At 36.4% G+C, this 143371-nt stretch overlaps 7 protein-coding genes across 9 annotated transcripts in view; all 7 read left to right on the top strand.

Moving 5' to 3' along the window:
- LOC135688874 (uncharacterized) overlaps positions 1 to 2139 on the top strand; it is a 6529-nt gene extending 4390 nt beyond the window's left edge. Inside the window, exons 8-9 of the mRNA XM_065205922.2 lie at positions 382 to 763; positions 1667 to 2139. Of these exons, the coding sequence (XP_065061994.2) occupies positions 382 to 763; positions 1667 to 1881 (597 nt within the window). The 3' untranslated portion in view covers positions 1882 to 2139. The remainder of the gene's footprint in view (positions 1 to 381; positions 764 to 1666) is intronic.
- Positions 2140 to 4574: 2435 nt separating this feature from the next.
- On the top strand, positions 4575 to 20706 carry LOC135688872 (uncharacterized). 3 transcript variants are annotated; one of them, XM_089110079.1, is made up of 20 exons: positions 4690 to 4705; positions 4968 to 5128; positions 6273 to 6381; positions 7111 to 7249; positions 7534 to 7635; positions 8391 to 8539; positions 9403 to 9463; positions 10140 to 10215; positions 10777 to 11105; positions 11671 to 12684; positions 12836 to 12952; positions 13886 to 14005; positions 14490 to 14628; positions 15175 to 15360; positions 15929 to 16002; positions 16769 to 16867; positions 17630 to 17724; positions 18204 to 18291; positions 18528 to 18578; positions 19496 to 20706. In XM_089110079.1, the coding sequence occupies exons 3-20, from the start codon at positions 6284 to 6286 to the stop codon at positions 19685 to 19687; spliced, it is 3129 nt and encodes a 1042-aa protein (XP_088966205.1). In that variant the 5' UTR covers positions 4690 to 4705; positions 4968 to 5128; positions 6273 to 6283; the 3' UTR covers positions 19688 to 20706. The 3 variants fall into 3 exon arrangements, with proteins under 3 accessions (XP_065061991.2, XP_088966205.1, XP_065061993.2); XM_065205919.2 differs by lacking the exon at positions 4968 to 5128 and having other exon boundaries at positions 4575 to 4705; XM_065205921.2 differs by lacking the exon at positions 4690 to 4705 and having other exon boundaries at positions 4723 to 5128.
- A 6604-nt stretch (positions 20707 to 27310) lies between these two features.
- LOC135689125 (transmembrane 9 superfamily member 4) lies at positions 27311 to 46706 on the top strand. Its single transcript, XM_065206247.2, has 23 exons — positions 27311 to 27444; positions 28679 to 28795; positions 29585 to 29687; positions 30136 to 30179; positions 30624 to 30736; positions 31842 to 31896; positions 33632 to 33679; positions 33873 to 33925; positions 34327 to 34368; positions 34784 to 34872; positions 35161 to 35201; positions 35745 to 35856; positions 36383 to 36453; positions 37489 to 37621; positions 38071 to 38152; positions 39156 to 39231; positions 41089 to 41172; positions 41624 to 41719; positions 42387 to 42466; positions 43194 to 43257; positions 43795 to 43914; positions 44581 to 44670; positions 45475 to 46706. Exons 1-23 carry the CDS (start codon positions 27424 to 27426, stop codon positions 45622 to 45624), a joined length of 1884 nt encoding a protein of 627 aa, XP_065062319.1. The 5' UTR covers positions 27311 to 27423; the 3' UTR covers positions 45625 to 46706.
- A 3287-nt stretch (positions 46707 to 49993) lies between these two features.
- LOC135689127 (uncharacterized) lies at positions 49994 to 55954 on the top strand. Its single transcript, XM_065206249.2, has 7 exons — positions 49994 to 50473; positions 51089 to 51349; positions 52037 to 52173; positions 52411 to 52546; positions 53857 to 53901; positions 54766 to 54865; positions 55647 to 55954. Exons 1-7 carry the CDS (start codon positions 50099 to 50101, stop codon positions 55805 to 55807), a joined length of 1215 nt encoding a protein of 404 aa, XP_065062321.1. The 5' UTR covers positions 49994 to 50098; the 3' UTR covers positions 55808 to 55954.
- A 600-nt stretch (positions 55955 to 56554) lies between these two features.
- LOC135689122 (general transcription factor 3C polypeptide 1) lies at positions 56555 to 76717 on the top strand. The gene is made up of 14 exons (XM_065206244.2): positions 56555 to 56660; positions 60270 to 60547; positions 61630 to 62784; positions 63166 to 63369; positions 63855 to 64112; positions 64766 to 65149; positions 65910 to 66262; positions 66794 to 67012; positions 67394 to 67598; positions 67888 to 68255; positions 68887 to 69079; positions 69580 to 70283; positions 71108 to 71546; positions 72405 to 76717. Exons 2-14 carry the CDS (start codon positions 60274 to 60276, stop codon positions 74486 to 74488), a joined length of 6840 nt encoding a protein of 2279 aa, XP_065062316.2. The 5' UTR covers positions 56555 to 56660; positions 60270 to 60273; the 3' UTR covers positions 74489 to 76717.
- A 122-nt stretch (positions 76718 to 76839) lies between these two features.
- Positions 76840 to 125525, top strand: LOC135689123 (otoferlin). Its single transcript, XM_065206245.2, has 53 exons — positions 76840 to 77021; positions 80740 to 80798; positions 80969 to 81057; positions 82043 to 82142; positions 82603 to 82790; positions 83926 to 83986; positions 84570 to 84701; positions 85322 to 85384; positions 87929 to 87982; positions 88795 to 88825; positions 89345 to 89403; positions 90322 to 90372; positions 90859 to 90899; positions 91474 to 91562; positions 92538 to 92584; positions 93272 to 93322; positions 93772 to 93840; positions 94273 to 94316; positions 94812 to 94891; positions 95476 to 95573; positions 95989 to 96105; positions 97076 to 97184; positions 98311 to 98603; positions 99104 to 99204; positions 99715 to 99811; positions 100588 to 100728; positions 101161 to 101313; positions 101720 to 101851; positions 102279 to 102330; positions 102980 to 103057; positions 103472 to 103665; positions 104289 to 104450; positions 104865 to 104987; positions 105503 to 105694; positions 106334 to 106511; positions 107198 to 107277; positions 107699 to 107890; positions 111632 to 111766; positions 112785 to 112910; positions 113118 to 113153; positions 113537 to 113628; positions 114613 to 114783; positions 116083 to 116240; positions 117406 to 117548; positions 118221 to 118309; positions 119132 to 119230; positions 120133 to 120183; positions 120479 to 120569; positions 120850 to 120949; positions 121280 to 121461; positions 122083 to 122183; positions 123015 to 123159; positions 124113 to 125525. Exons 1-53 carry the CDS (start codon positions 76943 to 76945, stop codon positions 124143 to 124145), a joined length of 5631 nt encoding a protein of 1876 aa, XP_065062317.2. The 5' UTR covers positions 76840 to 76942; the 3' UTR covers positions 124146 to 125525.
- Positions 125526 to 126445: 920 nt separating this feature from the next.
- LOC135689126 (uridine-cytidine kinase-like 1) lies at positions 126446 to 142822 on the top strand. The gene is made up of 20 exons (XM_089110164.1): positions 126446 to 126611; positions 128120 to 128244; positions 129843 to 129896; positions 130456 to 130562; positions 131305 to 131430; positions 131802 to 131846; positions 132267 to 132338; positions 132829 to 132960; positions 133878 to 133935; positions 134501 to 134562; positions 135363 to 135379; positions 136128 to 136226; positions 137735 to 137828; positions 138412 to 138474; positions 139038 to 139160; positions 139692 to 139773; positions 140442 to 140467; positions 140858 to 140915; positions 141295 to 141393; positions 141757 to 142822. Exons 1-20 carry the CDS (start codon positions 126544 to 126546, stop codon positions 141795 to 141797), a joined length of 1551 nt encoding a protein of 516 aa, XP_088966290.1. The 5' UTR covers positions 126446 to 126543; the 3' UTR covers positions 141798 to 142822.
- Positions 142823 to 143371: the final 549 nt, after the last annotated feature.

Raw genomic sequence — 143371 nt, 5'->3', positions numbered from 1 at the left:
CGATACTTTTGGGTGAATCATGATAATTGCGGAGGGACGTCCCCATAAATAAAAGGTTTGAATGACTCCCCTGGGCTCCGAGGTAAGGCTTTTTGGATCTATGCAGAGCCTAAATTACCCCATAAATTACAAAAAGTCAAAATTTGTTAAAATTACGCCGGCATAAACAAAGGTGATGTCCTTACGCCAAATCTTTACTCCAAAAGAGCTTCAAAATTTGCTTCAGAAATATTTTGTTTCGCGACTGTATGGTCAAAAAGTGATGATTTTACTAGTTTTGTGTTTGACCCAACTTCACTATAACTATACTAACGTCGAAATAATGTAAATGACTTTTGGAGCATGTCAACAGATTATAAGTATTTTTACATTTCTTTTCAGAACACTACTATGTTGGCAAGTATAACACTAAACGTTGTCACTGCGCTGGCGCAATCGAAGCCTTCTCTCAAGTCAAACGACATTACACCACCAAGAGTAGTTGGCGGTGGAGGCGGCGGGTTTGGTGGTGGTGCAGGCGGTGGTGCCGGTGGTGGCGGTGGATTTGGATTCGGTGCTGGTGGATCCGGTCCTGTTCCCGAGGCAAAGCCAGCACAATCTCCAACTCCTGCACCAGTCCCACCACCACCACCCCCAGCCTGCCCAGCCCCACCTTGCCCTCCCCCACCACCTCCACCACCACCACCGCCATGTTCTCCGCCAGCTTGCCCAGCTCCTCCACCAGCACCAGCCACAGCTCCCGGACCAGATGGCAAGAAAGGAAGTGAGTATCCCTATTTAAACTTTAAACCCTGCTTTAATAAAGCCCTTTCCTCTGTAACAGCCTTCTCCTTCTCTGCTAGGAAAAGTACATCATAAATGCTGAAGGAATAATATTCCTTTATGTATCTAGATCTGGCTTCGTCAAATAAGAGAAAGCAAAGCTATCCTAAATGTTATTTCAATGACGTAATTTATCCACTGGTTTTTCTTGCGTTTTAAATACTTCCTAAGCTCTCCTTCTATTTCAATGACAAAGTTGATAATGGAGAAGAATATGTCATATATTCTTCTCTTGGTCTCGAAAAATGAATAACTGAACTTTTTTCTTATATGTGAAAATCTACTTCTTATACACATATTTTACCAGAAGGGCGCATGAATTCGAAGCTTTTATTTTTAACAATTTAGCTTTATCTTTCGTTTCTTCACCCCGGGATCTGTTGTTTTATGTAAGGTCCTGTGGGCAGTGTACCCTTGCACTTGGTTTTTCCCTATAAGCAGAGTTAACTAAGCCCTGCTTGGTTTCTCAGGGCCCTTAGTGATCTTTCCGCAGAGATTCGATGATCACGCTTATAGGCGTACATAAAGCAAGTAGTAAGGAGTGCTGACCCAGTGGGTTTCCAAGAATTCCCCGAAAATGATGGTTAATTTAATAACTCCAGCAGCTCTTGTCAAGTCTGGGTTTTCTATTCATGCCCTAGCAAAAAAGCCTTATGGAAAACTATCTTTTAATTGCCACTTTTTTACCCTCCTTTGCTTGTTTACCTAGCAAATGGAAATATGAAGCCTTGAAGAAGTTATTAACGTGTTTGCAATATATGTTTGAAGAATCTCTTTTTGATCGTGCTTTATACTTTTCACCTCAACGTTTCTTCTTTCATGTCCTTTTTATTGTGCATTGCAGATGCAAACGTGCAATCTGATGTTAAAATCAGCCTAGATGGTAAAGATGCTAAGACTGACTGCCCCCCTGGCCGACGTGACTGTGTGCCATCAGCTGCCACTCGATCTGCCCCAGTTCCAGATGCGAGCAAGGGGGCTTCTGTTGTTGTTAACGGAATTCCAGTGAAGCTACCCGATGGCCTTGGAAGAAAAAGGCGAAGTCATGATCATTATTAACTAAAATCAATTGACACAGTAACGCTAATAAAATCTGACAGAGACAGTCTGTGCAATGAGAATTTACAGGGGTTTGGGGTATGGGTAAATTGTGGCTCTGGGGGTTTGATGGACAATTTTTCTTCCTCGCTTTATTGTGTGACATATTGTAATTGTCCCAAAAAATGGCAGTCTGTAAAGTAACAAAAGTGCCATGATAAATTTAAATAATCGTGTATTTTATCGTACTTTTACTCGATTATTGATTTTCCAGAAAAATTGTATTTTTTATTCAGATCTATCTCTGAGATTGTTTGATTATTTCTACGAATGTTAAATGTGGAAAATATTGGTTCATGAATAGAGATAAAAACTGGAGCTGTTGCTCTAGAACACTAATGGCTAAAACGCTCAGCTTCCAGTCTGGCATGTGAAGCCCGAGACATATCAAAAGTAAATTTAAATAACTTGTTACAATCAGGAGTAGGTCAACTTCATTTAAAAAGCAAAACGTAGAGAAGAAACGAATTTTCCAACAAAAATGGAATTTTAACAAATTTAGCCACAAACTTAGAAAAATTTGGGAAGAGAGAAATTCCCCCATCAGAGCTGCATCTGAAGATGTGTGTCAAACCACATATCAATAATGTTGAACGTTGTATTGCATGAGAAGGAAACTAGAAGCTACACTCTTTTTTATAAGAAAAAGATAATATTTGCCGAAGCTTGATCTTTCCATCTTTTTATAATTGAGGCTCAGTTATTCTCAATGCTCTTCTTATTTTAGAATTGATTTTTCTGCATCAATATCTTATAATTTTTTTCTAAATCCACTAAATAACTATTTTGTGTGCCTTCTAATAACGCGTTTGATTTGCTAATAAAACCTGTTCTGTTTTGTTTATGCGAGAGAAAATTTTCAAAAGTTAATTATTGTTTCTCTCCTCCTATGCTTCATCTATGACTTAGCATATTCTTACGATATTCTTATTTATTAAAAACGGGCATCGGCTTTCTTATAATGTCTGTCCTTTTGAATAGAGTGCATTTACATCAAGGTTTTAAGCTGATACAATTTCTTACCAATAGTCACAAGGACGCCTGTGCATTTTCTTATTGTTTTCCCCTTTTTCGGGGGCCTTTTCTCCTCCGTACGCTTGCTAATCCCAGAAAGGAAAAAAATTAGTTTTTATTATGTACGAAGAATGAGTACATGAAGGGGGGATTTTGCTCAGCTCGATGGGCATCCATATATATATATATATATATATATATATATATATATATATATATATATATATATATATATATATATATATATATATATATGTAGAATTGTTGCCAATTGTGTAACAATGGATCGGCATTTTGATGAGTTCAACAATGGAAACATAGAAGCCGAATTCAAAGGCGGGAGACAATCGAAACAATGCAGGCATAGAATGCAAAAATCAAAGTATTTTCCCAATTTTCCCAAACGAACAATCGAGAATCGTGAGTTTCCCGATTAAGTGGGCAATTGAGGGTCGCTAATCGACACTTAGGTCTATAATCGTGCTATTAAATTGGGTTCGGCTGCTAGCGTGAGATCCCCTTTGTGGTCATCCTCTTAGATTCGACCAATCACATTTAGTTTTGCTCGTGACGTTGTGCAGTTAAAATTGGTTCTGCACGTGCATGTTGAGCGGTAGCCAGAATAGATCAGAAACTTCTCGTAATCGAGAATGGTGCTTTCATCTTGTCAAGCGTCAACGTAATTAGACGTATAATTTGCAATGTGCTATGTAGGATACAAAAGAAAGTGCGGGAATATGCGATTTCACGAGTTTCTGCAAGAATTAACTTTCATGCATGAATCGTGGAAAATATATTGTAAGTGTTTCAAATCTGTTTAGTTTTTCGCAAGTTTTGCAAAGTCGGTGAAAGTTATTCGAAGATTTCCAGGCTTTGCGAAATTGTCACAAAATGCTTGCAGGGACTTTTCAATTTTCTCTAGGGTTGGTGGAGGGTTGATCCAAAATTCATTCGAAATTTTTCAGACCCCATATTTTTTTAAAAGAAAGGGTCAATATGTTGGATAAGATAGTTTGGTGCAGGAATAACGTAAAAAAATAGAAACTTGGATCGTTTGAGGTCAGACCAACAGTTACGGGAATAATCAATTAATAATCTTGGGATCTGTGACTACATTTCTTCATCAAATAGTTGAATTGCCGAGTTGAAGAAATCTTTGCACTCGCAACTAGGAAGTTTACGAAATTAAAAGTTTGGCTGCTCACAATTACGTACGATATCAAGCAAAAAATGTCCTTCGTCAAATAAAATAACAGATTCGTGTTATGTTATCAAGCAAAAAATGTCCTTCGTCAAATAAAAAAACAGATTCTCGATTCCCAGTTAGGTTCCACTCACAGAGCCCCAATAAATGAGTTCTGTAATCTTGGCGAGTCATAGCTCGTGCCACCGTATTTAGGTATTTTAAGTCTGTGAATCGCAATCTCATAGAGCATAAAGGTTCTTAGTTGTCTGGGAAACAGACTGGAAGCTCATCTAGAAAAGTTCAGACTTTTAATACATTTGGAATCTTCGTTGACGTCATCGTCGTCATCATAATCATCATCATCAATCATAATCATCATCATCATCATCAATCATCATCATCATCAGTTTTGTCCACATCGCCAATTCATAATATCGAAGTACCATTCCTCCACATTCTTCGTACATTGCAAAAGCCGTGCTATTTTTCCAGTCGCTGCGATTTAAAGGACAACATTTTCGGGTTGCTGTTGTTGCGATTGGCCTAAATATTTTGAAGAGGACAGAAGGTCAAATAATTATCACAGTATGTTTTTTGTAATTTATACGTGAACAAGATTTAATTTGCGACAAATCCTTTTTTGTCACAAATTTGTGGATAATAATCTTTCTTGTGCTCACTTTAGATTTTGATTTGCCTTATTCACAGTTGTCACTGTTAGCCAAAAATATTACCTCTAGATAATGTTTACGGCCTAACCTACAATTAATTTTCATCTACTCTACTTTTATAAACAGTGTCATATGTCCATGTATGATCTATTCTCAGTATTACAATTCCTATGCAGGATGAAAAAAATTCAAATTCTTAAAGAGTCAATTACATTAGAGTTACAATGTCATGCGCATCGAATGTTTAAAATTAAATTTGCTGAATATATGGTTGGGGAGACGTTTAGAAGTAACTCTTTGGATATCAGACTTCTAGCCATATGCCATCAGTGACATGGTTAGTGTCTATAAAGATTACAGATACTTGTTATAAATGTACATATCTGCGAATTGAGTTTAACATGGTAAAGTATAGTAAAGTATTAAACTAAACAAAATTTATGAAAAGTGTAAGTAGAAGAAATAAAATAATATGTGGCTTTAGCATAACATGAATCAAATTTAGAGCAATTCCTTATTAGAATGCTATCAAGAGCATCTTGAAAAATGAACTACAGTTGAACGAACATAACAAAACAACTTATAGAATCAGGATATAATACTAGGCCACATTACGCATTCAGCATAAGAGTAGGGAAATGTGTTCACAGCATGACTAAGCAAGGCTTACCTTAAAGTGTCAATCAATGATACTATGAGTCAAAACATGGTAATAGTAAATGTCTTGTCATTTCCCTTTCATATTATATTTGTGCATGGGTATGGTAGGCATTTTCAGTTAACATCAAAACATCCTAGCATTTGCTAGATACACCCTCAGGGCCCCATGGAGAGTCATCGTCGTCGTTCATTCAGCCGTTGCGGTTGCTTGTGACTGCCATGACCATTTCTCTCTAATCCACTCTGTTCTGGGCCATGGTTAGCGCTTCGTAGAGTTGCATGCCAGTGAGCGATTTGATGTTATCAGTCCACCGCATCGGGGGTCTGCCCCTCCCTCTACTGCCCTCAACCATACCCAACATAGAGAGTAGTCTACTCTAAATACAATCTTTTAGAAATGTAAGGTTTTTTAAGCCTTTTATAGGCAAGAAACTTGAGGATGAATTATAATTTTCAGAATCTCACAGATTCCCCACCATTTTCAGAATCTCACAGATATTCCAGGTATCCCTTGGAAGTGCCTTCCTTACAGCTGTAATGGCAAGTTATGGACTGTTGCAGTACCCAAATTTTCATTGCTGCTTTTTGCATACCAAAGTTTCTAGAAAGGCAATGTGTCAAAAAGCCTTTTATAATACTTGAAAATAGCATACTAAAACTAAAGTAGTCTTTGTGACATTCCTCAAAGTATGCACCTCAGGTAGTGTTAAAAAGTAAACGGAAAATTTATATCCAGATGCAGGTCAGAAATAACATTAGAGATAGAAATTTGTTTTTGAAGTCCAGTGTATATAATAGTTTTGTGATATCCTTGTTGACAGATATAATAAATATGGGAATTGGAAATTCCAAAGAGGAAGAGGCAAGATTGGCAGCCGTCATTCAAAAACTTAGCAAGATTGAAATAACTCAGATTGAAACTGTTTTCAGGTAGGCGTTCAAATATGATGCATTTTGTTGCTTTGATGACAGACAGCCTTTAAAGCAAGAAGTAAGACAGTGAAAACAACATTTGAGCTCGACATAACAACATGCAATTAACATATTTGATTGGATTTTAGGCTTTAAAAAAATCTGTAAGAAAAATTTATTGAAAAAGTTTCAATTTACCTAACATGATCTAACTACAAATAGAAATGGATATGCATCTGTGAGTATGTTTTTTAATATCAAATTTTTGATTCTTTTATAACAATCCCAAAAAAGAGTGAAGCATCTTGAGACCAGCACTCTTTGTATCAAAGTTATGTTGGTCACAAATCTTTTTATTATATATAAGTTAAATTCCCTAATTGGATTCAAATTATCACCATGGAGAGTGCTAATCAAAGAAACTCTACAATCCTGAGCACCATTGCTGAGACAAATGGCAAAAATTTTGCAAGAACATATGAATTTGCAGCCCAACACATCATGCTATTCTGTGGTCTACCCAATCTCCTATTGAGACATATGTTTATTTATAACAGAGTTATCAACATTGAATACTGAAGGGGTTGTAAAAGTCTATCTGTCCTGGCTTGTAGTCCCAAATTTAGCAGCTAATGTTTCTGCATGGTTTTTTCAAACTGTTGCATGTTCTTTGAGGCAACTGAAAGAATTATAGCTGGTAGATATTCACCATTTAATCAGTAGTCAGTCTGTTTAATTTTTGTTTAGGGAGCTCTCTTACCAAAGTGTGGATGGAAAGAGGCTCATAAAACGCCCAACTTGGCTTGATAGAGAGAATTTTGCAGAGAAGTTTGGCCTGCCAGATTTTCTTGGTGAACAATTGTTTGCTGCCTTTGATAGAGACCAGGTTTGCAAAGTTTCTATGAGGCTTTGAAGTTTACATCAGCAGCACCATGCCTAGTGCCTAATAAATTGTCCAAAGAAATTTATAACCTTCAACAATCTTCTCCTTAAAATGTCTTGGAATACTATGGTAGAGTACAAAATAAGCATCTTTAAGATTAAAGAATTATTCAGTTCTGAAACGATTTATTCTAAATGCTATAGGCTCTGTTTTAGATCTTGATTTTGGTGCTGTTGACTTTTAATGGAAGTTAGAATTTCTTTTCATTTTTTAACATTTGTTGGTAGAATGAAGTGGTAGACTTAAATGAGTTTCTGGCTGGCATGGCTCTCTGTCTTCATGGGAATGTAAAAGACAAGTGCAGATTGTTGTTCAAAATCTTTGACTTGGTGAGTTGACAACTCTTACACCTATGAATTAGATATGCTGGTAAAAACTGTATATATTTTATCATATGATGCCTTAAGGCTTTTGAGCAGTCATCAGGCTTGGCAAAAGCTGTTTTCTTACACAAGAAGAAATGGGTTGTATCTTGTTTTTCCATACAGTACAATGTTAAGCCAGTTTTGAAGATATTGTCAGAAAGCATGGCGGTCGTGCAAGAGCCTTTAAGTGCATAATTGCTAGCGCAGAGCTTCTGCCTACTAATGCACCAAATTTGCCAAAGTATGCTGGTGGTTTTGCGTCTCTCATCTTTAGCCCCATCTTCCTGAAATTAGCTCCCACTGGGCATTTGACTGCACTGCAAAAGGTTTGCTGCTGTTCACATCATACAGTCAAATATTGCTTGATGGCAAATCTGTACATGACTAAGTGTGTATAACATGTACCTCTGTGTTGGACTGGTTGACTGTGAGACACTGAGTAGCAATGAAGAACCATCACATGATTTCTTATATGAATTGAATGCATTTTGAAAACCCCCAGGAGAAATGATTGTCCCGTTTGGATTTTCAAACAGACCACCCTACTTTGAACTGTGGTGGTGCTGACACCCCAAGTCAATATTTGTTGTCACATACTTCATATTGGCTCAGTTGCCCCCTTTCTTTGTGCATGTTTTAAAGTGTTATTCAAGTTTGAACACTACATGGTTGAAATTATAGGAAACCAAAGATAAAAGTTGTTTGCAATTTATTTTAAGGATGGAAGTGCTGGGATCAGTGAAGACGAGCTGAAAACCGTGCTTATCAGTTCATTGCAGTCTGCACATGGTGTTTTGACAGGAATAATCAAGGAAGATGGAAAAGGAACTGTTGAGCGGGAAATGAAGATAAATGAAGTAGTTGCCAAGTGAGTCAAAAATGGAATAAAATGCAGCCTGCCAGAGTGCAGAGTATTTTCTGTGTGCAGGGAATAATTTTATGCCACTTACGCTTGCACAGGAACAAATCATGTTGCTGCAGAACTTTGATTTTAAATAGCATTTGTGTTGAAGCTGTGCATAGGATGCCCCCGCTGCAACTTTGCGGATTAATCTAAATTTGCAAAAATTGTGTTGATAGGATCTGAGGATAAACCGTGCATACCCAAACTTTGCAGTTTCTGCCTTAATGCTTGAAAACCAAAATTTTCTGTAAGAAACAGTCATGTAGGCTGATTTCCATCGGCCTCACACTGTCTGCATACCCTTTTTTGTATCCATTGCCGGGAGTTTGTTGGTCTCTCCTCCTAACTAAAGCAAGCGTAAACCATCTCTGTCTATTGCTAAATGCCTCATTTTGTCCTCTGTGGTGTATCACAGATGTTCTTGACAATGTATGTTTCCATCAATTGTTATCTAATGCTGTTTTTCATGTTGACATTGTTATGAATTTATTCAATATTTATGTTAATTTAACTTTCCTTACTCTGGTGAGTGTTAGAATTAAAAATTTTTTTAAAATGTTTACCTTATGATGTTTTCTTATATAATATTTAAAGTATTAACCATATCTTTTTTATCAAAGTAGTACAATATGTTAAACATGTTTGTCAATCAACTCTCTGAATCTAAGTGTTTCAGAAGCTATATGTTGTTTCAATGGTGAAATGCGTAGCCTTGTGAATAATCTTCAAAACAGAATAATTTACTTGACTGATTTTAATTTTAACTTTTGCCAAGTTTGACTTAAGTTTTTATCAGCCAATCTCTTTAAATAACCCCTATTTTCTAGGATTGTTAAAGATGCATTTGAGAAATGTGACACATCAAGGAACGGAAAACTTGAAATAGAGGTATTTCTCAATTAATTAGCTTATGATATACAGATCTTACGGATATTTGATAAATGGCTCTGCAATTATGAAAACAGCAAGGCGAGATGCCAAAAGCTTTATTTTGTCGAGTCGCCATGGTGAGTAGAATATCCAGCAGACTCGATCGTTCTTCCTTCAAGTTCTAAAAAAACTGATTAAATGTTTTTAAGTTGCAACAAGCAATTTTTAAGTTTTTGGTCTGAGATTTCCTTAGAATTTCTTACATCTTTGTGACCAATAAAGCTGACCTATGAAGTTCGGAATAGCAACTTAGAACCGTCCTGCTCTAGACACCAGAAACCGTTTTGACGAATATATAGTTTTGATACACATAATGAAACTTATTTATTTGGAATTTTTTAATATGTTATCCCAAATGTCTTTTCCCCAATTTTTTAATATGTTATCCCAAATGTGGCCCACACCTTGCCAGCCCGGACAGGTTTATACTTAGGCCAGGGTCAAATAGTGTAAGACTAGTGTAGCTTTGAGCTGCTTACAATGTTGAAATAAATGGTTTCCTTTGCAATGTATAAGGGTACAGCAACTTTGCCCTTGTTGTGAATATTAGCTTGACGTTTTAAGGGATAAGACTTTCAAATGTTTTTATACACCAGTTTTCTGTTTACTGACGTCACCATCTCTATCTTTATAGGAATTTGAGCACTGGGTACACAAGAACCCAAAGCTGATAAACAGCATCTTTTTCATATCCTGCCCAAAGCCTGCAGGTATGTCTTTTGGCGTTTTGTCTATTGTATTTTCTGGTGCTGTTTGGCAGTTTTTTTCTGCATAAAATACTCTTAAGTTTCGTAAATCTTTTTGAAATCCAATGAGCCTAAATTTAGAAGATTCTTACTTGCCAATCTTGCCATGTAGTTCTCTATATCCAAGTTTCAAACGGTCGCAAAAATCCTTTGAAGCCCTTGCTTTTGGGTGGTCTAAGAAGGTATTCTTTTTCAACCTAAGCTTTCAAAACCTGATCTATCTACAAGAAAATAAAATTGGCGTAACACTAAGCAGTCTTTACCAATGCACGAATAAAGATGTTTTAAAGTTTCGGACATTACTTCGGAATAAGTGTCTTTTGGGCTTTTAAATGTCACATTCGGTCCAGAAATATAGGAAATCTGATTGTTAATTGCCTTCCTACCTAACTTTGTTGTAGCATTTAAGTTTATCATTCTTTCCATCTACATGCTTTTGCCATTGCCATGAAACAGCCATTTTCTGCGCTCTGCAATTTTTCTTATGCACCGTACATAACAGTGACGTGATATTTATCTTTCCAGAAGCTGCTTCACATTATGACGTCATCACTACCCCTGAAGGAGAAGTGCAGCCAGGGATAAAAGACGGGAAAACTGATCATGAAACGAGAAGTTTGAGTGAATTGTTCGGTAACCAACCTGCTTTCTCGAAGGATGCTGAGGGGCAAAGCTTTTTCGACAGCATTAGTGCTCCTACTGCCCCGCAGGTGCTTGCAGGAAGTGGGGTGCCCAAGGACCCCGCAGCTACAGCTGTTGGCATCACATCCGTTGGCAGTGAGGCTGCTGGATTCGAGGCTGTTTCAAATGAGCCTGAGCTGTCACAGGAAATTATCCTTAAACATCAGCATAAAGTAAGAATATGATGAATATATATTTTTCATTCAAAAACGAAAACATTTAGCTGCTCACAACCTTTGGCAAGCTTGCGTGTAGCTACCCTGGATACCAGGGCCGCAAAAATTTAACGGCAGCAAAAGCTTTGTAACGTGCAGTAACGTGTAACTTAAATTTTAGACATTGAAATTCATCCCCGCGGGCCTGTTTTTTATTGGGGGTGTGGTAGTAATTCTCATCGTAAGTCCTCGAATAAGCCCCCAGGGGCTTTTTTCGCATTTCATATTTTGAGTTTGTGGAGTTGAAAGAGTCCTATCAAACTAGAGTAAATATTGGAGAAGGCAGTCTCTGATCTTTTTCTTAAAATTGGGTTTTTCTAAATTTCTTTCTTATCAAATTAATGTTTAATGAATGGTTATCGAGTTTTCTGGAGATTTATAATTCATGAATCGTTACTTTTTTGTAAAGATTTACTCGCAAAATATTTGTTCGCAAATAATTTTTTTCGCACGTGTCCTGTTGCATAAATTATAATGTTGTCCCTTACTGACGTTTATAATGATTTTAAAAAATTTTCACTAGGCCTATCAAGAGAGGACTTTACCAAACCAATTGTTACTGTCCGAGGAAAGGATCGTTTCAAGAAGCAGCGAAATGTCGTTGGTAAGCTTGGGTCAGTCAACTGGGGATCTGAGCTCTCTCGATGCAGAAGCTGAAGCAGCAGATCAATCAAGCAATGTATTGGGAGAGGGAGCCGTGTCTGAAGATCGAACAGAAGAAACCGGGCCGCTGGAAGTCCGGGAAAGCGATGCCAAAGAAGGAGGGCCTCAACCTGAAGAAGGAGGAAACATTGGAGCATTGATCAACGAAGAAAAGGCACAGCCGGAACGATCTGCGTCAGGACTCAGATTAGAACTGGATATCGAAAATAGGCTACCGGAGGCTCCTGAAGCAAGAAGTCCGTGGCATCCATTGAAAGACCCTTTGAAACCGGCGCCGGTTCACGATGAAAATGAAGATGATCTATTTCATGATGCTTCAGATTTGATGCATTCTGGACCGGAGCTTGAAACTGGATTGATTAAATCGTCCGGTCATATTGAATCCGAGGCAACTGAAGTATCTTTGGAAACGCCTCTGAATGCCGTTACAAATATCAACCAGGTTGAAAGTGCTGCATTTCCTACTGTTCAAGCCACTCAGAGCAAAGAATACGGAGATTCTCCAAAAGATTCAAATCAAAAATCTGCTTTACAAAATGAGAGCAGTTTTGAAGAAATTCCTGAATCAAGCATGGACGATACTGCCACGCAGAGGCCTTCGTCGCTTGTATTGCAAGATGAAAACATGACAAATGTTGATTTGACGCCCAGTGAACATGCGATTGGGAAACCAACCCTTCGCCAGTTAGCAGAGATGAAAGAATTTGACAAGTCTCCATCATTAGAGGATACAAAAAGTACTCTACCGGAGGAGAGGCTTGCTGCTTGGTTACCATCAACTGAAACGAGGCGTATAATGGATGCTGTCACTCGTGGAAATTCTGTTGACAGGGCGCGATTAACTTGCCCTTCTGTAGTACTAGAAGCCTCTTTGGTACGCAAACACTCCCTAATTTACACAAGCAATCGTTTTGCACGCCTTTTTGTATTTAAATTGTGTGACAGTAATCATGCACCCAGTCCATATCCCCTTATTTTCTTCCAGTTATATATTTCCCCATTCTTTATCAATAATATCTTTGTAGGGTGATCCAGTCAGCGACCTCGTTGCCAAATTCCTTGGTGAACAAGAGGCTGCTAAACGCCGTATGCCTACAGCTGATGGTGTCACGATGAATGATGCTGGCCTTAAAAGCCTTTTGGTCAGTTGAACATTTTTTTTTCTCTTTTAAGGAAACAAATGATCTAGGACAATCAGAGGACGGCCATGATGCACCGTCTGAGGCACCCCTGAGGCACTCCTAAGGGACCCTTGAGGCACCCCTGAGGCACCCTTGAGGCACCCCTGAGGCACCCCTAACGCAGAGTGTGGTAATTACTTCCATTTTAAGGTGGATACCCTTTTAAAAGCTTTCTATTTTTCTCCAAGAAGTGAAAACATCAGTTGATAAGAAGGACGTAAACTTCAATGCTAATCATTACAAATGCCCGAGCTCAATCACTTCTTACATCAACCAGCTACCATTTCTGTCATCTATCATTTCCGAATGTGATATTATTCCTCACCTTTGTTAATCCAATGCCAAACTAAGTAAGCCAGCAACTTATAGTAACGTATTAATCACTTCAGGGGAACAGTCCTATTTTGCTTGTTCCGGCAAGTCCCGCTTTGAATCTAACTTTTACGGTAAACTTGGGTTCGCTTAAGCTTATTTTCACAAATTTCGATTTATTAATTTAATTGTTAATCTTTGATGCATATATGCTACAACCTCAAACGGTTTTCAAGGTTTCGTGACTTTCCCTGTAGTTTCAAAACGTTTTCATTTTGGCCTGGCAGTATCTACATTCAAAAATTTCACAGAAATCTTTCCACAGTGTAGGCCTGTTTTTGATACTTCACCTTAGGATAACCGATTCTAAATGTGTCTAACCTTTTGCAATTGCTGTTCCACAATAAATTTTCTCGCTGATATTTCTTCTCATTCTTGGACAATTTCCAAGCAATTGTATTTTCCTTGGTCTTGATCTAAACAGAAAATAGTGAAACCGGAAACAACGAAGCCGGAAATAGTGAAACCGGAAACAACGAAACCGGAAATAGTGAACCCAAAATAACTTAATTTTCTTTTTAGGCGGCGCAATGCTGGCGTGGTGCAGTCGATTGGACCGCAAAATATCTCACTGCACACGGCCAAGGCGTCGGCAGTGGATCACCGACCGGTACAATCAACCATACCCCGAAATTATTGCAGGTAAAACACGCCGATCAATGCATAAATGTCACACATTTCCGTTAGCCTATTTTCAGTTTGTCGCATTTTCCGAATCTCTTATTGAATTCAAATATGTATTGCCTTTCTACAAATATACAATTTTCCTTCGATCCGTGCCTTTCTCTTTACCCCCTTGTCAATAATCGTATATCTGTTTTGAAATACATAGTCCCAACTATAATGGGGAAGGGATGAGGGATTGTAAAATATACAGTCAATATCCTATTTTTCTATCTTTTATCGTAAAGCAAGATGTTTTTGAATCATCGGAAATCCGAATGATCCTAAATGATTTGGCCTAAACTTGGATAATAGTAAAGGCAAAATTTTCATGTCAAGCAAACATTAAATATTCATGTATTTGATATACTGTTCGTTGACTGTCCATGTTACTTGGGACATGTTGCGGCGTTTATTTGCTGTTCAAACAATCTACGTCCATTTCCTCAATCTATCGTTCCAGGTATGGTTCGTGCGCATCGCCCTTCTGTTTAAACTCAAATCATTCAGCAGTGCCGAAGCCGAGCTGAATGCATTTGGAGATTTCGACAACCCTGATCTTTACTACCAATACTACCCGTCTATCTATATGGGTTTAAAAGGTGAATCACATGGTTTCCAGGTTTATATTTCCTTGTGGGTTTTTGCTATTGTATTTTTACAGGTTTGGTTATGTTAAATGATAAATTTTAGCTTCAGTATGCTGCCGTCTAGTGAGACCATTTATTTGAGATTGAGGAAGATAAAACCATTGCAATTGTTTACATTGAACTTCTGTTTCAATTTGATTTAAAGATTTCTTACTAAGTGACCTGACATTTGAAATATTTGCATTCACAAAACGAAATGAAAACTCTCTCTTCACTAAAAAGTGAACCTAGACGTGTATTTCTAGCCTGCAACTATTTTCAATAAACTACCCTTTGCCAGCTCAATTTTTACACAATAAGGCAGAGAAAGTAACTTCCTACCATACCATACTAAAGATTTTTCCATTTGAAATTTGAAAAAGCTGTTTTAGATTGCTCTTCGATCTTGTCCTATCTTCTTCAATCAAAACACTCTGTGCTTCCCATCCTGAAATCTTTTTTGAGAGCCTTCAATGAACTGGCATTTTTTGTTGCGATGTATTGCCTGCCTCATTTCAGGAAGTATGGTGCCATTTTCTTTGCGAATTATCCGTGCGGAATTGCCACAACACAATGGCAGACCCCAGGAATCCTTGGATCGAATTTATCGATTACTGGCTTCTGTAAGAAAAATTTTGAAAAATTTGAAAAACGGTCTTTCTGAAGAGGATGAAAAGATTGATCTGGCAGAGGATATATTACGAGGTATGTACTCTTGATTCATTTTAATTTTTTTTATACTATTTGAAATAGCAAAAACTTTCACAAGTACCCTTGCTTTTTAGTTTCCAAATTTTACTCTTTTTGTACCGCTTCTTGTGCCCAAAAATTTTAGAAATCATTCATAGGCCAAATTTTCTTGAAACTCTGTAATAGTTTTCCTTCATACTATTTTTATGATTTCTCCCTTTCTCTTGGAATCGAAAGCTAATTTCTCTGAGATTTCTCTGGGAATTTCTCTGGGATCACCAAATCGCGTTCTTTTGCACTACCTTTTGGGAATTATTCCCGTTCTTTTCATAATTCCTTTTCACCGTCTCAAACCCTTCAAAGCTACCAAAACCATCTCAATTTCGATTTTTCCTTCACTCTACCGTAAATTTATTACCCCACATTTCGTCAAAATAGCTGAACCTTTACCAGTGTATCTGGTTTAAAAGACGCCTTGTTTTCCAAAATAAGATTTAAAGTCCTGTTCGATTCCCTATCCCCACCCCTTAGGTACTGTCTTTGTTTTGAAACTCCATCTCAATTAAGTGTCTTTGGCTTTTAGATACTATCGAGCTTTGGCGGAGAAGAGAGATAAGGGTTTTGTATTCCTTAGGAAATTGTCTAATTGGAATAAAGGTTGGTTATTTTACGTGCTTGGTTTAAGAATGTACGGATTACTGAAACATCATTTATGTTTTCATCAGAATGTATCTGTTTGCAATAAGTGAAGCGAGAGCCTTGAACAGGATTCTTTCATTGTCACAGATCTGAAAACAAAATCGTTCTGTTTTCGTAGGTTGTGACTTGTTAATTCATTTAAGATTATGTTAAATTAATTTGTAATTAAATGCAGTTAAAGTAACAACTAGTTCAACGTTTCAATCGATAGCATAAAAAATGAAATGAAAACATACCAGAAAGGACGCTGTAAGTTTGGCATTTCCGGAAGGAGATAAAATGTTGTCTCTACATTGAAAATTGCATTGAGGTTTATCAATAGCGGTTGGTATGTTCTCACTGAAAGATGCATCATTTTGTGTTCATTTGCATTCCTTAGTGTTGAGAGAGTTCATATTTTAACATCTACTTTTTTCCATTGGTATAATCATTTTGCTATTTTTATTCCTCCAACTCATTGACTTCCCTCTTTCATGATTTTTTCATAATTTTATCATTTTTTTGCTGCTCTCATTGTTTATGCTATGTTGGTTTCAAAATATCCCAAATTCACAATGATACAATTTCTGCTAAATAAGGCACTCTAGCCTCCATTCCATTGACTTTTCTCTTTTATTTTATCTGTCACCATCCTTTTATCATTTTGGCATCTTTCTTGTTGCTTTATTTATTTCAATTCCATGTTGTCTATCACCCTTAGAACATTTCTTTTTTGCCCTTCAAGGAATTTACTCTTTGCATGAAAATATTCACGGAGATAATCAAGAAACAACCTGAAACGAAGCCGCCAATTATATCGGGAGTCGGTCGTCTCCACCTACAAGTATGTAATGATTGCTTAGAGAACTTTTATCAAAAGCAAGTCGTACCTTTTCGCAATTTTCAGTAACAATGGAAGCTTGTATTTACGTTTTATCTTGTGACCATATCCTTAAAATTTTTGTCGTGTATCTTGTCATCATTTAATAGCAATCGAGGGATACTAAAAAGGGTCATAGGCCATCTTTCAATCAAGAATTGACCAATCTGTGAGTGTCATTCTCATTCCACCCACACGCTTATTGATTGGCTGATATTGATTGACAGGTAGTTTAAGCCACTTTCTCGATTGCATTTAAGAACCAGCCCTTTAAAATTGCGTACATTATTTTGGAATGTAGTTATTTGGACCTTCTGGAAGACCATGCGATATCACAAATACCAAAAAAGTGCCAATAACAATTCCACATTTCTAGTTTTCAAAGTTTCATGAGTGGCAATATTGATAGGAATTGAAATGGTTAAGATGATTTCGAACTTGAGACTTTATACCTCGTTGCCCTTCGTTTGCTCCAATACACCGTGCAAACAGCAATTGAATGATGTTGAACATAAACTATTTCAAGGCAGGATTTTCACAAATCATAAGGCAGGTTAACGGTAATGCTATGATACAGACAGAGAAAAGTTCAAAGCTATGCGGGCCTAGATTTTCACCGTATACATCACTAATATATGTTAAGTCACCAACGTATCTCTGCTATTTTAAATTTCTCCTGTTTTTCTCGCCTGTCTAGGCTTATTTTGGTTTATTCTTTTTTTCTAGCTCGGGGACATATCACTTGCAAAGAAGTATTTCAAAAAAGTTGAACAGATTTCTCTTGGTGACCCAAAAACATTGAGTATCACTGTCATGAACAGGTACGAGAACTCGTATTTCAAGATTCCTTTCCATTATAAAATCTATAGTCAATTTGACTCAAATTTGAGTTATGTAGTATATATTGCTTTTTTCTAGAGGCGGATGAATTATTGGATTAGCTTATGTGCTGATTAGAAATTTGTTGATTAGCTTATGGTGTACGCTATTGGACAGTGTCCGCTATTGGACAGTGTCCGCTATTGGACAGTTTCCGCTATTGGACAGTGTCCGCTATTGGAAAGTGTACGCTATTGGACAGTGTCCGCTATTGGACGGTGTCCGCTATTGGACGTGGTCCGTTATTGGACATTGTCCTTATTGGACGGTTTCAAAATTGAACGATATCCTTTTTTAGAAGTCTCCGTTATCGGATAGTGTCTGTGAATAGAGATTCCACTGTAAATTCGATTTGAACTTTTCTAACATATCTCCTTTCCGTGTATGCAAACTTTTTCTCATGCACTTGATTGCTTTCCAGGGGGTTTGTTGCTCTTGCCGAAGGACGATACAGTGAAGCATTTGAAAATTTTCAATCAGTAACGAAACTGGATCCTGAGAATTTATCCGTACGTCAAACAGTTTTGAATTTTCTTTGTCCATCTTCGAGATGTACTCTCGATGGATTGATTTGTGTTATTAATGCTTGTACTAATAATATTGTTATCAATATGTCATATTTTATTATTAAGAGAGTTGTCTGCTTTTTTCTCAAACCTTTCTATACTTTTTTAACTCTTTTATATATGTATTCCTCTATGAAGATAATATCTATTTTGTGACCTTTCTTGTGATTGATTTATAGGCCTATAATAACGCTGCAGTGGCGCTACTGTTCCAAGGGAAAGTCAAGGAGGTAACTCATTTAAAACAGCCACCGCAGAGCAGGGGAGCTGGGGGACTTTAGCACTTTTTGCAAAGAATGCCAAATATTAAGTAATAAACTATCAGTAAAGCCACTAGTTATACGGTTTTAGACCCCCCACTTTTTATAGACCCCCCACTTTTTATAGACCCCCCACTTTTTATAGACCCCCCACTTTTTATAGACCCCCCACTTTTTATAGACCCCCCACTTTTTATAGACCCCCCACTTTTTATAGACCCCCCACTTTTTATAGACCCCCACTTTTTATAGACCCCCACTTTTTATAGACCCCCCAATTCTTCAAACGCTCTGCAGTGCCTGTAACATCCTGCTTTATTTATGATTATGTTTGTTTTTGTCTGTATTGCATTTGATGAATTTTTACATTTTTAACCAGCCCAATCCTAGAGGTCTCTGGCTGGCATTTTAAGTAAGATAGGTTAACCTATTTTTAAATTTTCACGCTAAATGAAGGATGTTCATACAAAAACACATATACATCCTGTCTCATTCATTTTATAATGATGATGACGAGAGTGCAGTGAAATCAAGAGCCGTATGTGTCTCTAAAGGGTAGCTCTTCTCTCAATCACTACAAAATCGATACATGAATTTCATTGAAAATCTGTTTGGTAAAATCTCGCCAAACATATGCAATGTACTGGCCAAGTCAATGAGAATAAAGAAAATTGTTTCAGTTTATTGCTAAGCCAAAAGTTTTTCACTTTGCTTCAACTTTTATAAGCTATAAAATATGAAAGTTCTATGTTAGTTTTGTTTATCTAATATTTGTTGGCAGCTTGTGAAAGTTCATTGTAATTCATGTCGTGTGATTTCGCTCTCTTTATAAGTAAATATTGGTCTCAAAAGTGTTCTTATCTGTTTCTCTCTTATCACTAATATAGGCCAGCAACCTACTGGAAACGTTAATCTGGAAGTCACCGAAGGGAAACCTTCACGAAGATGTAGTTTTCAATTTGTGTACAATTTATGAACTTGAAACATCGAGAGCACTTCAAAAGAAACAGAAACTATTAGACCTTGTGTGTCGACACTGTGGCGATGGCTTTAATGTTCAGAGCTTGAAACTAAGTTAGCCTCGATCAGGAATTGGTATCAGAAGCAGATCCAGCACAAAATGGGATTGGATTTCCATGTTGTCGACATGTTTATCAATGGAAGCTATTGGCAGCACTTGCTGAACGTTACAAATGCATGGGTGTTTGCTAGACGGTGTATCACAAAACTTTTCATGCATCCTCGCATTAAATCCTTACTCTACGAGTGCGAGTATTATATAAGGCTCTTGTAAACAACCATAGTGTGAATTCGAGCCCAGGCTCCACTTACAACTATGTGTTGTACTTACCAAGCTCTTAGTATACCACCTTAAAAACCACGATACTTGGTATGTTACCTGTAACTATGGATGGTTGTTTACCTTAAGTATGTTATGGCGGTATTTACCTCCTAACCTTAAGTATGTGATGGCGGTATTTACCACCTAAAAAACCCTTGACCATATTTCTAGTAAGTTTTGGCTAAGAAATATTTTTTCCTTTTAAACCTTTTTGGGATCTGTCTTTGTATTGCCTAGCAAAGCAATTCTTATAGCCCTATTGCTAAGAAAAGGGCCACATAATCTTTTATACCACTCCCAACGCCACTGTTTGTTGCATCATTTCCGTTAGATGTTTTCGTATAAAATACACTCATTTTGAAGGAAACTAAACTCAGGATTAGCACTAAGTTCTTAATCATTTTTTAATTTAAATGCTAAAAGTTTTTCAAATATTTTACATACCAAATCTAGTGAGCGTTTTAGAAGCACAAAAGCGTAACATAGGACAACCTGAAATGAACTAGAATTTCTTGATTTTTTGGTCATCCCATAGATCGGTTTCTTTTAAAAGATGAGCACATGATTAAACGCCAGCTGTTACGGTTTTGTTAATAATAAATAAACTGAGAATTCTAAGAATTACAAATTATTGATTTTGTTATTTATGATATTTCTTGTATCTAATTCTCAATGTAAATGTAGAAGTCTTAATTGTATCTGTTAAAGCAATTGAATTGATAAAATATATTATGATTTTTTCTGGAAAAGTCGAAATGATTATATTTTTGTAGTGATGTCACTCTTTTGGAACTAGTTTACATGCAAGTTGTAAGCAAAAGGGCCTATCGGAATAAAAAATGACCAAGCCGTTTGTCTAAAACAAAATTCCAACTCGCTATTGACAGAAGGAGTTCGTTTATATGACGCAACTGATTATATATATTTCATAAAGAAAGTTTCTTATGAAGTCTCGGGGCCTTGCTAGTAAAAGTTTGGTAATGACTTTTTAGCAAAGAAGAAGAAAATAATTTTCAGGCAGGCTGATGTCAGTACCATTGAAAGAACAGAGTTTCCACCTCAAATTCCCTTTTTGCAGAAAATTCTTCGTGGAAAAGTTGTACCAAAACAAAGCAAGGGAAGTTTTCTTTCGATGAATTTTTCGTAGAGTTGATACAAAGTCTCACAGTATTTTTGTCTTGATTTGTATCGGAACTGTTTTCCCTTTTACCCCACATTTCAAGAGAACACTTTGTTCCCTGTTATGTATTTGTTTCGGTGCTTAAAACCTGACCATTATCGCATAAATTATGCATTAAGATTGACTGGAAAGTGATATATTTCGAGGTTTGGCTTAAGCGGCCATTTATTTTTCCGATGTCTAAAAATCAATTTCGAGGGTAAATTTTCGAGTCAAGCAGATTTAGGGGAGTACACCCTAGCAGATTGGGGGGCATATGTAGTTGCACAGGCTCGTACCGCCCATGGGTGGGCTAGATGTCCTCGAAATCCCTAAATATGGGTCTCTAAAATGCATTGATTCCCATGGAAATAGATTAGCTCTACTGCCGAAAAACCGCTATTTTGTGTTTACAGAAGATCCTTCTTGACCAAAGCGATGTTTGCCATGAAATGCAATGTCAGTTGTAGCTCGTCGTTTTTCAGTCTCTTCCATGCTAATTACAGTTGATTTCCACAAAACTTAAAACTTGGTTTTTTTTGTCTCCCACTTCCTAAAAGTTGGTTATTTTGCTGTATTTTGGGCCGCATGCCCCCAACATTCTTTGGTTCAAGTTACCCCTGGGACCCTAGCACCCCGTTGTTTTCGTTACTCTGTCTGCCCCTCCACAAGCTGCAGCTCTTGCTCTCCCCGTGTTCCACCATCCCAGCCGATAACTAAAGCTACGCGGCTGCAATGGAGATCAACAATAGTTGATCATAAAAATTATGAAGACTCCATTCCGTTGGAAGATTCACAGCTCACTCTGAAAGAGAAGATTCACAGCTCACTCTGAAAGAGAAGATTCACAGCTCACTCTGAAAGAGAAGATTCACAGCTCACTCTGAAAGAGAAGATTCACAGCTCACTCTGAAAGAGAAGATTTACAGCTCACTCTGAAAGAGAAGATTCACAGCTCACTCTGAAAGAGAAGATTTACAGCTCACTCTGAAAGAGAAGATTCACAGCTCACTCTGAAGAGAAGATTCACAGCTCACTCTGAAGAGAAGATTCACAGCTCACTCTGAAAGAGAAGATTCACAGCTTACTCTGAAAGAGAAGATTCACAGCTCACTCTGAAAGAGAAGATTCACAGCTCACTCTGAAAGAGAAGATTCACAGCTCACTCTGAAAGAGAAGATTCACAGCTCACTCTGAAAGAGAAGATTCACAGCTCACTCTGAAAGAGAAGTTCCACAGCTCACTCTGAAAGAGAAGATTCACAGCTCACTCTGAAAGAGAAGATTCACAGCTCACTCTGAAAGAGAAGATTCACAGCTCACTCTGAAAGAGAAGATTTACAGCTCACTCTGAAAGAGAAGATTCACAGCTCACTCTGAAAGAGAAGATTTACAGCTCACTCTGAAAGAGAAGATTTACAGCTCACTCTGAAAGAGAAGATTCACAGCTCACTCTGAAAGAGAAGATTCACAGCTCACTCTGAAAGAGAAGATTCACAGCTCACTCTGAAAGAGAAGATTCACAGCTCACTCTGAAAGAGAAGATTCACAGCTCACTCTAAAAGTGAAGATTCACAGCTCACTCTGAAAGAGAAGATCCACAGCTCACTCCGAAAGAGAAGATTCACAGCTCACTCCGAAAGTGAAGATCCACAGCTCACTCTGAAAGAGAAGATCCACAGCTCACTCCGAAAGAGAAGATTCACAGCTCACTCCGAAAGAGAAGATCCACAGCTCACTCTGAAAGAGAAGATTCACAGCTCACTCTGAAAGAGAAGATTTACAGCTCACTCTGAAAGAGAAGATGCACAGCTCACTCTGAAAGAGAAGATGCACAGCTCACTCTGAAAGAGAAGATTCACAGCTCACTCTGAAAGAGAAGATTCACAGCTCACTCTGAAAGAGAAGATTTACAGCTCACTCTGAAAGAGAAGATGCACAGCTCACTCTGAAAGAGAAGATGCACAGCTCACTCTGAAAGAGAAGATTCACAGCTCACTCTGAAAGAGAAGATTCGCAGCTCACTCTGAAAGAGAAGATTCACAGCTCACTCTAAAAGTGAAGATTCACAGCTCACTCTGAAAGAGAAGATTCACAGCTCACTCTGAAAGAGAAGATTCACAGCTCACTCTGAAAGAGAAGATTCACAGCTCACTCTAAAAGTGAAGATTCACAGCTCACTCTGAAAGAGAAGATTCACAGCTCACTCTGAAAGAGAAGATTCACAGCTCACTCTAAAAGTGAAGATTCACAGCTCACTCTGAAAGAGAAGATCCACAGCTCACTCCGAAAGAGAAGATTCACAGCTCACTCCGAAAGAGAAGATCCACAGCTCACTCTGAAAGAGAAGATTCACAGCTCACTCTGAAAGAGAAGATTTACAGCTCACTCTGAAAGAGAAGATGCACAGCTCACTCTGAAAGAGAAGATGCACAGCTCACTCTGAAAGAGAAGATTCACAGCTCACTCTGAAAGAGAAGATTCACAGCTCACTCTGAAAGAGAAGATTCACAGCTCACTCTAAAAGTGAAGATTCACAGCTCACTCTGAAAGAGAAGATTCACAGCTCACTCTGAAAGAGAAGATTCACAGCTCACTCTAAAAGTGAAGATTCACAGCTCACTCTGAAAGAGAAGATCCACAGCTCACTCCGAAAGAGAAGATTCACAGCTCACTCCGAAAGAGAAGATCCACAGCTCACTCTGAAAGAGAAGATTCACAGCTCACTCTGAAAGAGAAGATTCACAGCTCACTCTGAAAGAGAAGATTCACAGCTCACTCTGAAAGAGAAGATTCACAGCTCACTCTGAAAGAGAAGATTCACAGCTCACTCTGAAAGAGAAGATCCACAGCTCACTCTGAAAGAGAAGATTCACAGCTCACTCTGAAAGAGAAGATTCACAGCTTACTCTGAAAGAGAAGATTCACAGCTCTTGTTGGGGAGATGAGATGCAGCACGTTCTTGAATGTGAAATGAGTACCCCCGTTTTGGGGCCATTGCACGTATTATATATTTAGTATCAGAGAGGCATAGAGTCAAACAGAACTTTGCGATCGAATTTCAAAACTAATTGAGCAGTCAGAGCTTAACATTCACATTGACATGGGAGTTTGATCATAGCAGAAATATCTTTCATACTGAAAAACCTGCCTGGATTCTCTGTTGTTTTATGTTTTTCGTTTTTATTAAGGCTTCCTTTACTTCCAAAGGTAAGCAAAAACATCGAGAGTTTTATGACGCGGCCTATGTGTTCACCTAGAGTAGACATTCGATGGAAACAATGCAACCTAATTTGAACTGACCTTCGACACTAGAGCCAGACCAAGGCAACTTAATCGACTAAAACAATAGAAAACGTACCTTCAATTCAATTATTCAAGGCGGAAAGGAAAGCTTCGAGTTTTGATCTTCCCGTTTAACTATATCTACAAATAAGCTCCGAGGAAACCCCTAAATGAAAAATAAACGAAAATACGTCCTTTAAATATTTGCGTAAAACTCCTCAGAAATTGATGAAACTTGTTTAAATTGCTAAAATTACTGTTCTCAACATGTTTGCGAGATCTCGTTGTGTTCCCTGGCTTTGGGTGTTGAGGATGGCCGAGGATTTTGTAGGGATAATTCATAAGAATACGCATGCGTCCCTGCCCCTTGACGTTGATTGGCTCGAACAAATCATTAAGGGTAGAGTTTCACTATACCGGATTGCTATCGGAGCGGAGCAGAGCGGAGTAACTTTTACTCCAGAGTGATATTTAGGGTAGCAGTTATACTACGACGCTCCGCTCGCTCATTAGCCTGCATTCCTTTGCATTTCTGGTACACAAAATCCACCAGATTAAATTTTTTGATAGTATTTATAATCTATGTGCTGTTGCGAATTCGTTTTCAATAGCTATGCATAAAATGAAGAAAACAACCATGAAAACTGAGAGGGTTCGTAGGACGGATAGCGAGATTGTGTTCCATCTGATGTGTTAAAGTATGTTTTTCGTCCAAGGGCCACTTCATTGAAATTCGGGAAGAGATGAAATCCAAATACGAAAATGCTTTCACGATTTCGATTTGGCATTATCCAACAGCAACAAAATCTCAGAAAGCGCCATTGTTCACTATCGATCGAATTGCTTCAAGCAGAAAACAATAATCCTTTGTTTCAAAGTGGAGCATATCGGATTCGTGCGATTACACTACATAGCTCCGCTACGGAATGACTCCGGAGTGATTTCGTATCACCTCCAGAGCGGAGTGATTTCACTCCGCTAATCAGAGGGTTTTGTATCGGATTGGTGTGGCGTAGTGTAACTCAAACCCCTATCCGATATGAAAGTTACTCCGCTCTGATAGCAATCCGGTATAGTGTAACTGGCACCTAAAAGCCTTTTGTCTCAAACAGGGGCGAAACTACTGGGGGGGTATGGGGGTGCTGCACCCCCCCATTCTTCAAAAAAGCAGATTTTGTCGGGCAAATTTATGGCTGCTAGTGTATCTGTCGGGCAAATCTGGCAATTTTCTTTAGGACGCACTTTTATTGCTATTTTTTGCCCTAGGTTGGTTTTTTAATTCATGGTCTTTTTCCCCATCTTTTTTTCAATCTCCTCCCAGTTGGGAAAACAAAACAGAAACGAGGCAAGGAACAGCAACATATATACATTTCTGTCTTTCGTCCGTCCACTGATCAGCGCTTTCGTCTAGAGCTCAACGCGCACATGTTTATCTTCGCCTCGAGATGAAGTCTGAAGTATTGATCGACAGCAAAAGTATAGACAGAAAGTAAAGTGTGTTTGATGCGAGAAGGAAATGAACACTGTGTATACCCCTCCCCCCTACTTTTTGCAAAACAAGTGAGCTTTTTTCAAAATCTTTTGTTGTGATTTCTAAATTTTCTCTTGAGAAGCCCCCCCCCCCCTCAACGTTCCATCCTGCCTCGGAGCCCATAGAACACTGACAGTTTTAGAAGCATTATGAATCAAAGCATGAAGGATATACCATCTCGGAATACGTTGTTGAGAAAATCAATCAATATTTTCTTTTCCAAATGTATGAAACTTTCATTCATGAAATCAAACATGTTTTAAAAATTTAGGTCAGGACATTTGAAGAAGACATCATTTGGGTTTTTAAACATTTCATAACATCAACAGGAACAAAATAAAACTATTTACATAAACATGATCAAACGTGAACACCTTTTCATTACAACGTGGCGTGAACAACTGACTAATGCAACTTCGAGGTCTAGGAACGAGTGAAGGATTAACCGCGTGCTGCTCCTTCACAACAATACATCCATAAGGAGTTATGCCCCAAAATTCTCTTAAGGTTTTACACTTACGGTTCGAAAGTATTGCACCCTTCGCTAGAAAATGGTCATACAGACGCCAAAGTGTTTTAACTAAAAAAATTTGAATAGCCATAACAAGTAACAGAAAGTTTTAATCAGTTCAAGCGGGAAGTAATATAAAATTTATCAAGAAATTGTAGTTAAGATATGAATTGCAAAAAATCTTTCGAGTTTATTCTATTTCTGAACAATATCCATGATTACGAAAACATGAAAATTGAGCTTTGATGATAGGTATACCTGTAAAATACCTCCAATAAAAAACTTTTCTTTGCTTGAGGGATTTTGTTATGGTGAATTTAGATATACGTACTTTGTGCTTGGGTGTCTAAAAATATTGAAATTGCTTCCGGAGCAACCAAAAATTGAAAATGAAACTCAGAGAATGCAACTGAAGCTCTTTTTTGTTGGAACATTGTAATCTGCGTAGCTGTTTCTAAATTCCGAAATTTCCAAGCTGTGTTTTGGTGTTCCACTTTGATAAAATTGAGACCCTACTTAAATCTCTTTTTTGAATTGCTCTCTTAATAGCTAGGTGATTTAGAAAGTGAAGACTTTTTTTATAGAAAAGACAGGCCTTACAATTGCTTGCTTTTCGGAAACAAATGTTTATAGCCAACACCAGAAAAACTAGAGGCATATTTTTTGACTTAAAACAAACAGCCTGAGTCTAAAGACCCTCTCTCGGGCTTCCCGATGATTTCAGCCCTTGAGGCGATGTGCTCTAAAAATGAAGTTCATGTAGGACACGCCCTTTCATCAAGCATGCCACGCCCTTTCGTCGGGCAACTAAGCTTCATACCCCCCTAATGAAAATAGTGAAGTTTCGTCCCTGGTCTCAAACAATAGGAGTGAGACCTTATCTTCCCAACAAGCTCACTCTCTCTGAAAGTGGGCACCATTTCTACGGCACACTTTGTCATTGGCCTCGTTTCCAAATTCCCTGACTTCACTTGGAACAGTTGTCAAGATGGCGTTTTCCACAGCGAAGGTAATTTCTGTCTATCTTTTTTCATTTCTTGGTTTTGATAAACTTATTTGATGTCGGGAACTAACTGATATGCGTTTTTTAAGCATGTATCTTTATTTGTCTTTCCTAGCTATGTAATCTCTGGAAAAATCAGCCGAAGCTAAACGTAACTTTTTAGTTTTGTTTGTTTTTGAAAAGATAATATTTAACAAAAAGCAAGAACGGATGGCTCTTCATCAATAGATATGTCCCAGCAATGAATTAAGCAGAACGAGAAATAATGAAGCCTCGCGTTTGTTGTTGTTAAGCCTTTTTCGCAAGCAATTAAACCTGGAAGTAGATTATTTGTCGACGCTGGTTCGGCAGCTAAAATGAGCAACGTTGGTAACGTTTTCCCCAGTATAAGGCGCCCAAGTATACAGTCAAGTCCCAGTATAGGGATTGTCAATCAAAATTAAATTCCAAAGTGCCGCCAAAGCCGTTTCAGTGCGTTGTTATCGCGATGATAAATAGATATTTTGTTATTGCTAGCGGTGAGCAACGCGAATGTCCTTCATGTGCGGCTTTACAACATGGTCCCTTGCTGAAAATGTATAGCTGAATGTCTACTGGCCAAAAAGCCGTTGGTCTTGAAATAACTTCTATCTATCATCGTGACAACAATGCACCAAAACTGCTTTAGTGGCTTTGACGGTAGAATGGGCAAGGAACTGTCCTTGAGGAACTGGCTGCACTATAGACTCATAGAGTGTTGTATAATCTGGAAAATTTGCCACATGCATTTTCAAGATAAATTTTATCATAATTTGACTCGATATTTTATTCTAGAATATTGAAGTTAGAGATGAAATTCAGAATTACATGAAATAATTCTGTAGATTTAAACGATAGTAAACTTTGATATGAAGAACATTAAAAAAGAGATTGGAATTATAAGAGGAGTTGAAAAATTTTCTAGAAACTAATAAAACCAGCCCAAAAATAAATCTAATATGCTGGGAGTTGTAAACAGGGAAAGAGTAAAGAAGATATCAAGTAACCTATTCCACCTAACTCAACAGTAGGGAATCTATCAAAAGTAGCATGTGCTAGAATCGATGAAAATCTTTTGGTATAGAGTTTATAGAAGTTTTGTTTTGAAATTTAATGATCCAAAATGACTTTTTCTAATTTAAAAGTAATTATTTCAGCAGCTCATCATAAAACATTGCAATTGTTTGTTTTACACATTTAGATATAAATTCTTTTTTTCTAGAAAAAGTCTAAACTATATTTATGCATTTTCTTGTGCATTTTGGAAACAACAAACTCGTTTTACCTTCCTGGTGTTACACCGAAAGAATTTACGCCAGGACAACCAGTTGATATCAAGGTATCAAAATCATTTTTTTGTAAATTTTGGTCACAAAAATGCACTCATGATTCCCAAAATTTTTGAGTCTTGATTTGCTTTGAATCTTTTCTACAATTCTATTTTTTTTTTACATTACTATCATTGTATCTGATGTATTTTGAATTGGTACTTGTATGTTTTGTGAATTTTAAAATGAAAAACTGAAACTTTTAAAATTTTCAGGAGTAGTTCTGGAAATGAAAGTACGATCTTTAATGAAATGCTAAGAAAAGTAGGAATTTAACAAAGAACTCAGCATTTTACCTCCTATTTGCTTGCATAGGATTACAAAAACTGCTTGAAGTATATTGCTCAACACGCAGCTCAAGAGAATATTTAAGAATATTTAAGAATATTTAAGATAAATTGAAAATTGCAATAATACATTTTATGAACATAAGCAAGACCTTGTTTAATATAGGTCTGTTGGTTGTACACTTTCAGGGATGAATTTTCCTATTTGGGGATAATTTTTCAATAGATTCAAGCAGTTTCTATATTTGTGCTTAGTTTTCACAACCACTAAACTAACAGTATTTTTCAAATTAGAGCCAGGGTATGTAGCTGTGCCATAGCAGATTTTGATTAATGAGGGGGGGGGGGGGCTTGTGGTTCCTATTAAAATTTTAATTGGATTGGATAGGTGCAACTGGGCCAGAAGCCAAATTGCAATTGCTGTGATATAATTAACTTGTGTAAATGAATGTAAAACGTTTTCACACCTAAAGAGTCATCACACGAATTTTAGCAGTGATATTTATATTGCAGGCAGTTGGATTGACTAGTATAAAGACACAGCTGCCCTTTGAGTATTATGCATTACCGTTTTGTAAGCCATCAGGAGGTGTCAAATATCGTGTTGAAAACCTTGGTAAGTTTGCAACTTTTTATTTCTGTTCAATGTTCTTTCTGCAAAACCCAACAAGCTTTGTACAATGCTCTTTCTAAATGCACTAATGTTGAAAGAGGATTGCTTAAAAACTTTTTGTTAAATGAAAACTAATGAATGATGATCACTTCATGAAAAGGCATGATGGGCAAAGAGAATCCATATATATTAGACTAGAGTCAAGGGGATATAGGAGTAGAGGTAATTGGCCCCTAAATGTTACAAAAATATTTACCCCCTTATATTTTCTAGAATTGGAGTCAGTCATTGTTTTATTGATTAACAAAGAGAGCTTGTAAGTTTGTAGTGACTGGTGATGTCACTGAATAAAGTCTCCAAACTGAGCTGCAAGGAGAATACACTGTTCACAACTTTATAAAATAGTTGAAGAGTCACATTTTTATTTAAACCTATTTGTTCTTGATATTAGGTGAAGTTTTGCGAGGAGACAGAATAGTGAATACTGCTTATAAGGTAAGAATTTTATTTTATCTTTGAAAGTCCAGAGTAAATAAAAAGCGTCCTTTCAAATTCTATTTTCATATTTGTGTTCTAGATTGTGTGGGTTTGATACACTATTAAGGTTTTTGATATATTGGAAACATTTTTTATTCGTTTTTAAGTGATAAAAATGGATCTACCATTAGATTGGTTGGAATGTCTCAGCATTTTCGACCAGAATTATGCATACAATTTTTTTTTCAACCAAGCATCACTCTTTTTGAAAGGTTCCCATGTTTAGAGGTATTTATTAAATACTCTCTCTTCTCTTAATGCTGATTTCTAACATGGTATAATGCTTCTGATTTGGTATAGGAGATATGACCCCCAAAGCATTGTTAAATGCATTGACCCTATTTTGACATGATATGAGCCATAAAACACAAGTAACCTTTATCTTCTTACTTTATTTTGTAGATAGAGATGGATAAAAACAAAACATGTCACTCTGTCTGTTCTAAAATGAAGTTATCCAAAGAGCAGTCAGAAAAGTTAAGCAAATTCATTAAAGATGATTATACCATCCATATGTGAGTATAACCCTCTCATAATAATGTCTGTATTTAATTATACATTTTTCTAGCAAAAATATTTTCAATCAAACTTGAATTTTGGATTTGATGCTCACTGTTTGCAATTGTTCATAGTTTGTGAAACTTTTACTAATCAATGGGAGTTTTAGCACACCTATGAGAGTTTAAGCTTCAAAGTTTCATTCTAACTGTTAGCATGTTGCCAATCTTTTTGCGCTCACAATAATCTCAAGAATCATCCCTAAACAGTGAGTCCTCTAAAAAGATCCCCAGGAGCCTATTTTGCAAAAAAAATTGGGGTGGCAGCTTAGTCAAAGACTTGTGTTATGTTATTTCTGAATAAATGGTATTGTTATTTTTAACTACTAATTATATACTGCTTTTAAAATTTTGTTCTCATGTTTTTCCAAGTTTTTTCCTTTGATATTTGCTCTTTGATTTTAACCCCTCAACCTCCATTTTCCATTATTTTCTCTTTATAATACTTTGCCTCACAGTTTCCTGATGTTGACCTCATGCACTGCCTTTTTTGTACTCAAACCCATTCAGTAGATCTCAGAGACTTTTCGAAGGATTATCTAAGAAACACTTATGTTTCTTACTGAACAAAATAGCCCTATTGAGCCCAGGGGGTGGGGGGGGGGGCTTAATAGAGCTTTTATGGTATTTACCATTACTTACTATTGAAAAGTACAATTGATATACAATGTATGTGATTTAATGAATACAATACTACACTACAAGTGTTAAACCACCGGAAGCAGGTGTGTTAAATTTTTAAAGCAAAAATGCAATCACCATGTATAACACGAAACTATCATAAAATAAAGAAGTTTCAACTGGTTTTAAAGAAGGAGCTATTTGAAGACATAAGGCTTTAGGTCTGATTCTTTTTAGAATATCAAGCGTTAGAATTTTGATAATTATTTTGACGTTTTATACTCAGAGTGTCAGACGAAAAGCTTTAGTTGGTGTTATATAATTTGTTTTTTCAAAGTCAAATTTAAATTTTGTGCCACCAAGCTTTCTTTAAAAATTTTAATTTCTAATACCAATTTTTGTACAAGTATCAAGCAAACAATTAAAAACTTTTTCTTTAAAGGATTGCTGATAATCTACCAGTGGCAACGAAATTTAGAATGCTTGATACTGGCGATGCAAGTATATTTTTGTTTGAGTAAATAAGAAGTTTTCCATTTGATTGTCTCATGAAGTACAATTTTAAGAAATATTTTCGTTTGTTTTTTTGTTTGTTATATTACAAGGGTTTTGCAGACAGACTTGAAGAACCTTAGAGTAATCATTGCCACCTGTTTGAAGGCTCTTAGTTCGTTTGCAACTACACTTGCTAGTTGTGTATGATTTGAATAACCCTGGGCTATACTGGTTGCGTGGCAAAACGTTTTATTATTTGAATAACCTTAGGCCTTACTTCTTACTTCGCAGCACGCTTTGTAATTTGAATAATCCTGGGCTCTGCTGGTTGCGTGGCAACACGTTTTGTTATTTAAATAATCTTGGGCTCTACTGGTTGCTTGGCAACGTATTTTGATGGATGGTTACGAACCTCGGCAACTTTACAATGAGAACATTGAACAAGATAAAGTAACAATGGGTTTATCAGACAGATTTGCAACTTTGCACCTTTTTTTCCACTAAACTCTATCCAATTGCAATTCTTATTTTATCGAAAACAACACAAATAGTGCATTTTGTATGGATTTAGTTTTAAGCCGATAAGATCACAACTGGTATAAATTCTTTTGGCGAAGATCGAAGTTTCTTTATCTGCTTATTCGTGTGTTCTGTAAAAACTCAAACGTGCAATTATATGTTAGTTACCCACCTCTGGAATTGACTTTTTGTCTTTACAAAAAATATTTGAAACAGGAAATAAACAAATGTAATGAAAAAGAAATAAGTTTATTCCGATTGTTTGGCAATTTTTTAATTTGAAACAAAATCACCAGTCTATCTCAACCGTTAAATCAACTCCGTTATTGAATCAAGTTTTATAAATTTATAGTTTTGTTGGTTGCAATGGCAGTCATATTTCTCAAAAGCATGTGTTGTCGCAAGTGTAAATTATAGCAGTACTGTCAAACATTGCAATTTAATTGGTAACAGAGCAGCAGAAAGTATCGGAACCTGGGAACTAGATTCCCAGAAAAAATTTTCACTTGGCAGAAAATTTTTAGCAAAACTTGTTAAAAGGCAGCTATTTTTACATTAACAATCACATAAAATGAAAGCCAAAAAAGGTGGCTTATAAACAATGAACAGGTAACCAGATTAATCTTCCCTGAAGTTGGCATCTATTACCTTTGCCAAAGACAAAAAAGATGTAATAAACAACCAAATTGCGATATCTTATTTGAAATTTTCTCTAGACCCAACAAATAATGTAGAGAGCTATAGTACATAATATTTTCACCTCACAGAAAAATTTGTGTCCTGTTTCCCAGGTTCCCAGAAAAGAAAATATTTGTTGCAGCTCTGGTTGGTAAAACAGCCTTAAAATCAATAACAATGTTATTGCGTGTACACTGAAGCAGCTGTTTTGCTTTTGTTGCTGCAAGGAATGCATCAGTGCTGTATTCTTTTTCCTTCGTCTCTCTGTCTTGCTTCATGGCCTAAATCCCCGCTCTCTTCGGTTTTTTTCTTAGCTTGCTTCTCGTTGTCTTACAGTGTTCATTCTTGTTGTCCCGTTATTGATATCTTTAAAGCGGCATTAAGTTTGCTGCTCGAGGTTTTGGGGGAAGTATATATAATTACCATTTCATGTTTGTATCTGTAACTCCCTTCTTCTTTGTCTTCTGTTTCTACTAGAAATTTTTGGGTACTTTATCGTTCGGTTATCTTCTTTTAAAAAAATTTGCTCTTTCTCTTTAGGCCCAGTATGAACAAGGAATTAAACTTGGTTTCATCGCTAATGGAAAGGTTTGTGCGATCATTGTAATATATTTCAATTATTTACCTATAGAACTACCTATTTTATTTTCTCTTAACGAGCCACCTCATTTTTCAACAGTTTTATTCAGAAGTCAGTTAAATGCAGTTGTAAAGTGCTTATAGTTAATATCTTTTATACAGAAGCATCTTTAATATTTCTAATTACATTGCCTTTTCTTAGATCTACATCAATAACCACATGAGGTTTAACATGAAGTATAACGTTCATAGTAGGTATGTATGCGGTCACAGAGAATGTATTTTCATTCACATCCTTTTGTTAAATGTTTCTCACTTGAGATTTAATTTTCAGCAGGAGAGCATCTTCTAGAAAAAGTTTTATTCTCAGTGGAATAAGCTAATGATTCGAAGCCTGATTTTTTCACAATAGTAATATCTCTGGATCAAATTTGCATCTTCTCATTAATCAAGTAACCACTCAGATTATTTTCTTTTATCACGAAATAATGTTTTTATCATAAAAGTTAAACACTTTTAGTCCGCCAAGTTTCCTGGCTTACATAACCTTATAATGTGGATATAGGTAAACTCCCAGAAATTGTTTATTTCAAGTATTGCCTATTCTTTCTATTTAATGTATTACTAATGCTTCTTTTTTCAAATCTTTTTCTCAGTACGAAGTACATGCTTGTTGGATTCGAAGCTGAAGTAAGAAGGTATTAATCAACCTCATTGCTTTGTTTTCGAATCTTGCGATTTTTCTCGCATGCTATATTACAGAACATGACACAATTTTGTTTGCCGTACTTCTGCATGCTCAAAAGAAAAGAAACCTGATTGGTAGAAACATACCAAACAAGAAGTGACTTTTCTATATATGGTTAAAGCCATATATGGTTAAAGTCTTAGCCATCGTTTTTGCCAACATCAAATGCTTCCTATTTTGTTAAGAGCTCAGCTGAGAAGTGAATTTGGCCTGTTATGCCTAATTTTGAACCGAGAAAGTAAAATTTTCACAAAGAAGAAGAAGAAGTGGTATTTCAGTGAGATCTGTGAAACTGAATGTGTGATGTTTCTACTGTAAACATTCTACTGCCAGTTTTTTATTTGCCCATTTCTTTTTTGTAACAGTTTGAGCTCAGGTAGTGTGGAGATTGGAAAAGATGAACAATGTAAAATTGGCAAGGAAAAGTTGTCCCCGCAGGAGATCAAAGAAAATGGTAAGAACCCCACGATGAATTTATAGTTTTACTCTCAGATATATCAGAATCGATAAATATAACTGAACTATGAAGGCAAAAAGATTGGGAATATTCTTATGTAGAGAAAAGGGACTAAGTAGGACGAACTCAGTTGAACAAATTCAAAGATAAAAATGTCATATGCTATTGTTAGTCTCGAGTTTCTTTACATGACTTCATGATATCGCCATTCTGCAATTATTGTTTTGAAATTATTTCAAGAATTGTTTCAAGAAATTATCATAACCAATTTTGGTTTTATTGCAGAGGAAACTGAAATCCTTTTCACCTATGAAGTTGGATGGGTGGTAAGTTAAAGATGTAGATATTTTTGTGATGATAGATCGAAAAAGAATTAAAACTGTAATGGGAGCTATGAATTCAGTATAGGAAGCCAGGGGTGATTGATGACAATCAATGAACAAAATTTGATACAATGAAATAACGACTTTGTACAAGAAATGAATATTTGGTACGACATTTCGGGCATATCAGGTCAATGTGATATTTCTGCCTAATAAAGTATTTCTGCCAGAGCATAAGATAATCTTGCCAGAGGAGGTATCCAGCGTTGGCAACTTCTGTGTCCGAATACCTCTCATTTAGGTATTAAGACTGAAAGATAGCACTTGTGTTTTTGTGATTCAGATTTGCCCTTGCAGTACTGGGTATATCTTCTCCTCATTTGAAATGCTCGTAGCACCTTTTTCGAACTGCTTTTTACATTTTTTTACAAATAAAGTTTTCACCTTAACAACAATTTATAGTTTCGATACTACTGAAGACTTGAATATGGCTAGTTTTTCAAGAATTAGTATAAATCTTTGTTATTCGTTCTGTTTCTCTTTTAGAAAAGTGACTTGGCCTGGTCATCTCGATGGGATACATACCTTTCAATGAATGATGTCCAGATTCATTGGTTTGCAATAATCAACTCGCTTGTTATTGTGCTGTTCTTATCAGGTATGTACTCGGTGAAGTCAGATACTGATAGAATGTTAAGTTCCATGTTTGTTTGTGTGTTCAAAACAGTTTTAATGCTTGGATACTTTCAAAATGCACTCATAGGTCATTTTCCAATTTTCCAATAGTTGATTGGTTTGATGTTAGGTCTAATTTGGCAGATTACCGACTGCAATATTTTTGCTGCACAGTTAGGGAAGGAAAATTATTCTCCTTCGTTAGCCCCTGCATTTTGCATAAAAGGCAGAAGGGCCATGTATTTAGAAACGTGTTTACGGATATTAAGGATCGTCTACATAATAAATTATATGCCTAAGATATTATATAAAATCAAAGACTTTTTAACAGAAAGAGTTCATTCTCTCTTTGGAGCTCCTTTTTAAGTTACTGATCTGTTACCAGCATTCCACTGGTATCTAGAGTGATAACCTACCTCAAGCAACAGCCATTCATATATGTAATGTCAAACGTTTATATGTTGTTACTAGAATTGGAGGTGTATTCAAGTGACGTATGTTTGTTGTAGGAATCATTGCAATGATCATGATCAGAACTCTTCGACGTGATATTGCTAACTACAACAGAGATGATGATTTGGTAAGTAGCTGCTTGAATCAGAATGAATCATTTGGATCAAAAAGAATCACTCGAATCAGAATGAATCGAAATGAGCTTTTGAATCATTTTCTTAATTAATCGATTGAATCAGAATGAGCCACTAGAATCACAATGAGCCACTAGAATCACAATGAGCAAACTTGCATAGATCGGACTAAATTTTCTATGATATCATTTGAACAATTTTTTTGCGGTACAGATTTAGATTGTGCAAAACTCTATAATGACGACATGTTTCGGATAATTGGCAGAGCCCGGTCGTCCTTCCATCTAGCAGTTTTGGAGTCGATCTACATACAAACGAAAAAGCCGCCATTGTGTAGACAGAAGGAGTTCATTTTCTCTCTTGGACTCCATTGGTAATTTTTCTTTAGGCTCGCGGCACTGATTGGTCAACCATTACCGGTCTTGTGCTTGCGTTTTTCTGATTGGCCTATTTTGATCCACAACTGGGTATATATTTTTCATCGTGTTCTTTCGGAACCTTATTCTGACGTTTTATGCGCTGAGGAGTGTCAGACGAAAAAGCTTTTAGTATGTCGTAAAATGTTTGCTTTTTTCAAAGCCATATTCTGTCATTTGTAAAAAGTCTTTCAAAAAACATCTTTGTACATTAGATGGCATCAACCTGTTTGATTAAATTGAGCAGCTGATGCTATTTAAAACTAAGCGGTTGTGCCAAACCCAGTCTTAGATGTCCAAAGAGTACCAATCCGCATATTCAGCATATCTGAGGAAGGCCTCCTTTTTAACCTCTAATTAATTTATGAAATTGACTCCTTTGGATTCCCCTTCATGCAGTAAGATTGCAAGTGCACCACACAGTCCAGTAATATTTGTCCAATGTCCTCTATTGTGATGGAAATTAGTAGGGTATATCTATTATAGATGGGAGAGGCTATGAAATCAATCAATATTCTTTTTCACTTTCGTATTGTGCTTTACTTTTCTTTGAGTTGAGCCTAAAATCTTTTTAAACAAGATTGTTTATTTTAATTTTCTTTACTTTTCTAGGAGGATTCCGCCGAAGAGACAGGCTGGAAACTCGTCCATGGTGATGTGTTTAGGCCGCCAAGATGGCCAAAGCTTTTGGCTGCACTACTTGGCTCGGGTGTTCAGATATTCAGCATGGTGCTTATCACTCTTGGTAAGATGCAGCAAGACCTATCCATCTTTCAAATCGTCATTGTACCCTACACCAGTTTATGCAAGTTTGAGCGACACACCCTTTTGGATCAGGTTTAACTTAATTTTCAGAGGAAAGTTACGAATGATTTCTTCTCGATAGCTACGAGAATAATCTTATCATTGCTGTGAGAGGGGGGGGGGGATTTTCATATACCTTATTTTTCTAACAACTGCTACTTTTCCTACAGTGACGGAGCTGATTGTTGTCCCGAAGCCTTTTTCAGGTTGCGGATTTCTTCAGCATTTTTCGAAGTAACTGTCCTCGTAAACAAGGTCTTCGAGGGATTAGATTTTATCTTAGAATTTCTCAATAGATATTATGCTTTGAATTCTCGTCGTTGAGATAAACGTGTAAACAAAACTAAACCTCTTCATCCAAAGACTTGCATCTTTATTTTTCGTCTTCAGTGTTCGCCATGTTTGGAATGTTATCTCCGGCAAGCAGAGGAAGTCTAACAACTGCTATTCTCTTTGTTTATGTATTTATGGGGTATGGTCGATTTTGATGTCTTCATCTCGTTTATCAATTTTCAATTACCATTTTAAAACGCTATTCAGTATCCCTGAAAAGATCAGTATTCAGTATCAGTATCTCTGATAAACGCCGCCCTCTATTAAATGCCGCACCTTCAGCCAATCGTTTGGAAAAACGCCGCCCTCTATTGAACGCCATCCATTTGGAACCTTTAAACGCCGTGGCGTTCTTAACAGTGTATAAGTCTGATTTAAGTCTCTAATTAAACCAAATTAAACCTACGAAAAAATCATTAACTGCTCAGAGAAGATGACTTAAAATCGCAAAAAAATAATTATTTTTAAATGATAAGCTAATCAGTACTTATTCTTTTCTCTCCCTTTGATTTGAATGTATTATAAGATAAATTCCTTAACCATGACCTATTTAAATGTTATCCTTTATTGAATATTGACTTCTTAACAAGGACCACCCTCTCCTCTCCCCGCCAGTCGGCTGATGCCTTTTAAAGGCTTTTTAGATATAAGAAGTGATTTTCCCAAAAGTATTTAGCAAATATTTTTCTTTAAATTCTTTGAGTAGACGTTCATTGTAAGCCGAAATTCTTTGAAATGTTTTTGAGGGAAATGAGTTTTTCCCACTCATAAGCTGAAGTATCTTGACAATGATGACAATTTTTGAATTTCATTATTCATTGACAGTGTCAAGACAGTATTCAATCTTTCAGTTTTTTATGTTTCTATTGTTGTTAAGAACATGATTCCCGTAAGCGTTAACAATTTGTAATGATTTAAAGGCGAAGCTGCACTCCCTGATCCTTGCTAGCGATTATCACAATCCACTGCTTCAAAATCATAACATTGTTTTATATTGCCATATATTGTATGATGATTAGAAAAACTTTCAACCACATCAAATCTTCCATCAGCTAACTAAAACGGTTATTTATACGCGTTTTTATCAGGTATGTATGCCTTTCGCAAAATGAGTTACACTGCATCCAACTATTTCTGTTTAGGGTTTTTGCTGGCTTCCATGCTGGACGAATTTACAAGACGTTGCGGGGCAGTCATTGGAAAAGCTGTGCACTTCTGGTAAGCTTGCCAAACTGGCCTATGAAGCCTTCGTGCGTTTAAAACACCGAACAGATAACTGAAACCATAGAAATTTAGAAAGTTGCTTTCGCTTGGAATATAGCCACAAAATGCAACTTCTATCAATTACCTGAAAAGATCAGTACTTGAAAATTAAAACTTTTCTTTCATCATTTCTGCTGGCAAATAGAAGTTACAGAGATATAATATTATACATGTAATGAGAAGGTTTTTTAGCTAAATTTTTAGTAAAAGGGCTGCAATATATGCTGAACGTATTTGTTAGATCTTGTTATCATTACTGTTTATTACTTTTGCTTTAAAGGTGAACTGACACGCAAAATTAACTTGACCTCAAATGAAAGCATATCGAGCAAAAATACCTGGTACATTATTATTTTTTTAATATTCAACACAGTTTTCGAGTTATTGAGCGTCAAAGTTAGCTACCGAACATTTCCCGAGCACGGACGAGTTTGCCCGAGCCTTCCGCATAATCGTGACGTCACAAACACCATGTTCACATCACTTGAACAACACGGCAGTCTGGAGGGTGGTACTTTCATGACTTTGCGGATGAGCATCGATACATTAATTGAGTAGGTTTTGGCTCCATTCTGACAATGTGATTGGAAAACAGATTATGACTTCTTTACAAACCTTTCATAACAAGATTTGCAAGAATATCGTATTATTCAACGCGTTTGAGGCCCTTCCTCCGTCTTGCAGGACCCAGTGTGTGACGGGCCAACATATCGAATAATGGTAGCGATAAAATATTGGCAGGATTTTTTATTTTCTGGAAACCTAAGTAAAATACTTATATTTTGTTAAATACGGCTGCTGTTTGACTTATTTATCAGGGCTTCCCCCCTCCCCCCAAAAGTTAATCTCTGGTCTTTGATCCTGGTTTACTTCAATATACGCAGTAAAGATTTCGAATTAAAGTCGCTCATTTTCGGCATATTTGTTATTCAATCACATGAAAGATTTTCAGGGGTTATGCACCTGGTACGATCGCTTCGCTATTTGCAGGATAACAACTTAGTAAAATTTTCAACTCCGAGGCCGCTGCCCTCCTGTAACTCGAGTGAACCGATGAGTTTGCAAACCCAAAATAAAATAACGTTCATGATTTATATGGATGTATATCGAAGTAATAATATATTGAATTTATTCGAAAAAGAAGCTAGATTCATGATAAAATGAAAAGATTCTTACATTCGTCCGCATGATTGACTTCAGAATTGAGAATTTCTTCGAGCAGCTAAAAGTGCCTATTCCTTCCAAACATAAATTCCCTCCTAATATAACGCAGTACCAGCCAGCACATATCCTTCGTACATTTCATTAGCCTCGAATTTTCATGAGTCTTGGACCAAAGGCTACGTATATCTCCTCGAATAGTAACTGAACAAGGTGAACTGAACTGTCCAGTCCATGCGTGATTTCCATTCAAGGAATCAAAACATGGTGTTTGTGACGTCACACGCACTGGGTCACATGAAATGCCGACAATGGTCGAACACTCAACGATAATTTCATGACATTTAGGGCGGAATTGCGTCAAAACGGACAATAATAATTAACCGAAAACTTGAAATTAAGATTCCATGCATCGTTTTCTGCATTATATCAAAAAATAGTTTTGCGTGTCAGTTCACCTTTAACAGATAACCATCGGTTTGAAAAATTCATTTTTGCGATTTCATTTACCAGTCTTCAAGTGATCATTATTTTAACTCTGTGCTGTTAAGTTATTTCGACTTAGGGCCTTTGAGTGAATACACATACCGTCGTAAAACTTATGCATTTTTCGCTCATTCTTAGTAACCCTTTGTTTTGTTGTTTTTTCAGACCTCTTTGTTGTACCCTGGCATTGTTTCTGGTACAATTTTCTTTCTCAATTTCTTCATCTGGTCGAAACATTCATCAGGAGCTGTAAGTATATCAAGATGTGAATCATGAGTTTCTATATGAACGTCAGATCCTTTGCTGAGCTCGCCCCTAAATATATTCTCAAAATCTCATGCCCTCCATTGACCACTGCCCTCCAATAAACAGTATTTAAAAATTATTTTGTCCTAAAAATGTTCTTTTCAATCAAAATTCTTTTAGCTTTAACGACTTTTGAACTGACCTGTGCAATGTTCAAATATTATCCTAACACACACGTCTGTCTATAAGCTGGAAAGTTGTTCTCGTGGAAAGACGCTCTCTCTAATAACTCTATATAAATCTTAGATTAGCTTGGTTAGACACTGAGCAGTCCGCTGACGAAACCAAACTTTCGAGATGTTCTGAGAAATACAGAGTTTTATCTTAAGAAGACTGTTAAAAGACTTAATCATTACAAGGCTCTCTTTGTTATATGAGACAATCTCCTCCGCAGATTCCGTTTACGACGATGCTAGCCTTGCTTTGTATGTGGTTTGGCATCTCAGTTCCACTAGTCTTCCTTGGATCATATTTTGGTTACCGTAAACAAGTGAGTGATACCTTTACATCAACAAAAACTGGCTTATCTAGTATTTTTATCTCTCTAGACAGAAGTCACCATTCTGAATCAATTATTCCGTTTATCATAAGTACTTTTTCTGACATGTGAAGTATTGTTTGAGTCATAGCTTTCGCTATCCCAACACATGCTCTTTCTTTTCCATATCGTTTCAAAAGAATTATTCCATAGCGAAAACGTTTCCATAACCCACTAGATTTTCTCTTAACAAAGCGTTAGTCTCACCGAACTAGATATACCTATTGCGATAGTTAACGTAAAAACCTGAATATATAATTATATATTAAGGTATATTACATATTTTGTTACTATATGTTATAAAATTGGGAAAGTATTTGATAATACCAACTCCCAATCTTCCACAAACTAGATTTAACTGTTTTTCATGATGTTCTTAAACGCTTTCAAACGTCTTATGAAATGCAGTAAAGTTAATATATCTTGGTTGTATTGTAAAAATTAACAGTCCGATTTATTATGGATCTATTTGCTACACCTGAATACTAAAGACAACATGCTTACTATTTATTTGTAACAAAGTAAATTATTGGCATTTTTATTGTCATGATCCGTATGTAACTGTAAACGAATTAAATGACCTTTTTACATTTACGTCACAAGACTTATTAACTTTTAGCCATTTGAACACCCAGTGAGGACCAATCAGATCCCAAGACAGGTACCGGAACAAATCTGGTACATGCATCCGGTGCTTGGGTAAGATATTTTATACTGGGCAGTGCAATCTTTGCATGGGGCTAAAGTTCAAGGGGGGAAGCCACCACTTTATTTTATGTGTAAATTGGCAAGTGAGAACGTTGTAAGACCTTTTAAAAGTTTTTGAATTGGGACCATATCCTCTGTAAGAGCATGATAGGCTACCTCTAGATGAGCAGAACCATTTTAATTTATAGTCAGGAACGAAGAGAATTCAATGTAGCCAAATGGAATTTTGAGATGAATCATTCAAATTTGATTCATCAGTATTTATCAGATTTAATTATTGAAATTGTGAAATTTATGATTTGACCGACATTTCAACATCTATCATAAAGGGTCCAAAAAACTGTTGCATGAAATGTTTAAATTGATGGCAATATCTTTTTATCGCCAATACTTTTCATATTTATCAAAAGTATCAGCATTGTATGCTTTGGGTGGGAGACCAAGAATGGAGTTGCCCGGAGTAAATAACAACCTGATCGCTTTTTGAACAAAATTTTTTATTTCTAAGTTAATATTTGCCCCTCTCAGTAATTCAAGACGTGCTTTGTCTGTTTTAAGGTCTAACAGTTTAGATATGAAAATTTAATTATGAAGGGGTAAAAAAATAGACAGATGTAGCTATATGTTTATATTTTAATCTAAATTACTATCATCAGACTTTTCATTTCATTTGAAATTGCTTTTCTAAATAATAAAATATTCATATTATGTTTTTCAGGGTGCTTATGGCAGGCATACTCCCATTTGGAGCTGTATTTATTGAACTTTTCTTTATTCTGTCTGTAAGTTTATTTTCCAGTTCTTCTAGTTTTTTCTATTTGGTATAGTTTTGTGAATTTATGCAGGTAATCCTCAACTATATTTTCCATTTTAAATATGAACCTCTGGTATGTTTCATGACAGTATTAACTCGTTTGTCATCATTTGAAGCTGGAAATAAAGCTTTAAGGTGGGGTGCATTGAGCAAGTTCTCAAAATTTGGGGGAAATTGATAAAACTGAGAATAAGTGAACAAGAATCCAGAAGAATTGGTTTTCCAAAATGCAAGGATTTTTATAATGTTTCATTTTTTATGACGCAACATATTCATTACAATTTTAACCTAATTTATTACAATTAAGTGCATAGAGCAAATCCTCCAAATATGGGGGAAATTTTTCAAACTAAGAATAATGCAAGAAAGACATGTTTTTTAAAAAACACAGAGAGTTTAAGTATTTTTCAATATTTTGAAGAAAACAAAGTACAACTTTATTTTTTACTTTGCAGCTGATTTTCATTTCGCTTTTATCATTTCAAAATTGTCTCTTTTGTTTCAGGCAATATGGGAGAATCAGTTCTACTATTTATTTGGGTTCCTGTTCTTAGTTTTCATCATATTAGGGATTTGCTGTTCAGAAATTGCCATAGTTATGATTTACTTTCAACTCTGCGCCGAGGTGAGATAAGCTTTCAATTCAGTCGCATTTTCATAACTTAATCGAAACAGGGCCAATACAGAAACGAGGACTGATTTATTTTTGCTGACACAGTTTGAAATATCAGTAATGAAATATCATAACGAAATGAACTATGTTTTTTGGCATGAGCTTTCGAATATTAGTATAAAATTCATAGGTATCATCTATAAATTAGTTATCATCTAAAAATGTTCCCTAAATTCCTGGCTACTCATTTCCCTCTGTTCTGAGAAGAAAACATAGACTTTGAATGAAAATTTTCCTTTGCCGTCTATAGTCGCCTCCGCAGTTTAGATATGCCCTCGCAGTAGTACGTATGCCTTACGGATTCAACAAAAAATGTGGTGAAGCCTAAAGAATACACAAATAAGAAAGAAACACAAAGAGGATAATCATTATCAGTTTTGCATATTGACCCAGAAATGGTCTCTAAAGGAATTCATCAAACCTTCGCCTGGGGAAGTCGTAGAAATAATCGTATCCCTGACGAAACTCTAGAATCCGAATATTTTCGTTTACGAAGTTTTCATTTTTGATAGGAGAACAGGATTTAGGGGAATCCTTGTTCGCAGCTTCGAATCCTGCTCTGGTCTTCTCACTCGTCCAGAAAGTTTTCATTTGCATTTTTTGTTTGTGTTCTTTCAGGATTATCATTGGTGGTGGAGATCTTTCTTAATGGGTGGTTCAAGCGCTCTGTACCTAATCGCATACTGCATTTTCTACTTCTGGACAAAGGTATTGTACGAGGCACTGCCCCCTTTGTTTTTTGTTATGTCTTTCTTGCATCGTTGTCTGAATGAGTCAAGCTTTAAGCTGGCTAACAGTAGGTTATCGAAGAAATGTTTCCTCTAGTTAAAACAGAGTTTCTCTACATCCCACAGACATTACGTTCCACCGTAACACTGTTAGATAGTTGGTTAGATAGGATAAATAGACTTTGCAGCACCCTGATAGAGGGAAAATTCATAGATTAGTAACAATTGCCGCTTACAACCACCCCCCCCCCCCCTCCCCCTCCCTTCAAATATATACCAACACTAGTATCGTGACTGCATTAGTCTACAAATCGAATATTTAGATCGACAAGAGTGTAATAACGAGCTTTAACTAACAGTAATAGAGGATGCACAGGCTAACACTTGGAAATCAGCATATTTATGTATTTGTGTCAGAATAAATCAGCATTTCAAAAATAGTTTTTGACTGGGTTTAACATGGCGAAACATTGATAAGCATAATTTTATGTCAAAACTCGCATATCAATCGGTTTGTATAGTGACGCTGTGAAAGATGTAAGGATAAGAGGTGACAAATAGCTCCAATGTTTTTCAGATTTTTACAAGATTCTTTTCATATTAACTACGAAAAGAAAGGAGGCTAGAGATAACTTTGCCGAAGACACACGCGTTGTAGGCAGCATGGGAGGGAGGCTAAGTAGGTAGCTTGGAGGCTAGGTAGGCAACTTTAGGGGTCCAGCGAAAAGAAAAGCGAAAGGCACGTGCAATGACTATGATTGATATACCTTTTGTTTTCTTGCAGCTACATATCGTCGACTTCGTCTCCAGTTTGCTGTATTTCTCGTATTCACTGCTGATGGTTATTGCTTTCTGGCTGCTCACCGGATCCGTTGGTTTTTATACCTGCTACTATTTCGTTAGAAAAATTTACGGAGCCGTCAAAATAGACTGAGTTATAATAGACATCGAATTAGACCTGGAACATGCATCATCAGCCAGGCCTGAAAAATTAGTCAGCGGGTCGGCATGGCTGATAAAAATGACATTTTCACCACCGTAGGGTGATTTTGGCCTCGTAGTAAACAAGGTGCGAATTCCTTATTACATAGGGTCTCGTAAATAGAAAATTACACCCTGTGTCTCTGTACGCGTCATAATATGGTATTCTGGAGCGATGTTGATATTTATATATTTGATCAAATTTTGCTGATGTGAATCGGAACCATTTTTCTGTGATCATGGTGAAATGTGGTACGAAACATGGCTGTGACGTCACAGTGAGCATGTACAAGGGCGATTCTGTAGGGGATTTGCCTTTATGGTAGTATCTAGGGTGGGGTTAAGGTGGGGTTTGACATAGTGTAGAATGTAGTTCATTGTCCCATATTTCTCAACGAGCAAGTACCCACTTTTCTCTACGAAAAGTACCCATACTTGTCTTTTAGCGAAAAGTTTCCATAAAGAAACACGAATCAAGTAGGAGCATGAATCAAGAAATATGAAACAAGTAGGGATTTCATGGCATTACAAAGAGTGCATATGATATGTCGATGGGGGCGAAGTACCCCACCAAGACACAGAAACTGCTGCTTTTTACCTGTAACTGTCCCTTTCCTTAGCATTTTACGTTTAAAAGTACCCTGCCTCCTTCAAGACGATTTCAGCACCTACGCCTTCACAAGGGCGAATCTACTCCTTTCTTCCTTACAGACATACACAATTTGCATTTCAAGACGACAGTACCGCTTACGGACAGTTCCTTGCAGTATGCATATCTTTTCTAATTCTATAAAATCCTGTGGTTGAAGTTACACTTACAATATAATTCAAACAATTTTTATGGTTTAGTATGCCAGTAAATTAAGAGCTTACGATGAATAGATGGTTTTGCACACTGTTTAATTAAACTAACGGTATTTTGTCAGCTAGGTTCGTTTAGTGTTTATTTCCTGACAGTTTCGTCTCTCCCGAATTCATCTGCATTGTGTGTGATTTTATTCATATTTAGATCCTCTAAAATTTTAATCGTTTAAACAGTCCTTTTTTGACTATGCTCTTGCTTTACTGGTTAAGACTCAGTAGCGGAAATTATGTGGTATGGGGGGCTCGCCCCCCCCCCCAATCAGCGATGTCATAGGAAAATTCAGGCTTTTGTCGGATAATTGACAACCGTTTAACGTTTCAAAATTACTTCAAGAAATCGTTCTGAAAAGAAATTTTAAACTAATCTAAGGGGCGTAGTTGCCCAGGAGCCTCTTTAACCTCTCTCTGCCCATTTTACAAAATTTGAACATAGCATAGCTGATTAAGTATTAGCCAGTACTAAATAATCAAACAAACAATATATGACCAATATCAAAACTGCTAGTGAATTGTATATTTAATTTCGATTCCGTAAAGATTAGCCAAAATTTCCATCGGATTCTTCCAAATGAAAGTTATTTTCAAGTATTTCCCACTGAAGAAAACAAGATTAAATGCATAAAATGAACATCACAACTACAATCGTGTTGTTATCATGAACGACTTGTCAAAAGTGTAATCGGTCCGCTTCTTGTATCATCAATTGTCTTAGATGAGATATCGATCTTGATATCAAAAATTACAAATGGATTGTTCTCTTGCTACTTAATCACGGCGTGGTCAGCAACAATTTCTTAAGGGCCCCGCCAAAAAATCACCTATTTTCATCAAAATGTGCAGTTTCCTTAAAATTAGACATGACGCAAGATGTTTTCTTGTCGGAAAATCGTAGGCATGGGCCCCCTCTCTCCTCCTAAATGAAAGCATGAATTTCCGCCACTGTTAAGACTTCATCTACACAATTATTGCTAATTAATTGATATGGCTAAAAATTGCTGCAAAATATGTTTCCTTCAGGTCCATCCCCAACATAAAATAAATTAGAGGCAGAGTAAATCATTTCACAAACATATGTGATTAAGCATGTCAAGTCAAGACAATCAAGAGCCTTCAAGGTAGGGGTATCTGATTAAAAAAAAACGACGATCAATAATGAGGTACAGGGGCGGCGCTAAGAAATTCAGAATGAGGGGGCTCAAGTTGATAACACTATTAGACTAAAAAGACAACTTTTTAAAAACGCACTGAAATGCTTCACCACATTTTATGCCTATGAGTTTATGGGGCAATCGTTATGGTAGCAGTACATTGGAAGGGCGGCGAGAGGTTGTCGGGGGCCTTAGGTATATTCAAAGAGGAAGCTTCCTTGCGAACGAAGCGAGCAGAACATTTTTGCAACCACGCCCTCTAGACTAGCTTAAAATACATTTCAGAATATTCCATGCGGTCCTTTTTTGCAAAAATTTTGCAATTTTTAAGGCGCGGTTTTTTGCGTTTGATTAATTCCAGTCTTAAACTGGAATAGGGCACCATAGACCCCGGCTTTTTATCGAAATATTCTTTGCTTCTATTTCTAGTTTCTTCTATTCTTTTTAATCTCTTAAAAACACTTTTGCAAAAAGGTGGGGGCTGGAGGCCCCCAGTCCCCCACTTGGCACCGCCCATCACGTTGAAAAATTCGCGAAAAATTTCAGTTCTGACAATATTGAAAACTTTTCAATACCGTTAACAGGCGCGCAACTACGGGGGGGGTCCTGGGGGTCCAGACCCCTGCCCTTTTTCTCGAAAGGGGAAAAGTGCCCTTTTTCCTGGAAAATTGCTTGAATATTTTAACTATTACGCTAAAATGGTTGGTCATACAGTAAATGACACACTCCGGAGATGTAATGGACCTCGCAGGAATACAGATAAATTATTTAGTCAATTTTTCACGTACTTGTTGGGTCGAACGTCATCATGTTGCAGTAATAGAGTATATCTTCAAGCCCCAACTCTACAGCGTGTTTTATGATGCGTCACGCACTGGCTTTGAAGAAGAATGGTTCTGGGACTCAAAAACCAAAATAAAGGCACAAGATTTTGAACGGGATAGAGCCTCTACGACCTCTGGTAAGAGCTTGTAAGAGCTTTTTGGGTCGACCAAGACATTTTTCAAGCCTGTCACATAGTTTACAGGGTCATAGAAGACCTTTGCATGAAACGAGCGAATGCAGAGAAATATTCGCGGACTTGTATTAGAAAGCAGTAAAGATGGCACAAAAAGTTGATGTTCAGCTGTTCCGTTCCTTGTCAGTATTACAAATAAGCTGAAAGCAAGACTTGGAGACAGAAACCAGCTGAAGGCAAGGCTCGTGGAACTGTTCAACCTACTCCCACTGTAGTGCGAAGCAAAGAATTCAATAATAATATTTCAAAGAGCAAAATGTCTTCGGATATGGAAGATGATGGGCTGCTATTCAAAAGTGAGCTGGCGCTGGGAAAAGGAGATGACAGTAGGGTCGCCGAGAGGGGGACAAAGGGGCAAACTGCCCTAGGGCCTCGAGGTCTAGGGAGCCTCACAAAGCAATGAATTCCGTTTTTAAATGGAATTTATTAAAAGTAACAAAATTACAATTAAAAAGTAAAACATCTTAAACGAATAAGTGAATTTAAGCTATTTGCAAGGGTGTGGTGGCAAAATTTTTGCTCGCTTCGCTCGCAAGAGGCATTTTTTTTCCATTTCCCCCCTCCCTCGGGCCTCCTAAACTTCTCGGCGGCACTGTACGGCAGACAGAAAGAAGTCATATGCATAGTTAAAATTAAAAGGAAAAAATAAATCACACCTCACCACAAAATAAACCGTACACCACAACTTTTCTCTGTTGATCAGTTTCCCTTGTCTGGCGTACAATTTTTACAGATTTACTAACTGCTCATATTTTCGCCGTACCTAAACAAATGCCCCGGTGGACCTTTAATGAAATTTAATTAGTGCCCTTTTTGTGTCTTGGACCCCTGCCCTCTGAAATTTCTGGTTGCGCGCCTGGTTAACCCTTCAGGAATGCTGATTTTCAAGCGCCCTTTCGCTATAAAAACTTACAAAACCACATAACTGCAGTTTTAGGATGATCAAGAAAACTCAATCTTACTTGAATTCTCTCGGGATATTAACGACAAACTATTAACTTAACCTTGAGCAAAAAAGTAATTCGATAAAGTGGACCTTTAAGAAACCTATTTTTATTATTGATATAGACATTTATTATTTAAAATTTGATATCAGCTACACTGGGAAAATTGGCTATGTTTCCGAATGCACAACACCCCTCCTAATAATTGCAGAAATAAGGATACTTTGGTACAACTTTCCCCTGCCATCTGCCCTTTTCTCCAGCCTTTTCCCCAGCCAAAAGTCAGAGGTCTGAACTTGCTGTGATATGAGGCTAGATGGCATCGAGACTACTCATTTTCCGCATCATTGATTCCTTCCTGTTTCGAATTCTTCCTGGAGACAAGAGACAACCTGACTTTGCAATACAAAAAACTTGCTGAAAATCTTCTTGAAGTCTATAAATTTTAGCAGCATGGCATCAGAAAAAGAACCTGAAAAGGAGCAGCAAACTCCCGGTGACAGCAAGGCAAAGACGTTTCCAGATTTCCCGCCATTAGATCCAGACAAAGTTGCTGCCATGACACACGAGGAAAAACTGAAACTGATTGAGAAGGAAGCCCAGACATTATATGATTTTTGTTTGGAAAAAGGTTTCTCTAGAAGCGACCTTTCTTGGTGCTTGAAACCTCTATTTGGTAGTCCACCAGAGTACATCAAAAAAGTCGTGAAGGACAACAAAAAGTTTTGCGTAACTCTCGCTTTTACCTTTGCGTTGATAGCAGTCGTCGTTGGATGGCCTCCCGCCTACAACATGTGCTGTGTTCACGGGAAACTCGCACTTATGAAGGTATTTAGTCTGCAATATTTTAGTTTTTTTCTTCTTAAAGAGTTTTAACATAGTGTGTGTGTTTATATGATTGAAGTTCAATTTATTTCTGTAAGTGACAAAAGTTCAACGTGCTGATTTGCACGCACGGCTTTCTGCCATTTTGCTTCTCAAGTTCCTAGCCGTTGGGATGAATGGGTTGACGCCGTAAGGCTTATCAATTATCCAAATGTTTTTTTATACTTATATTGCGGCCTTTTTATTTACGAACACTGAGGCACAATTTGCCTAAAATAAAGGCAATTTGAGTAAATCTATATTCCCAGCCTTAGAGTCAGAAGAATAATTAAAAGAAAAGAGCAGAAATTTATTTCTAAATAATATTCTCTTATGTTAAGAAAACAGAGAAAATTTTTTCAGCAAATTAACTATGCCACAAAAAATGCTGCTCAACATTTTTTATTATGTCTTTTAATTTTATTAAGCAATGTCTTTAAAATAATTGTTTGTATTGTATGCCGTTGTATAAAATTAAACATTGAGGTAAGAAGATCACCAAAACCTCAAATTATACACAGTCTGCACATTGGAAATTCAATTCAATTGTGCAATCTGTGCCATTTTGTTTCTTTTCAGGTGCTCCCTTATTGGGACTGGACATATCTGTATGATCAGGACTGTTTGGTGAACAATCCTTATGTTGCCCCACAACCGAATCTCACAAAACAGGAGTGTCAGGCATGCTTTGATTTGACAAAAAATGGGTTGGAAGGAATATCGAATATATCTCATGATGCCATGTCCAATGAATTCCTTCTTGTTGACTTTCCTGCAATAGTTGAAGATGGAACGAAAGGATGGCCTAAACCTGACTTAAGTGTAGAAGCACTTGCCAAGGTATGCTTTGTTTGAAATATCATTTAAGATATGATTATATATATATCATAAGGCAAATGCTGACAGGAGGAAAATTCTTTCCACAAGGGTGCTGCCCAATTGTATCCAACCACTCTTGGTCGGAATCGAACTCAAATTTGCTGCTTCAAAAACCCCTGCTCATTCCACTGAGCTAAACGGTCCAATGAAATGAGCGATGAATCTCCAAAGCCAACACTGGAGATATCACCATAGCCAGGGCAGCTTTTAGTTTCTTCTGTTTCGGCTTCAAGCCTTCATTAGAGCCATTTAAACCATAGTTATATAATCATAAGGCAAATGCTATATGATAATATGATAATGATATATATATGTATATATATTTATGTATTTAGACATATATATATATATATATATATATATATATATATATATATATATATATATATATATATATATAAGGCATATACAAATTATATACTGTTTTACCCGTGCTATAAAGAACATTAAGTTGTCAGGGACAGTTGTCTGATGACTGGGAGATGTAGTTTAGAACTGTCCTGTTCTTTACACCAAAGCACAACTGCTAACTACTACTGCTAAAAGCTTACTGCTTATGTAATGTAAATAGCATTTGCTTATGTGAGAACCTTAGTGCTACCTGTGACAGATTTTATATGTATTTTCTATTTTTTTGATATCATGTAGGAATATACAAGTCACAAAGATTTAGATGAAGTTGGGGACTGTAGATTCAATTCCAGTGTACCAGATGTTGCAAATGTTTATGATTTTGTTAATGCTTATGATATGGGGCAGCTACCTAAACAGTATCATGCTTTTTGGTAAGTTTCCCTGTTTTCCATTTTTCTTGTCTCTCCCGCATTCAAACTTCATTTGATTTATATGTATATATTTGTTCAAAACAAGATGCCAAACAATGAAAGATCTTTCAACTGATTTATTTGAATGAAAGACTAAAACCTGGCCAATAATGATCTATAAAAAGTTAATCTTTGATTTTCATGTGTTTTTTTCATGTCATTCCATATGGTTTTTTATTATTAATTCTTCAAAACCAGGGAAAACTGTGACTTGAAGGCTGCAAAACATTTTAGACTAAACTATAGGAGACCATACTATCTTCCACCCATGGCTGAGGCAGCCAAGATGAATACAATTATGGTGGCAAAAGGGATCAGCGAAGACAGCATTCCTGTAAGTGTTTTTTGAGTAGAAGTTGAGAAGAAGATTTTGTCAATCTTAAGTAAGTGCTGACTTTGTTTCTGCAGCTTTACATTCAGATAAACCACAGATATTATATATAGATTTATACTTTCTGATCGTCGCATGAAGTTGAGGGAAGAAATGATATGCATTTTAAACTAAATTAGGCCCGTTTAAAATGTCAAATTTCTCATGTTTCGAACTTGAATCGAGAACTCAATATATATACATGAGAAGTGTGATTTGTGATCAATTAGGTATGGCAAGTTTAATTAAGTGCAGCAGAAAAATTTGGATCGGCATATCTTGGTGAGCCACACAAGCAAAATGGGGCTGTGTTTCAAACATCCAACTTTTCATGTTGAGAACTCCATGTCTAATTTATTTCCTATCCCAAAACTCCCTTCTTTGGTGGAGATTGCATGTCTATAATTGAATTTCAGTGCGAATAAACCTGAAACAACTGAGCCAACATGGAGTCTGCATATGCAAAGATTTTTTGTGTTTGCTCTCTTGCCTCCAAGTATTGTTTACCTGATGATATTCCACCAACCCTGCATTTCCTCTTTGCCTTCATTCCTTGTTCATCTGCTGTCAGTTTCCTCGAAGCTGTCAACAAGAAGACAGCAAAGACCACCATTTGTGCTCCTTCTTCTGCTTTTTACTAACATCTTCAATCTTGTTTCTGCCAATCCCCTCTTCCATCTTGATTTCCTCAGCAACGTATACAAAACGCATGTTTTTGGGCCATCTCGAATGTCTGTAATCAAACCTGAAATATTTCATGTAAAAACATTCAGAGACTTAAGCCCTGTGACTGGCACAATTAAGTTGTCTGTTTGAAATGAGAGTTGCACCAAACAAGTCCTGGTGCTACCCCAAATTGATTTTAGCTTGGCACATGAGAAGTTGGACATTTGTACAAGCCTTAGGCTCCCATTCAACTCATCTTCACTTACAACTAAAGTACAACTATGCTTCAATGCATAAGCACAATACATTCTTTGACAAAGTCAACTCACTCTGTTCAAATAATTCAAAGGTAGGTATCAAATGAAGGTTTGCAACACAGTGTGGCAAACAAAACAGCAAAAGGCTAGTTTCACTTAACCTACAACCAGCTACTCGTCCTGCCTTGGCTGTCTCACTCTCTCACATTTTCGCAAAGTACATTTTCCAAAAACCTTTCCTCCTATCTTGTTATTTTTGGTGACAACAATAATTAGATATCTATTAATGCTTTTGAAGGGTATTAAATTTCCCCACCACAGAAATTGTAATAATCTTTTCTGATTTTACAGTGGTCATATGAAGATGATGGTACATCTGGTCTCTGGCTTACAGTGGTAAGTTTCATTCCTTTAATCAGCAGAATACCTTGCTTGGCCCAACTTTCTAAAATTGTTTTCTTGGCCCAATTACGAATTTAGTGAAATTTTATAAAATTATTATCTTTGTCAGTAAGAAATTTTCTTGGTCAGTGTTTTTTCTATTCGTACAATACTTTCTTGAATAGGCTGAGTTAAAAGTGGAGTTATTTTACTGTTTCCTGTTGTGATGAAAATGGTTTTGATTAATGAACACCATAGGGTATCAAAACATGCTTGAATATCAATGAGCTGCCAATTATCTCCAGCATTAGTCTTTTGGCTCAGGCCAACTTTAAATGTTTTTAAAAATATCACATGTCATTAACAACAAATCACAGTCAATCATATACTTAATGAATTATTTTTAATTTTTTCAATAATCCTTATACTTTATTTTCTTAATGCTTTGGATCCCTTCATATTAAGTCTGTTACTTTGTTTTTGTTCTTATTTTGTTATCATTTCAACCAAAAATCAAAGTTTTCTAATAGCTGTACATGCAGTGACAAATTTTTTTCATCTGCCAGGATTATTAATTATTTTTAAGATTGCTATTATTTTAAGTTATATGATTGTCATTTCTCTGACAATATTTATCAATCAAGAATTCACCACAGATTATTCATTGAATATTTAAGAATTTCCGAATCTTATTAGGATGTCAAAAGTAGATAATTGGGGAGAGTATATATTCCATATTAGTTTTGTTATTATATTGAGTCAATGAAACACTATCTTGAACTAGGGAATCTTTGTTAAAGAGTCCAATTATCCATACTCTATCATGTGCATTTCTCTTAACAGCTACTTGCAAAAGTTTATATTTGAATGCTTTTTCAGGTCAAAGGGAAGCTTACTGTTTATTTGGAACCTATCGAAGGTTGCTCTGCATTCAAGGGGTGTAAAGGTGTAAGCGGGGATTTGAAAAAAGGAGAAGCAAGTAAGTTATGTACTTTGTTTATACTTCTACGCTTGGTGAGCAAAAGTATCACACCACCCACCACACATAGGCAGCACTATCGCAAAGTTTTTATAGCAAACCAAAATTCAAATAGCTATAGCAAGGTAATTAAAAGTTTTAAGATGACTGCTAGGGTGGAAATTAATGGAAACGTTTCGCTAAATTCAAGGCTAATAATGATCTCTAGGATCACAAACACCTTAATGTGATCTTGCCAAAGTTTACTGAAATTTATCATGTGGCATTTAAAAGTAACCAAATGTAAAAGTTTTACAATGGTTTCAAGGCGTCAAAACTGTCAAATTAAAAATTTACTTTTTTGATATTTTAGAAAGATATTATTCTCAAAATTAAAATAGAAAGTGTTGCCAATGGCTTGAAGTTTTGTTTGTTTGGGTTTTAATCGTGGAATAATGATCATTGGCTTCACAAAAGTGGTTTGAGTTTTGAATTGTATGTTGTTCACCATGCTGACGCTATTATTGATTTGTCCAAGTGGTGCAATACTTTTGCTCAGCTAGTGTATTTTGTGTAGCAGCCCTTAATGAAAAACCAATGCCAAAAGGGACAGGCTTTTTCTAGAAATGATGTAAATTTCTCTATTGCTTTGAATTTTTCAAAGTTTAATACAAGTTGTCATAATTTTTCTTAATTTTTCTTGTGTGTAAATACTTTGTTCTTCTTACAAATTCAAATATTTATGAAGTTATGAATAATTCAATGGCTCACCTGCATATCTCATCTTGCCACCTCTTTTTAGTTGTAGTGCCTCTCCGCCTATGGCAAGTTGATATCTCCCCCGCTGATGAGGGAGAGACAGTTGCTATTGGATCTACTATGCAATGGGATGAAAATGAGGGTCTACCTGAAGAGGAAGGTGATGATGATAAAAAAGGAGATGGTGGAAAAGAATCCAAATGAAGAGACAGATATTGACATGAAATTGTGTCAAATGTTTAGATCTTGTTTTTTATATGGCTCCAACTTGTAATTCTGACATTGTTTTGTGTATTACAATGCAGAATAACATACTAAATATTTTAGTTTTTGATGAGAAATGGAGAATGAGCAGTCTTCTCTCTTACTAGTTTTCTTTTTTCTTTATTTTTATTGCTACCAAGCTTTTAAAGATAGTTTTAAGGACACTGATAAGTTATGCTCATTAAGCAGTATCTCTGTCTCTCCTCTCAATTCGACCACACCTCCTGATTTCTTTGCCTGGAATGACATAGAGCTGAGAACTACATTCTCTGAAAAAGTAGTTGTGACTTTTCGAGAAATGTTTTTGTTTTCTCTTTCCTTTCAAAAATAACTTCCCCTCACCCTACTCAATTTTGAATACATGTTTTTAAAGCACAAATAATAGAAATACAAATTCAACACTGTTTCATGGGAAAAGAAGGCACCATTAGAAAGAAAATTGCAAAAATTTCATTTTACCTAGTCAACAATTTTATCTGGGATTATAGCCTCAGTGAAACTTTCACATCTTTTCATAGATTTTGCCATTCACTTAGCATCTTCAAGGGTGCCATGTTTTCATTGCCTTTTGGTAAAATATGTTTTCATGAATTTCATGATCTTTGGAAAAAGTGTGCCAGATGCTTTTCCCCCTCCTAAGCCCCCACCCTCCCCAGTACACGTTTTTAGTCGCTGCGCACCCTCCTTCGCAGCTCAGTAAGGGCATGGGTCGTGAAAGAAATGGCTGTATTTTCTAATCAACGCTGTTTACAGTCAACCCACCACATTTTTCAGTGGTATGAACAAGCCTTAGGTAGGTTTTTATATAAAAAGTTGTTTTTATGGTTTAGTTACTAATTTGTCTCCAACAAAGATGGTAAGATATCAAAGAGTTGGTATAATATACGTACACGTATCATTTTTGTGGTTTTCCGTTTAGGCCGTTCGTCGTGTGTGATAAATTTAATTTCGATGCTGCAAAAAAGCGGAAAGACCATCATAGAATCAAAGCTACTGTTTCTAATTGGGGTCGAAAATCAGCCCCCAGTCTCTGTTCTCCAAGCCAGACAACAGAGTAGTCTGTGTCGCGTGGACGAGTGGTTAAGGCGGCGCGCTGAAGATCGTAGAGGGTAGAACTCCAGTGGTTCGAGTCCTTCAACAGACAATGCCCCAATGAAACATTTAGGCTCTCTTGCTCCCAATTTCACTGTCTGACATTTCACCCTAGTAGCCGTGTATCTGGATGAATACATTTAAAGACCTGTCTTCAAACTGTTAAATAAAATTTAAAAAAAAGCAGTAGACATTCCCTTCTTTACCTATATCCTAAAATGCAAAGCCCTTGTTCGTGAGGACAATCTTTTACATTTATGATCAGGGTGCTCAAGGAATTTTCTGGGTTCTGAGTTTTTGTAAAATGTACTTTTTCGGCCATACCACTTGTAAGAGTACATTGTATTTTGTATTTTTTGGTCCAGTTATTAGAGAATATTGAAAAAAGAAAATTTGATTTAATTACATTCTTGAAAAACAGAGTTGTGATATTACCCAGCTTAATTTGATATGTATAGCTAATTTTGATCCTAAAAAATACTTTTTGCGTTGAATGTTTGAATCCAAACTGATCAGCCTTTATTCTGGGTAAACCAAAGTATCAATCCCCCGCCCCGCCCCCTCAATCCCCTGGCTCAAAACAGCAAAATGGTTTTGTTGGCACCCAATGTGGAATCCATGTAGCTTATGTGGGAGATATCTGGCACGGGCTAACAATTTCCCTTTGTATATTGTTTATTGGTATATATTCTGTGTGAGTTTTTCATGGATTCTGACCTCCATGGGCACTGGTGTGCTATGAGGAAACAATTTTGTCAACTGTACACAGTCATGGTAAAATGAAAGACAATGACAGGGGTGATGTGGCGAAAGAATTCTAGAGGGGACCAGAAAGAAAAATTTTCCGACAAAATTTCTTTAATTTAGTTGAAATAGAAGCATTTCATGTAAGTGTTAAGGGAGGTGGGGCAGAAAAACTCACAACTTTTGCCTTACCTGGAAAGAAATTTAAAATTCACTTTTATCTTGTCTCTGTTTCTTTATACTTACAGTGAACCCCTCTGACATCTGTAGATTAGGACAAGGGTAGAATAAAGTTACTACCTGAGGCAGCACCATGGTTGCCGCTAAAGGGTAAAATTTGTATGATCTAATGCTTCAAATTCGCCAGGAATCGCATCATTTGAAGCAAATTTTAATCATTAAATCTTATTCTTAAATACAATATCCACTGGGGAAAATCGATGGTTTTGATTGACTTCTACCTTGTTTTACCTTACGCAACATAACTGCATAAATTTTCAAACCTGAGACACAATTTTCAAAAATCTGGTGATAAGCACAAAATTGGTACTGTCCTGGTCTTCAATATCAAATAAAGATATAATTTATACCAATTTTGATCGATTTCCATAACCAAATTTGACCCTTGAAGTTTCGGATTTTAGCTGACAAAGTCTGAAAAGCAAATCACTCTATGGTAGGAATCAGTAAATCCTGAAAAATCATTTTGTTTTGTGGAAATCTAGTATTTTCTTTACAAAAGTGAAATGCTTCTCGAATTTACGGTGAGTACTTTAGTCCAAGTAATTTATGTTGCTAGGAGTTTGAAAAGTAACCCACAGCTCAAGCTTGAGAATTTTCTGACAAAAAAATGATTTTTCTGAAAATCCAACAAATTTTAAGAGCAGAGGGGGCCATGACCCCCACCTGCCAGCCTCGATGCCCCTGGACAATGATGAATTTCTATGTCTTTGTTTTGGCATTTTGTGAGGGGTTGCATTCATTCAAAGGGGCATTAAAATGAGTTTAAAGGGAGTTTTTCATGCATAATTTTCGAAAAAATATTCTATTACAGCTACATTTTAATTGGAGAAAAGGACCGTAACCAAAATTTCCTGTTTGCAACATATTCAAATAACTGAAAAATTTGTAAACGCCAAGTGTGTTCTTTATCTTTCTATATTTTTTAGAAATGCGCTTTTCCAACAAGGGGAATTTTGTGAGAGGGTATTTGAAAGAGGGGGCTGTATTTGGATTTTAAGATTATCAAAAGGGTTGCCCATTCAAGGGGGACATTAAAAATAAAGTGTTTCCTCAAAGTAATGCTTTATGTTTTTTTGGAACCTTATTCTGACGTTTTATGCTTTGAGGAGTGTCAGACGAAAAAGCTTTTAGTATGTCGTAAAATGTTTGCTTTTTTCAAAGCCATTTTCAAATTCTGTACCATAAAAAATTGTTTATATCCTTTTCGATATTCAACTATGAAAAATAAAACCATTATAAAGGGTTCTCACCTCTCAGGCACGCCACAGCTAGGGGGCTGTAGCCCCCTCACTTTTTTTGCTGAACTATGATATTCAGGTAGTGGCCTCAAAGATAATGGGGCAAAACTACAATGAAAGCTTTCCAATTTGCCAGAGTGGGTATTGTCATGAGCCATCTGAAGTCTACACCAAACACCCTCACTTTTCCCGCATTACCAACATCAGCTGAGGACTTCTGTGATGGATAGGTCAGTTTAAATGCACAAAGGCAAAAAGAGAAGACTCTTCATTACTGTATTGGTGGGGGGGGGGGGTCCACAGTGGTCATGGTCCACATCTAAGAAAGAAATTAAAATTGTAATGAACAAGGACCAAGCCCCGCAGTCCCTAAAACCACTGCTGCTTTGACTAAGTCAAAAAACACGCTTTGCACTACTGGAATAGACATCTTGCTAAAGTGATGATTTGCCTGAGACATGTCAAATTTCAGCCTTTGTTCTACATTTGTTAATACTGTCTTTTTTACATCTGATCAGTAACCACTGCAAATCATAGTGAAAATAAACCTGTTTGAAGGATCTTTATCAATGGTTTGAAAAGTATAGAACCCAGAGTCAATCTATGCTAAATAACATTATTAGCACATTGTCAAGCTTTTTATATCTTAGTATTATTAGAGATCAATTGCTCTAAATTATTATTCCATGCTTAAATATCTAGTTTCTGAATGTTTGGCCCTTTATGGTGACCCAAAATAAAGTAGCCCTTTATATGATGAGCTTCTTGAAGAAATTACTTGTCACAGTCTGCCTATTGTTAATTTTAATTGTTTTCCAGATTTACAAATTTGGACTGTGTTTCTAAAAGCTGAAACTGACCACTGTCTACCAGTAGCATAACTGGCCTAGGTTTGGGAAGGAGAAACTCTTGAGGGCCCCAAAATTAAAAGTTTTAATGCTACAGGTTCATTTTTATCCGTTGAAGTTTTCTTTTATGCAACAGCTGCCCCCCTCTTTGTTTACTAAGTGGTCACTCCGATAAGAGTTCTTTATCTCAATGACAACAAATTTATTTTACTGTTCATTTGAATTTTGTTCTATTAGGAAAATGGATATGATCAAACCAGTCATCACAGATATAGCTCTGTGTGGCCTTGAAGGCATCACACAGACAGAATTATGGACCATGTTGAAGAACCAAGAGCCACCTTTGGCAAGAGAAGATGATGATGACATGAAAGAATTTATTTGGCAAAGGATCACAAAATCGGAACATCTTCAGTTTTGGTATTTTGATAGCAAAAAGAAGGATTTGAAAAAAGGATCAAAGAATAAACAAAAGGCTAGCAATCAATCAAAGGAGAAGTTCGAGGATCCAACTGGTTTGTAAATCGATGTTTTCAGGGCTGTCGCTAGCGCGCGGGGGGGGGGGGGCGGGACCCCCTCGCTCTGCTTGCAGGGGGCCTCCCCTTTTAGTTTTTCCTCAAGGCCTCTCATTGCTCAAAACGTGACTTCTAGAGTAAAATAAAAAAGGTACCCTCAGGTGCTAAGGTGAAGAAAATTACACCGCACAATTCGAAGCGATGATTGACTGGCGAGAACATACTTTTTAATAAATGAAATAAACTGCGTCAAAATTCCATGCCCCCAAAATTTATATATTTAAGGCCACGCCCTAGATTTGTTTTTTGAAAATCCTTGTATCTCATTAATTTATCAATCAGCTAGAGTGGGACCTTTTTATCTCTTGTATTTTATTATATTGTCATATTGGTTTGGTTGAAAGTACCATGTCCTTTAGTTCTTTTCAAGATTATCATGCAAAATAATACCCTATTCGACAGTTTAGTAACTTACGACAGCATTGGCACAGGGACCCCTCCATTTTTGGTGCTGCATCCTTTCTGCGCGAATATGCAGCAGGGACAAAACATTTAACTCTACTAAAAAACCGATTTCCTAATTTTTCCTTCACCGTCACTTACCCGTTTTTTAATCCTTGATACGTATATACTAACACAAAAATAGACTGTGGGATGTCTATGCGAACAGTCGTACAACTATTATTAGTTTTTAGCCCCCCCCCCCCTGTTTGCATAACAGTTTTTTCTCAGCCTCACCCAAATGTTGAAGAAGAATGGGGGGAGGGGGGGGGGTCCCTGGCCAGTATCTCAAAAATCAATAGCAGGAAGCGAGAATGCTTCATTTTTGTCTATTAGGAGGCTGAGCCATTCGCTCAGGCCCCCATAATGGTTGACCATTCCATCAAATTTTCATCTCCGTAGCATGAACAAACGACAGTAGTCTATGAATTTAAAGTTCCTGTTGAGAAAGCCGTTACCCTCCCCCCTCCCCTCTCCCCCCATGACCCCAGAAAGTCCTTTCGAATAAAGGCATCTCCTGTCTAAGAAGTGAATGCAAAGATTTTACTTCGCAGACACTAAAAAACTTAAATTTTATCTAGATGATGATGGAGGTATCAACGAAATCTCAAAACTACCAGAATCCTGGATTGTTGATGTTGAAAACAAGATATATGGTTATTGCCCAAATTTCGATAAAAGAGAGAATATTACACTAAATGTAAGGCAAGAATCGCTTAGCCATCTTGATTTTCTTCAGAAATGGGATAATGCCGTTTTCATTGTTGCAACAAAGGAGCTCAGACGCCGTGTGCTATTTGGAGATGGCAATCCACCTGACCTCAAAGTAACGCCAACACGCTACACGTTTTTGGAGATTATAGGGAAAACGCGAGAACGCGGGTTTTTGCAGAAAGATTTCCGCGATTTCTCGATGGACCCGCGTACTTCGTTTCATCACGTGAAAGTTTTGATTAACATGGGTCTTGTCACAAAACAAGTGTATAATTTACGGCGCGGAGACAAGGCTGCTGGACCCATCACACAAATCCGGACCAATATTTTGTTCCTAAAGCAATTCCACAGAACCATTCACCAGGACAACGATGCCCATTGTGAAAAAATCTGTCAGATCCTAGAGTCAGAACCAGGGGGTATGATTGAGTTCAGTGAACTTAAAGACAAAATTGGCTGCTCAAAGAAAGTCTTTTGTTCAGTAAGACGCAATTTGTATAGTAGAGGATGCATTCAGTATTTGCAGAATGGAAAAGTTTTTAACTTTGAAAATGGGGAAGAAAATCTCATTCACAAGTTCCATAGCTCTGTACCGCTATACATCCAACTGCTGAAACAATTTAATAAGGTTGACGGAGGTGATGTGGACGAAGATGAGGATAGCATGTTTATGTCCAAATGCAAATTTACAGAGCCACAGCTTATTCAGGGGATCCCATTATTGCAGCAAGTTTATTGGATAATAGACAGTGCGAAAGAAAGGGGAATGACCATTGATGAATTTGGTGCAATCGCTTGTGTGCCATATTACATGGCAAGATCATTCACTAGACAACTTCAGCGAAGGAACTTGCTTAAGATTATCACAACGGATATTGCGAAACAGAAAGTTTATCGTTTCGTAACGACAACTCATGTGCACAGAAGCGAACAGTTTAAGAAAATCACAGCGGAAATTGAAAAGTCTGTGGATTACAGAGAACAGACACTTGTAGCCATTGATAGTCAAGGGAAGGGGCCTGGTAAGTAATTACGTCACTTATTGCTCGAGCTTCAATTTGGAATATCACTCTATATTGTTTTGCTCCCTTGAGACATGACCTATTTCAGATTGCCGATTCCCTTTCTTTGAACAAATAATCCACCTGAGAGTTGGCATGCTTGATTACCAAAATATTCGCATGCATGATTGTTAGGAAATTGTTAGGAAATTCGCATGCATTGTCACGGACTGCCGATTGTCGACTCCTTTACCAAGGGACTAAGGTGAACAGTCGTTAGAAAATTGATGGCCTTGTTATTTCTGTGTTGCCGCAAAACTTTATTCTCCGAATAACAAGAATTGTCTTCTTATTGCTTATTCAGTTAAGAAAATAATAGCTGTTTCGGGTTATTTTTTTTAGAACGTAGCTCAAAAATTAGCGAGCAAGGGACTTCGGCACTCACAACATCAACTGAAGCCAAAGTTGAGGCGAATGTAAGCCTCCCTGAATCTGTGCAGACGGTCGAAAGCGAAAAGGGGAAATCAAAGGCGTCTCTTTCTATAAGAGGAATGCGGAGGCAAAACAAAATATTCGAAAAGATTAGAGAACTCAAAGTCATCGAAGGTTTGTAAGCATTTTTTTGTGATTGGTGATAGCTGAATTAATGATTTTGCTATTGGTCAGGTTCCGTAATCCAGTCTTTGTGGACCTAACTACGTAGACTTATTCTCTAGCATCATTGCACATTCCATTGGGTATGGCACCTACTTAATAGTAACGTCACAACATGGGAATTTTCATTTTTTGCTCACTTTTGCATATATAGGATCTCAAACGTGGACAGTGGTACAGATGGCTGACCTGGCCCAAAATATGTCAAAACCTTGGGTCTAACGGATAAATAAAGTTTGCACTATATGCTTATCGCAGAACTCCTTTGTTCCAAGCTTTATGCTATAAAAGTTATGCCAGTGAGGCCAAAAAGAGCCTAGGATCCCTAAAATGCCTGGTTCTAGGATCCCTAAAATGTGGTTTTAGAAGGGATTTAGAATAGACAAAAGATTTTTCATTAGAGACTTTATCGAGTTAATTTGAATCTTTTCTTTAAGGATCCAACCAAATATACAAGGCTGTGCTGTTTTCTGAGCAAGAACTCGGCATAAAAGAAACAGTTTGCAGAAAGAGCATTCATCGGATACTCAATCGCCTTGCTGAAACGAACATGATAAAGAAGTATGAGGTCGAGATCGAAGAAGAAGGCCAACCACCAAAGACATTTGTTTACTACTGCGATGCTAGTATCACCAGGGAGGATCAGCTCTTCAAAACAGCTGTCAATGAAACGAAATTCAGAATAAAGGGAATCGGTAAATTTTCTGCTATTTTTCAAATGATGAACTACAAATTATCCTTGTTTTTCTGTATGGGGTAAGACAGGGCTCTTTTCCCGCTCCTTTTTGCTTCATTCCACTTTTTTGTGGGGTTCGTTACTCTGTTAACATGTTATTGTCCGATTGAAATTTCTTTTTGCACTAAAATATGGAGCAGTTTTGTCAGTATCGTAACAGCTATTTTATTCCAGCTTTTGCGAGAGCGTTTGGCGACATGTGTATCTTAAGATGCAGAATAAGTCTATTGTCAACACACGTCATTTTGGTATTGATGATGAAAAATGCAAAAGGCTGTTTTATTAAATGCTTTATTCGATATGTAGATAAAAAATTATCCCTGGTTCCCATTTTTTGCAAATGCAACGCATTCGTTGTTAATATTGTTATTGCGATGACCAGTTATGATACATCAGTAGTGTGGCCATGGCTGAAGGCCTCCCGCCACCCCTATTAATTCCCTGCAGCGCTCTTTCAGTTTATTTACAGAATCTTTAACAGAAAGTAAATTGAAATCTCTTTTTGTAGCTCTGTTCTGTTCCAATCGCCCTCCAAATATTTAATTATTCCAATGACCCTGTTTCTGACAGTGTTACCGTGCACTTGTGTAAGGTTGTTGATTTTTTCTTCAGTCGAAAACAAACTACAACGGAAGAGCAAAGCAAGAGCAGAATATGTTGCAGATCGCAACAGCAAGGCCCCAAACAACGTGTCCTTAATGGACTTTGTCACTACCGAAGGAGATGCTCAGGATGGAGACGAGACAGATACTGATGATGAGGCTTACGAGCCGTTGACTGGATCTGGCTATCAACGGCCTCAATATGGTTTTTTGCCTCGCTTTCCCCGCATCCGCATGCTGCATTTCTATATTTGGCAACTGGTATACGGCAACGAAAGAGATGTACCTGCGGATGACATCGCCGAGTTGGAGGAGCACGGGGATAGCTATTATATTGGTAGTTTCGACTGGGTCTCAAACTTGAAGAAATTGCCACCAAACAGACACGGCAAAGGTAAGAATTGCTCATTGCTCAATGAATTGAAGCATTTATACTGTTGAGTCAAGCTATAAACACTCCCATAACATCGTATTTTCATGCTTTCCCTGAGTGTCAGGGTCATTCTCTAGGAAGGGCAGAAAATTTGTTTTTTCTAAGTCAAGATAGGTCTCGCAGTGGAAGACCATTGGAAATATAAGAAGTGTCCTACGCAAACCTTGTTTCTTGTTCTTAAAGAAAGTTTTCAAATCTTGGGCTTTCTTTTCGAGGCCAGGACGAATGCTTACCTAGACGCTTGGTGCGTTCTTAAAGATATCACGGCAGTGTTTGGCATCCTTTTTTGATCCACTTGATTTCTTCATTTAAAAGACAACAGGCACATCACCAACAGAAAATGTTGAAAAATGAAACTCTGTGGCCTATATTAACAATATAAAGCTGTTCACATCGAAGTTAAGGTGCCACACCCTCTTCGGAAAAATAGTAGCACTGCTAAACGTTCCCAGCACTTAACCTCCTTGATATGCTGGAGTTGGTCATTTGATGTTCGTAAAAAGAACTGTGCCACAATGTACAAGAAATGATTTAGGATAGTCAAAAAGTAATTGTCTTGGCAGCATTTGCAAACATTCTTTATCATACCCACAGCAAAACTATTTTACTGCTTTTGGGTGTTGCAATTAAACTCCTTCGTAGATATTACCACCTTCCGCCCAGGCCTTACTTCTGCAAGCCCTCCTCTTTACTTATTAATGTCTACCTCTGTGTTTTGTAGGCTATTTCCAGACCGGGGACGTTTTGGCAATTATGCCTTTACTGGTGTTCACAAAATGTGTCGGCATTTGTGCCAAAAGCAAAACTCTGGAGAATATGCTGAAGCACCCGACCAAGAGGTATACACCCCTCAGGGACTTGCCTCCCCGCCTCAAAGGAAAATTGCTCCGATTGAAAAAGGGTGTTGGTAGCTACGTTGGGCACTTCATCGAGTCGCTTCTTCTTCTTACACATATGGGCCTGTTTTACACAACCCCGGAGAAACTGCCTGCTAACAGAACTCAAATCGTTCTTTTTGTAAGCAGAGAAGCGATGCTGCTGGACACTACACTATCAGAGAAAGGATATGCCAAGGTAAGCCTTGAATACAACGTCGATATTTTGTATGCTGTTATTGATAGAAATATTTTGCTACTGGCTTTCCTTTTCTTCAATAGCATTGTCATTGCAACACCGACAAAAATATTATCCCTTAATATGAGCAAAATGTCTGATTCTTTTTTTCGTTTCTAGAGACATTAGAAATTTTGTTCTTCATTTCTGGTGTCGTTACTAAAAGGACCAAAGAAGTTACCTTTTTTTATCTTTAGAAAGAAAGAAGAGACTAAAATGCCTTTTCTGAATTTTTTCTAAGAGAACTCTGAGAAAGGTTTCTTCGCTGTTAATGTTAGCCAATGGAGTGCAGATTTTCTGAAGATGTGGTTCTAGCTGATTCTGTTTCACAAGTCGGGTTTTTTTCTCAGAGCAGAAATCGCTGTTTGGAAAACTGTTTCTAGAAGCTGTGATTCAATGTTACTAATTTTTGACCACTTTGAAAAAGACATTTAGATTTGTATATTAAAGGGAACAAATAGCGGTTTATGGTTTGTTGCCCTTTCCTTCTAGACGCGACTTCCTGCAGACATGGAAGAGTTTCAAAAGCAGCTGTACAGATTTGACGGTTTAACCAGCCTTTGCAAGTATTGGAAGGACGTTCAGTACATTTGTTTGAACACAAGGCTTGGACTGATGAGAGCGCTGCGAAAGCCCGCTCAAGACCCCGAGGGCTATGTCGAGAAGAGGCCTAGGGTGTACAGGACTTCCATGACTTTGAGAGACTTTCAGGTACGTTAACGCCACTAGTCTAATACGTTATTATGACAAGATGTAATACGGTAAAATAAAATAGCAATCAATGCCATCAAAGAGAAAGAATTAAATACAATATAATACAGAAAGACATTACCTTATAGAACGATACGTCGATATACCAAAGCCTTAAACTGCCATACTTAGCAATACAACAACGTTACAGCACAGTGAAGTACATTAGTTTACAGTTTTATTTATAAAAACATAATGCATAGCTTTTTGTGAAGCCATCTGGTATGAAATTTTACGAAATTTGGTGTGGCCTAAACCATGCAAGCAGGCCTGAAACTGACTTAGAAGCAGTGCAATATGACTCAAAATTTTTCCCAACACTATTTTTCATTATTCTCATAGGAGCATTTCCCAACCGAAGACCCTGCAAACGCGGTCCCTAAGCTGTTCGGCGATGGCCTAGGTGCAGCTGGGTTTGATTCGACATTTTTTGGTCACTTGCCAAAGAACTGGGCCTACACGGAAACTAGGAAGAAGCAAATTGCCCTACTCAATGAGAAGATGCTCGTCGCAAAAAATGAGTCAAGAAATATTATACCCATTACTGGTATGCTTTATGTTTTGATAAAATTTTGCGGGTCGCCTTTTTCGCGGCTAAATCTTACTCTAGCCTTGCATGAGTTTTGAATAACCTTCATTTCGACAATTCAACCAATCAGTGGTCCGCATTTGTTCGTGTCCGCTTTTATAAGCCATAATCATATTTGAAGTTCAGAATTTTCCTCAATGAAGAAAATAGCTTGCTCTGTTCGAAGCAATATTCCTTTTTCAGTGAAAGTTGAATTAGAATCTCTCAATCTTTTGTTTGTGTTTTGTTATTCATGTAATTTTTGTAGAATTCCCGAGAAGGACAGTCAGCTCTGTTGCTGCAAAGGCGAACGATGGTGGACGAGGCAAAAAACGAAAGCGAGTGTTTGACAACAAAATTGTCAATGAGGGAGTGCCCCACAAGAAAGGGAAAACCGAGGAAACCCAAGAAGCGACAGATGCAAAGCTAAAGAAATTGACAGTCGCCCGATTAAAGCAGAAGGCAACGAAGATAGCTAAGGTGAAAGCAAAAGGGCATAAATGCGTGAAGGATGATGTTGATCTAGCTGCGTTGAAACGCAAAATGTCTGTGAGAGTTAGTTTCAGCCCGCGGGAAGACGCAGCAATCTTAATGGCCCGCGTTACTGCTGGCCTTTTAGAGCTTGATATAAAGAAGGTATGTAGATTGAAGAAATTTGTATCTATTGTACTTACCGTTGATTTCCGTTGAGATAAACCTCATTTATGCCGCGAAGATACTTGCTTTTCGCTGAGAGCATTCGCTTTTAGTCCAGTTTGTGGTAGATTTTCTCTAAATCAGTAAAATTGCCCCTTTTGACAGGCTAAAAGCAACGCGGCAAGAAACTACACTAAGATCTGAAATACAGCCTTTTTCCCCACATGTGCATCTTCCCCCACCTTTGAAGTGCTTCCCTACGTCTTTGCTGTCATTTATATGCCAAGTAATATATTTCTGGTCTAAATTATGGCTTATATATAACATATAATAATAATAGTCTAAATTATAACTTTGTCTTATACATAGTTGGCTAGAGATAGTAGTTTTGAAAATTGTGCACATCAACAATTAATGCGAAAAAGTTTTTTACATGAAGAAAAACTTGAAAATTGCCTTTCCAAAATTTAAAAGGATTCAGTTTTCATTTATTGACTTCATTTAACACGTTTAAGTTTTTTTGGCACATGGCCTAAGAGCTACCAGCTTTTATCGCCCCATTAAGGCCATTATTGTTTTACGTTGCCAATAAACTGATAACTGAAAATTATGTTAAAATTGTTTTTCAAAGCTGAATTACTGGGTAGTGGCAAGGAACATATTTCACAAAGAGATTCCAGAATCAAACGATAAAACAACGGAATCACTGGGACGTCGTGCTCGCTACATGCTTAAGAATTCGGCTACGGATCATAATCTGAAGAGCTGCATTTTGGAATGCACTTCTGATCCTGATTTTGAATTGAAAAAGCCAAGTCGGCAAGGTGAGTCAAAATGATTGTTTTCTGTTTCTTGAACTTCCTTACAAGAATCTGCAATGTTCAACTGTAACTTACGCACTACACAGACACGGCTTTTATCCAGTTTTGTTGATCAATTCACACTGAAAAATCTATCGAATGATAAATCTTTTCTATTCATCTTATTTTCAATAATGAACAATTGTAAGTAGGTTTTGTATAATGGTTCTTTTACGTACTAGTAGTGCTTTAATTTTATTCTGTAATTATCGGAGGCTTTGTCGTAATATGGCTTCTGCTAAAGGACAACTCTCCTTAACAGAATGAAATATTTGAAGTACAGATATCAAATTGTTCTTTTTGTTCATTTTTAATCAAACTAGTTTCGACTTTGCATTTTACCTACGTATTGTTTATTTCTCTTATACTGTTACTTACATACCTAGAAATTTTTGGAAGCACTTTCATATCCTGTTCATGTTTACTGTAAGCTTTCTCTTCATTTCCTTTGCGTTCGTTTTTAGGAGATGCTTGGAAAGCCGCTTTCAGAGATGTGTACGAAAAAGTGAAAAAGCGATTCCAGCAAAAACTAACACCTGTGGAGTTTCAACATGAGTTACCGGACACTTTGAAGGAGCTTGAAGAAGCCTTCGTCATCAGCAAAGCTTTTGACCAGACTTCCAACACTAATACCAAGACTAAAGTACCAACCAGCAAAGATATATGCCTCTGCGTCCTAGAGCAAATCGTGCACAATTCTCTTGCCAGTCAGAATTTGAAGGAAAACATTCCATCACTGGTGTTCCATGTTTTCGACCGCTACCCACCGAATTGGCTAGAAGAAACCTTGATTTCGATGAAAGCCAAGTCACTGATTTCGAGGCTGCGGCTCCGAGTGCCGCGAAGGCGAGCGCTGCCTATAGCAACAATGACATACAGCTTGTCTGTTAGTTATGAAAGGATATTCGAGATGCCTATTGCAAATAACGTGTTTCCTGCTGCAAGAAATTTCTTAAAGATGCTCAAAGATGGTGCAAAGCATGTTGGGAGGTCCATTCTCGGAAAACAACATGGGAATGCTAGTATAAATGACAAATTGAAGGATGGGGCGAAGAAAAAGGAAGATGGCAAGTTAAATACTCCTGATGTAAGTAGCAAAAATGCTGAGGGTCAAGAAATTGTGGAGGAGGATGGCAAAGAATCACAGGGAACAAATGACAAAATACAGGTAAGTGCGTACCATTTGGAAGTATTCAGTAGTATTTGGTAGTATTCAGTAGTATTTGGTAGTATTCAGTAGTGTTCGGTAGTATTCAGTAGTGTTTGGTAGTATTCAGTTGTATTTGGTAGTATTCAGTAGTGTTTGGTAGTATTCAGTTGTATTTGGTAGTATTCAGTAGTGTTTGGTCTTCTTCCTAATAAATAGTGTTTTCTAGGTTCATCAAAAAATTCTTATATTAAAAGACGAAAATAGATCCCTCTCAGTATCTCCCATAATTTTCTTGGCTGCTTTGTCAAAACATGTGAAATTCTTCAATTTGTTGTCTTCTTTTATCATGAAATATTTCAAAGCGAAAACAGACAAGCATTTATAACTGAGGTAGCTAACACGAAAGGAAATTCTTCGAATGCGTCATTCTTCTGCTCACATTTCTTTCTGTCCTCTTCTGGTTGTAAATATCTGTTTGTCTTTTGCCATTACCCGACGCATATACACAGAATGCTATGTTCTTACTTTTCCATGCTATCTTAAAATTTATTTAACTTTAAGTACACTGTTGAACTAACTAGCTCTCTGACCCTGGCAGAAACTTATAACAGTCCCATCAAGAGCGGTCATTGTGAATTTGGAATGTTATGTCAAATCAGAGCACGCCTTAGAAAAATCATTTTTGATCACGTGTAAGATTCACATAGGGGTTCTTAAGCATTTGACAAAACGACATTTCAATGTCCAACGAAATATTATTATTATTCTTGATATCTGGGGTGCTTCTGTTTTTGTTTTGTTTCTTTAACACAAAGGTTTTTTAGCGTTTTGTCGAATTACAGGGCACAGAAAGCACCAAAACTGGAAATGACGAAGCTGCCTCGTCCACATCTGCACAGATTTTTCCAGCCTCAAACCCAGGCTCATTAGTCTACTCAAGAGACGAGAGTCTCGGTGGACACGTGGCAGGTATTTTCAGTCTGGTTATTTGCAACAAAGGCGTTATGGAGCTGGAAATTCCGGATGACATAGTCGAATACAATCAATCAGCTAGTCAGGGTCTTGGCAAGACCGACGATGAGAATAAGATTACGTCAGTTACGCTGCTAAAAAGAAAGCTGTATTCAGAAAACATCGAGGAGGCACTGGAGATAGGAAAGAATCTTAATGATATGGAAGTGGATGAAGATTTTGACGATGTGGTTGGTGATGATGATAATGATGACCTAGATGAGGATGACGCTCATACAGAAGATGTTGCAGAAAAAACCCCAGGCGCAGGTAATGAAAGCCGTGGTCCTTAAGAATATATTGAAAAGGAATCCATTCCATATATTCAAAGGAATCTCGTTTCAATTGCCCAGAAGAGTTTCATATTTATGAGTCCCGATGGTTTGGGGGGAGAGGTGTGTAGATGGGAGAACAGGCCCGACGGAACCGGGGGGGACTGGAGCCCCCCCTCCCAATAATTGCCAAACTGTAGTATGTTTCCTTTATAACAGTGTACTGAATGAGAAGGAGAACAATGGAAAGCCCCCCCCAATATGAATTTCGTTCCGACGGCACTGGAGAATAAAATAGCCTGTCCCTTCCAAAATAAGAAGCAACACTCTTCCTCTGCGGGAACAACTTCTTCAGTCTTGCTATTGATTCTGCAACTGGGCAACATTTCATAAAAAGCCAGATTGTTAAAGAAGCTTAAAGGCGACATGTTTTGGGTAACTGTAAAAGCCCGGTCGTCTTTTCGTCTAGCAGTTTCAGATCAATCTACATAAAAATGAATAGTGGCTATTTTATATCGATGTAGACAGAAGGAGTTCGTGTGCATCTTAGGGCTCCATTTGTTATGTTTTCAATAGGCAAGCAGCATTGATTGGACAACAATTACAGTACGTTTCTGATTGGCCCATACCATATTCTGACTTTCGATAGGACAAGTTTGTTTTTAAATGTTTACTTTTTTCAAAGACAATTTCAAATTTTGTACCGCTTAGATATTTCACGTTTGTTTCTTGTATATATCGTTGTATTTCACATTTGATTAAGTTTTTCGTTGTGTCCTTGTATTTTTTAGCTTATATCTTTTTTACCGCTTGTAAGCCTACGTGAGATAAATAGCTATTTATACTCTTATTGCAGATACTTCTGATACAGAAAGTCAGCCTGCAATTGAGGATGACGTAATACGACCAAACAGCAAGTTAGGACAGCTTGAGAGTGGATTTGAGAAAGATGGCAGCACCCCTTTTGGTGGCAAAGATAATTCAGCTAGCACAAATGAAAGACTTGAACGCAGCTGTTTAAAAACAAACCGCAAAAATAAAACAGATGGCGATGAAAGTGCGATACCTAAAAAACGACGCAGAGTGACTTTTGAAGATGCCTCTTACAAATCTGTGACCAATGCTCTGGAACCGCGCGGAGAAAGTTCAACAACGCCGGACGTACGTGCGGTAGGAAACAAAAACAAGGCGTCCCCAAAAATTCAAAGAAGAGACTTGCCATGTGTGGTTAATTTTGAAATGAGCACTGCAAGTGGTACGATGTCATTTCTTTCCGACCGAAGTTATGTAAGCAAATTTGATGATGGCAAAAACTCAAAGCTATGCAAAATAACAGAACTTTCAAATCTTAACGACGAACAGGTAGATGCTACAGCCAAGAGCTCTTTGGCTATCGTGCCTTCGCGAAGCTTGGAGATCCGGAAAACGAAGATGCACACATCACGGACTACGCTTATGCTACACAGATCCCTGGAGCATGAATCTACTCAAAGTCGGATGGTTATATCACCGGACAGTTTCATAGTGAACCCGATGAAAGTCACTTGCCATTCACTCCTGCAGCCTCACTCGGATGACCTCTCTACCTTCGAAAGAGGTCATTTGATGTCTAGCCTCGTTTCTTCAGACAACGAAAGCCCTCAAGGACATGCTGCGATTCAAAGATTCATGGAAAGAAAATCAACAGTCTATTGCAAACGCGACAACGAGAAATGTTTTGATGAAGAGGGCATGGACGATTTTATTGCAATGATGAAGAAACATTTCAGTTGGAATAAAAACGAGGTTGCATTTGCAAAAGAGGTTGTACATAGCATTCTTGAAACGCAGGAAATTGGCTTCACTGAAAATGACATATTGAATATATACGTAAAATACCAAGGGTTGCGAGCCGTAGAAGAAATCTTGAACATGCTTTTGAATTTCCGGATTTTGATGAAGGTTGGTATGAATGTTTTAAGGTTTGTAACTGCCAATCATGCAGCTGAATGGTGCATAACAACGCCACATCGTGTATCAAAAGGATTCGATCATGCAACTGGCCTAAAAGGGAAGACAGTGCCAGCTGGAGCCAATGAAAGTATGGCTGTGGAGGGGCAAATTGAGGTTAAAACCGATTCTAGTCTTTCAAACAAAGATGAGTGTGTTAAAACTGACTTGTTAACTGAAGGTAAAAAGCCGGTTTCGGAGGAAGCCCAATCGAACACCAACAATGTGTGTATCACGCAAGAAACTTCGAAAATTAATAAGGATAACATATTAAAGGAACCAGAGAGAGAAATGGAAATCACGTCACATAAAATTCAAGATAAAACTGCAAATGAAAGCATATCTAAAGAAGATAATACTATTGGTGAAGAAGCCAATGAAAATGATAGGGCGAACGAGTCGGGCTCAAATTTGAAGAAACGAGCTATTAAGTTGTGTGATAAATCTAGTGTTGTGAAACGCTCAAGAGGTGTAAAAGAAGCAGATTTTGTTAAAGTAAGAGAGAAAGTTGAAGTTAGCCATACCGGTCGTCAAATAAACAATTCTGAATCAAAGAAAGAAGAAGCAAGTGATAATGGAAAAACTGAGAAAAGCAAACTCATATTTAACCAAGTCGTTTGCCGTCCTTGGTTCAAACTGAATAGCGAGTACAACACGTTGATATTGCGTAAATTTCAACGCTCCATTCTGTCACTCGTTATGATGTGTCCGGGAATTACTGAATCTTCAATCCACGGACAGTTTCGGACGGTAATGACTCGAGTTGCTGTCAAAGATATTCTATTCTTTCTAGAAATGAGTGGTTGTGTTACGAGGCACCCGTCGCCCACCAAAAAGAAAATCCATGCTTTTGACCCACCAGCCTCGTCAACTGATCTGAAATTCTCTGACGATGACCCATACTTCATACCAACAGCAAACTGCGTCTTGAATTTAGCCGACGTAAGCTAGTCAAATATCGAGGAATATTCATATATTTTGGTGCACGTAGAGCGTTCTTCATGAAAGGCTATTTAGTCACAAAGTCGCTTGCGCAAGCTGTGACGTCCTCATTTCCGTAGACCTTCGCAGCCTCGTTCCCATAATGGTGCAGATAACTTGCATCTGAGACCTTGTAGCGTAGTGAGGGGGAGACAAGAGGGGGGCAGACCCCCTACCCCCAATGGCAAAACATTTCTTTGCAAAGGGCGTTTCCTGGCGTTCCAAAGCCTATAGACCCAAATTTTTCCCTCGCTCAACTTGCCTCCTGTGCCCCCTTCAATCTTATAGCCCTGGCTACGCTACTGTTGAGACCCGTGAATATAATTTAAATCTATGCATTTCGATTATCGCAACCTTGCCGATGTTTTTTGAAGGGCTTTCAGAGGCTCTACATATTGGCTGCTAAGAGACCTTACGCCTTTCTAGATTCTACCGAAAAGTCTTTATCTCTTTCGGTAGTTAACCAATCCAAATTATTACAAGGATCCAGTATATTCTTAAGCTTCCAACGCACACGTTGTTTTGTGGCCTTACTCTTCATATAGTTTCTTCTTGGAATATCATGTTTCCCACTGGATATTGTAACTGTTTTTGATAACGTGTATCTTTAACTTGTGTCTACTATGAATATAACACTCGCAGTATCATAAGTTTTGCCACAAACCTTTTTTTTATATCAGTTTTCCATTTCTCAGAAGTCCTGCATTTTTGGCAAGTAACGAAGACAGCAGGGTGTGATTTTGGTGTGACCATTTATTCAAATGTTGCAGGAGCACAATTTTGTATCGATCATTTTGTAGTTTTGTCTCGATGTTTTTCTTATCAGCTTTAGCCTGTAAACTATTTAAGTTATTAATTGCAGTAACTACTTAGGATTCAAGCAGAAATTTGTAACTTATTTTTAAATCAGTATCATATCAGTAATATCAAAACATGGGGTTTTTTTCTTATAGCTTTATATCATTACGTCATATATGTTTTAAGAGTCCGACATTTATGATCTTAACAGTCAATTTTATTATTTTTTGCTCGAAAAGTGGATGTTTAACAAGTTTTTTACAAAGGCATTTGTTACGAATTTATCAAGATGACCCAATTTGAAAAATCTATAGATAGAAAAAGCACTGACCCGAGGGACGGCTAGGTACATGCACGAAATTCTACGACCGTACAAAATGGAAGTACAAGTCTAGGGCTGAGATAGCTAGGGGCTAAAGGGCCCCCGCAAATTTTAAAGATACACTAATTTTTGAAAGGTAATTTTGAGAACTTCTATGTTCTATATTAGAGAGAAAATCTTCCCTCCCCCCTAAACAAATTTTTCGAGACAAACTCGACCTTGCTACAAATGTTTAAATAAAGCTCACGTGATTCGTGAATGAAGTCTTGAATTATTTCTGGAATGAGCATGTGACTTTAAACTTATAATTGCATAAACTGATCTTTTCGTGCATTTTCATTTAAGCTACCTACCCATGCATTTAGAATGTATTTAACATGTTGTCGTTAACCTATGTGAATTTGTTTTCAATCGTTTTATCATTTCCATCAGAATCGAATCTCTTTAGATACGTTTGTTTGAAACACATTGTTTTTATATCCATCTTCTTCAATATTTGTTTCTTTTCTTCTTGCTTTCACGACTTTCTTCCGAGTTCGTGATTTGCCTGACCTCCAGAATATTTATCATAGTGATTGAGCAAGACCCACTTGTTGAAAAACTGGAAAAGCTTTCTAAATGATTTTAAGCTCTTTAATCTTATTTTTAGCAAGATAACCAGAGAATTATTTCCTTCTTTCAATTTCTATTCTCCTTCCAAAAATTTTCGTGTTTCATGTCGCGTCAGCTTTAGAATGGGGGACAGTATTATCTAGCAATTCACGATAAATGGTGACGTGATCGGATGAACAAACCGACAATGGCAACGAGAAATCAAGCTTTATTTTCTCCTAGATCGCTGAATCATTGTAAAAAGAATGAGCAAACTATGTCCACGGGTTCTTAGTTAAATATCCATGGAAACTATCTAGATTTGAGGCTATGTATCTTGTATGGAAGTTGAAGACAGTCACAAAAAGTAAGTTTGTGACAGCTTACGAAAAATATGGCTGTGAAAATTAGGCTTCAAAAAATTCACCTTTAAGCTTTGGGAATAAGCCTTTCAGCTTTCTTTAATGATTCAGTTTTCCGCGTTGTCCCTGCTTAACATATTTATGTAGTTAAACAAACAGACTTCAACAGAGGAGAACATGACGTCAGACAACCTTGGCCTTCACCCCCTGGACTGCGAATCGCCAAGATATAAACAATCGTTTTACACGAGGTACTAACCAGAATAGCGAAGGCATGAGTGGGATGGGAAGTTGTGACAAGGAGCAATGCCTAAATAATATTTGTTTTCGCATTATTCTCGACAAAGTAAAATGTCTCTTGAATTATTCGTTACAAGTGTTACAAAATTGAAAGGAAAGTACGACAGATTTCTGAGAGTGACGTTTCGAGGTATGTATGGTGAGATCTTTTTTCGTGATGAGCTAGGCCAGTATCATGAACAGTCGTCGGGAATTGTGTGTAGTGCATTGGAATTTTTCATGTCAGTCGTAAAGCTCAAGTTACGCTGATATTGAAAACTGCCTGTGACTCGCCGTTTTAGAGAGATTATACAGTGTGAAATTTTTTTTGTAACCAGGCGGGGCATCGTATGAACACACGTTGGGTCTATATCTCGACACACGTTGGGTCTTTAAGTTCTAGCACTATCTATCTACATTACCATGCTCTGAGTTCAATTATTTGCACTTTTAGAAAAATTGGAAAAAATTATTCTTCGGCAAAAATGTTGATGGTTAAACTGATAAACATTTTCTTAAATATTGAACTAATTTTGCTGAGCGGGGACTTATCCAATGTCAAGTTTGAAAGCGGTTTGAAATTTCACCCCTGGCATATTTTTATATTGTTACGATGTAAACAGTGTTTAAGATTCAGTTTATATCATTATTTTATGTATTTCAGATTGTCCCTATCGAATAAAACGTCGATCGTAATCTTTTATGTAAAATCGCAACTGCGCTTGTGCACTTTTGAGTTTGTGGCTTGTTGTAGAATAAGATTAAATGGTTTTTATTTGATCACGGTTAAAGTTTGTGGTATAATTTTTTTGTATCTTCATGCACAGAAGGTCAAAGCGCGTTCTGAAGTGATTGTCAAATAATTTCCGAATTTATAAAGCTTTTGCTTGGATTAATTTGCGGGCGTGGTATCTTCTCTTGTCTAGGAATTTTGATACAAAAAGTAACTTTTCATTTATTTCAATTAACGAATCTTCTCAAAGGAAGTTATTTTCAGTCTGGACCGCTTAGTCAGACTGCTGAGAATCAGCATCATCAACAAGTCCTGAGTGAAAATTGTTGTTTGTTTTAACTGGATGACATTGGAAAAATACTTCATTCCATAAAAAGAAACTTTCTTACCTACTAGGCTGTGTGCAGACTCAACTGTGGGAAAAGTTGAGTCTGGATGCATGTTTTTCCTTACACAACCAAGTTTTTTCTTCAATTATTTGTTTCATTACTTTCTAAATTGTAATGTGTTGTTTGTATATTTAATTGTTTGCTACATAGCTTCTGAAGGTAGTTTTATGGCACTTAAAAGCTATGCTTATTGAGCAGCGGTCCTTTCTTTTGATGTCCATACCTCCTGATTCCTGAAAGTTAGAACAAATATTTTTCAGACTATGTATGATTTCATTTTATAATGAAACTGTGAAATGGAAAATGACAGATTCTTCTTCTTCTCAGCCCTTATTCTTCTCTCAGCTACACCCTCCTTCAAGCTTCCATGGAATTTTTTTTCTAACACCAATGGTATTGACTAATTCCATTAAAGAGAAAATATGGCTTCTAATTTGTATCTCTTTTCTAGTTTCTGATATATGTTTGTATTTTTTTCAACTGAAGAAATGTCTGAAAACAGTGCATTTACTGTGTGTGAGATTTTGTAATGGAGAGGTTTATGTTTGGGCAATTGAAACAAGTAGGTTGTTCAAGTGATCTTAAGTTTTTCATTGATTTCAAACCCATTAAAAATAATTCACCATTGTTGAAGATGAAAAGAGGCAATGCAAATATACAGCAAACACAGCTGTATTGTTTTGAATAAATAGATTTATTGCATGTCACTGCAATGTTTACCCAGCCTGTTTTTGTGTCCCAATGTTTACTTTGTGCCACAAGGAGTTTTCCTAGTCTGCAACCACTTGACTTGCATTTTGCTACCAAAAGTGCTTGTAGACATTCATTTATGTTGAGGTTTTGTGGTTAAATACAAGTGTGTCAAGGGTACTCAGTATCTGATTCGAAATATCCTGCTACAATGATAGCTTGATTCCCAACCATCAATTCCTGAATCCTTCTGTTATCAATTCCCAAATCTGGCTCACAAATTTTGCCAATTCCCGATTCTCATCTTCAAAAAATGATAATTCCTGCTTCTTCAAAAAAACATATTAGGTGCCCTCTGTGCTGATCTACAGAGCTAGAACATACCTGTATCAAATTTAGGGTGGAACTAGACTTAATAGTCTAAAAACAGAAAATACCAACAGGCATGCCTATTTTGCCTTGCTGACATGACCCTTTTTTGTACATGCAACAACCCAATTCTAAGAAACACCCCCTCAGTTTGCAGCCCTCATTTATGAAATACCTCATGCCTTTGGTCTTTAGTCACTCTAATATTTTTGAAAGTCCTGATCTGCACAGAAAATTTCAGGATCAAGCTCAGAATCTGAAAGGAGTTATTGAATTATAACTTGGCAATGCCTTTTCTTGATCACATTTCTGCTGTAATCCATTTATTTTAAGCCCCAGTTTTCATTTGGCTTTTTCAAGAATCATGAATTATTATTTGCATCAGTTCTTAAGAAAAATAAAACTGCATCTGGACAAACACACCTTTTCCAATGTTTACATGCATACATTTTGTTTACCCCTTCACAGATAATGAGCTTTTATTTATCAAAAACATTTTGCTGGTTTTGTTTTGGTTATGGCCAAGATTATTTAGGCATAAATTCTGGAATTCTGCACTGCCATCATTTTAGGAAATTGTCCATCGCTGCTGAAACTCGCAATAATATACTGGAATTAATGAATGTAAAAATTTGTATAATATAATAATCTACAATATCCACCTATGTTGAGAAGAAATCACCATATTATAGATACCGCATTTAAACACATTTAAACATTTAAACACAGATACCGCATTTAAAACATAGATACTTTGTGTCATAGCTCCATAGTAGTCACAGCCTTTTGCTCCCCATGGTTTCCTTCTTGGTATTGTTGTCTAGTGGTTTTTGTCAATAGTGTAGTTTATAGTATAAATTTATAATTTTTTAGTGGAATTTATAAGAAATGATCATATTTTGATTATAAGCCCATAAAACAAATGCTTGCAAGCTGCCAGCCACTTTCGAAGGCAAGTTTCTAAAACGCAGATACCGTGTTAAGGAAATAATAACATCATTTTCATCTACATGAAAGCCCACTTGTTTCAGGTTTTCAACTTTTTTAAAATTCTTATCATTATTGTGGTTCAGGGAGACCTTTAATTCTTAGAAGTGCTATTTTGGAATTTAGGTTAAGTCCGGTTAAGACCAGCATTGTCTTGTTAAGTCTGTTAACTTTATGCTTACTTAGGCTTATTTTCATTGAGGATGGGGCTAATTGACAATACTTTGGTTGATATTCAGAATTATAAAAGTTTAGTTATTGCTTTGCAGATCTATGAAAAATATATTTGTGTATATTTTCCTAAAGTTCGAATTCCAAGGCATATATAACAGAGCATTATCCCCTTGTTTTCACACAAAACAAGTCACAAATACACTACTTCATCCACCCTTCCTTCTGTAAAGAAGCTATATCTTGAAGGTTTAAATTACTTGTTTCAACAATTGACAATTAACAATTGCTTAAAATTTCAGCAATTTGAGTATGTTTCTATGGCAGTGGAATGTTTATTGGAACAATGTAAATGCTTTCTTTTGAACACTCAAATGTCTCATTGTTTGATGTTATGTCTTCTGTATTGTCTGATTGAATATTCTACAAAGTCTTTTGTTTAAAAAGATATCAACTAAACTAAACTTTGTTCTTAAGAGGACATAGATTTTTATACACATGGAATACTGACAATATAATCCTTTCTTTAGGTGTCTCCCAAGACTCTGAAGTCAGAGAAAATTGTGGCAATGAAGCTCAGTTCAGAAGTGTACGGATCTCTTTTCTCCATATACTTTTTCTTTGCATTTTTCACGTTTCTCAAAATATCTATTTGTGTGCTTCAAAACTAAATGAATATTTTCTTATTTACTTTCTCATATTGAGACTTGCTTTGATATTTTTCGTTTAATGAAAGTGGTTATTATTCTATTTTTTTAGACCTTCAACTGGCCTTTGTCATCACCACTTGATGCGGACGAATCACTTGAAATCCGAGTTTTCAACCGAAATAAAGTTTTTCAAGATAGGTCTGTTTGTTTTCAACTTGAATTGAAAATGCAGAGGTGCTAAAAATTTTCTAGCGAAGGGGCTGACTCATCCAACTTGAAGGGTTAAAATGTCTTCATTTTTCCAGACTTATAAAAGTAATTTGGCAGGAAGGCTTGCATGCTAAAATAGGGTATCCTCTGCCAGTGCCACCCCTGGGTGTATGTTTGATTTGCAGGGGACTGCCAGTCATTTACCCTTAGAAACTTTCAAGGAAATTCTATTTTGTGATAAAACAGCTCGTGTTTTTCTGGATGTCTGACTCACGCCAGTTTTGATAAGTTTTTTTGGTCTAGAGCGAAAGAGGGGCTTACGATTCAAGTTTTCGAGTGCTGATATGATGTAGGCACAACAGAAAGGAGGATAACGTTTAAACGAACTCCTTAAAAAGCTCAAATTTTTAAGACCCATGAAACTTCTTTCTATTTCCTTTGCCAAAACGAAGAGGCAAAATGCAAAACTTTGGAATACCTTGATCAACTATTTAACTTTTAGTGGACTTGGCTTTTACGTTACAATTGCTTTAATAACCGGCTTCAAGCCCCCAAAATACGGTACGCTAAACCATTCTGAAATCTACCTGCTTTGGTCTATAGAACAGGATCGTTCTTTAACTGCAGCTCGCTGTTTCACGCTTGATGCAATCGGAAGGCTGCTGCAATCTAGATGCATTAGGTTTAGATCTGGTAGATTCAATTCCTTTTATGTTGCTTGGATGTTGTTGTTTTTTTACACAGTGCGTTTTTCTTGTGTCTAATGTTAAAGATGATAAAAGTCATTGCTTGCCAATCTCCTAGAGTTTGTGCCCTGTAGATTTTTTGCACAGTGCCAGAATCCAACCTACAACTTTGATTTTCGCCTCTTTAATGGCTCAACCGAAAATAATCAGATAAACATTCAGATCAAACGAGTACCAGTTCTTTATAAGCCAGTTTTTTATGAAATATATAACATTTTCTATTCCAGGCTAATTGGTGCGTACAGACAACGCCTCAAAGTTGTAGTTGCTCAAGGCCACTTTGAGAATGCCGAGCCCTTGCTGTCACCAAATCACAAACTCCTCCCTGTGAGTTTTCATCAGTGGTTTTCGCTACGTTATTATTATGATTATGTCTCATGGCTGTCGTGCTCAGTTCTGGTTTGGTAAAGTCTCGGGCATTTATCACAATGTAATGTTTCTGATCAAGGAGCCCGGAGCATATTACAGACTGAGGAGGCTGAACTGTTTTTTTTTGGGGGGGGGGGGGGCTAAAAACATGCTAAATTCCAAGAGCAAGGCAGTTTTTTATGATTTTATTTTGGAAATTTTTGGGGAGGCTAAGGGCCCCCTTTAAAGTATGATACTAATACAGTAAAAGGGATAGCTAAAATAGGGCCTTTTGGGGCTTTCCCACAACACCGCTATTGTTTACAAATTACGAAGATGGCCCTTTTGCTCCTCCAACCCCAGCACAACATAAATGATTAAAATAGTGATGAGCTTTTTTCTAAATAATGTTTTTAGCATCACTTTGTTCTTTTTGCAGACTGAGGTAAAATTTTCAGTGAGATACTTGCAACCTACGGCGATTGATCTTTTTGCGGATAACATTGTTGGAAATGATGACACAAAGAGTCGAAAATCATACAAATCGACATATACGACGTTCTCTAATCGCAGTATCACAGGCATGGATGGTGCCAAGGACACCACAGATCTGCATGATGACAAAGAGTAAGTGGCAACATTCGTCTAAACAGAAAGTTGCCATGCGAAATATCGTTTTTTTCTTAAAGCAGTTTTCAACTTATCGTTAACTTCGAGGGGGCGCCTTTTCGGGGATGGGCGCTTTCTAAATATATCGTCATTCCACTCAGTTAGTTTATCATTAATAATAAATATGACAAGTCCAACGTAGAAACTTTTCATTCTTTGCAAGTCCAACATAAAAACTTAAATGTGAAGCTGGCCTAGTTGCTCCATAAAAATTAAAATATATGACAATGGATACTAGACAAGCAAAAGTTGTAAATTATGAACTATAAGTTGTTTGAAATTAACTGTTCTTGAAGGTTGTTAACTCTATATATGCAAATAAGATATAAGTTGATGAAATCAGGACTGACTGCTCATTAAATGATGGTTGTCGAGGTCTTTGCGTCTGACAAGGCTTTCCAAACTTTTCCGGACCACTCTCCTTTACAAAAAAGCAGTTCACATATATGTTTTTTTCGCCTTCAAAAAAAGGAGCTTCACAAATATCTGGACTTTCTGTTGATCACAAGTATGTCATATTCCTAAAGTCAGTTGTCGATGAGATATTTGCGTCTGACAATGTTTAAGGGTTTTCTTTACAGTCTTACTTGAGTATTCCTTACTTGAGTATTCTTTACAGTCTTACTTATTTTTGGAGGTACAGAACTTGAAAATGGCTTCGAAAAAAGGAAACATTTTATAAAATCTTGGCTAAAAGCGTTTTCGTCTGACATTCCTCATAACATAAAACGCAGAAGGAGTTCGTTTTCTCTCTTGGACTCCAGTGGTAATTTTTCTTTAGGCACGCGGCACTGATTGGTCAACTATACCGGTCTTGTGCTTGCGTTTTTCTGATTGGCCTATTTCTATCCACAATTGGGTATATATTTTTCCATCGTGTTCTTTCGGAACCTTATTCTGACGTTTTATGCTCTGAGGAGTGTCAGACGAAAAAGCTTTTAGCCACTTTGTTATAAAATGTTTGGTTTTTTCAAAGCCATATTTCTATTTTAGTCATTGCATTCACTGTTTCTTAGAACTAAAACTGTGGAGTATTAGCTATATATCATTTGCATTGTAAATGATAGTCATAAGTTTATGTTTTTTCATTCAGATTGTTTCACCCAAGAATTATGCCCCCTTCTATGGTCAATGCAACGTCAACCGAATTCCAGGTAAAACATGCATTGCTGCCTGTCTTATGTTGATATGTTGCATTCTTCTTCAATTTTTGTAACTTAAGTTGTAACAATAGGCAGTTGTTAGCTAATACAAAACGTTCAGCCAACGATGAGGGAAATTTTCAACAACCAGCTGAAATTTTGAATAGAAACGAGCTGGAAAATTCTAAAAAAATGTGTAGAAATTACCCTGAATAAAATTGCTCGTTTGACTCTTTAAACTCTACCATTGAAGGATTCGATATAGTTACACAGGTGCCAGGAAAATCAAAAAAATTTAAAGTAACTCAACCGCAATGTATACAATTATACAATTTAATAATTTAGATATAATTAGATATTTTGCCCCGTTTTACTCATAGTTTTGTAAGGCGGTATGCAAGGGGAGCCTGTTTGTTTACAGCTTGTTTGATGTTCCAAATTTTGTTAGTGATAGGTAAAGCTTTTGATTTTCTATGTTGCATTGTATCTCAGTATTGGAATTGAAAAGATTGTTATCAAATAATTTGCTCAAAATCTTTCTTTCTTACCGACATTGGTTTAGAATTTTTTTCGATAACAGTTTGATGTATTCTAGATCCAAGTTCGCGTCATAGAGGCACGAGATTTAGCTGGTATGACCCTCGATCCTGTTGTTACGATTACCCTCGGGGAAATGAAGAAGAATACGACAGTGAAACCTCAGACGAATAATCCAATTTGGGATGAGGTAAGATTAATAATCTGAGTTACGATTTGGTAATCCATACTTGGTTGGTGTAAGATAAGTAACTAAGATTAGTGGCTAATTGGCAGCTGATGGGTGGTTTAAAGTATGGGTCTAGTTATTCAATTGTTTGCAGAATATTTATGTGTCCCATTATTGAAAAGAACAAGACCAAAATTTAGCATTTTTGTGGAAATTTACAGGATTCCTTATTCATAGTCTTTTGAATTCAACTTTATTAAAGCTGTTCATTACTAGAAAATATATTAGTTTGTCTCCTTTCTAAAGGTTATTGTTTTGACACGCTGTTTCATCACATGCTATAATATTATTATATCTTTTATGCTGTTCTACTTTAGATACAATTTCCACTTGGGTTTAATGTTTAGAGCAATGTAGTTAATTCATAGCCTGTTATTAAGTCCATCCCGAGTTGAATATCTTCTACAATTTAATGTTCTTCTACATGAATCTTGAGGTTATTCTATGTGAAAAGGTCGCCAGGACTTTTAATTGACCCGTTCTGAAGCATTTATAGCAAAGTAACACTATTTTAAGAATTAGTGCATTTTCACTTTTCGTCTTCAGTTTTAGTTTTTACTTTTTATCTTCCTTACATGAAGTATTTCTGCATGGAGCTCATCATGACGGAGACCCAAGCATTGGATCAAATGCTCAAGTTCGATGTAAGTAAACAAAAGAAAATATCACCCATGCACTGAGAACCGTCTGTTGTTCAATCAAATCACTTTATAATTGAAAGGATCAAAGAAAATTCGTAGGCCAGGGCTTATTCTCTCTCCAGCCTGTCCCCTTAGGCCTGCCCCCTCAGGCTTGCCCCCTTCAAACCTGCCCCCTTCAGACCTGCCCCCTTCAGACCTGCCCCCTTCAGGCCTGCCCCCTTCAGGCCTGCCCCCTCAGGCCTGCCCCCTCAGGCCTGCCCCCTCAGGCCTCCCTCTTCCGGCCTACATTCGTTGAGCATATACATTCGTTGAGCATACATTCATTTAAACATATTTTACTTAACACAAGCTGTGGGCTATAATGCACCTTGAAATGCTATATGAGATGGCTTCTCATTGTTGGTTGCATTTAAAAACCCGTTCCTTATAAGAAGACTAGCTTGTGTAGACTGGATAATTGCATAGCTTTTTTACAAAGAACCAGGCGGTACTAAGCTAATCCACCGAGCTTCGCACTTCTTAGCAAGAGGCAACGAACAAAGTAGAATTGTACTATTCTCCAGACCAAACTTTGTATTAGACCCATCAATAGAAGTCTGTTTAACCCTATCCAGACTAGGGGGGGGGGGGGGCACAAAGTGCCCCCCTGGTTGGTTTTTCTTTCATAACTTCAGGAGTTTCAAAGCAATACCCCTCAGACCTCCTGACTTTTAGTTTTAACCTATCTGACACATGTTCATATAAAAAGATAATTTTTTTATTATTAATCAGGGGGTTGTGTAGGGGCGTTTTCAAAACTAGTCAAGTAAAAAATAGTTCAATCCGCCACGGATTCGCAACAAAAGTAGGTATATTGATGAAAATTAGTATCTAGGCATAAATTTGTGCTCTTTTCATGATTCTGACCAGAAAATTCAAATTCAACATCCTTTTCTATGATTTTTCTGCTGCGCATGCGCACGCATTTGTTGACATATTTATAGGTATTACTTTAATAAAACTGCCAGTTTAGAATAATTTGTCTGCTAAGGCACTAAAAATGAACTCAAACATGACATTTGGTTGTATCGATCATTTAGTTTTATAGAAAATACTATAGCCAAATACAAAATATGTTGAGTTCTTTTGTTGGGAACGTTAATAATTTTGAGAAGTAACATTAAAATTGTGGCAATCTTCTTGTTTCTATTAGAAAATGCATCAAATTTGCTTATTTTAATATCTTAGCCCGATGCTTTGGAATTAATGATTATTTTAAGATTTTCTAAAATTTTCTAAATTTTTGCTTCACCCGGCCACCATTATGATGACGTCATCGTAAAACCACGTGACTTAAAAATTGAACAATAATACTAAAATGTGGAGAAAAGATAGGAGTACCATCAAAACAAAGTTTATTGTCCTAGCTAGAGGGACAAAGAAATTACGGAGGGGGGGCACTTTGTGCCCCCCCCCCCCTAGTCTCCCGAAAGTTTCAAAAAGCCTAGTCTGGATAGGGTTAAATATTATGCATCTTCGATGTCATCTTTGAAGGTTTTAGTTTATCATCAAATTTGTTTGTTTGCATTTCCGTGCTTGAAATAAACCGCAATCTTTATAAAGGTGATAAAATACCATAATCTGGAGACTAAGGCTCTCCGACAATCTTGTGCAAGTTTCTAGTTTTTTTGGCAAACGGTGCTTAGTTGCCATTATGAAAGTGTAATATTCTAATTTTGTAACAAAGAGTTTTTTGTTATCTAGTTTCGTTTTTGCTGCTGCGAGAAGCTGTGAAGCCAGGAATTTTGATGCTTAGGGTATTTTATATTCAACGTCTGTTGACTGTGTATAAACGCTCTTTACCCGAAGACACCCCAGTTTATACAGGCGTGCATTTAAGTGCATGACCGTGTATTAAGGGTGAAATAGTTTATCCATTAACATACTTTATCTTTAATACAAGATATCAAGAACTTTCTTGAAATAAGATTAAAGTAAGATTCGAGGATTTGTCCGACAGTGTTTCAATTATGCACCCCTTCCCACCAGTGCTATGTTGCTATTTTTGCTACTAAAATGCAAATTATCAAACTTTGAATAGAAGAAAGGGATGAGAAATAGCAGTATGAGAGAATGACACCTACAGTACGAGAGGGTAAAAAGGGTAAAAAGTGCTCTTGTAGAGTTGAATAAAACAGGCATTTTTGATAAACATTTTGGTACCCTTTTGCGCCACGAGTTGCCCCACTGTCATTTTCTTGTGCCAGTGTCCCTGTTTGCTCTTTGGAACAGATGCATGCTACGTGTTTTTAGGTCCAGTTAGATATATTTGCCGTCAATTGAAGGTAGAAATTGTGAATGCTTGTATTGCGTGTCATCTGTACTCTTAAAATCCTTGTCCACCTCTTTGGCCTCCCAAGGTTGAGAAATTCCACAGTTTTAAACAGAAACACTTTGGTCACGCAACTCTCTTTGTGGCGTTTTAAGCCCTGTCTCAAATCGCTGTATTGATTTGCTCCGCAGGCAGGCTTCATCCAGCATAATTTTTAAGCTTTGCATTCTTTACAGGTATATACTGGTCGGAATATCATTTCTCAAGGAAGCATCGTCGGCTCATTCAAGGTGAATTTTTTCTTTATTTTTCAAAGACTAAGATGCTCTTTCCTTGTCGGCGTTTTACGGGATCGTAGCGGTTTGACGTTAGGTTATGGTCACAGGCTAGGCAAGGGCTACCTTGTTGATTAATTGTAACGCAAACATAGCAAGTCAAGTGTATGGCACCATCAAGTATATCACTACTGACTAGCATTTGTTTGTATAGTCATGGAGCTTTGATGGAGTCTTCACACTCTTTATTAACTGTAGCCTTTGGTTGAGACCTGGCTATGCATCCTCCGATTTAAAAAATGTTGCAATTTGGACTTGAATAGGAGGCTAATTAAACTTTGTTGTACTTTTGATATATAGCACCCTAAGCAATGAAAAATGTTGGTACTATTCAATAAGTGTTTTAAGCAATCATTTTCTTGAAGCTTTAGCTATCAATTCCATAGCCTGCTTTTCAACAGATTGCTAAGTTTTCAAAGTTAGTTACTAGCTTTACGAATTTACCATTTCAAACTCTTAAACCTTTTTCAAACACAGTTGTGTGAGTGGATCTGTGATTAGCAGCAGTAGAATTCGAAGGCAGCAAACACTGCAACATGTTAAAGGTTTAAATGAGAAGGATATTGAAAAGTCGGTCTCTATCGTGAGATTATGTAGCTTTTCCTCAAAGAGCCATGTTGTTCAGTGTCATCGTTTTCTCGAGATTTTACTCACGATATAGACGTGCATTTGTGTAAAATTTAGTGTCTTGCCTATGTATTTAATGCTAAGTGTTTCAATTGACTAGTTTTTCGATACATTTTAAATACTAGTCTCGTCTTTCTTAGCTTGACTTGTGGTACATTTACAGACAACCTGGTGAGTTTATTATTCTATTTAAAGTCTTATTCTCAAATAGCACCCAAATTTTATTGCTTAAAAATGATAGATGTTTTTAAGCAATTTAGAAGATCAATATTGCTGTTAATAGTTTTCTTGAATTATCTTGCATTATATGGCGATTCTTTACTCTTCAGTAATTACAGATCCTTCCTATACAAAGTATTACCATTTTCCAATGTTTCCCGATATTTCCCAGTGCTTGTTGAAAAGCCTCTGATTAACTTTATTAATTTTAGACTGTCTTTTCACTTAGTATCAGAACTTGCTTTTGTTTTTTTCTGTATAAAGATTTCTTATGTTTTAATTCTCTAAGAATTTCCCAAAATTTACGTGGAATTTTTTTTATACAATTTTTTCCTTGAAACTGCCAATGCTGTTTCCCTTCTCTAACTTCTTTTTCATTTTTCAGAAGCATTAAATGCATATAAACTTGATAATGTTGATTTTTTTTGGTCTTTTTATCAGTAAGCTTAAATTAGTTTACATCTATTTTAGATCACTGCATGTTTAGCAAATGGGCTCCACTTGTCGACGGGGCCAACACAGAGTGCAGGGTAAAAGAATTTTAATTTTAATCTTCAGTCTTAATCTTTAAGTATCAATGCCTTGAATTTAAAGGAACGCTTGATTTTTAGGAAAAACTACCAAACCCATTTGCCCAGTTCCGCTCAACCTGTAAGAAAATTTCGTAAAAAGATTGTTACACGTTTGGAAAGGACGTTTGCCCTCCCTCATTGATTCTTTCGTCCTATGTATTTCGACAGAGATTCGATACAACTTCGCAAGAAATATAGCCTATCTAGAAATCCATCTTTAAGGGAACATGCAGCTTCGTGAAACTCATTGGTCGTTTCGTTGTTCTTTCAAATAAACTAACACACTCCCTTACTCAAGTTTATTATGAATCAGAAAGCCCTTGCTTTCCTTTAAATGCCGAAGCCAGCTCTCCCAAAGCATTTAGTTTGCATAAATAAAATTAGTCATTGACCTAAATTGGCTTCAGGCCGCACTCTAATTTGAAGTCCCAAATCGTAGTGTAACTCTTCGTTACAACCTCAAACTCAGATTTACAACTTGAAATCGTCATGCTCTTTAACTACAGCTAGCAATATCTATCCTAATCAACCATGTATAATAGCTTCAAAGACAGCAGCATTCTCTTTGCAGTTAGACCGTTATTGAAATGAACCTTTAAGCTACTTTTGCAATTAGAATTAAATTATATTCATGTGTTTTTCATGGTTAAAATTGACATTATGACATGACATTATCGCATGACATTATCGCATGACATTATCGCATTTTTTAAACTCTAGGTACCTAAATTTGTTTGCAAGTCTGTAAGGCACATAAAGTAGACAGACCTACAAACAGCGACACTGGAAAGTTACGTAGTTTTTAGTAGTTTTTGACAAAATATCCCATTTCGTATTTTTATTTGCAAGGTATTAACCTTGTCACTTCTTTCACAGGGGTACCTTCGATTGGATCTCTGTGTATTTGGCAAAGGGGATATTCAAAGAGTATGTATTCTTCCTTCATTATATTATGCCACGCCAGAGAAAATATAAAATATTTATTGATTTTGCTAAGAATATTTTTTGTATTCTGAGACTCCAGATCTTTCAAGATATCTCGATACGCTTTTAATACATTGGTGTACTGGAAAGTCTTATCCAATTTCTATTGTAACAGATGTTTTGTTTTTCTTCTCTTATTTGCATCCTCTTTGTATCTCATTTAAAAATGCCTTTTTTAAGCTATAGATTGTCAATTTTTTTTATTTGCATTTTGTTTCCATACTGTTTTTGTAGCTAATAAACATTAGAATATTTATTCAGTAAGTTTTATTTAAATGATATAACTTATAACTTGGCTAGCCAAATTTTCATTACAAAGATCCTACTTCTTTCCCAATGCATGATGAAATAGTCTCTCCTTCTCTATTTTTGTTCAGTTTTTGAAGCCCTATGTTTTCTACGAAAGACCATTTTAATGCTATTTTGCAGGACCCTCCACCGAGAAAAGATAAAGATGAAGATATTGAGTTGTAAGCTTTCTCTGTTGTCGCTTATTGAGATGCAAGTCCACCAATCCGGGTTTCCAAAGGAGTTCCCCTCTTTTGTCCTTCCAATAAAACTCTGTGAACCCCACTTCTGGTGAATTCCCTGTGTGAAAGCCATTTGGAAACAATGAACAAATTAATTTTCTAGAATGTTCTTAAAAATTTAATAAGTGGTTTTTGTTAGTTTAACCATTTCGTTGTATCTAGTCTTAAGCACCCCTGTTCATAGACATCACGTAACAAATATGAAACATCACTCCTCCTCACTAACATCATTCTTACTGAACCGGTAAGTGACGGATATTTAAATGGCAATAGACAGATTTATGAAATGTCAGCCAATTATATCGAAATTTCATTTTGTTAATAGATATTCCATTAAATCATTTCATTGGATACAGCTCGTTTCCATTCCTTAGGTGATTTTAAATTGACCAGGATTGTACCCCTAAGTTTTCTCTTTTTTTGCGATCGAAATTTCGTGGAATCTGTCTTGTGTTCTCCTCTATGTTGTTTTATTTTGATATTCGTCTTTTGTAAACAAAGCTTTGCATTTCAGGAATCTAATCTACCCAGAAAACACCCTATTGTGTAGGCCTGTTTTCAAATATGTCTTCAAAGTATTCCGTGCAGAAGGCTTACCGCAGAGTAAGTTATGCATTTTTTCGCCACAATCTTTAGTATCTTTTTTTAATTTGCTGTATTTAAATATAAGGCAAGTAAATCGAAAAGACAATCATTTCGGGTTAACGTTCCTAACTTTTATTCTTTGCGTAATCAGATTTCTGTGATCCGCTTAATCTACCTAATCTAGCAAGAAACTTGCGCGAAAAGGCGGTATAATCTTGTGGCCAAAACGTAATTATCAGAACCAAAATAACTGATTGCTCCACTCAACTGATCATTCTTACAGAAGTACATATCAACAAGCATGCCCATTGTCGAAAGAAAATCAACCAAAAAGACCTTAGTTCTCTGTGTCCTTGTTATACCCAACATATGCCACAACTGAATGTGGTATCAGCTTTTTGTTACGAATGAACGTTGCCAAATGGTTGCCTGTATGCAAAATTGCAGAATACTTTGCCTGAGTGTTCTACTTCGATATGCTAATCGCAGAACTGACAGTTTCTTAATAAGAAAACTATTGATCAATTGTCCGTTATTCTTGAATTGATTAAGTGTCTTATTGGACATGTGCTGAAATTTCTCAATTTTCAATTTGTTTAATTTTTAAAAAAAAGCTTCCTTCTCGTGTGGTTTTTTAAAAATGTGGTTAATTCAAGCTGGCAAGAATTGAAAGATGACTTATTGGAATCTTCTGTTGCCCAAGATTTTCTTGAATTTTAACATGCCTAATCATAGAAATGTTCTTACAAATGAAACAGTATATCACACAGCTTTGCATTAAAGTCGTTTGGTTTTTTGTTCTTTTCTGAAAACACCAAGAAGGTATGAATGAACCAAGGACTCAATAACCTTGTTTTCGACAAGCCATTTATTGGCCCCCGCCAGTTGATTCTATTTTCTTACTTATCCAAGCATATTAGGCCCAACAGAACCTGCATCCAGCACTTTTATCTTTCAATTCTTATTTTACTTGAATCTTTTTTACTTACCTAGTGAATGCAAAATTAATGGCGAATGTGAAAAAGGCCCTTACACGAAAGGTATGTTTCCTAAACTCTTGTAGATAGGTATCCCAAACGTCTTTTTTCTTCATTCAGTTTTGAATTGGTACGTACCTTCTTACACTCACTTTCATTCTTGTGTCTACATCTTTTATTTGTGCATTCCCAACATAAATCTTTGCTTTTTATATAACCCAAGACTATAATTTGGTGAAAATGTCAGATCCTATAAAGGAGACTTATGAATTATCTGCAAACGATAAAACTAGAAGGGATGTAGAGGCTAATTGTGTGGTTTATCTCCAAAAGCTTTAGTATTTGTGTATCATGACGGTTCTAAGTCGTAATTTCAAGTTCCATGCTATCATCAGACAACTATTCATCGAAACTCAAAGCTGAATTTTTAAACCGCCCTGTTCTATGTTCCTAAGCGTGTACAGTTCTGTCTGTATAGCATCGAGTATTATGAAAAAATCCAATATTGTTCATTAACGCAGCAAAATATTTAATTGGCTTAAAAACAGGTGATGTTAGGTTAATCTTTCCTACCTCCCTCTCATTTCTCAATTGAAGCCATTTCTTCTTGCTAGTAAGAGAGTAGCGATGCAGGTTCTTGAAGTATAAAATATTTTTAGCCAAAGGAGAATCAGATTTTTTATGAAAGGGAGTTGACTTTCTGTTGCAGTGCAAATTTGATCTTTTAAGTTCCAGGTCTTTTGTTTTTAGACGCAAGATATGGCGGATCCATTTGTAGAAATAACTTTTGCTGGAATCAAGGTTGGTGATATTCGTCGGTCTTCTTCATTGACCTTCGTGTTTGAAATTTATTTGAATCTTTAATAAGATTCTGATTTCTTCTGAATTTGAAAACAAGTTTTTGCGTCCTTTTTTTTAATTTTTCTTATAGATAGTAGTCAGATTAATGGCAGTATTTAAGAAGAAAAACTTATGATATTTTTAGAGCATTTTATGAGTTTTGAAGACCCTAGCAATGTAGTCTAGCCTGGAACAATTAAACATAGGAGGTTACTGAATTTCTATATTTTTTGTTTTATCCTGTATCCCTGTGTTCTACCCTACGCTACCTTTTTCTGCTTCTAATGCCGTTTGCAGAGTTTATTCTATCGCTTTGTTGAGAAAAGATGTCAGAAACGTAATTTCGTATTGTACAGGATTTCGTATTCTTTTTGTTAAACGAACTTTTGTTGAACCTTCTTCAACTTTAGGGGAAAACCTCTACCAAGAAGAATACGTACAAGCCAGAGTTTCTACAGCAAATTGTTTTTACTGAATTCGTGAGTGCTTCAACATTGATTCAAAATCGGCTCTATCTTGAACATGCTCTTGTTCCTACTTTTCATTCCTACTTAAATCTAGTTTCAATTCTTATGAAATATCTAATAACTCAAACAGTGGATGCAGCTAATTTTACAAGACTTTCAGAGATTTATTTCATCCTTTACCCGATAAATTTTATATTTTTTTAGAAGATAAGTAATTGTTCTTTCTGTAACACAAAAACAACTTTAATACTGGTGTAGATCAAATATGATGGGCCGAGTCAGCTTCTCGCCCAGTTAATATGTTCAAGTAATCGATTGAATGGTGCCGTTTTATCATATTCTTTCAACATTTATTTTTTCTTTAATAATTGGGAAACATAATGCCGAAGTTTCGTATTACGGTTCTTGATTATTAAACCTGGAATGCTTTTTTGTCATTTTCAGTTCCCGCCCTTGTGTAAGACTGTCAAAATTCAACTGAAAGACAGGTTTGTTCATAGCGTTTCTTATTCCCTCTTAAAATCATGATAGATCTGATTCAATAATAACTTTTTAAAGGAAAGCTCAAAGCCGGAATGATACTTAAGAATGACACAAATAATAAAAAATTAATAGACTTTCGCCAAGGATATCTTGAGTCCCGAATGATGTGTCAGTGATCAAAGTTGAGTGTTTCAAACGATTTCCAGCAGAAAAAAGATAGTAAAAAAATGAACAAAAAAGAAGAAAACGAACCTTCATTTGTTTCATTATGAACTGCGATAAAAAATCATAATATTTGTAAACCATTATTCCTTTCTCTGCCTTTTTAACCTACTGGTTGTATGTTTGTGGGTTTATATGCGAAATCTACATTTGGGGGTTGAATGTAAGTTCTTCTATGATGTATTCTTCATTTGTTGTAATTATTATATGTGATATTTAGATTAAACTTTTGTGAATGCATTCATTCTTTTTTATTATATTATAAATACATATTGCAGCGATGCAGTGTCAGATGAACCTATTGGTACCTATTTTATCGATATTGAACAAATTTCGAACAAGGGTGACAAGCATCTTGGTAAGTTGCAACAAAGAATCTTCAAAATTCATATAAAGATAAGGAATTCTCTCGCTACATTCTCAAAATATTCTTATAATGAGAGTCCCGAAATGTCACAAAGAAATGTAGTCATTCTTATTCAAGATATTCTATTTCAAGAGGGCAGAGTTATCGAACTAGTATTCCGTTCTTGACAAATTTTTTTTATAGCAGTCTGTTTAAAAAAGCTGGTAATTATAAGTGGATACATAATAAGCTCAAAAAGGCAAAATTGGACAACAATTTAAACAGAGATTAATGGTTAAACAGAGACCCAGAACATCAGAAATTTTTTCCTTGGTCCTGAGACCCACCCTTTTAATCAAATTCACCAAATCCTCTCTCTTCTTTTCTTGCCCCTGCCTTCTATTGATAGGGTTTTGCTTCAGGCCCCGGACCTGTCCTTAACAAAACCAATAAAAAAGAACTCCCTTTGGAAATCGAAAAATAAAACCTGAATGGCTAAATGAATTTATCTTGTTATAGATATTTTAACTGTAATAGACTGTACATGTATTGCAAATAATTCTTTTAACACATTTTCGTTTCTGTTGTTTCGTTAGGTTTCATGCCCATGTTTGGCCCATCGTGGATTCACTTGTATGGTTCAACAAGAGATTACACGATGTTTGATGAGCACATTGATCTGAACAACGGAATCGTATGTTTATTTGAAAGCCATTTTTACTCTTGATTATGATGTTAACAAAGTAACTTCGTATTTACAGCCGAATGCCTTTCTATTCTGAACCTCAACCTTTTCCACCCAAGTTATATATCTTTTGATTTGAGAATTGATCTTGAGCCCTATATTTCTCCATTAGTTGTTTTCTTATTTTTTGCCCATATACCACGGATATATCAGGCGTCGATCACAAAACAACAACAACACATTAACAACAAGAACAACAACCGGTCAATAACTGTTGCCTTGACCACGGGGCATCGGCGTCACAGGGTTTCAATAAATGAAATGAAAAAATTACATACGAGGGTCGTTAAAAATGCTGGTTTTCACTGTACTAGTTACAACGTTGAATCAATTCTTGTTTATTTGAATTGGTTTCTCTTTGCAGGGTGAGGGTATTTCTTACAGAGGTCGAATTTTAATGGAGATGGATTGCTTTGAATGCGAGCCCGATGAGACAGGGAACGTTGACGTGGAAGATGTCACAAAGATGCCTGTTGAAGGGGTAAAAGCCAATTTATTTGTTGATATGACATTACCAGGGGCGTACCTTGACGATTTCGAGTGGTGGGGGGGGGGTGTAAATGGGTGAATTTACCGACAGTAATTCAAAATCCAAAAATCCACGAATCGCTTTGTTTCAATGTGAATCAGTTTAATTTTATTGCGTGCGTGGTTGAAGGGGGAAAAGCCAATTGATTTATTGAAATGGCATTACATTTTTTCATTGTTTATGAACAAAATACCACTGTCTTCTAGTATATTAGTGGGCTACCGCCCCCTCGCCCTCCTAAGGTATCTGCCACTGGGTTGAGCAAGAGAATAATCATTAAAGGGGCTCGATTGGGAAATATTTCGGAGCAAGGATTGAAGTTGAGAGAGAAGAACAAAAAGGGATGTTAAATGAAATGGAGGGGATCTGAAACGGAAACGTGTGAAAGACACATTGGAGTCATTAGGGAAATGTATGGTTGGGTATTTTAAAACAGAAAAGAAATGAAAGAAGTCACCAAATTGGATGCAGCATTGGAATGGAAAAACTAGGGACAGAATTATAAGAAGAAGAATGGTGGAACGGGTCGGGGAACAAAAGGGGAGTAAGGGAAGAAAATATATATAAAGATTTGGAATAAGTAGAAAGAGGGAAGATATTTAGAGGTAAAGATGAAAGCAAATGATGAAAAATGAAACGGAAAAACATAGGGTAGTGAATAGGATATAATAGAAAGTGAGAAAAGAAGAAGCATGATTACGTGTCAATGACTGAATGGGATAAACGGGAGGGTCATTTGATTGTAGCCAGAACTAAGTTTGGCAGTGGTGATATTATCGTGATAATCGGCTATAATGTCTAAAATAAAAGTATATTGAATCTTTTTTATATCATTTAGACTGGCTTCCTTTCATCCAAGCTATTTTTGATAAGCTACAAGTTTCGTAAAATTACTAACCTAAGGAAACGTTTACTTTTGTAGAAAACTATCGGAAGAACAGAGGGACATCTTCTATTTGCTACGTTTTATGAAGCAAGTATGATACCCAAGAAGCTTGGCGACAAACCAGTTGAATTTGAAGTTACTATTGGTGAGTTTTTTGACGCATTGACATATGAAACTGATTTTGATTGACATATGAAACTGAGGTTGATAGACATGAAACTGATTTTGATTGACATATGAAGCTAATATAGATTGGCATATGAAGCTGAGGTTGATAGACATGAAGCTGTTTTTGATTGACATATGAAGCTAACTTTGATTGACATATGAAACTGATTTTGATTGGCATATGAAACTGATTTCGATTGACATATGAAGCTAATATAGATTGGCATATGAAGCTGAAGTTGATAGACATGAAGCTGTTTTTTTGACTGACATATGGAGCTGATATTGATTGACATATGAAACTGATTTTGATTGGCATATGAAACTGAGGTTGATAGACATGATGCTGTTTTTGATTGACATATGAAACTGATTTTGATTGACATATGAAACTGATATTGATTGACATATGAAGCTGATATTGATTGACATGATGCTGACAGACCATTTCGGAGTTCATGAAGCCATGATAGAATTCTGTTGTTTGATATCTTTCATGGTGGATAGAGGATGTTCGTCCATTATTTCGGTAGTAAAGATTCTTTGGAAAAGAGTAAAATACTTTTAAGATGAAAATCTGAGTTTCGTCGATTAACAATAGAGGAATTTTGTTCGGGCTACAGAAAAATTTGGTTATATAGACCGCTATGGCATTTATTGCGGCTTTTGTCCCACTTGAATCATGGCTACGCGAAGTCTGAGATGTTTTATTTTGAAGCTGATGCGTTTGCATATTAGCAATTCATTGCACCGCAGTTGCCTTCAGTTCCATTGCAAAATTGTATCATTATTTGTATTAAAAGATACTGTGTCTATTTCTTCTGATAATATATTCATGCCGATTAAGTGGCTTTAATTGAAATATGACTTATATCGATATGATACGTAGATGCAGTTGTTGCAGTTGTTGGCATATTCCTTAGTTTGATTCTCGTTACATGTCATATATCGAATGCCCCCAATTTGAAGAACTGTGGCTGATCTGAACGTATTTGACTTTCTCTGTGTTACATAAGATTTAGTTCACCATTTCGGTTATCTATGAAGTTCAAAAAAGCAATTTGCGATTTTCCTGTCATTTTATTGTGATTTATCCTTTAAAGGTGAATTCGGGGTATACCTTGAAGAGGAACCTTCTCCACAGAAAAACGGAAAACCTGGCACACCGCAACTCAACGCAAAGGATATTGAGGACGAAGAAGATGCTCTATTAAACAAAGGCGTCGTGGCCAATACGATGACTGCTCCAATTCGCCCAGTGTGTCAAAATAATGAGAAATACTTCTCAATTCCGTTTGGTTCCAATAAACCGTGTACTTACGTCAAATTTGATTTTGAGGACCAGAGAAGGAGAACTTTCAACAAAATTATGCTGCAAAAAATCTACAATACTTTGGTATGCACGTTGCTCATTTTGCAAACAGACTTTCTTAATTTTCATAACTTTCTTTGGTGTTTCTATCCAGGTTCTAAGATTTGGGGGATTTTGAAGTCTAGCTGTATTCCAAATGTTGACTAAAGGATTAATTCTTTCGAAAAATGGCTTGACCTGAATGTGGAGGTTGTTTTGTTTTCAACATCCTGCGTCACTGCTGCTAACTCTGCAGCCTTTGATGTTTTTGGATTTTGTATTGCATTTTGCAATAGAACGAGACTTGCTTATAAGTTATGTTTGGTTGAAATCCTTTAAAATCCTTCATGACGATCTGTCGCATTATTTTGCAGTGCGTTTTATAATTCTTTCTTAGCGAGGAAGTCAGTGAAGAAACAGGTTTAACAGTTATGCGTAGTGAGCTTCTAAAACTTTGATTATGATTGTCACATGTCGTTGAAACTGTTGTCAATCAATTCGTCCGGGTTCCATAATGCTTATGCTTTCATTGATTTTCATTTTAGGAGGAGAATCTCGAGGAATTGGTTGAACGTATCCGTTTGGAGTTGAAAGGAACGTATAGATTATTAAAAAGGTTCATGGGGGACATTGTCCATATGTGCAGGTAAAAATTATGGCGATTAAAGATCTTTTTAAGTAAAAAAGCATGGTAACAACAATGATGAGATGCTTTGCTCATATGACAGCAGCGAATACTCCAAAAGCTATCACAATTACGTTACTTATTTTGTTGGGTTTGGAAAAGCCACATCCTTAGGGTATCTGGAATCCCTTTTAGAAAATTTGCAAAACGAACGGCCATTTTATTTCAATTACTTCGTTTCGTCAAAGAACCAAATTCTTATTTATTCGTTTAAGTTAAATAAACCTAAGCCAAAATAGACACTTGTTGTATTCTTGCTTTAAAATTTACTATTTCTTTTCTTTTAAGGTATTTTGAAATTTTGTCTATGCATCATATTGTTAATATGCAATGCAACGTTTATGCATAGAACTCAAGATCTTCAAAGGTATCTTGAAATCCTAAAATAAAAGGTATGGCTTAAGGTGCCGCTATCTAGCCTAAGGTGGAATCAGCTTAATTGGTTATAAATTTTGATGTTGGTTTTTGTAGTCTATTCATTGAGCTATATGATGGCAAAAAGACTGGAATTTATCTTGGCAAAAACCCCTTGGATAAAGAGCGAATGCGAATCTGCGTTATTGAAGTGGTATGACCTCCTGTTTGCCGTAATTTTTATAGCTTGCTACTTCTAGTGTTTTGTTGGCTATTTCTAAATTTGAAGCCTAAATCGAAATTGCTTTTCGTAGATATGTTATTTAATTTAAATTCAATTATTTAAGTTAATAATTCATCTTTAAACTAGGAGCTTCAATTTAAATTCGTTTTTTAATAAGGACCTGAAATTTTCTTTTTCTCTTCAATAGCTCCTTTTTCTATATCTCTGCCTTTTGTAATTAATTGTTATTTACCTGATTCAGGATCGGTGAGGTTTATTTTACATCATTACTGCTTTTTGTATTTTCGTATATTTTTTTAGCTAGATTATCTCCAATATTGAAGCTTTATGTATGTGTGCCTGTTCCAAATTTAATCTGTTTCCATGTTATTTCTTTAAAGATCCTTCTGTTTTAATTAAGACATTACAGCACTTTTAGATAGGCCAAGACTTTTTCATTATGGTTGAGCTATTACAGCAGTAAACTCATGAGCCCCAATGCGTCTTTTTAATGTACATATTTAATATTTAGATATTCAAAAAGAAGGAAGAGAGAGAGAGAGGGCACAGATTTTTTAGGAAAAATGCTTAGGAGAAGGGAAATGCAAATTATGAAGGCATATCAAGATATTTCTTTGCCCGACACCAATTCCGCTTAGTTGTGTAACCTATATTAACAGATCCAGGACTGGAGTAGTTTGATAAACTCTTATTTGATAATCGTTTGCGTCAGCATCACTGAGAGTCACCTTATACTTTTTTTCCAGAAAAGTCTTTCAATGACGGCTGCAAAAGTTGCAGAAGGATGTATGAGGATGAATCCATTGAATGAGAACCCGGCTCTTGTTCAAGAATTCGTCCAGAAAATCCAGGGAGTGTTGAGAAAACTCAAGCAAGTTGTGCACGAGGTTGGTGTTTGCCACGTGCTTTGAGAAATCTCTTGAAGTATCTCTCTTGGCCTAATCTCTGTATGGATACTTTATCAGAAAAAAATAGAATGAAAACTTGTAATAGATTGACGTTCTAAGGAACCGATCAAACGAGCCATTCTTTTGCTCACGTGACTTTTAACCTGCATCTGGATATACATTGCTTTTGATCGTTATCCATCGTTTACACTCTGTGCCGGGCAGAATGTATTTAATACATGATGTATGATAAAAAGAAAGCGTGATGGGAAATTGGAAATTAGTTTTCATTTTTAACTTTGTCTGCAAAAAATCAGTCTTTCCCCCGATAAGTCAGTTAGAATGTCAGTGTAATCTGTAAAATATTCTTGCACGCTTATGAATTCTGCTTTAAAAGGCAGTGATTTCATTGCCTTTGAAATTTTATTTCAGCCACAGCAAACTCTTCCAGACATTTTCATATGGATGTTAAGCGGAGGCAAGCGCGTTGCATACACGCGAATACCAGCAAGTGATGTTATGTTCTCGAAATTGGATTTTGAGCGCGGGACTAACTCGGGAAGAGTGCAGACTATATTCTTGCGAGTAAGTGGATAGCTTGAAAAGTTTAACATTTTTTATTGTTGATTAAATTTGCTTCTATCTTTGAGATTATTATGTAGAGTGATTAGCGGGTATGGTATCATATTTTGTATCTGTGCCAATTTTTGTATTACTAGTTCAGCCATGCAAATATTTGTATTATGGAATTTGTGGATTGCAATCATTTTTTCCATAGAATAGAACTCATAGAATAGGACCCCAAAAGTTGACCAAGTTTTCTAGCTGTCGTAAAGGTATTCAATGTCATCCATTATGAAGACTAATTCTTAAAGTTGTTTTGATAATCTCCTTTTTTACGTGATAGATTTGTCCTGGTCTCCTTATTTGTTTCTTTTATCAATCCTTCGTTTAACTATGTTCAGACTAACCTCCTTTTCTGCTATTTCAGCTGCCTGGTAAGCGAGGCCACGGTGAAAAGGGCTGGGCGATTCAGGCGAAAATCGAAGTTAGACTATGGCTTGGGCTGCCAAATAAATACCCAGGGATGTTTATGAAGGACGTGCCAACTGGGTATCAAGATGTACGGAAACAATTCCTTGATTTTGTTTAGTTTTGGTTTAGTTTTTATGCTCTTAAAAACTGTTTTCAATTTGTTTTGAAACAGAAGGCCTGATATGATTTTTAATCAGAACTAAGTTTCATTTTTGAGTTATATTTAGAAGAATTATATTTCAAACTTTTTATAATTGAAAAAAATATTTTACAATCAGACTTGCAATTAAAGATGATAAGAGTAAACATAAATTTTATTAAAAGTTTTCATACTACTATTGTTGTACATTTAAACCAGTTACTGTTAAGCAAAAATCTTCTTTTAACTTGTAAAAATGCAGTACAAGAAATCTTTATATTGCCTCTGGTTGTGCCTAAGCCAGATAATTCCCGAAATTCCTCTTTTGTTCAATCTTTATTCCTTACATCATAGAAATACTGTTTTTTCCCTTCAGGAGGATGATAATATCGCTTTCTTTGTTCCTCCAAAGGAACTCATTTACAATGGTTTGTATTTTTGAAAGATTACTTATATAGGAATTTTTCCTATAAGTATATCCCTAGCGGCCATTAAAGAAACTACCGCCCGGTAGCCTCAAATTTACAACGCTATATATCATATTGGCAGATATTCAATGCTCGAGATCTTTAAGTTCCGTTACAGACATTTAAGAAAACCATACAAATGGTATGCTAGCATGCAAATTCTATGCAATAGCTGTACAACATTTTGTAACAATGATGCTTGAGCTTTGCAACTTCTTTACAATGACAGTGGTATCATTTTGATGATAAAACGTAAAAATTAGGATGACAAATGATGGAAGATAATTGATCTCTATGCAATAATGATGAAAGATCTGTATAATTTAATATCTTTTCAGTTTAAAGCAACATCTATACAATTTAATATAACTAGTAGGCGCTGATTGGTCAAAGCCATTTCTCCTGTCACGTGATTTTCAGTCCGCATCTGGACATGAATTTCCTCAGTCCGGAGCTGGGCGGGTTTTTCTTCACGTCTATGATAAATCACCCATTCTATAAAACCATTGAATCCACGTAATTAGCTTCTGCAAACGATAGGAGGTAGAACAACTTAATGCAGCATTTGAAGAACACAAAGTAATTCTCAGTTGGGTTTTTCATCTTTTAGCCAAACAAAAGTTTATTGTTCGTGCCCATATTTACCAAGCAAGAAGTTTAATTGGAAGTGATGAGTCAGGATTATCTGGTAAATTATTTTTGTTAATCAACCTGCTTGCATTAGGGTTCGTAGCTTATGAATTAAGAACCAAGCTGTTCATAGACAACACTGGAAATATGAAATCTAGGCCTAGCGCACACTAGAGACTTTGCCATCACTGACTGCGAAGTATGTTTTGTGACAATTGTCTCAGATCTGTGGATCCCAAAGCATAAGATTTTTGCTGTAGGCAAATATCAAAGATGCTGGATAATTTTTGTAGATTGATGATGTAATGTCAGTTTTATTAGGTTTTCTTCGCACAGTCAACCGAAAAACTTTGGCAGTGTCTAAGTGTAGTATTTGAATTGAAAGTGACAAAATTGTCTTCTTGTTTGCATTTTTCTTGATGTTTAGATGAACTACCATATTTGATGTGCCTCATTTTGATTCATCTGCTAGATGCTTTCGCAAGGGTTATCGTGACAAACCAAGCCCTGGAAACACATGTCATTGAAAATACGAGGAGCCCAACGTGGGATACTATGCTCAAATTTGAAGACATCGAGTTCTGGGGTGAACCAGAGGAGTTTGCCGTAAATCCCCCTGTTATTGTTATTGAAATTTTTGACATGGACAAAGAACTTATTGGAAGTGTAAGTTATTTTTGTTTTTGCATATAAAGGACCTCAAATTCTAACGTATAACATATTTTAGTTTCATATCCAATTTGTCTGCTTTTTACTTTTTGTAAAAATATTTTTTGACATCAGGTGACTTAAGCTTCCCTTAATAACAACAGAGTTTCGTCTTGGTCGCCTCGTTTTATCACATCAGGCCTCCTTTACACGTTAGAGCCTCCATATAGCGAGTACAAATAGCATTGGGATTACTGTTAATTTTAAGAAGGAAAGGTGTCCGATTTGAGGAGGTACTTGAGCAATGCTTTTTATACTAGAAAAAGTCTTTTCGTGTATTCGTTTAAAATGTTTTACTATTTTTAAACATACTTTTATTACGTCTAATTAATGTCATTCTTTAAATGGAATTCACTACTTTATTAGGGCCTCTAGACTCAAACGTCCTGGTGCAATTTGCTCCTTGGTCCCCTTCTCGGTTGCCCTGACAATAAATTGTGTGGTATCACTCTGTATTGCTCAGCTTACGGTAAAAAAAAATTTCTGTTGGGGTAATTGAGGCTGCGTGACTGTACCACAAAATTCGCTATTTCGTCTTCCCGACTGTCCACTTTTATAAACAGTTTTCCTTTATTTTTCAGGGTAGTATTGAATTCATAGGCCGTGCACTTGCGAAGCCTGTCGTCAAAGGTGCTGAGGAGCCTTACGAAAGGCCATTTTTCCCACCAGTGCTGCAATGGTTTCCGATCTATCGCGGAGACACAAAAGCAGGGGAACTCCTGGCTGCATTTGAAATGTTTCACGTGAGTTTCACTATCATATCAATTGATTTTTGTGATTTCTGATTACGTACCAATCAGCCTTTGTTTGGAGGCTACCTCTACTAGGCCTAGACCTGTAAAATTGTTGCAACCACGCCCCCTTTCTTAACCTAAAATACATTTTAAAATATTTTTTGTAGTTATTTTTGTGCAGTCGTTTAAAATGTTCTACTATTTTTTAGACATACTTTTGTTACGTCTCATTAATACAATTTTTAAGATGGAATTCATTACTTTATTAGGGCCTCTAGACTCCAAGGTTCTGGTGCAATTTGCTCCCTGGCTCCCCTTCTCGGTGGCCGTGACAATAAAATGTTTAGTGGCATCACACTGTTTTTATCAGTTTCAAGAAGTTTGTTAACCTTTCAAGTACAAATAACTGAAATCTCGCCGTAGGTAAATGAACATACTCTGCCGGAACACCTTCCGGTTGATCCTCCTGAGGAAAACAAGGACGATTTGCTGAAAAGGCCCGTTCCAGATGAAATCCGGCCTGTGATGACAAAACATCGTGTCGAGGTCAGTGAGATTTCTTTCAGAAAGTTGCACTGCTTATATAAGAAATACATATTGGTTGATTCCAACCATTTATCAACTTTCATCTTCTGAAATTTTATTTCAAGATCTAAAAATATACACATTTTGATCGTTTGATCAGTGAACAGTCGAGGACTTAAAGCAAGACTTGTGGAACTACAATGGAAATAGTTTATCCGTTACATTGAACAAGTTTCAGAATTCATTTTTGCAATGAACTTCTGTCTTCAGTGAAAACAGATAATATTTCTTTCAAGTCTTTTCATTAAAAATCACTGGAAATGAATCAACTAGAAGCAGAGAACTTAGTATGGATCTTTTGGAACTCCAAGGAATATCTCAGAAGTAAGGAGGTTTCCATTCCAGTGTCCATAGATTTGAATGCCTTTTGCAATTAGATCACGAGCCTATAAAAGATGCTGTGTTTGACAATTTTGTTCAATCTTTTAGGATTTTTAAAACTATCAAGAGGCTCTTTAGATTTACGTTTTTCGTAGGTTATATTTTGGGGTGTTAGAGAAATGAAGAGGGCCCAGCTGATGAGCATAAACCGGCCACGTGTTGACATCGATTGCTGTTACCCGACAAAAGACAAAGAAGGCAACGAGAAGACTTTCATGGAATCCACGATCTGCAAGAGTGCTAGCAAGAATCCTAATTTTGATAATCCGGTTGTCCTATTTGACGTGGTAAGATTTTCAAGTTGTTTTGCTCTGGCAAAATGCTTTTTAAGATCGTTTTATATTTGTCTTCATTTGAGGTCAAACTTTATTTTTTGTTTTAGGCTTAACTATATTTTCTGGCCAGTCTTTGTTATTCTTGTCAATAGTATTAGGTAGCGTCCTCTTTTGTGATCTTTAAAGGATTTTTCAACATATTTTTTCAGGATTTTGACATATATTTGCGAAATATTTAATTTATAGAATGAAAATAACTGAAACGATAACTAAGTTTTAACTGAATGGAAATATAGCAAAGTTTTGTTGTTGATGTATATGTAAAGATCTTTCACCCTTTTTGCAGATGTATTTATTTCTATTAAATCTCTCTGTTACATCTGTTAAATCTCTCTTGTAACAGAGGCTTATATCTCTGTTACAAGAATCGAGAGTTTCAATTATTTCTCATTTCTCTTTAAAATCAGTTTCCATGAGTCTGTCATTTGTAATTCGATTTAAATAAAATATGAAACATGAGTTATTAAATTCAAAGTGACAATTATCCCATCTGTCAGTTATGTTGCTACCATGCTTAATAACTTAATCTGCCGTATGCTTGAGCAATATGACAAAATAACTCGTCACTTAAACGCGTCATTCTTCTTTTAGGATCTTCCAGATAATAAGAAATACATACCCCCGGTGACGATACGTGTCCACGATATACGTGCGTTTGGTAGACGGGTGTTGGTCGGGACACATATTATTGATACTCTACACAAGTACTTTAGAGATAATAAAACCTTTGTCAAAAAGGGAGAAGAAGTCGTGGACCCTAAAGCTAAAGGTATGTTGGGGAAGTATCAACCAAAATCTGTTAAATCACTGGATGCACTCGTTTTAAACATCTATCAAGCTGAACTCTGAACTGCATTTACTGCCAAAAAGAATCCTAAAATCAGTTTATGAATTTTCATTTAACAATCGCCGTCTCCTATTGTAATGATGTAGGTTTCTACGACACATGACGTATGAGCTCAGGAATCGTGTTGTCAAATTACGCGATCAGCATAGTGTTCAGGGGTATGTTAGCGGAAGTGGGGGTCTAGATAACTGCAGAAAGGGGGCTAGTTAGCTGAAGGGAGGAGGTCAATTAGTGGGAAGGGGCGTTGAGGTAGCGAATGTCGTCAAGTTAGGGGAGGGGGGCTAGTTAGCTGGAGGGATGCGGTTAGTTAGCTGAAAGGAGGGGGTTAATCAGTTAAAGGGAGGAGGTTAATTAGTGGAAGGGAAGTTAAATTAGCGGAACAGGGTAAGTTAGCGGAAGTGGTTATTTTCAGGAAATCTGAATAAAACTGCAGCTGTTGGGTGTTGGGTGCTCAAGCAATTTAAGCAGGTATTTTAAGTAGATTCAACAAAATTTAGAGACTGTTTGTTAGTTTAGTGTAGTCGGTCAAGATATTAAAAGACCGTCTTTCAATACAATGTATGAATTTCAACGAGTTTCAAATGATTTTCAACGTTTTGCTGTTCCAGGTGACGACATGGATGATGACCGTGCTCCTGGGGCAGGAATATTAATCGAAATCCCAGATGGAGAAGAAAAGCCCCCAGAGGTTCGCAATTCCTCTAAATTTTATCCTTTTGATGGTTTTAGGCCTTTTTGGATCAAAAAGGGCTTATAAAAACCAGCGGCAGGCGAATCTCTCACAAATGGTTCACATTGAAGTTTGCTTTCATAGCCACAGTCAATACGCTCCCCACCACCTTGCATTCCTTTGAAAAATCAAACTAAAGGCTGCATTACATAAATGCTAGTTTTTATTTCATTTACGTTTTGAAAACGATTAGAACTAAGAAAGAACTTGATGCCAATAGCGATGGAGTGCTACAAATGCAGCAGCACATGACAGAAATTTACAAGGATTTTAGAATTAGTCTGACAGGAACAGTGTGGAAGGAATTTTTTGTTCCTTTGCATTTGTCTCAACTGTCTTAATTTGTTTCAGATTTATAAGCTGAAAGTGTTTTTTCTAGGAAGAGCCGAAAAAAAAGAGAAGGAAAGAGGAAGCTGATAAAGACGAAGAAATCCTGGATTGGTGGACGAGATTTTACGAGACATTGCGAGACATGGAAGAAGCGAACACGAAAAGTAGGAAGAAGAAGAAGAAAGGGAATGAAGTGACTGGCGGGAAGAAGCCAGAAAAATCTGACGTCCCGAGGCTCACGGTAAGTGAAGTCCCTGACAGGTAAAGCTAGAAGATTATGTTAAGCGAAATGTGAGCTGGGGTCTCCTTTGGAGTTGCCGGGTTCGAAGAAACGAAACAGGAGCCACACTGAATTTTTGCGAAACGATGAAACCGTTCGAGGATATGTTGACTCTGCGATATCAAAAGTTTCATTTTTACTGTTTTGCTTGGGCAAGATTGTTTGCGTTTTGGCAACTCAATTTCTGGTTCCTTGGCAATTTCTGGCTACAATACTTTCAAAGGTAGGTGACGCTAAGGTGCAAAGAGCAGTAGGTGACGTTTGCTTTGGAATGTATGGTGCATCACGCGTCTGGTCATATTCAAAACAAAACCTTCAAAATGTCAGCTCAAAATCCGATAATTCAAATGGCTGAAACGGACGATAAAAGTAGAATATTGCCGATTCGTGTCCTTGCATGTGACAAATGCCAGGTATCTGTCTGCAAATCTGATTGGTCTAAATCACAACTCATTACTTGATTGGTTTATTGCTATGTATTCTTTTGTTCCATATGTATATATATATTTACTTGACTGCGTGTCGTACAATGTCAGGTAACAATTTTTACTTCTCTCTTTCTTTCTACGTACAATTTTATTTTAACTTCAAAGTTATGTTTTTTTATTTGCCAGTCATTTTGTTTGTGTCTTGAAATGCCTGGCTGCCTCTAAAACGATATCGACCCTCATCAATGCCGAAATCAGATGAGAATGCTCTAGAGGTGTATAAAAATTTTTAAGGTCGTGCAGATTCTTTGTTTATTGACATTGTGGCCTCAACTTGGCTTCTCTGCCGATCATCTTTATGTGCCTTGACGAGATAAACAATCGGGTTCACTATTGTATTTGTCAACAGCAGGCATGCTAGGCCCAACGAAGGCTTAAATGTAATCATCAGATGAATAGTGAATGGAAATGCTGACGCAATGTAGTACCCGAAGCTAAAGATGCATATCCATATAAGGGTGATTTCGCGTTTTGTAGCACGTGCTTCGACCAACGATGATTGGTTGTTTAATTTAGCGCGTCTTTTTAGAGTTATGATGATTATCGCAGTGTAATATGCAGTCATTGTCGATCCAAACCATATTGTCCAATCTTTGGCAAGCCATGCAAGGTACCCAATTGCAACAGTTGATGCTATGCCGGCCATTGCTAAAATCACTGGGATTAATATGACGAAGACCAGTAAACCAAACCACATCACCAGAATAACAATTTTCATGCGTTTTTTTGTGAGTTTCATGTGATGTTTGATTGGGAAACGGATCGCGACGAATCTGTCGTATCCAATTGCCAGTAGATTGAGTGATGTGAAGTTGAATGCGGCTACGAGCAACACCACGTCCCTGTCTATGTTACCCTGCACAGTGAGGCCATAAATGCCAAAGGTAATTGAATATAGGCCATTCAACAAATCACTGCAGGCCAAACTCAACACGAGCTGGTCGTGCGGTTTTAGCACATGCATTTTCTTCGATGTAAAGTGGATCTCGACACTGTTCAAAACAACCGCTACCAGTCCTATGATTATGAATGCGACAGCTTCTAACGCCATGCTCCAATGTTTTCAGAAGTAAAGCTCAATTTTGATACAGTGTTTTTTATGACTACCTCTGAAGTTCCTGTGATCGTTTCAACACAAACGATATATCAACATCTCATTGGCCTTCTTAAAATGTTTAATGCCATTGTATGCTATTTTTTTCAGTAATTCCTAAAAATTGCAAGATACCTTCGCAAAACCTTGAAAGTCTCTCCTCTCCTTTGTACGTTGTTTTTTCATTGCCTCGGTTGCGGAATGAAACTTCAGTGAAATCAAGTTACTTTGCTTCAACTTCTAGTTTCTGCCTTCAACTCTTTGTCATAATCACGTCATTTCTTCGTCGCATAATGCCTTCTCGAATGGCTGCAAATTTTACTGCCACTGCTCATCAATTCTGCATCTGTAATGTCAAAATCAAGATTCTTTTTAAAGTTGATTATCCGAGATTTATTTTTCACGCCGCCTTTAAGCGAACTGATCACAATGCAACGGGGGGCTCAACACTTTCTAAGGCAGAATGTAATTAGGATTTGTTAACGTGAATCATCACTGTAGTCATCATAATCATCATATCATAAATTCAGTCATTACCATGCTTTTCTTCATAATCCAATCGTAATCATCATATCACTATCGCAATCATCATCATTGTCAATCATTATCCCATCACTATCGCAATCATCCTCATCACCTCCAATATCACCATCACTGTCAATCACTGTCACATTGCTATCGCAATCATGCTCATCACCTCCAATATCACCATCACTGTCAATCACTGTCACATCGCTATCGCAATCACCCTCATCACCTCACATATCACCATTACTGTCAATCACTATCCCATCACTATCGCAATCATCATCATCACCTCCAATATCACCATTACTGTCAATCACTGTCACATCGCTATCGCAATCACCCTCATCGCCTTCATCATCACAATTATTCCTTATCACTACCACCACCACTGTCAGCAATCACTTGCAGAATCATTCATTGAGTGATATGATGCTTATCCTCCCCCTGCTGTTGATTTCATGAAATTACTTCGTTTAAACAGCTGCACATAATGTAATGACCTCAATTGAAATTAGAGCTAAACCTCATCACGGCAGCGGTAATTTGATTGTTCTGTAAACATTGGCTCTCTTGCACTATACATTTCTGTAATCAGTTTAGCTATATTACTTTATGTAGGCTTGTCTTTTAACGTCGAACATAAACGTTTTTATCATTTTTTATTCAAATATAAACTGTTCTTCTGAATTTTTATTTATCAATATTTATGTTGTGTTTTTAAGCTCCTTTAATTGGACTCATAGAATTGCTCATACCATAAATATTTGTAAATTCACTGATTTTATTTGCCCAGCATTAATTTTTTTTGGCTTTATACTAAACCGATGAAATTTCAGTCCAAGTCCTTTTGCATTACTAACCTTTGGATTGCTGTTTCTTTAAAATCTTTGCTGTTACAGTTTTGAAAGAGATGAACAGTATTCTTATCATCCTCCATCTTTTGTTTTTTATCAAGCCGTATGACGTTATTTAGAAATATTTGATTTGTTTGTTTGTTATTCCCTGTATTTGTATCAAATCTACTTATCCAGAAGAATTGTGTAAGACAGGGCTTGCTGTGGGGGGGGGGAGGGTAAGGCAGGGCTTGCTGTAGGGGGATGGGTAGATTACCCTAGAATGGGCTTCTCCAAAAAAGGACCTTTTAAAGACACAGTGACACATGCCTCGATTTGGGCATGTTTCCCATCACGTGTATTTTCTTTATTTCCCTCTAATATTGCTGCAAGGCATAATGTTGAAAACAGCTCATTAAACTCTATACGTTATTCTCAGCAAATGAGCATTGAGCCAATGGATGTCATATCAAATCCTAGCCAGAAAACGCTTTATCTTTCCACGGGCAAATATTCTAGAACTTTTAAAATCTTTCTTAAAACATAAAAAGACATGGTCAGGTTGTGGTTTTTGTTCACTTTCGTATATCTCGTTAACTATTTCCCCGCACTATTTCACGTTACCAAAACGTTCTTTAAATGATTGAGAGGCAGATGTGCTTTCTTTCACACTTATGTATGAAAACTGCTTTCTGCCTTAAAAGCCCGTTGGAGTAATCGATTGATTTAAACTGATTATTGATTGATCATTGTTTCGTAGGTCTACGAAACGGAACTAGAGGATATTGATGAATTTGGCGCCTTCAATGATTTCATGACAACATTCAGTTTACTTAGAGGCAAAAAGACAGACGATGAAGATGACGAAGAGCGGAGGTTCAGTGGAAAATTCAAGGTTTTTCAGCTGTCTTTTGCCAATTAGTTACTACTTTTCATGAATGACCTCCGTTTTAAAACAAGACATGATTAAGCGAGGAGATGTTTTTATTTCAATGAGGTCTTTTATTGTCTTCATGGAAATGCATCTCTAAATGTGCAGAGAACTTCATATGGTTTCAGCATTCGCTTCCTTATTAACGGCGATTCCCCTTTGGCACTTCAGGAATTGTCATAACCTCAGACTTCTGTTTTCCTTGATTAATTAAAGAATGATGTTGTAAAGCAAGCGACAAACAGGATGGTATCTGCTTGTGCTCCAGACCTCTTCTTTCAAATTAGGGGTCTGGAACAGAGGCTAGGTGTTTTTTGCTCATTCATAAAAATAAATTAGTCTTCATCTGTAGTCTTCATCTGATGTTTATAATTATCCAAGTATTGATTCCATTTTGATCTTTGCGTGCACCGGGTTTTAACTTTTTTGTGAGTCTTTATCTGTTTTTAACGTCTTTCTGCGTGTTTTGTAGTTGATAACTAGATAAATCCAATTAAATATGTACGTTGCGTGTGGTTCTTTATCCAGAATAACGATAATATAGTTAGCAAATAAATCTAGTACCAGAATGAAAATATATTAGTTTGATTGTTAAAAACACAGAAGACTAGATACATTGATACATTGAAAACTAGATACATTGTTAAGAACATGATATAAGTTGGAAAAAGTAAAGCTCTCTTTGTAAACTGAATAAATCACCTACAATGAACTTAATAAACAGTACGTCTTTTGAGCGAAATAAAATACTTTAGACTTAACCCTCCCCCATCTTTCTCTACATGCAGGAATTAACAATAAAACAGTGATCTGACATCATATGTACCCCTTTTACTGATTAAACCCCCCAAACCCTTCCTGCTATCCATCCCCTATCAACACCTAGCAATATCAAACCATCAGTCAACTATTAGAAACTTTTTTTAATTCGAAGGTTGATCGTTTTGATTATAGTTTTTCTAATTAATTGTTTTATTATCAGGGAAATATTCGTGTCTGGAAGCACCCTCTGCCTAAAGGCTTTGACCCTGAAGATCCTAAAGGAACATTTTATAAGCTGCCAAGTAATGAACCGATCAAAGTGCTAGTTCGTGTCTACGTCATAAGGGTAAGTGTGTAGTATATTTTGTATTTGTAATATTATATTATTATTGTATTGTGAAATGATGTGTTACGCTATTTGGTGTATAGAACGTGTTACTACACTTCATATTATTTGATAACCATTAATCTTTTGAAAAAGCCATCAATCTTTTGGGAGCATATTTTTCTCAATTTGTTTGTACTTCAATTTAGTTTTTGCTTTTGTTTACAGTGCCTAAATCTACACCCCACTGATCCCAATGGAAAGGTAGTATATCACAATATGATTACCTTTACGTAGTATGAATACAAAACAAAATGAACGATATTCTTTTGCCATCAATCGAAGTTTAAGTCATTTTATTTGCTACATTTTCTTTACCAGATATTTTAAGATTTTGTTCAGCAGTCTCAATCTCAATTTTTAATCGACTGGCTACTCTAACAGATGCATAAGGTATCTAACAAAGTATTATCTGTAGGCAATCGCGGTTATTAACCCATGAGTGGTAACTTTTGCTGTTTAAAGCTAATCCGAGCTGTTCCTCACCATCGACATTATCACTCAACCAGCATTCATACATGAAATCTTGAAATATCCAAGAGCTGTCTTACTGATATTCAACTCTAGTCTTTTTTTAATACTTCTAGGCCGATCCTTATCTTGTTGTTCAAGTTGGCAAGAAAAGCATTAAAGACAGAGACAACTATGTCTCAAAGCAACTTTCACCCGAGTTTGGGAGGTGAGCCTCCTTAAAGGTGTTTCTGTAATTGCCTGATCCAATTAGGAAAGTTACTTAAAGGGACATTTTTTGTTTAAGTCATTAAGACTGTTAAGTCATTCCAATCACAAACATTATATATTATATCTTCATATTCTTTGCAACCACAATCTGAAACTCCTCGGGTGGTGCTGAACTTTTTTAATCTATGCTCTTCGGGTGGTGCTGAACTTTTTCTGACTATTTAGTCCTTCCCATTAACTCATTCATTAAAAGTTTACTCAAAGCACGCCAGATTTCCTCTTCAAAAATGCCGTCAAATATTCTAGTTGTGATTCACAATCTTGAGAACCTTTGTCTTCAAAGCACCATTTTTTAAAATTTTGCAGAAAAACATCCCACTTTGTGTACATGCTTAATCCTCGAATACTTTTCTCTGGCTGACTTTAATTTCGAAATTTTGCGTAAAAAGCAATTTTGGAAAATCAGTGCTCAAGTCTTTGCTAACCAAATAATTACTCTGGCTTTTCTTAAATGGAAATATACTGTTATTAATCACATGTTTGTCTTCCAGCGAATGGGTTTCTGTGGCTTTTTTGACAGTTGTCTCTAAAGACTTCGGATTCCTTTCATATTTGTATATAGTGTTAATAAAAGAAGCGATATAGTTTGCTGGTGATCGCAATTAGAATGAAACCCAGTGCAGTAGCTTAGAACCGTCCTGTTTCATATATGAATTACGTAGGGTAAAAGAGACCCAACAGATTGTTCTCTCAATATATACCGTACCTTTAAAGATCTGTTTCAAAATGATGTTGCGGAGGAGAAAGTAGTTGCTTCTCCCTTTAAAAGCGTTTCCCTTCTCCTCCGCAACAAAATAACGCATGTACGCAAGCTACGCGTAACACAAGTTTTTAAAAAAAGCCACGAGGGGCCGTAATTAGCATACCAAACCCTCCTTTAGTTTATAAAGTTGCTGACAATTTATGTTTTATCTCCTCGCAGGGTTTTCGAATTCAAATCAGTGCTGCCATTTGATAATATGCTGACAGTGCAGGTTTATGACTGGGATCTTATGAGTGGCGACGACCTTATTGGCGAGACCAAAGTCGATATTGAAAATCGGTTCTACAGCAAACATAGAGCGTCTTGTGGTTTGCAGAAAGATTATGTCACGTACGTCTTAACAGTTTTTGATAACTAAAGTGGGCTATCTTTGAGATACGGAATCCGGCTTCCCCGTGCCGGATTCCCCAATGCCGGATTCCTCATTCCGGATTCCTCATTCCGGACTCACCATTCCGGACTCACCATTCCTGATTCTCCATTCCGGATCCCCCATTCCGGATTGCACGCTTCATGCAAACAGTATTTGCTCTCAATTTAGAGATTGTGTGACCGTGCAGGAAACGTGAAAGCTTGAAATCACATTTCATGCACCTTTTCATCAAATCAGACACGGACTGTTTTGAAAGATAGCGACTACGACGTATTTGCAAAAACCAGAATTCCTAAATGCAAGGCGATTAGGCCTTATTCAACATTTGGTCGAAAACGTGTAGTGACGACAATTTTAAATCATAAAGCAAGGTCCAAATGCGTCTATCTTTTTTCCCATCACTTCCTATCCAGGCATGGGATTAAATTACCGCTTACATTTCGGCCATTATCTGATGTTGACACTCTGCGGAATGTGGAAAGAAAAATGCTTTGATATGTTTTCTTTTCGCCGCTCTTTGCTTTTTTCAAATGTCTTAAAGTTCGTAATAGATAAAGTCTGTTGTCTCAATTCCCACTCCGTTTCTCTACCCAATTCACGCAACTTATCCAATAAATCATTAACATTTTCCTTCCCTTCACCTTGCTGCTCAATATATCTAACTTATCCAAGTTTTTCCTTTTCTAACTTCCCCCTTTTTAGGTTTGTTTAAGGGCCCAAATGGTAGAAACTAAAAGCAATATAGTTTGATTTCACAAACCTATATGTATGGAATGGATGCCTTCCTGAATAGCAGGCTTCTCTTAACGATATGCCACATTCTGATTTACCATATGGTCAACAAAGCAGCCAATCAAATCACTCTATCATGATGCTAACAACGTTATTGATATCTGTTTGGCGATTCTTGTTCCAAGCTGGTTTGATTCCTCGATCATATATAAGAATATAAGAAATTCTAAAGAAAATCTCATTACCTAAGAATTGCCACAAGCGTCAGTTTTTTCCTCCCCAATGTTTCTTTGTGATACTTGCGTGTTTCGTTGAGATACTGATGTCTTGACCTTGGTCTGTGTGATTGTGATGTGTTATATCTGGCTGATTTGTGCCTATATTCTCAGTCTATGTCAATTAATCTATCCATAATCTCTTCTTGTGCTATTTTTACCAGTTTTTTCATACCGTCTATTTACGTTGTACATTAGATATACGAAATCAATCTGGCTGCCAGATTAATTTGCGAAATCTTTCTTTAGACATGGCTATGCAAAATGGCGAGATCCACAAAAGCCATCTCAAATATTGACAAAGCTGTGCAAAGATGAGGGTCTTGAAGGGCCTAACTTCGACAATGGCATCTGCTCGATTGAAGGCATACCCTTCGAGGGTTCTCCCACTGTAAAAGACGCAAAAGGTGTGACTGGGCTCACTTTGATTTAGATTTTATGTTTATCCTGATGTGGTTATGATGTTATCCCAAATAGGCCGGTCTCAAAACAGTTCTGCTGTGCTCAAAAGCAGGTCGTTTAACAACATATGTAGAAAACCAGTAACACCAACACAGTATTCCTTAATTTTATGTAGCTGGGAATTTTTTTTTTAATTGAAATAAATCTGATCTGCCATAACATGTTGATGTTTTGACTTACAATGCAAGAGATTTTGCAGTTTTGCTCTACAAAAAGATCGATATCAAATTCTTTGGTTTCAATTACAAAGATCATTTCCAGATGTCTATCTCAAGGGCTTTCAGCTGGGAATGCTTCAAATTGTTAAAATTTTTGCATTTGCGGACAGTGCTTATTGTGCCATTTGAATTGGCCAGTTGCAAGTTGTATCAATTTCCCTGTAACGATTTGAATAAAAAGCGCATTTTGGTGACTCAAATGTTATTGTTTAAATCCAAGGTAACTAAATGCCCACCTTGAAGGGTTTTTGGCCAATGTAACAACGGGAATAGCTTTTGCAGCGCTTTGAAGTTGATGTTATGGCCAGTTTCGACCAACCATATATCTTGAACCTTAGCCCCTTTATCTGAAAATTTAAATTTTTCTCGTGATATTGAATGACTTGTTAAATTCATGAATATTTGAGAAGGTAAAGGACAAATTATGTTTTTATAGATTATTTAACATGGAATAACCTTTTGGTCAAAGAGCAGCGAAGCTAGACTTTCGATTTCTGCATTCATTTAGTACTTTATGCTCTTTTAGTTCTTATTTTAATCAAAAAAGAATAAAACAATTCAAAATTTTATTGATGTAGGAATAATCAGAAGACCGAATCTGCACATGCGATCTATCCCATCTTGGAAAATTTATGTTTTCTATAGACTATTTGACTTATTTGTGTTCTTTAAGTAATTTATGCTTTTTTAGTTTTTAATTTATCTTGTACAGTTTGAAGCAGTTACAAATTGTATTGATGTATAAATAATCAGAAGACAGAATTTCACATGTTATTTTGTATATTGGAGATGTGAACTCGTGTGGCACAAATTTTCCCCTTGGCTGAAATCTCTACCCCCTGCCTAGCGTTGATTTCAATGTATGTAAAACGGTATTTTTCGCTTTTTCTAGGGCGCGAGAAACCCTCGGATGAGCCATGTGCGCTGGTTGCTTTGCACAGGTTTCATGAAATACCAGATAAAGGCTACCATCTTTGCCCTGAATACGTCGAAACGAGGTCGCTTATAAACCCTGAAAAACCAGGATTAGAACAGGTATGCAAGATGTGAATCCATGTGTATGCAAGATGTGTATGCAGAATGTGGCCTTGCCCTTATGTTAAAATAAAACAGTTAATGAGTTTGAGAGTTGATACTATTTGAATTAATGATTCAATGTGTCGAGAATGCTTTGTCGATTGTGAACAACTCGTTTAAAGTTCTTTGTACAGCTGATATGAACGGTTGTTTAAAGAGTACAAATTAATATTTGTATTTATTGATATTAGATAACATATTGCTTCGCTTCTGTAAGAGCATCGTGAAAATCATGTTTGGTTTAATCGTGTGAAATCATGTGAAAATCGAGATTAAATCAATAACTGATGCACTGATTCAATGATCAGTGACTGTTATTATGTTTTGATGAGCAATCATAGATGTTACGATTCAGTGATCTAACGACTGATTCAATGATAGAGTCACCGATCATCTAGTCTATTAATTGCACACTTCTTGGATCCACTGCAAAGTTTGAATCAGTGATTTGCTGATGATGGTTTGATTCTAGAGTTTGGTTATTCGATGTTGCTACGTAAGATCTATAAGCCTAGGTTTTTAATTTTCTACAGATTTCCAGAACTAGCTGCACTACATCAGTGCGAACTCAAATTTTAACCCTTTCGTGTTTCGTTTTCTCTCTAAACGCACTTTGTTTTTACTTTTCAGGGAAGAGTTCAAATGTGGGTTGATATGTTCCCAATGGAGCTCACAATGCCTGGCCCACCCACTGACGTCACGCCCAGAAAGCCAACTGAGTATGAACCTACCTCACATACCTTAGAGTTTGATTTCGTCATCTCGATTTTGAATCGAAGTTCTTGATAGCGTTTCCATTTTTTGCGATAACAAAACAGGTTTACGATCAGCATTTTATGGAAGAGTTTTTTTGCAAGCAATCTTGAAAAAATCATTTTACTTGATGATTCTTTGCATTGATGATATCAATATGAATTTTTTTTACCGTTGTCTACTAGTGAGATTTCATAAGTGAGAATCTTGAAAACAGAGCGATTCAAACGGATTTTCACACCAGCTAATCTCGTACATTTCATCCCATATTGGACAAGAATTACTGATTATGAGCTGAACGTATCATAAGCTCCGATACAAGTTGGAAAATGGAGGCTTATGTCCAATTAAAGACTCGTAACTAAAGATTATGCAAAAAGTTCCTGTTTTGCAAAATATATAGCCCCCCCCCCCCTGGCCCCTTCCTCTGTCTTCGAGTGTCCTGCAAATGCCTGAATTTTTGTCTCCATGGTATGTTAAAAGGACTATCATTGACAGAATTGTGTTTCTGTATGCTGAGTGGTATTTCATATCCGGGAACAGTGCTTTGATGTTACAAGGGGCTGCGTTGAGATGCATTTGAACCAGTCCTAATCTTTTCAGAATCGGTCATTTCTTGTCGAAGTCAGGTTTTCACTTAGCTGAGGTACGATTCTAAACAAGCCTGCTCACATTTGAGTCGTCACTGGGGCTTAATTCTATAAATTGTATTTATACATGTTTTTATTAGTGTAAATAATCCTATTGTTAGATTAAAGACTTGCCATAACACTTATTTTTGCCCACAGGTACGAGCTGAGACTTATTATATGGAATACAGACAGCGTGCGACTGGAGGAGACCAACATCATAACTGGAGAAGCAAGCAGTGATATTTACGTCAAAGGGTAACTGCTACTTACAGTTTATCCTTCTCAATAATGGAGAATTGCTCCCAGAAAAGCAGGTCATTTTGCCATGACTAGACAGATATGTATAATGCTGCATCAAAAACCGATTTATCTGCGTGTACAATTTACGTTAAGTGTCTTCTAGTCAATTTTTCGAAAAATGTTTATGAAACCAATTTATTCCATTTACCGAAAATATTTGAATTTTCAACGACATGTTTTGCTTATAATCGTTAGTTCTTTTAAAGTAATTTTATTCATGGAGAAAACTTTTAAAACACTTATCAATAATCAAATTGAGTCAGATTCAGACAACAGTCAAATTGCTTGTTTGGCCTAGCGTTGCAATAAAAATCGGGAAGAATATGCATTTCAAATTTACTGCCAATCTCAACTTAATCTTGCAATTTCCGAAAAATTAACTGCTATTTATAAATCAACTTCAAGATAAATTGTAGGGCAAATTTCTTTAAAACATGTTTGAAATTCTGAAAGGTCCTTGAGAGCCATTCACTCAGTAAAGCACGAATTCCCATTTCCCTTCAGCCGATCGGGATATTTTGCAACATGTTGTTATTGTTATAAGAGTTGAATCAGATGCTGATTTTAGACTCTTTGAAATTTTTAATCAAACCGATTTTCCATTTAACTTTCCTTCTTTTTAAGGCAAGTGTTAAGTTTCAAGTACGTGCGTGGAGTCTACCTTTAAGCTCCTTTCTTGCTTCAAAATTTTTTTCCACTTAAAATGATCATTGCTTTTTCTAAACATACGGAGTAAGCTCTAAAGTTTTGAATGTTGAGAGAAGATGCTACTTTGATTACATATATTGGCCTCGTGGACATTAGATAGTACATTTTTGCGTTCAAATTCTTACAAAATAAATTTTTGTTGTTTATAGCTGGCTAGAGGGTAATAGAGAGTTCAGGCAAGAAACAGATGTGCACTACCGGTGAGAAATTACTAATTATGAATTAATCTTTAGATATGCAATGTTACAGAAAAAGATTCTCGGATTTGGTGGTATTGTAACTCGAGGGACCTTGCTCGGCTAAAAGAATGACTTTTGTTTCTTAGCATAAATGTTAGCTAGGCGTTGACATCTCCTACAAAAAAGTATGGACGCGCAGGCCCGCCGACACCAGAAATCAAACCAAATGAGATGTCCTACGGTATTAAAATCTGCTTTCTTTGTAAAACGCTTGTTGTAAGCATATTGTAATAAATCGTGCCTATTTTTATTTCAGATCGACCGATGGTTCTGGAATGTTCAACTGGAGATTTGTTTTTCAATTCATGTTTCACAAATCAGAAGAAAAGATTGTCACAAAGAAAAAGGTTTAGATCTTAGCTATTATGATCTACCAAGAAATATATAATTTTCAATTTTTCTCTTTTTCTTTGCAAATAAAGTTTTAGGGGCTACAGAATTATGAATTAGGAGTTTTACCCTGCTTCAAGATTTCATCTTTTCATCTCCAGCTTCGCCTTGACATCTCTGGGCGCATTTTTTTTACCGCACAAATTTTATAAAAGATCCTTTACAATATCTTTTTATCCACGAAACCTTTTCTCCTCTTTTGAGGCAAATGTTTTACATTTTTGTCATCTCTCACAGGCTAGTATTTTTTCGGTTGATGTAACTGAAGAGAAACACCCGCCGAATCTTTATTTACAAGTTTGGGATGCAGATCTGCTCTCAGCTGATGACATGCTAGGTAAAAAGTTTTATAAATCTAACTGAAACTTTAAAGTGCTTGATTTTGGACACATCAGGTCGTTGTCATATGCTGTTACATAGAAAATAACCAAACCTAAAGCATTTTAATTTATCACCTATTCATAAACTATTGTTTTGGCTTTAAAAATGGCTTTGAGGATAACAAACATTTTACAGTATACTTGAAGCTTTTTTGCACGTTGGCTTTGTTTATATTTCAACCATCATTGACTCAGTTTTTTTACCATCATTGACTCAGTTTTTCACCCATTGCCAGTGGCAAAGTTTAAACTCAGCCTCAGACTGATTCAACCTCCTTTTCACACAGGTGACATCATCATGCCAATAACACATATACCGAACCCTGCGAAAACAGCAAAATCTTGCAGTTTGAAGATGCTGGAAGATGGTTACGTAACTGGATCAATTATAAAAGCCAAGCATATGAAAGGATGGTGGCCGTTTCAGTATAACCCTGATGATGATGATGACCCGAATCCTATACTCGCTGTATGTTGAAAAGTTTATTTTACATAAAGCCTTAAAATATAGCAGTGCATTTCTCCTGATCTCGAGCCATGTGATGCTCACAGAATCTAGCCAACTTGTTAAAAACCAGTCACCCCTAATAGGAAATATTTTATTGGAAATTTTTGTATAACTGTTTATATTATAAGGCTCAGCCCCTTTCATATTATAGGAGGAATTGTAGCATTCAGTGGAATGGAGTTCATTTTCAACTTAATAAATAGGACGATTAATGGTGCAATTCGTTTCTAATTTGATAGTTAGACGATTAAGGGTGCTTTTTGCCATGGGTTTAGAGCCAGTTTTGCACGTAAGGAATTGTTCGAGCACCAAGCCTTTGGATATTTATCAAGGCAACTGTTTTTGAAATTCAAGAATAACTGTATTCTTACATCTTTAAGGCCGCTTGATATATAACCGCCCCCCCCCCCTTGATTCTTCTCCTAATCTTCTCACATTGGGACTTCAACTGACTATTTAGAGCTGCTTCATCTCAATACATATCAAGATTCACGAACCATCTCACGATATAGATAATTTCCCTTTTTCTTCTGAATGGCTGATTTCACTCTCTTAGTGATTTTTTGCTTTGGTTTCCTTAAGGGAAAAGTTGAAGCTGAATTCGAGTTGCTTACGAAAGAAGATGCAGAGGCAGCACCGGCGGGGAAAGCCAGGGAGGAGCCCCAACCACTCGCTAAACCAAAGTGAGTCTGTCAATTTTCGATCCATTTTCTGGCTTGTTTTTTATAGAACCAGCCATTTTGAAAAATTGTTCAGTTCTGTCGAACAACACTTGCTACTATAGGATATAGCTGGTTTAATAACAGTTTGTTTGATTTTGCTTAATAATAGTTTGTATTTTTTTTCAACCATAAACCTTTCAAGGAAATGCCAGTTACACCTTGCTCCTATATCATTCCATTATTCTGCTGCCAAGATAATATTATTTACAAACATTTATTTACCTTCACGCCAAATTGTAGTTTGATAAAGATAGCTTTGACAATAGTAAACATTTTAAAACATACTTAAGTTTTTCGTTCGACACTTTTCAGAGTGTAAAACGTCAATATTTGCACCAAAATGTAAAGCAAAGGAATATATTTATGCAGTTGCGGATCGAACTAGGCCAGTCATGAACGCGAGTACATGACTGCAAAGGTTGTCAATGGAGTGCAAAGGGGAATATAATTCCTCATTTCTACTCAAAAGCGATTTTTATCCTTATGTTTATCAATTCTAAAACTCCTAGATAGGACGAAACATTTTACCATTACAGTAATTAACGAAATCCTGGTTTTCAAGTAAACGTTGCCTCATTTTAAAATCACGTGATTTGGTTGTTGGTTGGCTAACTAAACATTTTACGAAAATTATTCTGAGTTTCTTATTCTTTGCGGAGTGTCAGGTGAAAAGCTTGAGTATGTTTTAAAATTTTTGCCAATTTCAAAGCCATTTTTAAATTTTTTACCATCAGAAATTGTTTGTAAATAAAGATTTGTTAATAAATTAAGACTTTAATTTGATCTTTTCAGTCGACCTTCCGACGCACTTGGGTTTTTCATGAGTCCACTCAAAATGCTTGGCTTTTTGTTCAACTCCTTCAAATGGTGTCTCCTAAAATTCTTCATCATCGCACTAATTTTGCTTCTGCTTGGATTATTCTTCTACTCTATGCCGGTAAGTGTTAGTTTTCATTTGTTATACTGTTCAGATTTCGTGTTATTTAACATTCGGTTCAATTTGACCTCTTATTTTCAGTTTTTAATTAAAGAGCACAGAGACTAGGAATATCTATTATAAAATTTTATCACTATAAAAAATGTTCCTTGTTTGTTCGATGGAATCTACCTTCTGTTTGAGCTAGAAGGGGTGTTCAGTTGCTGCTACCATTGTTTCAAAACGTTTTTGACATTCCTCCGAACCAGAGGTTTATGGCCTCAACCTTCCGCATGTAAACGCAATGTAAAATTACTGAAAAGTAGCTTTGTTTACTGAGTACTGTACTCGACACAAACCTGCAATTTCGGGATCTTTCTAGATGTTTCTCGGAAGGGGCTTAAGAGCTTAGCCCCTTGTTAAAATGCAAAGAGATTTTGGGGGCAAAGCCCCCTTTACAAGTGCAAGGCTGGATGAGTTTCTTAATTGACATGTGAACTAACAGGGAGGGGGAATGAGGCAGTTCAAAGATTTGGAGCTTTTTCCTCTAATACGGACAAAAACCTGCAAACTTGCAAAGTAATAAAAGTTTGCAAAATTGAACTCGATTCAGTATTTTTTCTATGACCCTTCATGTTGTGTCTTTCTTAAAAGGCAAGTCTGATCTTTCTTAAATTTTCTTTATCTCTTCACATTCGCTGAAGCAACACTCCCGAAAACTACCTGGAGAAGTAGCTAAACCATTGACCTATCATTTTCCTAATTTCCAAAGCGGTAAAAGTACACTGAGCAGACCTATCCTTGACAAACCGGAGTACCCTTAGATTTTTGCAGTTGCCCTCCCCCCTGGTTTAAAATCATGGTCCACCTTTTCTTGTAGCTGATTTTTCTGTTTACGCTAGTTTAATTTTCGATCTCTTTCCATTTAAAAAGTTTGAATATATACACAACAAACTTTGCTCATTTATTTCTAGGGCTACACTGTAAAGAAGCTTTTCAATGTTTAGAGGAACTGAATAAAGGATACACACAGATCAGCCAAACACCAAAATGGCTCAGTCTGAAAAGATACGTTTCAACTCGTTCTTCTGTCTTATAGTTACACTTACAGTGCGATGGTATTACAACAGAGTAAATGTGACGCAGACGGTAATGACACAAATTTTTATTCAGTTTCGTACATACCAACTATTCAACAACAGAAATGCCCAATATATTGCATTATTTAGAAAATGGTCTGACTGAAGTTGCTAGGGGACCTTAGTTTGGCATGGTCTTGATCAAAAAGAGCCTCAAAAGATTTTTTAAAGATTTGATCGTGATGTTATTTATGATTTCACTTAGGGCCAAGCAGGGGCAAGGCTAAGGAAAACTCTTGGTGTTCAGATCTCCAGATTTGCATGCCTCATGTGTGACTGTGTAAATAATAGAATAGAGCCAAACTCCTCCCAGTTAATTCTTGAACCATTAGAGAATTCACAGACAATTTCAAAGCAGGAATCGAGTGCATAATATCAATTAATTTTTTTATTGCTTTTCATATCTATTCGAAATTTTAAACATTCGAGTAATCAATGATAAACCTAGAGTCTAGTATTTTTTTGTACTCGCTGACTAAGCTAAAGTTGGGGGCCGGCACGCCCCTCACCCTGTTTGGCTACGACTCGTTAGACAAATAAAGTTGTAGAATAACTTGTAGTTGCTTTCAAGATCACTTGTGTTTATAGGGTAGGTCAAATACCAAGATTTCCTGATATTTTTACATAGATTTGTACTCTTGCATGTTTGTTTCTTGTAATGTCCGATCGTAATTTGAGGCATAATTTAATGTATTTTCCCGAGCAGATGCAAATAATAAAATTCATTACTCTTTAAAGGCAAGCGACAGATATAATATTTTGAAAACTATTTTCGACTTTTGTTAATCGTTTTATTTATGGTTTTAAAGGTTTGAAATTGACTCAGTTGTCAGAAATAAGGCAGTGTGTTTTTAAGGCATGTCAGCGGAAAGGGGATCATTTTGGACAAAGGGGAATATTTTGGACAAATGTGAGGGTCATGCTTGGGGCTAATTGCATCTGGCGGTTATTCTCAGAGCTACCTCTCCTAGAAGCTTTTTATTGAATTTCGTTATTTTTAATCTTTAAAAATTTCGTTCATAAACTGAATTTTTTACCTTTTTTAAGATTTGGCTCTTTTCACTGCTCATATAATTCAATGTGTCGTATTTTCATAGGATTTGTGCAACTATTTTGGGTAGTTTTAGTATTGTTTCTAGAAAAACTAAGACTCCTTTGTAAAATTAAGTAGTCTAGTATTTATTAGCCAGGAAGGAGTTTGCTTATCGTGAAGAAGAATTGGTAATCCATTAATGTCATTTCACTGAACTTAGTTGTGTCTTTCTTTTTGAAATTCTGCCAGCCTGTGATCTGTTTAGGAAATCGTTTACATTTCTAGGGATATCGCATTTAATCAAGAAATATAATTATTTATCTCCGGAACGATTCAATGCATATTTTCACATTTAATTTTTCTATTTACTTTAATTTGTTTTCGAAAATTTCTGCCAACTGTTCTTCGTATTTTGCTTCTTATTTGTTTAAAGGTTAGCTTTTAGAGAGTATATCCTCTTCAAATCTAAAATTTGATTGAAGGTGCTGGTTTAGTGAAGAAATACGCAAAAAATTAGTCTTTTTCCTTCTATGCTTTAGTAGAAAAGTTAGACTTTTCGTTTTAATAGTTATTTTGGCGCCTGTAGCAAAGATTTAAAAGTTCCCGATATTTTCAATATTTATGATAGGACTGTTGTCTTATCAATGCATTTCCAGACCAATTTTTCATGCTTTAAACACAATTTCAGTCTTGAGTTTATCTTTAAAAGATTAAAAAAAGATACGCTGAAGATTCGTCTGGGAGACATTTGCTAGCAATTGAAATGCGTGCTTCATCGTCAATTTTTTTCATTCATTCATGCTTTAACAAAAGATCATATGTAGGCTTAAAGCAGGCTTTAACTCCACATCAAGATCACAGCTGGACGCCAATCAAGAAATAAAACTTTACAACAGATTAACCACCCCTTACCCCTAAATAATTTTCACAATTAAAAATATTGCTACCTCGCGAATCTTTCAGCGTGCCGTGATCATTTCATTATGTATCGAGCCTGGTGAAGGCTATTGTAGTAGTGAAGGTAACCATATATATTAAAGACAAGAAACTAGATTTCTTTCATCGAATCCGAGTCAATTTTTTTACAAGAGTCTTAAAATTTTCAATAGTTTGTTTTGGCTGTTGCTGTTGTGTCACGCGCCCACCCTGTGGAACCGATATGCAAGACAACTTAGTGAAGAAACGTGGATAACGAGAGTTGAGATTCAGTGAATCAAACTTTAAAGTTTCCTCATGGCTGATGACACCGAAACAAGGACAAGTAGGTCAGACTCACCTGTTTGCTCTAGCGGATCAGAAAGGTAAGCATGGCTAAGATATGACATTGCATACGAAACCGAAGCAAGGCGTCTGATGAAATCGGCCTAGGCATTTTTCGAATTTGCTTTCATTCAAACCACATGAGCTACCATTCGGTATGCTAAAAAGACACAGTGCAGCTTATTTCTTTGCTCCAAGGTCTGAATGAATTATAAAAATTATTGTTGCTACGTTTTCTGAAAACATCAAGTGATTTTATATGCTACTTATGCGGTGCAAGTAACCAAGAAAATTATTTTGTCTGGCAACAAAATTGAGATTGGGACTTTTCGTTAAAGAGAGTAGCTGAGAATGCAGACAAGTTTTCCATCTTGTTAGACACCAATTCAGGGCCGAGGTGATTCCATGTAAACCATGCCTGCCACGGCATTCATGACTGTATGTCAAACATTTATTTGCCTGTACCAAATAAAAAACAATTAAATCCATTATGCAGAGAATGGCGATGTTTATGTTGCTAATTAGCTTCACCAAAAATCTTTGGGCTAAACCAATAAGTAAATAAAATGCACATTGGACTAAGTGGTGTTAAAATTCAAATTCATTTTATATTCAGTATTTTAGTTATAAATTTATAATAATATATATGAAAAATAAAAGCACTTATATTGCGCCATATTTCCACAGAAAATTTATAACAATAAGATAATTATATAGTAAGTTACAGTCCATATAAAAAATCCAGGGTGCATTCCATGTCAACTGTAGGCGGAAGGTCCACTGGGACATTTGTTTAGGTACGCCGAAAATATAAAAGCAGTTAGTAAAATTGTAAACATTATTGCGCCAAACAAAGAAAACTGATTATTAGAGAAAACTGTGGTGTATGAGTCTTTTTTTACGTTAACTATGTACATGGCTTCATGTTTAGCATGCCAACTAACAAAAATTTTGAGTACACCAAAATTGTTTTATTGGTTTACATGCTGAACGCTGAAAAAAAACCTGGGTGTACGCCAGAGATCTTCGGGCCTAAGTACATGGAATGCACCCTGGTAGATAATAATTTTTAACAATGTATAGTTGCCTAGGAAGCTGAGAGCAACCAGAATTGTATAATCTAATAATAGTAGCAATGAAAAAATAAGTATATTTTGAATGCTAAACTAATTATTAAAGATTACAAGTTATATTTATTTATATTAATTCTATATTAAAAACAAGAACAGAACAGTATAATAAGGGTTAATATAGAGAAAGAGAATTATAATGTAAATGATAAAGTAAGATGGGGTTGAAGATAAAGGAAAAGGTAAGGGGGACGGGGGAGACATGTAAAGATTTTTGCGATTGATTTGTCGAAATCAAGGATATTAGAGAGAACAGTATCAAGTTTCTACCAACCAAATTTTAGTGTCCATAATTAGTGCTTTGGGCTGCATAAGTGTGTATTATACCCTCTGTCTGTTAAAATACCTTTCAATTTCTTATCAATTTGAAAATTTTATCATATAATTTGGCTAATCTAGTACTTATTTTCTACTTACAGTAATGAAGATGTTTTTGAAAAAGAAGGCACTCCACAAATGCCAAGTTCCCCATCACGGAAAACAAAAGCCAGGAAGATATCTGAGAGAGGGGGAAAAACAAGATCCAAAATTGTCTACACAGCTGGTAAAGAAATTATTCATGGACATGTATTTATATAATTTTGGTTGTCTACTAGGCCAGGGGCAATAATTCAGGCTGCAATATCACTATTTTAATACCCATTTCCATTTATCAAATTGCCTCATCTGTTACTCCCAAAATAAACTTTATGACAAATGTCTGAAACTTTAGGAAACTAAACAACAGTTTGTATTCCTAGTGTCAACTTCAGAGACAGAAGAACGTATCAGTTGAAAGATAAATCCAGCAGAACCAGACTCTGCACTTGCATAACGGCCTTAAAATATCATGTGTCTGTCTATTCGTTAATTACAACAATGTCTTCTTCAGATCCCATAGCTGCAATGTTGCAAAGAGTAAAAAAGATTCTTAAAACCCTGTATTTGTCTTACCAAGATCTAATGTGAACTAGTGTGTGTTATTGCGGGACCTTTGATTTCTTTGTAAATATTAAAAGCTTCAAAATATTTTTTTCTATCTAGCATAGTATTTATTAACACAGGCCATCATCTGTAACGCATGCGATCACATGCACACAGCTCGGCACCTGCCTTGTCAGGGCTATGAGTTATATCACCTTTACAGAAACCATTCTTAGGCCCTGTTTAACCAATAATGTTTTCATTTCATATCATAATTAGTTTTCCAAGTTGACATTAAATTTGTGCCTGTTTATTTGTTATCATTTTCATTTCATCTTCGATTTTGGGCTCCTTTTACATGTAAACACTGTTGTGCATCAGAATGCTATACTGCATAGGATTTGCTTGTTTGGTTGTCTCTGCACAGCAGTGTTTTCATTTGATATCAGATCCAACAGTTTACACAAACAAAGAGATGTATCATACTGGTTTCATCCCACATCACAGTGTTTTCATTTTGAAAGGCAAAAACAGTATAAACAGTACCAGATTGTGTTTGTATTTATTCTTTATTTATTTATATCAGACTGGATAGTTTTGTGTAAAAGAAAGGCAGATCCAGTATGAAACCAATTGATATGAAATGAAAACAGCATCATGTAAACAGGGCCCCACTCACTGCATCGTCTATGAAGAGGAAAATGTCTGATTTTATTTTTATGTTTTTACCCTACACACTGCTTCTGCTTTTTAAAATTTTTTGGAGAGTTTTAAAACCTCCGTTTTTATGGGTACAGCCTTTTTTCAAAAAACTCTGTTTGGGAGGATTTCCACTTTTGAAATCCCTCCGTTTTTATGTTCTTTTGTTCTTTCTAATCAAAATTTTATTTTCAATTTGCAAAATAGCTTTGAGAAAATAAAAATGTATACCCTTGTTAAAATTAAATAAGTAAAAATCGAGAAATTTTCAAATTGTGTACATACTTTTGATAAATGTTCATAAATACTTCATTATCCTTAAATAAAAAATGCACCCCAATGCACCCCTTGATTTGTCAAAGAGTGCGATTGACTACAGCCCTGCAAATTTATTCCTGGTACGGCCTTTTAATTGTTTTGAAATGAACTTGATTGTTTAGCTTGGTAATTAACAGTGTACAGAGTAGCTAATTATATTTGTTCTTCTTGAACTGAGCCAAAATAACTGGCTAGTGAAGTTATACTGTTAATTCTTCACAGGACGACCACCTTGGTACGATTCAAATGGACAATTGAAAAAAGCCTTCATGATTGGTGAGGTCAATTTTCATTAGAATAAGGAAAGATGTTCAATTTGAAATTATTGATTGTTAGTGAGCATAGAGGTAGGAAGCATTTTAAAAAGTAGATGTTACATGTAGGCATTAAAGTAACACTTCCATGAGCTCCCAAATGGCACTTCACCTCGGCTTCCAAAACAAAGACAGGTACAGGTGACATGGTTCATATGTCTATAACAGGGAACATTTGCATATACATTATAACTATTGCCTACTTCCCTTTTTCGTTTGGCAACATACTATACTATAATTTTAATCTAAATTTCCATACATTCCTGTGTTTAGACTACCCCAGAAAGAGCTTGGAATTAAATAAATTGAAACAAACTTTAGCTCAACATCTATAATTTCAGAGGCCCAAATCATGAGATTATCCATTTTTTTACTATCAGAAATTGGTAGAAAAATTAATATCAGCCGATTTGTGGAGCATATGTGGTTGTTTATGACTAGAATAAGGGTTATTCATTCCATAAGTTTGCAGATATAGCTGTAATAAAATATTGAATCAAATTTTCATTTTTTCATTTCAGGTATATGTGGAGGAAGTGCATCAGGGAAGACCACAGTTGCCAAAAAGATCATCTCCGAACTTGGAGTTCCGTGGGTTGTTATCCTCTCATTGGACTCCTTCTACAAGGTTTGTTTTAGATGTTTATTTTAATTCATTTTATCTAATTTATTTGCTGTTTACTGACTAATTTTCAAAATTTTCTACTTTCCAATATCAATAAATAGAGGTTTGTATGTTTTCCATTGGAATGTGATATCGCATTGATAAGATTCACCTTCTGCGTTGCAAAGGAGGCTTGTTACGTTATAAAATTAGAAGAATGTTTCTACTTCCCATGATTTTTAATTTGGTGTAAAATGTCAGATTGTCTAAAAATTAATTTTTTTGCTTAATTAACTTTTGCTTTCTGAATGGCTTTGCATCTTGCATCTTACATTTTTCATTTTGCTTCTTAACTCAAAGCAACATTGCTCACATTCACAAATTGTGAAGCAAGATTTGGTTTGACAGTAAGCGAAGAGGGGGTGCACTCTCCTTGATCAGCATAGCTTCATGCAAATTCTTTAGTCATGTATTATCGCCAATCTTTTTTATTAAATATGTTAATCTCTATTGTATGCTGTAATCTGTATCAGCAGCCTTGTTTTTAAAGTTTGTGGCCTGTAACAATTCAAGTTGTTAAACGTTTTGACTATTTATATGTAGTGGGATTTGAAATAAAAATAACTGAACTGAATCCAGCTGAACTTAAGTTAGCTATATCTTGAATTGATACATTAATCTGACAGGTCTTTGGTATGTTGAAAAGGATGGTTCTAAATTGCAATTTATATCTGTTTAAATTGATTCATTACTTTCCTATTCCAAGGTATTGTCCCATGAACAACATGAAGCAGCTGGAAGGAATGAATACAATTTTGATCATCCAGACGCATTTGATTTTGACCTGGCTGTTGAAACAATGAAGAAACTGAAAGAGGGAAGAAGTGTGCAGGTATTTTAAGTCTGTGGTTATAAATATTATAATTCTGATGTACTGCAAAGCTTTAAGGTGAGCTATGTAAAGGTAAATATGAATTTAAAACAAAGGGAAATTGATTTCAAGGAGAGCAACTTGTTTTAGAGCAATTTCGGAGAGAAATCTGTAGCTCACCTCTGTCATTTGAAGAGAGCATGGCGGGGGCAGGAGCAATGGCTCTTCTCAAACTGCCAAGCCTGATGAGTCAGAAAGTTTCCCTTGAAGATTGTTTCAATATTTTTGTAAAGGAAATTGGAGAGAAGAGATTTCTTCCACATTGTTACAGTGTGAAATATCTCAAATTTTGTCTGGATCATTATCATTTAGAAATTTTTCTTCTTTATCAGGTTCCAATTTATGACTTTACAAGTCATAGTAGACTAGCAAAACAGGTGAGTGTTGTTTATTTTATGACAATATTTTGTTTGAAATACTGATAACTTCAGTGCCATTAAATTTATAGTTGCCTATGTTTGTTGCCTACATAAATGGAAATGGTATTGAAACAAGTAAACAAACTAAAGCATAGTTACATATTTTGTATGAAATAATTCCAAAGCAAATCAGATTTTTCAGTTATTCTGCCATATTGAAATTTTCATTTGAATTTCATTTTAAAAACATCTGGCAAGCAATACAGTTTTATTTGGCAACTTTAATCAACTTTGAATTTGAGCCTTTTATGAAAAACAGTTTGATGTTGATATGATATTTTCTGTGACTTAATCAATTTCAGAAAGGAAAGTTTGAAACTTTACTGTTTAAAAGAGCAATTGAACAGTATTAATTACTTGCTTAATTTTGATTTCCAGAAAACTGTTTATGGTGCAAATGTTGTCATATTTGAGGGAATTATGACTTTTGTTTCACCAGAACTTCTTGATGTAAGCATTTTCTTTACTTAATTGATATATCCATGCATTATGTCATCCACTGTGTGTGATATTAATTTATCAATCAACATAGTTTTGCTGCATCTCAAGATTGATGTTTTGTGTAACACTGCAGTATTATAGCATTTCTGACTTTCTAAAGTTCTAACAAATCTCAAAAGTTGTCTTTGGTATTTAAAGATGCACCTCTTTTCTGCGTTTCATATTCTAGAGAGACCTCAACATTAATTATATTCTTCATCAACCCTGTCCAGAGGAACCTGACAAGTTTTTATGTCAAATGGGGGGGGGGGGGTAAGAATTGGTATTCTAGAATTCTTCCCCCATTAGGGGACAAGCGGTTGCATGGAGGGCAAGGTAAACGAGTTTCTTCTCCTCCTGACACTGCCCCTCCCACTGCCACCAACCCCACAGAAAATGGACACCTGCCTCCAGCTTGCTGTATCAAATCTCTTTCAACTGCCTTTTTGTTTTCTATTAGATCTTGGACATGAAAGTATTTGTGGACACAGACTCTGATATTCGATTAGCACGACGTCTTAAGCGCGATATAAGCGAGAGGGGACGAGACTTGATTGGCGTTCTCAAACAGTATGATACATTTGTAAAGCCGGTAAGTATAAGCTAACTTCTGCTGTATTTGGTGCCACTTATACAGACTCGGCAACGGTCAATGATTAGAGATTGCGTCACTCTATCCCTTTAAAACATTCCCTAGGGCATCAGCCATTAAAACCAGGCGAGAATCCTCATGGTCTCGTGAGATTCATTTGCACAAGCGGTTGTTTTGTAGTCGGAACATGTCGATGATGATTCATTTCTCTTAGGATTTGATCCCTCTAGGCCCAAATGAAAAAGCTTTGATCAACCTTAGAATGTTTTTATCTGCTTCAAGATCTGACTAAATTTTTAGGGCAACAAAGTGACTCGGTAATACCTGAGCTATAGAACAAAACGGTGACAACAAGTTGACAACTGTTGAATAAATTGTTGTTGACATGCACTATGTAGCTTTTAATGCATCTTTTTTGAAAGTTATAAGGAAAAGCAAAAATTCTTATTAAGGTTATAATGTAGGTAAGGTTATAATTGCTTTAGTCGAATGTTTTTAAATTTTGCGAAGTTCAAGGAATGTGCTGTCTTAAAAATTCTGGCTCTCGTGAAAGTTTTGGCCACGACTTGTTCTTTTTGTTGTTGTTTAATGTTGATTGTTCAAGGCCAAAACTTCTGTTATCAACTAGGAACTTGTCAGTTTGTAAGCAGTTTTTGTTAGGTATTAATTTAAGCCTTTAATATAATGCTTGTTGCAACTGTAGAAGATTTAAAGAGTTTTAAATTGGAGAATTCTTGAAAATGAATTTCTGAATTACATCAAATCACAAAGCTAAAAAACTCATTAAATAATGTAATATTTTTTGAAAATAATCTGAGTTATCTGAATAATGATTTATCTGAAGAAATCACAAAATGCAACCCGAGGCTCTTTGTCAAGAGGGTTTGTTTATTGTTTAGTGTTTATTGTCTTCGCAGATGTTCGAGCAATACATTGCCCCGTCAATGAAAACTTCAGATATTGTTGTGCCATGGGGTGAGTCATTCATTTTCAATCCTCAATTTAAACAAATGGCAAATGAATTCCTTAGCTATATACAACTTTCTCAGTTATTGTTACAAATTCCTTAATTCGCCTTCGCTTTTCTATATCCGTTACTGAATCTATCTTTCATCGTTTGGCCCCATTATTTGGTTCTTTTTTAATGCAAGCAATGATATTACTAAAATGTTCCCTAACAGCAATGAGAGCTGAACGATTCCCTAACACTCTTCCCAAGAACCATCTCAATAATTATTGAAAGTATGCTTCAATAACAAAATAATGGATTTTATCTCAAGCCTTTTCTACTTAGTGAAAATTTCCGTTGCTTGCAATGATATGATTTTAGGCAGTCACCGCCAAATCTTGAATGACCCTCCACTTTAATTAAGCAACCCTTATTCAATTTTTTATGAAAGTTTGAATCTTTATTGAACTATACCATCCATTCGTATTCAAGCAGAGGCTTAAGTTTCGATGCTTAATCGATATTATCTTTCTTTATTAAGGTATGCTGGTTTTAATTAACTATGGTTTACGCAGTATTTTTGCTTTGTAGAGGGAGAAAATACTGTTGCTATCAATCTGATTGTGCAGCATGTTCGAACGCAGCTTGAAAAGGTTTGTTTTCAATAGACCTTCAAGATACAGTCTGTGCTTGTCGATTTAAATCATCTGTATCAACACAACAAATAGATTTCAAAAGGAAATAATAGTGTTTTTCCTAATACCTGCTCTAAAAGGCTTGATGATAATTCAAGGGTGTATTTTATGTAGCTTCCGAGAGTTGTCTTGGGTTTACGTTCTTCCATTGAAGAATTCTTAAGGGTTGATATGAGTGGCCTATGAATGAACTGTTTAGACAAAGATGCCAGAAAAAGCTCTTACATCGCAGGAAGCAGGGTGCATTCGATACTAAATTAAATGAAAGGAAACGCTAGAAAATGTAAAGAAATTGTAGTTTGGAAAGAATTAGATTTCAGAATCAAAGCAAGGAAAGATCTTCGCATTGTTAAACGTTATCAAAAGGAGTTTCAAGAGACAGTTTAAAAGAAGACTGTGGAAACCTTCAGTAACTTATGTCGAAGCAAAAAAGCCTAGATCTGTGCGATCATTAGAACCTGTTCTTCTATCTCAATGCCAGCTGCAAGGCAGTTTTAAATCTCTGAAAATGCTTCCTCTATCTACTTAAAAACCTCAATTTCCTCCATAAAGACTGAAGTACCAAAATCAGCGATTTTAAAACATTTTTGCGGTTTGTAACTAGCAGCTATTCTTAAAACTCCCAGAGATAAGGCAAGCACCTAACGTTATCTTTTATTCATCTCGTTCAGCCTGTAATTAGTCGCTATTTTGTTGTAAGTTTTGAAAGCAACGCTGTTAAAATAGGCCTAATTATGGATTCTGGTTCTTCCCAACAGCGTGGATTCAATTTCAGGTTTGTAGAAAAACAACTTAGTTTTATATTTGAATATATTCTACTTTTAATTCTCATAGCCAATTCTCAGTCATTTATCGCTTCATTTTAAATGCATTAACCAGTTTAAGTGCATTCTTTGTTTTTAAATAGAAAAAAATGCAAGTCGAGGTTTCTAAACCTTACGTTCTCATTTCTATGACCCAGTTTTAAATGTTGTTTCACTATTCAGTTTTTTGTCTTTGTCCTTATATTACTGTAAATTTAATGATTAATTAATGGTATAGCTTGACCCCGAACTAACACAATATTGCTTTATTTTTCTGTGTTTTCAAATATAAAGATGATAAGATTTGTTGGGATAAGAACTTTAATACAGGGACCTAATAACATGTAAATATTTTGGGGAGTGGGCTTATTTAAGGTCAAAGTTGGGGGCTTATGCGAGGATTTACGATAGACGAAAATAGGGAAATATCTAAAGAAAGGGACCAGGTACATTGATCGAAGATCCGAAAATGAGGTAGACTGCAAGTCTGAATATGCAAGTCTGCCAAGAGACCCCAAACGGAAAATTATTTGTATAATTTCACCCCACTTTAAATATTGCCTTTACAGTTCTTTTTACCCAGAGAAAACGCACAACAGCATGCTACCCCTATACCTTTGCCCGTCCTTTTCTCCAATACCCCCAGCTACCAGTATAACTCACTGAAGAACCCTCAGTTTTAATTTGATTGAAGTTCTATCTTATGCCTTGCTAATGCAGATCAAAGCTGGTTACAGCTCATAAAGGACAGCCGTTGCCTGATAATTTACACATTGTCGAAGATACTCCACAGCACAGAGGGTTGCAAGCAATCATCAGGTAATCAACCTCATGAATCATTAATCATGATTGGTTATCAAGTGACCATACGTTGCACTCTTTTTATTGTTAAGGACAGTTGCCTTAATCAACCTCATGAATCACTAATCATGATTGGTTATCAAGCGACCATACATTGCACTCTTTTTATTGTTAAGGACAGTTATCTCCTTCACGCATGCTATTGTCTAGCCAGAATTCAGTTTTTTAGACATGAACAAAGACCTTTCGATGCGCGAAAGGGAAATGTGAAAGCAGTAAGCATGGGTACACAAAGCTGTTTGATTTTGCAATGATTTTCCTATTGGATGCTTGGTTTTTCACCCACAGATCTTTTTTTAACTTTCTTTAAGCTTGTGGAATGTACCGTGACATATCCTGGTTTTAAAATGATACTGTCAATGGATTATTCACTGGAAATTATTTACTTTATGATATATTTAGCTATTTTTTCAACAACGGTTTCAGATTCTACCTGACCTTCAAACTTGAATTGACACCTTTCATTCCATCTCCGATACACAGATCCCCAAATCCTTAAGTCCCCAAATCCCTAAATTCCCAGATCCATTGTTCACCCTTCCTTTTTCGTCGTTTCTTTGCTTCTTTTCGAATATGCGTTCAGAAAACAAAGTATAATCCTTGCAAATTTCCGTTGCTACCCTCCCTATTTGCATATAAATTTATGGCCACGTTAATGTTATTAGGAAGAAAAATTTGAGTTTCTTGTATAGACCATGATACGTCGAATAAATTTATGTTTTTTGGGAGTAGAATAAAACGAGGCATAAGCATAGGGCAAAAGAAAGTTGAAAAATTTGTCAGTCCTATCTGGATGTAGCTATTTTAACATTAAAAAATGTTCTGTCCTTGAATGCACAGAAAATAGTTAATTGGCTAGGTACCCCTTGCAGTCCCTCTCCTTTCTCTTCAAATACTTTGGCCCCCTTTTTTATTTTTTGGCTGGTGCCTGTAAGCACGTTTTCAGCCCTCTTGTATCTTACCAAAACCTTGATGATATGATAAGTTGGTAATTCATGATAACATTGGCTAGTTTGTGTTTTAGTTCTAAATTTGTCTGTGTGATTTTATTCCTATAAATGTGGCTGTTGTGAAACTGAATGCAATGGACAGATGGAAAGAGGCATAAACCATCTGTCAATCAGTGTTAGCCAGCCAAAAAGTGCGCGAAGGGTATCATACCCACTTATTGGCCAATTTTTGATTGGCAGATGTCTTATAATTTTCAGCCAGTCAATCAAAAAGCGCGCGAAGGGTATCATGTTCCCTTATTGGCCAATTTTTGATTGACATATAGCTTATAATTTTCAGCCAGCCAGTCAAAAAGCACGTTAAGGGAATCATCTTCCTTTATTGGCCAATTTTTGATTGACAGATGTCTTAAGCCACCCTCGTGTCTTTTGATTGCCTTGAAACAGCATTAGTGCTACTGCTTTGGAAAAAATAGCAATCAGCCATTTGCAATTGGATTCTCCTCTCCTACGCAGGGACAAGAACTGCGCAAGGGATGACTTTGTATTCTACTCGCAGCGCTTAATGAGGATTTTGATCGAAAAAGCGATGTCCTTGCTACCATTCAAGGTGGGTGTGAAAAGGATAAGTAATTAATCTTACGAAATTCTCATTGTATACCTTCTGAAATGCAGACGTTAAAGAATTACATTCGCAATTTTGAACCCTTTTTTTTTAATTTGTCGTCATGGTACAAATTTGCTTAGTATAAACATTTTTTTAAGTCGAAAAACCAATTCCAATGCTTCAGAATAGAGCTTAAGTTGGTATCATTCTAAAATTTTCTATATATATTTACAAAAGAGGACAACATGCAATGTTTCTAACAGCTGACATGCCATACTTGAATTTATTTGTCAAAAGAATTAAAATGTTAACCCAATGAACTGAAATTGCTAGCCAATTTTGATAACGTCAAGATGTCCCATTGGCTAGGTTTGGCAATGAGATTGCTTGGAGAGATCTTGAGCAGTCTAAGTCATTTCATCATAACCCATGTATATATTTAATACCTTAGTTTCTTTATCGAACATCTTTCGTTCCAAAGAAAATTTTCATAAGAGCATCGTGTAGGTTAGCTATTCATTTGAGCCATAAAATCTTCTTTTTATCTTGTTCTCACTTCTATCTTCACCGTTAATTACTTTTTCAGTCCCACATATGCACTACGGTGCATGGCAGTAAATACAACGGTGTGCGATTCGCAGGTGCCGGGGTGAGTCAGAATAACTTATATCTAATACACAGTAGCGCATTTACATTGATTCCAATTCAAGGTAGCTGTTCTCTTAATATATCCCCCATTATTGTGTAACTGGAGAGCTTTCTTCAAACGGAGATTTATTCTGTATTTTTAGTTCAAGTTCAATATGAAATGATTTTGTTCTTCAGTTGTCCGTCTCGTGTATTCAACTTTTAATTTACTATCGTTGATGAATGATCTCTGTGGATAGCTTCACACAGATTCCATTTCAATGAAGATTTTACAAATTTCTAAATTATTGGATTTAAACAGAAAGGGACAGTTTTCCACAAAGTTCTTGTTACATATTTTCTGTTTTGTGGATAATTTGGAATCTTTTAGAGGAATCCGGTGAATATTTGTCAGTTGCAATCAAAACCTGATTTGTTATTTGGTCAATGGCTGATTGTAATTTAGAATATAGGATTATTTTGTAAATTTCTCAGAAGCATTAATTCCTTAGATCCACCATTGTCACCAGACTATGGTGTATATATATCAATGGCCTTTGATAGCTTAAGGTTCCCTGTTTCTAGATTTGCGGAGTATCGATATTACGTGCTGGGGAGGCGCTTGAAGATGCCCTCGTTTCTGTATCAAAAGATGCCAAGATCGGAAAAATATTGATTCAGACGAACAAAGACACAGATGAACCCGAAGTAAGTTGATTTGGTCCCCATTTACTCTTATTATTTGCATGCTCGTGAAACATAGGACATCAGGGTATCCCATGGAGCCCCAGGAAATCACATGGGACACTAGGATATCGTATGGGACACCAGGATATCACATGGGACTCTAGGATATCATATGGGGCACCAGGATATTATATGGGACACCAGGATATCACATGGGACACTAGGATATTATGTGGGACACCAGGATATCACATAGGACACTAGGATATCATATGGGACCCCAGGATATCACATGGAACACTAGGATATCGGGCACCAGGATATCATATAGGGCACTAGGATGTCACAGTGGACATTAGGATATCACATTGGACGTCAAGATATCACATTGGACACCAAAACGTCACAAGGTACCAGAGCCATGTCAATAGAAAAACCCTAATTATTGCAATTTGAGTAGATTCAATAAATGCAACTTGTGCATATCTTGTACTTCAGGTTGCATAAACAGCATGTTCAGATAATTCTTATTCTTGTTTATTCTTACCTTAGCTACACTACCTCCGTTTGCCAAAAGATATCAGAAGAGACCACGTGATCTTGATGGATGCTACCGTTGCATCAGGAGCTGCTGGTAATTTATGTTAATTGGGCCATAATGGTCAGCTTCAAGTTCCCGTTTCTACTCAATGATAACAATGTAGTTGATTAAGTCGTTAGGTTTAAAAGTTACGAAGTGTTTTATACAGTTCACCATACTCTTCAATACCGTAAATCCTTGAATCCCCAACCCCTCCGTATAGGCCCCCATCCTAGAAATAAAAATTGTTCATGAGCTCCAGCCTTGAATAAGCCCCCTACCCACTGACATACCAACACTGCCTACTAATAAGGACCCATGGGGGCTTAATCGAAAAACCTAAAGTAGATGAAGCTTTGCTGAAAAGACTACCAAAGACAATGAATATATCAATATTTTGGAGTATGTATCGTTTTGTGCTTTAATTTATACTTTAGTTTGATATTTTAGAAAGAGTTATTCGGTAGTTTTTCCGATGAAATGAGCTTAAACATTGTGAAAAAACTACAAAGTGGCCGGTTTGAATGGCAGGTTTGAGATAATTTTATAAGCTCCCCTTACTTTCTCTTCGTATAGGACTGCCCCTTGAATTAGCTCCCATCTTAAAACCTAAGGAGACTAATTTGAGGACTTCCGGTATTGCTACATTGATTTTCATTAAAAGCATCCTTCTTTGCCTGTGCTCTTTGTAGAATTTGACAATAGTTCTGTTTCTTCTACAGCGCTGATGGCAATAAGAATATTGCTTGTAAGTTTCTAAATTTTTAGCTCGCAAATGACTTAATTATTCGGAAAAGGAAAGCGCCTTTTCTCAATTTTTTATTTATCCTCGATTTCAGAAGACCGCTACAATAATTATAGATTTAACAGACATCTTGGTGATGAGCATGCACTTAAAATGAATCTTTGTTAGACTATGTAATGTTTTGTGATGATTAGGCCGCTTTCATTGACAAAAAAATTCAATAAAAGCTTGGCTTCTATTGCGATATATAATTCAGTTGTACTGTTGAAATATTTCTTCTCTGGAAGTTTGAATAAAATTCTACACAAGTCTTGTGTACAGTTTACATTTCTATGCAGTCATGTATTTTTGTACATTTATAACTGATAATTTCATGGTCTTTCCCGCCTCTAGGACCATGAAGTAAAAGAAGAAAATATAATGTTTGTTTCATTAATAATGGGAAAAGCAGGTAAGAAAAATTAATAAATGTTTGTTTTCTTATTGAGTAATTGAATTACTTCCATGCATGTAGCTGTTTTCTTGTATTTATAGAAGCTTCCTTTAAAATTTGTTCATGGAGTCCCACAAGTCTTCCTTTCTCGCTTCCTTGCTTCGTTATTTTTGGTCAAAAAAATATATCATCGGATTTTAGTCGATCCTATCTTTAAGGCTAGTCTAATGATCACTGACTTAATCAACCCTTTGATCAGCCTTAAGATCGAATTCAACCACCCCCTCCCCTCTTTCTCTTGTAACAATACTGGTATTCTTTAAGTTGACTGTTGTTGGATGTTCACAGTAATTTTGGCAGACATTAGAGGCTACTTCTCCGTTTTGTTCTACCTCAGGGGTCCATTCTATCGCCTTTGCTTTTCCAAAAGTGAAGATTGTGACAACTGCTGTTGATTCAGTAACCAATGAAAATTACCACATTATACCAGGGATTGGTGAGTTTAATGTCCTCCCACAATGCATAGTTTCACTGTATTTATCCAAATATGCTATTTTTCTGTTCGTTTCATGTTTTCAGCGACTTTTTTAGAGCACTGTTTAATACAAAGATGGCACTGATTCATATATTGCCTGTATGAAATAAATATCATTACAAAGAAATCTATGGACCTAACTGGATTTAAAAAACCATTTCATCATGGACTCATTATCCTTTTCTATTCAAATTGACAGTTAAGACCTTAAATTATAATTCATTTTTTATGCACAATCTTCAATAGTTTTTCTGTTAACTACAATTGTGTACACAAGTAGAAGATTATATTCGATACTGTAGCTTCGTTGCTTTCCCTTTTTAGGTAATTTTGGCAACAGGTATTTTGGTACTGAGCTGGAGTAATGGAATAGGTGCCATGCAAGACGCGCATTATGGCAGCCCATTCTTTTTGCGGGTAGGGTCAACATTCGAATAGCTGATTGTTAGTAAAGTGCTTGTAGACAAGGTTTATGTACAACTAAAGAAGCTATGGCACAAAACAGCCTAAGAGCGTGCCGGTTAGGACCTCAATGGAAACCAGTCAAATCCTATATTGTTTTCAGTTTATATCCATCTGTTAGTTATAGCGCTTATCATTCCAATGGAAAGATAGCATTTGCTGACATTCAACACCTTGGGTATGAGATTGATGACACTCTTGTTTATCCAAGAATACACTTCAACTAAGGGTGGTACCAGAATGTTTCCTATAAGGTGGAATGAATTATTCGGCGCAGAGTCTTAAATATTTTGTTCACCTTATGACTGCAGTTAATTATTTTTGTGTTTATCTTCATACGGGGGGCTAGCATTCTCCGAAAGGGGTTATTCCCTTTAGCCTTCCCTGTGCGCCATCGCTAGCTAGATTCAGTACATATCTCTAATGGAGGACAATATTTAATCACATGACGCGCTTATGATAAGGCAATATATGAGTTTATTTTTAGGTGTTTTTACACTTCGAGTTATTCCCTCTCTACCTTGTATCATTCTTTGTCTATTTGCATTATTCCTGCTCTCTGTTTATCGTTATTTAAACCCCAAGATTCAGTGAATGCAACGGACTCCCTATCTAGCGTTCTTTTCTTATGTGCATTTAACAAAAACCTTTTTTATCCTCAGCCCCCCCCCCCCTATTCCAGTAAAAACTCCCTAATATCTGTTAAGCCTGCTTCCTGATGCTTTGTATCACTAGAAGTTCTGCGGGACTCAGAGGGAACCAGCCAATTATTTATTATAATGTAATTTTATAAATGATGAACAGGATTGTATATCATGTATCCTGGAACGTCATAAATTTATGTAGTTTTATGTAGCCATTTTCAATATCTGATATTTCACCAATAGCTTTAACGAATTGTTTATCATATGATTTTGATTGAGAAGTATTTTTAAATTTTCTTTTACGAGACCTACTGCAATGCAGGATCATTCAGCAACTACGGGCTGTATTAAGGGATTGATGGTGGGGGCTTGAACTTGATCAGGAGCTCAATCTACTACAAGAGCAAGATAGTTCATTGTAAAGCTGTAATCTATTTTGGGAATTATTTTGGGCTAAGCCTTCCCTGCCCCCAGTTATGCAATCACATTGAACTTCCATAGGAAAGGTAGAACTATTGGAAGCACCAATGTTTAAGAGCAATGGATTGTTGGTTAGACACAGAGAATTTTCTAATTTTTGTAGATGCCCTAGCCCCCTCCAATGAACAGTAGTAGCTGCGGCTCTGCGTTGCAGTTTTGGAAACCCTGGATAGAGCCCCTTTGTATCATATCCCAGCTGGAACACGTTCGCGAAATATGTCCTTGAGATAGACTGTTTAGTTTATATGTATTATCACGCAGACATTATTAAGAATAATGTCCATCGCCATTGCAAAAACCCTGTCAGAAAAAACTGTTCTGCATTTTTGGGCAGTCAGTCTGTCTTTTAGACA

The sequence above is a fragment of the Rhopilema esculentum genome, chromosome 9 (assembly GCF_057945365.1).
Source record: "Rhopilema esculentum isolate cy_ngs chromosome 9, ASM5794536v1, whole genome shotgun sequence".
NCBI lineage: Eukaryota > Metazoa > Cnidaria > Scyphozoa > Rhizostomeae > Rhizostomatidae > Rhopilema > Rhopilema esculentum.
Note: the sequence above shows the minus strand (reverse complement) of the source record. Positions and strands in the feature narration are given on the sequence as shown.

What these genes read in the sequence shown, in the direction of transcription:
- LOC135689125 (XM_065206247.2), top strand. Translation starts at nt 27,424, where the DNA reads ATGGCGTTTTCCACAGCGAAG. An exon ending in ATATCGTGTTGAAAACCTTG is followed by an intron (nt 29,688 to 30,135) that starts GTAAGTTTGCAA and finishes TCTTGATATTAG; the next exon opens with GTGAAGTTTTGCGAGGAGAC. An exon ending in TTTTCTACTTCTGGACAAAG is followed by an intron (nt 44,671 to 45,474) that starts GTATTGTACGAG and finishes GTTTTCTTGCAG; the next exon opens with CTACATATCGTCGACTTCGT.
- LOC135688872 (XM_065205919.2), top strand. Translation starts at nt 6,284, where the DNA reads ATGGGAATTGGAAATTCCAAAGAGGAAGAGGCAAGATTGGCAGCCGTC. An exon ending in TCCTTAAACATCAGCATAAA is followed by an intron (nt 11,106 to 11,670) that starts GTAAGAATATGA and finishes AATTTTCACTAG; the next exon opens with GCCTATCAAGAGAGGACTTT. An exon ending in TAGTACTAGAAGCCTCTTTG is followed by an intron (nt 12,685 to 12,835) that starts GTACGCAAACAC and finishes ATATCTTTGTAG; the next exon opens with GGTGATCCAGTCAGCGACCT.
- LOC135689127 (XM_065206249.2), top strand. Translation starts at nt 50,099, where the DNA reads ATGGCATCAGAAAAAGAACCTGAAAAGGAGCAGCAAACTCCCGGTGAC. An exon ending in GGAAACTCGCACTTATGAAG is followed by an intron (nt 50,474 to 51,088) that starts GTATTTAGTCTG and finishes GTTTCTTTTCAG; the next exon opens with GTGCTCCCTTATTGGGACTG. An exon ending in CTGGTCTCTGGCTTACAGTG is followed by an intron (nt 53,902 to 54,765) that starts GTAAGTTTCATT and finishes ATGCTTTTTCAG; the next exon opens with GTCAAAGGGAAGCTTACTGT.
- LOC135689123 (XM_065206245.2), top strand. Translation starts at nt 76,943, where the DNA reads ATGTCTCTTGAATTATTCGTTACAAGTGTTACAAAATTGAAAGGAAAG. An exon ending in GCAAAGGGGATATTCAAAGA is followed by an intron (nt 90,373 to 90,858) that starts GTATGTATTCTT and finishes GCTATTTTGCAG; the next exon opens with GACCCTCCACCGAGAAAAGA. An exon ending in AAATTGTTTTTACTGAATTC is followed by an intron (nt 93,841 to 94,272) that starts GTGAGTGCTTCA and finishes TGTCATTTTCAG; the next exon opens with TTCCCGCCCTTGTGTAAGAC.
- LOC135689122 (XM_065206244.2), top strand. Translation starts at nt 60,274, where the DNA reads ATGGATATGATCAAACCAGTCATCACAGATATAGCTCTGTGTGGCCTT. An exon ending in TAGTCAAGGGAAGGGGCCTG is followed by an intron (nt 62,785 to 63,165) that starts GTAAGTAATTAC and finishes TATTTTTTTTAG; the next exon opens with AACGTAGCTCAAAAATTAGC. An exon ending in ACCAAACAGACACGGCAAAG is followed by an intron (nt 65,150 to 65,909) that starts GTAAGAATTGCT and finishes TGTGTTTTGTAG; the next exon opens with GCTATTTCCAGACCGGGGAC.
- LOC135689126 (XM_089110164.1), top strand. Translation starts at nt 126,544, where the DNA reads ATGGCTGATGACACCGAAACAAGGACAAGTAGGTCAGACTCACCTGTT. An exon ending in CATTGGACTCCTTCTACAAG is followed by an intron (nt 130,563 to 131,304) that starts GTTTGTTTTAGA and finishes TCCTATTCCAAG; the next exon opens with GTATTGTCCCATGAACAACA. An exon ending in AAGACACAGATGAACCCGAA is followed by an intron (nt 139,161 to 139,691) that starts GTAAGTTGATTT and finishes TTCTTACCTTAG; the next exon opens with CTACACTACCTCCGTTTGCC.